We start from the raw sequence: 138252 nt of genomic DNA, 5'->3' as shown, positions 1-138252 counted from the left end.
AAAATTATTGCAAACTGTTCAAACTATTTCACCTTCCTTGCAATTCTTCTTTCTTAGTGTCTCGAGGCTTTTGACATACAAACTCTGGCCATCTTTAGATAACAGTATTTGAGCCAGTCAGGGGGAAGTGCAGGTGGTGAAATAACTGGATGTGTTGTAGCTGAGAGAGTCGTGGCCCCGAGTCCTTCCCTAGAGGACGTGGTTGTCCTGCAGCAGGGCTCTGGGACCTGGTGACCTGTCCCACCACAGGCACCCACAGGGGGTTAATGGCAACGCTGGATCAGCTCCTGCCACGTGCCCAAATAACCAGCTGGGAGAAGTACATGGGAATGGCTGCAAGTTAGGAAAAAGCCTGTAACAACCAGTCAGTGCTGCATACTGGAGAAGATAAATCTGCAGAGGAAATCGTTGAGGCAGATGTTTAATTAGTTGGAGCCAGGCTGGATAAATCAGGATAGGAGCTGTCTATGCAGATACGCCGGTGTGCCTTCCCTTGCTCTGGGCTGGTGTCACTGGCTTTGAAAACAAACTGTTCTTTTTGCTGAGGAAAGGAGCAGCAGAGAGAGTCCTACAACCTCTCTCTTACTGTAATGGATTCCCCTGTGTACACTCATAAAATAGAGAATGTAATTGATGTTTTCTTATGGTAATGAAAACTAACGAAGTCGAATACTTTATCATCAATTTGTTTAACCTATTGCGTGCTCAGCAGCGTGTATTGCACAGGCATGTTTTATGGGAGGGCTGGAAATAAAACTCTGCAGTCGTGGGATGAGCTTCTAGGGGGAGACTGGCCTAATCCAGGATGGACCACCTTGAGGGGGCTCAGGGGCACTGCTCGTGCACGAGGGTTTTCTGAAAAGAGCCCAAATGGGAGAGGAAGAGCCCGAGGGGGGGTGATGCCCCAGCCACAGACAGGGGAGCTGGAAGTTCCATCAGTGCCACAGGGACCTGGCTGGGTACAGCACAGGCCTGACGCTGCTCAGGCACTGGGATAACAACCCTTGGAGAAGCCTGGTGTCCAGAGGTAGTTTAAGGATTGTTTTGTGTAATCCTGCCATGCCTACATCTCCTTTCTTTGAGCGCTTCAGCAGCTGATGGTGTAAATATAAAACCTCTCTGCAGTGTGGCAGATCAGCAGAACAGAACTCACATGCTGGAGATTGGGAGCATAAGAACTTCCTGTTCTCCTTGAATTTATCAGTAAAAATGTCAGATACTGTGCTGTCTGGATTTGGAACAGCTCTAATAACCGAGTCCTGAAAAGCTGTTTTAGAAGGTGAGATTTGGGTGTTTTAGTACTTGGGATAATTCTGCTCCCCAGAGATCAGTAACAGCCTTAACATTAACTTCTGGAGCAGGTAGCTGTTAGGCATGCTTGAAAATCCCACCCTGGGGCTTGGCTGAGGAAGTTTTGTAGGTCGTACATATCATGTTGCCGAACTGTAAAACAGCATTGCCCCTAGAACTTGATTTGCTTTACTGGGAAATGATTTTCCTGCTTAGTCAGTCTGGTGTGTGTTTCTGCTGGTCTTACTTTCACCAGTACTCATGTGTTACTCCATTAACATGTAAGAAATTTGGGCTGTGGTAGATGTGCTCTTTAATCCTGCTTTTTTAGGGAGGCGCAGTGGGACCAAGGCAGGCACAGTTCTTCAAAGGTGGAAGGTGCAGCCCATGCTGTGATCCCACAGCTCAGCTGAGGCTGGGGCTGACAGCAGCCCACAGTGTGCAGCAGGCAAGGAGATCTTATCAGGCTTTTTGTGTCTGCACCGAAGCCTGCACTCGATATTCCCTATAAAATATGTTTGCATGGATTACGATTTTAAGAACATAAGAAAGATGGTGACTTCATCCTTGATACTTCATGTGTCTTGATGCCATGGTGATTCTCAAATTAAATATGTGCAGGAACTATATGTACACTTGGTAGTTATCTCCCTGCCTGTGAGCTGTCTCATTCCTGCTGCTCTTCCACAAACACATTCCCTGGGACGCCAGTTGCCTTCTCCTCCAGAGCTCGACTGAATGGACTATAAATACTAATGTAAAGTAAATAACAATGCAGAGAGAATGTGTGCAGAGGCTTTGTTTTCAAACAAATTAAGCATCGATGTCAGTATAAAACTGAGTGTTCTTAGAAGGAGATGAGAGACAAAACCAAACAACATTAAATGCTGAAATGTTGGAATAGTCCTGCCTGTTCCTGGTCCGTGTCAGCCTCTCTTCATCTGAAATTTCTAGTGAACAGAGAAGTCTCCTCTGATTAATCTTGTCTGATTTCAAGTAGAAATTCTTTGCAGGGTGAACATGCTACTGATTATTATTTAATAGCTGCCTCCGACTGCAAACATCCCCCGACCAGAAAGGCTCAGTCCTTTTAAGAACAAAATGCTCTACAAGTTTAATTGTTATAAACAAAACCTTCTGCCAACATTGCACAGACGTGACCTGTATTTTCCGTAGGTTAGAGGGAGAGTTATTAGCTCAGTGTTCTGTGAGTTTGGAGAAAGATTAATACTTTTTCAATAAATGAAAACAGCTGCTTTGCAATAACATTCAAGTCCCTAACAGCTGTCAACCAGTGCTTTTTGCATTCTTTAAAATGTGTAAAGTGACCAAAAATAGTTTAAAATAATCTTCCTGGTCTGTTTAAGTGTATTATTTCACTGCCACAGGAAGCTGAATAATAAGAAAAGAGAAAGATTCGAGAAACAGGCGTAGGACTTAAAGATAAAAGTCTCCGTATCATGTTTTAGTCTCTACACCAGAATCAGAGGAATTGCAGCTGCCAGGGGCAGGGGAAAAAGCCTGTTCCTTACCCTGGTACCTGGGAGCACAGTCTGTTACAGACCCAGGTTTTGTGGTGCGTGGTTGTTCCCATGTTTTAGATTTGTTCACACAAAGTTTAGGTTACATCAGAACCTGGAGACTCTCCGATGGAGAGTTCTGCTTGGGGCTCATCTTTGTTTGAGGAGCAGCTGGGGAGGAGAGATCTGAGTCGTGTTTGAAAATTCAGATTCTGACGTGTCAGTGTCAGCACCACATTGAATGTCAAATTTCGTGACTTAAATGTTCTAAAACAGCTGCTAGAGGAGCTGTGGGCCTTGCTGGGGTTTTCCTTCCTCATCCTACCCTGTTGGTGGGAGAGTAGGACAAAAAGATGTCTGTGATGGGAGGTGTGTGTGTATTTTGATTGCACATATATGTATTTATTCCTACATTTTAAAAAGGAGAATTGAAAAGATAAGCTATGTAAAGCCACAGCCCTGTGCTTAAAGCACTTGTACCAGATGAACCACAATTAGAATAAACTGTCATTAAAGTTTGATACTGTCACGGAATGATGGTAACTGAGGAGTTTAAATTTAAAAGTAAATATGTTCGAGTAGGCGATGCATATGTTTGCTCTGACTCTTTCTGGGATGAAAGCCCCAGCATCTGTGACAGTGAAAAGCCAATTAATTTGTGTTTCCTTGTGTTCACACTCATGCTTTTCTGCTTAATGGTAGTTGTGAGTTCCTCTGGCTGCGAGTGCCTTGTTTTGGATCATTACAGCCCCCCTGCAGAGCCTGGTGCCCGGCTTGGGGGCTTGGGAGCGGCTCTACCTGGAAATCCTTCAGCGATTGAAAACTTCCATTCTTCCCTGGCTGTTCCTTCCGCAGCGTTTGCCTTACGGAGCCCCTGGTCTGCAGAGCCCAGCCGGGTCCCTGGGAGGCGGCTGGGACACGGCCCCGCTGTCCCCACGGTGTCCCCAGGCTGTCCCCACGGTGTCCCCATGGTGTCCCCACGGTGTCCCCACAGTGTCCCTGTTGTGTGGGTCAGGAGCTGCCCGGTTCCTGCGGGTCAGAGCTCTCTGCACCCTGCTCAGCACCAGTGCCACATTCCCAGTGCCAGCATTCCCAGTGCCACATTCCCAGTGCCGCATTCCCAGTGCCAGCATTCCCAGTGCCACATTCCCAGTGCCGCATTCCCAGTGCCGCATTCCCAGTGCCGCATTCCCAGTGCCGCATTCCCAGTGCCACATTCCCTGTGCCACATTCCCAGTGCCACATTCCCAGTGCTGCATTCCCAGTGCCGCATTCCCGGTGCCACATTCCCAGTGCCACATTCCCAGTGCCAGCATTCCCAGTGCCACATTCCCTGTGCCACATTCCCAGTGCCGCATTCCCAGTGCCGCATTCCCTGTGCCACATTCCCAGTGCCGCATTCCCAGTACCGCATTCCCAGTGCCACATTCCCAGTGCCACATTCCCTGTGCCACATTCCCAGTGCCGCATTCCCGGTGCCACATTCCCAGTGCCACATTCCCAGTGCCAGCATTCCCAGTGCCACATTCCCTGTGCCACATTCCCAGTGCCGCATTCCCAGTGCCACATTCCCAGTGCCACATTCCCAGTGCCACATTCCCTGTGCCGCATTCCCAGTGCCACATTCCCAGTGCCACATTCCCTGTGCCGCATTCCCAGTGCCGCATTCCCAGTGCCGCATTCCCTGTGCCACATTCCCAGTGCCACATTCCGAGTGCCACATTCCCTGTGCCGCATTCCCAGTGCCACATTCCCAGTGCCGGCATTCCCAGAGCCGAGATCGCGCAGCACCAGTGCCAGCATTCCCAGTGCCACATTCCCAGTGCCACATTCCCAGTGCCACATTCCCAGTGCCACATTCCCAGTGCCACATTCCCTGTGCCACATTCCCAGTGCCGCATTCCCTGGCCGGGCTTGTCTCCCGTCACCGCTCCCGGCAGGAGCCGGTCCGGGAAGGGAGAAGCTGCTCTCTGCTGGTTTTTGTCGGGTGTCCCCCACGGCAGGGCGAGCCCCTGAGTGCGGAGAGGGGCGATGGAGCTGCTGGGAATGATTTCCTCCTGCCTCCTGCTCGGCTCTGCTCTGCAGCAGGGATGATTTATTCCGCGTCCCTTGCTCTCTCCCCAGCCTGTTGACGCTGAGCAGACCCCGGCGTGCCGGGACAGGGATGTTGGCGTGTGTGGAACGGCTCGTCGGGAATAAAGTTTGTGAACAGTTGGTCAGAACAGCAATAGCTGCTCCCGTGCCTTGGGCTGGTGAGGGGCTGGCTATCAGCCTGGATGGGTGAGAATTTTTCATGCCCAGCCTCCGAAATGAAAGTGAAATGTTGAACAGGGTCTATTTTAGACATGTTGGTGTTGGATTCGTGTGGTTTCTGGTTCTTCCGCGTTGGTAATAATGCTGTAATTTACGTGGCATTTGAAACTGTGCAGCTCAGTGTTCGGGTGTCTGAGATTTTTGTGTTTCACCCACTCCGGTGAACAGACACTGTGCTGGTCCCTGGTCCCTTCATGGGAGCAGCTCTCGTGAACCCTGGAGTGCACCGTGGGTGTGCTGCCCAGAACTGCTGAACAATCGCTGGTGTCTTCATAGCCAGGGAAAAGCACCTTTGTCACTTGATAATCCCGGCACGGGAGAGCCCTGGTGCTGCTCAGTCGGGAATGCCCATTTGGGCTGGCCCAGGACAGTCCTTGGGGACAATGCCAGGGGCTGAGAACGGGGCAGCTGCTGCCCCCACCCCTCCCAGAGCTGGGAGTTTAAAATAGAATCTGTGCATTGGATTTCTGCTGTGGGTGCTTTGCATTGCAGATCAAACATGATGACTTTGTCTCGGCTGTATTTAGAGCTACGTATTGCTAATGCAAAAGGGTAGCAATTAAGTGAAACCCTTCTGCTGACGCTGTGCGCAGCCCAGGTTGCTGCTGGCCGTGCTGCGCATTTGCTGCTCCTCAGAAAAGCAATCCGGAAATGAAGTGTTTGTTTCTTTTTAAGGGGTTTTTGACTAAATTCTTTAATTTCACTGGCTGTCAAGGTAGTGTTAAGTAAAATAGGTTTGAACTGCTGTAGTTTTTGTGTACTGGACTAGATGTCAGAAACCTTTGCCATCACTGGAAATTCTGTCACTCTGGATTTACTATCTGTTTCCCACAGCTGAATTCCTGAGCAGTGTGATTTAACACCTTGGCTCTCCATCAACCAGGCCTGGCATTTATTTGAATGCATTACACCACTGGTTTCCATAAACTATTTTACAATTGTTTCATATAAATGACTGTTTATTTCTACAAAAACCATCTGTATTTCTGTGGAGAGCGGCAGATAACTGTGTGTAAAATTCGGTAATGTCACAACAGTGCAAGTTAAGGAAAAACAGATTGGGCTAAAAAAAAAACCCCTCTCGTGCTTGTGTGCAATGTTAAAAGTTTGTTTTCACTATTTAAATATCTTTATTTATTAACCGGTATTTGCATTTGTAATGATAAAATCTTTATTCCACTTCAGAGGTGTTGAGGGGCTTTGGGGATTTTTAGCGGATAAACAGATTTAAGACGTCCTCGCAGCAGCAGGATTGGAGATGTAAACATTCTGCTCTGCAGCCAGTTCCTCTCGCACTGTTTACATATTTTCTGTTGTTTTATTGTCATTGCCAAGCACACAATGGAACCCTGCCCCTTCTGTCACGTTCGAAGAAAGCTCCCGCAGGAGGAGGCCTGAGCCCTCTCCCTGTTCCCGCGTTCTCTGCTCTCTGCAGTGGATTGATCCTGCCCCTCCCTCGGCCCCATTTGGTTCTGGTCCAGTGCTCGTCCCCAGGGACCATCATGGCCAGCATCCATGGGGAGCCAGGGTTCCCCCAGGCCTCCCTGGAGGGATGGGGAGCTGCCTCGATTTCCCTCCTCCCAGCCAGCACCCAAGGAGCCTCCACGCTGAGCTATTTTAATTCCTCCATCTGCTGCCCATGTGCTGGCAGAGGGAACACTGGAATCCAGCAGTCTTACACTTAGCACGACTGATACTTTCTGACAGACTATTTGAAATGATAGAAATACATAAATCTCCTCTTTTTTATGACCTTGTAATAGCTGCAACATATTTCCAGCAAATATTTTCTATAGCAATAATAAAAAAGCGATAACAAAAAAATAAATATAAATATAGTTTAAACTCCAGCAGAATCGCGCTTTCAAAGCCCAGGGATGGAGCAGCAAAGCAATAAATCACAAATCCTTGTGAAAGGAGGGACTTGAAATGGAAAGTCCCACAGACATCAGTGTTAAGTGTTTATCAACAGGGGTTTTTTGTCTGCTCTGCTGCCTGTGGACAGTGCTCAGTTCCCTTCTGCTTGTTCCCTCCTGCCCGGCATGTCGCCGTGGCTCTTGGGCTGTGGCTGCCTAGCTGTCCACATTTCTGATCTTTTCTTTCTTATTTTCTTTGTTATTTTCTCTTTTCCCGTGTTACTTCCCTTGCCCGGAGAAGCTGTGGCTGCTGCCCCTGGTTCCCTGTGAGCATCCAAGGGCGGGGTGAACAGGGCTTGGAGCAGCCTGGGCTGGTGGAAAGTGTCCCTGCCGTGGCAGGGGAAGGGACTGGATGAGGTTCCCTTCTGCCCTGAGCCATTCTGTGGTTCTTGCAAAGCCCTGTGAGCGGGCAGCAGTGTCTGGGGTGTGCTGGAGGTCAGGAGTGGAGATTAACACCACCCTCAACGTCAGTGCTGCTCGCTCCAGCTGCTCTGGGGTGGGTGCTGGCAGGAGGTTGTGGAAGGAGTTCAAGGACAGACAGGTTTGCCTGGGCTTTCTCACCAGGCAGACTGTGAAATTGTAACAGGAACCCCGAGCAAAGAGCAGAATTAATGGTTGACATGTGAGCAAATGCAACACACCGGGCAGAGGGAGGCATGGCTGGGGCAGAGCACGCTGTGCTCCAGCAGGCTGAGGGGGCCGGAGGCCATCTGAACGGGCTGCTGGGCTTCCCATGGCATGCTTACACTTCCAAAAAAGATTTGACAAAGGCTCATAAAGCAATTAAGCTGTCACAGGATGAGAAGGAGGATCCTCACATGGATTAATAATTGATTAAAAGACAGGAAACAAAGAATAGGAATAATGGCCCTCGGTGATTAGTAACTAGGTTACTGGTGGAGCTCCAGTGGAACTGGTGGAACCTGCATTGTTCGTTAATGTGGGGCATGGCAAGGATGTGAATGCTGATGTGACAAAATGTGCTGTTGATACAAAAGAGGTAAGAATAGTGCAAATAAAAGCTGTCTGTGAAGCACTGCAGAGGTATCCACAGTGCTGACTGACAGGACAATAAAACGAGAGAGGGAATTCAGTGTCAATGAGTACAAAATAATACACATGGTGAAAAGCAACTGTAACTATATGTGTACAGTGATGGGCTCTAATTACCTTCCATCAGCCGGGAAAAGTATCCAGCATCATCACGGGTACTTCTCTGAACGTTTCTGCTCCATGTAGGAGCAGGCAGGAAGACAAATGGAACATCAGGAGCTGAATCCATAAATCCCAAGACGTTCCCATATCTTAATTGCTATGTTTTGTCTCAAAAAAGGGAGTTGAAGAAGAGATGCCGAAAGGGATGAGTGTGGAAATGGATCAGGCACGTGAAATGAGGAGCAGATGCTGAGGAGGGAAGGGCTTTTGTGGTGTGGAAAAGGCACAACTGGGTACCAGAGGTGTCTGTGAAGTGCAGGTGGTGGGGACAGCGGATTGGGAAGGTTTTTATCCTGGTGGTTCAGAGACTGGAGCTGCTCACCCCAAACACTGGGGTGGCAATGGCTCCTTGGAACAAAAGGACTACTTTTCCTCATGCAGTGTAATAAATTCAGGAGGTAAATGTCATAGAAATGGGAAATTCAGAAGCGTTTTGGACAAAGGCACAGACTGTAAAGGGAACAGAAACAGCTGATGTAACACGGGTGGAACTGGGGTGTTGGTGGCAATCATGGGAGCTCTTGAAGGTGAAGAGAGGGATATACAGGCATAGGGATGTGTTTTGTTGCAGAGAATAATGCTGTAAAGTATGGCCTCAGTTTTCAACAATTTGGGGTTTTTTGTTAATACTGGTCTTTTTTGTTTAGGTTCGACGACTCCACAAACATTAAATATTCCTTCTGTCATCCGTATTTCACTCTAGTAACTAGTTTGGAGATGGAGAGGGGTTTGGTTGGGGTTTTGTTTAAAGCCTGGTTCCCTGTTGCAGTGTTAGTATTGTTTATTGTGCAGATTCACCCCTGACCGTGGCATTCTTCATTGCTATTGAAAGTTAATGGGGGAAAAATTGCATTCCAAACATTTGAACCCGTAGTAGCCATGGCTGAACTTAGTTGATCTCTGGTGATCGGTTCAATTTAGTTACGATTTTTAGCCATTAGGCTGGGGCTGAATGATGGTGATTTGGTTGAGGCCAAATGTCTGCAGAAAATTGGCTGTTTGATAAGAGCCCTGTTATCAGAGGGGGATACTTTCTCATTTACATTTAGATGAGTATTGATTATTTATTTACTCAGAGAAGTGAGATTCGTTCCCAATCTTATCTCTCTAGTCTCTGCTTGTCAGCAGAAAGAGAGAGAGAGCTCCTGACAACAGCCCAAGATAACAGCACTTTGTAGTGGAGATAAAAGTTGGAATGGGCCTTTTTCTAGTCTTGACTGAAAGGATAAGTTTTAAAAATTAGAACTGATGGGTCGTGCTTTCAAAAGCCCTTTCTGAAAGCTTTGCAGCTTAAATGGCAACAGAATTGGTTTGTTGGTATGTGGGTGGCCTTTCCCTTCTGCAAGGGGGACCCTTAATTTGATTATAGGGTGGGATTCTTCCCAGGCACCTTTGTGTGCTCGTAGGGAAGCTGTGCATTTTGGGGTCTGTTTCCTTGTTTCTAATTCCTGATGGACATTCCTGTCTCTAAAGGGGTGTCTGGAAATAGCCAGGTGGGTATCTGTGGGCAGAATCCACGGTGGTTCCACAGGGGTTTAGGTGGAAGGGACGTGTGTGGTGGAGGATCACCCACAGGAGGGGTGTGGAGCCCTGGGAGCTGCAGGGAAGCTTGGCTCGGGACACTGGCCAGGACACTCCGTGCCAGGATTTTAAAGGTTTATTTTACAACTGCGCTGAACATTTGCATGAGATTACAGAAATCCATAAAATCCATCTTTGGTATTGCCACTTGAAAATTTGTTGAAATTCACGGAGCAGGATTCCATTAGGAGACCATTAAATAATCCAGTATTCCTACTACAGTGACATCATTTGAACTTGTGAGAGAAGCCTGGTAGTAAAACTCCTCCACAGACTCAGCCTAACATTCTTCATCTGTTGGGAAGCAGAGGTCATGTAAATGTGGATGGATATTTTAAGCATAATTGAAGAGTAGATACTCTCTAAAAATCTGTTTACACTTTTTATTCATTTCTCAGTATTTACTTTTTTATGAATTCCTCAGTATTTCCTGTTTTTAAGGAGTTATCCATAAGGCAGGTTGACCTGGTTCCTGCTCTGGAGCTCTATTTCCCTGCTTCATTAGCAGAGTTAATGCAGGCTTGACACAAACTGGGTAAAACAATTTACCTGATCGTGGAATTCTCAAGCTGCCCCAGATAAAAATGATCCAGTGCCGCTGCAGAGTGTTGAGGGGTGTGATCCCTGCTGGCTCTCCTCAGGGCTCAGCAGCGTGGGGCAGTCTGTGATGTGGGTGATGTTCTTTGGGGTGGATCCAGCTGGTGGAATCGGATCCACACAGAGGGAACCCTGCCTGCATTTAACCCTTCCCTCGTGTCAGGGCTTGCCCCCGTTGTGCAGGGGTTTGGGACTGGGTCCCAACAGCCCAGACGTTCAGATCTCTGCCAGCAGTTCCCTTGGATGTAGCTTGGGAGTCTCTGGAAGGTGCTTGGGATGAACAGACAAAGCCATTGGGTTTTACTGTCGTTGGTCCTGTTCTTAAACCTACACCAGAATTTAAATTGATTCTAAAATCTCAATTTTAAATTGATTTACTGCCTTGAGATTTGTTTCAATTCAGTATATTTTGCTTCTGCCTAACAAGCAGGCCTCTGTTTATCTAATTTATTTAAAATTTAAATTGTTAATCACATTTCCAGTAGCCGGGAGAGGAGCAGCGGTGGTGCTGGGTCTGTTTGCCTTTCTTTGTGCTGCGAGGTTTGCACTGCAGGTGCTTTGGCAGCTCCTCGTGCCATCACTGGTTGTGCTGGGCAGGGTGGGAGCTGCTGGGGCTCCTCCTGTGTCCTGCAAAAAGCCTGGCACTGCATTTCCTCTGGGTGGCACTGGGAATAAGGAATGTCCAGAAAGCTCCACTCCGGGAGGGAACGCGCCCGGGCCAAGCAGCGAGTGCCTCACGTGGCTTTGGGGAGATGGAATGAGAAGCTGTAATTGAAATTCTGCTGTAGTAAATTTAAAATTAATTGGCTAACAAATTCCATTCCTTAGGCATGCCATCTGAGGCTGAAAGACTTAATTTTTTTGTATATTTTAAATATTTCATCATATATGTGCTCGTAATTCAAAGTCAGCAAACAGTCAGAAATCTTTTAAGTACTGGTGAAGAGGGAATAGATTTTGTTATTTCAGTTCTAGGTTTTTTGTTACTTTGAGACCTGGTTAAAGGGGCTTTGAATTAATTAGGATTTTTCAGGTATCTGTTCAGATTATTTTACTGGATTATGTGGAAAATATCCAGCTGAGAACTTGGTGTACACTTCAGCTCTCAGGTGTGAGCAGGAGTGGAACAAGGACAGGAGGGTGTTGGCCCCACCAGCTCCTGCCCTTGGAAAGGATTTTTCTTCTTGGGGGTCCCACCTGGAACTTGGTGCATTTGTGTCCCCCCCACCCCACCAGGGCCTCTCCCAACCACTGCCAGGACAGCAGGGCTGGAGCTGGCTCACTGGGCTTCACCTGGAATTGGATCAGAGTTTCCTGGTTTTGTTCCAGTTAAGGCATGTAGTTTAAGGATCCATTCAACTAAAAGATATTTTTTAAATGGCCTATTTTTTTAGAGCAATTTTTGATACATTTTCTGTAGTTGTGAAACAGCTTTTTAAGTGGTATTGTCCTTACTTCAGGGATTTGGTTGGAGAAGAAAGAAGGTGGCACCTGAACCTTCAAGATCTACTGTTAAAATATGAAAATAATTCATTCAAAGCAGCAGCATCTATCCCTCTGTGTGATGCAGTCCATAAGGAAGGGCTGATTTCCTTCCCAGCTATTTCCCAGTGCTCCGTGCAGGCAGGAGGGATGGGCAGCAGGGAGCAAACACAGGAGACTTCTTCACTCAGGAGAGAAAATCCCCCCTGGGCGTAGGGCGAGGTCTGAGCCGGCGTTTCCCACACCGGGCTGAGCTCCTGCCCTGCAGCACAGGCAGGGGCTTGGTGCAGGCTCTCCTGGTGTGGGAACAACGGGGGAATGTTGGACAGGGCTCTGCCATTGGGAATGTTGGACGGGGCTCTGCCATTGGGAATGTTGGACGGAGCTCTGCCATTGGGAATGTTGGACAGGGCTCTGCCATTGGGAATGCTGGACAGGGCTCTGCCATTGGGAGTGTTGGACAGGGCTCTGCCATTGGGAATGTTGGACAGGGCTCTGCCATTGGGAATGTCGGACAGGGCTCTGCCATTGGGAGTGTTGGACGGGGCTCTGCCATTGGGAGTGCTGGACAGGGCTCTGCCATTGGGAGTGCTGGACAGGGCTCTGCCATTGGGAGTGTTGGACAGGGCTCTGCCATTGGGAATGTTGGACAGGGCTCTGCCATTGGGAATGCTGGACAGGGCTCTGCCATTGGGAGTGTTGGACAGGGCTCTGCCATTGGGAATGTTGGACAGGGCTCTGCCATTGGGAGTGCTGGACAGGGCTCTGCCATTGGGAGTGTTGGACAGGGCTCTGCCATTGGGAATGTCGGACAGGGCTCTGCCATTGGGAATGTTGGACAGGGCTCTGCCATTGGGAATGTTGGACAGGGCTCTGCCATTGGGAATGTTGGACAGGGCTCTGCCATTGGGAGTGTTGGACAGGACTCTGCCATTGGGAATGTTGGACAGGGCTCTGCCATTGGGAGTGTTGGACAGGGCTCTGCCATTGGGAGTGTTGGACGGGGCTCTGCCATTGGGAGTGTTGGACGGGGCTCTGCCATTGGGAATGTTGGACAGGGCTCTGCCATTGGGAGTGTTGGACAGGGTCTGCCATTGGGAGTGTTGGACAGGGCTCTGCCATTGGGAATGTTGGACAGGGTCTGCCATTGGGAGTGTTGGACAGGGCTCTGCCATTGGGAATGTTGGACAGGGCTTTGCCATTGGGAGTGTTGGACAGGGTCTGCCATTGGGAATGTTGGACAGGGCTCTGCCATTGGGAATGCTGGACAGGGCTCTGCCATTGGGAGTGTTGGACAGGGCTCTGCCATTGGGAATGTTGGACAGGGCTCTGCCATTGGGAATGTCGGACAGGGCTCTGCCATTGGGAGTGTTGGACGGGGCTCTGCCATTGGGAGTGCTGGACAGGGCTCTGCCATTGGGAGTGCTGGACAGGGCTCTGCCATTGGGAGTGTTGGACAGGGCTCTGCCATTGGGAATGTTGGACAGGGCTCTGCCATTGGGAATGCTGGACAGGGCTCTGCCATTGGGAGTGTTGGACAGGGCTCTGCCATTGGGAGTGTTGGACGGGGCTCTGCCATTGGGAGTGTTGGACGGGGCTCTGCCATTGGGAATGTTGGACAGGGCTCTGCCATTGGGAGTGTTGGACAGGGTCTGCCATTGGGAGTGTTGGACAGGGCTCTGCCATTGGGAATGTTGGACAGGGTCTGCCATTGGGAGTGTTGGACAGGGCTCTGCCATTGGGAATGTTGGACAGGGCTTTGCCATTGGGAGTGTTGGACAGGGCTCTGCCATTGGGAGTGCTGGACAGGGCTTTGCCAGTTCACACCGGGGACAGCTGATGACAACGGGAATGTGTTGTTTCCTTCCACACCATCCTCCAGCTTCTGACAGGGCCCTTCCTTTGGCAGAGGGCTCTGAGACATCAACACCCACCTGCTGTGCTCCTGGGCTGCGAGTAACCTCGTGTTAGTTGAACGTGCTAAGCCATCACTTTGTTAGAAAACAGATGATTTTACAAGTTACTTTATGTTTCAGGTCCTCAGTATCGGCTGGAGAAGCAGAGTGAACCTAATGTCCCAGTAGATTTAGACTGTACCTTGGAGAGCCAGAGCACTTTGGAATTCTGCCTTGTCCGGGAGAACAGTATGTTTCCCCTTTTCACTTTTGCTCTTGTAAACTGCTTAAACTCACATAAGTTATGTATTTTGGAACACAAGCTGTACTGTCTGGGCAAGTACGTTTTGACGAGACTCTCTGTCCTGAGGCACTTCTCCGTGGTGCCAAAACAATATTCCAGAGGGAAATGATGGATTTCATACCTTTAGTAAATAGTCTGCATCCTGTTTATCACTTCATGATTAATCTTTTGCTGTTAAACTCTGCTCGGTAAAGTTATGACCAACCCTGAAAAACACGAAATATGAACCTGTCTGTGTTGCAGACATTGCTCAGTGAGTCCAGGGGTTGGTCTGCAGGGTGTTGTGCCGTGTCAGTGTGGCTGTCAGAGGCACTGGGGGTTCTAATACAACTGAAAGAAATTAGCCATGCAGAAATAACTAGAGCAGTTTGATGATTTTTGAAGCGCCAGACAAATAATCTTCTCTCCAGCTCTGCTCAACTGTTTTTGTTCTATTACTGTTTTAATGATCCTAATATTTATTCTCTGATATATTTCTTTACACGAAACAATGTGAAACTTTAAAAAAAGGCATTTAACATTGATTTGTGTTTGTTCCCCATGGCATTTTGGTCCATTCCTCATCCTTTACAACAGCCATGCTCTCGGTTTTGGTGTTCTTTCCTGACATTTTGTGTAAAAATGTTGATTGTACTAATGAGTAAAACCAGTCACAGTCCTCCCCTCAGCCAAGAACGGTGCACACAGCCAGAGTAAGAGTCTGCCTCAAGTATTGGAAGGGTTTTTTCTTTCTGTGCAAAGGTTGAACCTTTCAATTGATGCTTTTTCGGCCACAGCAACCGTGTCTTACCCCAGAATGGCGGCAGAGCATCCCCAGAGCAAGGAGCAGCAGCCTCTGCTCCATTCAGGGAGCAGCAGAAGGGAGACACAGCAGCACGAGCTCCCCGTGCTGCTGGGGCTGGGATTAACACTCACAGCTTTGGCTGCTGCTCTCCCAAAATATTGCTGGTGCTCCTGGTTCATTTCTTCATAAAATGGTTCTGAGAAATTGTAGGAGAGACCTTGGCAAGAGGGAGCAGGGGGGCTGTGCTGAGGAAATGGAGCAATTCTGACCTCACTAATCGAGTTGTGCTCTTCCACAAGCCAGAATTCCCCGACGTCTGCATCCCACCTATTATTTTTGTATCGATTTTTAATCTATAAAATGATGCACACTAGTCATACTTCCATGGGTTTTGCTTGTGATTTAAAACAACATTTTTTTTTAAACCCAGGCTCTGTAATTAAAAGAATACTGTAGATACTGCCTTTTTAATGTATTTTCATCATCTGTGGAGGAATCCAGGCTGTGGCCTGTAGCTGTATCTCCTGCAGGTCTTTGCTCTCCTGAGTGACTGGGTTCAGGTTGCTCCATTACCTAAAGAGTAAATCTGTTGGAAGTTTGTAAGTGGGGTAGCAGGAGGCAGTCAGTCTGCTCTGCTCCAGGACAGCCTCAGGAGCCTTGGCTCAAAATAAATGTCAGTCAGAGTGTTGAGGGGGCTCTTTTCCCTTCTCCTGAAATCCTTTTGCTGCACTGCTCCCCTTCCCTCCCAGGCCAGGGGACACCAAAGTGAGCCCTGCTGCTCCTCCACGGAGCCCAGGAGAGGTGTGGGATGGATCCCTGAGGCTGAGGGCCCAAATTCCCTAAACTGGGCAGCGTTCCTGCCCTCATTTAGCAGCCAGCGGTGCCCATCCCAGAGCATGCCCTGGAGCCCTGCTAGGACGGGCATTCCCCTGGCAGGGGGACCCTGCCCTGTCCCTGCTTGGGGCTGGGTGTTGGCCCTGCACAGAGGGGCTCAAGGACAGTGAGGTTTGTGAGGTCAGTCACGGTCCCTGCCTTGTGCAGAGCCTGGCTCCCCCCTGCACAGTCAGAAAATGGAGTTGGGGGTGCTTGGGAGCTATGTTTTGGCATGGCATTAGAATAGAAATATTGACAGTTTTGCACTATTAATAAAATAATGGCTTGACAATCCTATCAGCAAACTGAAATATTCAATTTGTGCATTCTGTCTTGATTTGAGATACTTTTAGCTTCGATATGCCCATCAGAAAAAAACTCTGTTGTAACAGCTATTACTTGTAAATGTGCTCTTCGTAGTCTCATAGTCATTTATAAATATATGTATGGATGATGCCAAGCATCTGCTGGGAGAAGAGCAGCCACATTCCTTTGGGCAAAGAGAAAGTTTATATTTCAGGGTATTAAATGAAACAAAAACTTTCCATTATTAAGAAATATGTATGGAGAAATCCCCTTTCCATCCAGCATTTACTAATAGCATTCAAGCTAATAAACTGCTTCCAGTGTGCAGAACTTTTAACTTGCACAAAGATTTATCTTTAAACTGAAAGCTGCACTTTGTAATGTGAAATGCCTTTATGTGTGCTAGGAAGCCATTCATGGCTAATTTAGTTTTATTCTTGCCATCTTACTTCTGGAAAGTTCCTCTTTCTCATTTTATCATTAGATAGTAATTAGTATTCAAGGGAAATTGGTCTTAATATATTAAAATTGGTTTAGTGCCTTTAGACCTATAGCAAAGCCAATGTCTTATTGGAAAATGTAATTGGGGACTCTGTGTATGTAATTAATTGTATTGCAATTAAGAACTTTCATTAAGCAATATTCTAGTACATTAAAGTAATAAGGGACATTTTTGCAGTGCAGTTAACTTTGTGTTTTGTTGTTTTATCGAGGAGATACAGGTTCACTTGCTCTTGAATAGGCTGCATGTGACATTTCAGTGTTGTGGCACTCCTGATGTGTCATTTTTATCTGTGCCCTGGTGCTGGCAGGGGTCCCTGTCGGAGCTCCTGCTTTAGCTGAGTCCCCATAGGAGGAGGCTTCTGCTTTAGCTTCTGCCTTGCTTCCAGCTCACGGATCTGGTGCTGTTGTTCCTTTGCTGTTGGTCTCATTTGGAAATCGGGATGTTCAGTGAGGAGATTGGCCCGGGTGGCTGTTGTCACTCCGTTCCACAGGGGCTCAGCTGTGTCCTGGGGGCTCTGTGGGCAGCCCAGGGTCAGTTCTGCCACGTCCCAGCTGCTGCCCCAGCACAGGGTGCCGTTGTGACCACACAGTGCGGGGACAGGGTTGTGGGGACACCCCTCTGGCTTCCAGCCTGGACGAGGGTCCTGGCTGGCTCTGAGCAGCAGGGCAGCAGTGCCACTGCCACCCTCCTGCTTCCCTGCCAGCCGCTGCCACACCACAGCCTCTCAAGATGCTTCTAAGTGCACCAAAAAGTTTGACATATCTCAGTGTATCTTTGGAGGAGTGCAGCATGAGGGTTTGACATGATACATTATGATAATCCATAGTATAGAGACATTAACACAGGGGTCTGTGACAAAATGCATTGTAATGTCTCGGAAGGAGCCATTACAATTTATCTTGTCATTCTGGAGCATGGAGTGGTTGCAGTGTTAAGATGGCTCTGCATAAATTCACATGGAGACTGTTTAATTTGATTTTTGGAATCCTTTCAAGTCGAATGGCACAGCCCAGTTTGTAGCTTAACCCTTCAGTGTCCCCCTTCCCCAAAGGAGGGTCCGTGGGGTGTGAGGAGGGCAGCGCTGGGAAAGCTGTGCTGGAAGTCTGGGACCTGGGAATCTCCTGCTTTATGCTCTCCGTGTGGCTTTGGACTCATTTAACAGCAGATGCTCACAGTGGTGTAGTGGTGAGGCCACTCCGACAGTACAAGTCTCAGGCAAAATTAATACTGAAAAATCTGACAAGTTGGTACCTGCTTTTCTGGAGCTTTAAGATCTGTACTAAAACTCCATCATCTCATCTTCCCATTATTAAAATTTCAGCGAAATATAAAGTTTTCATTAATCTCCTGCAGCAAATTTAGTTCTCTGAACTGGCAGTTGGTTGAGCTTTTAGGACTGCATTAGCCAGGATATTAAACAAAACGTGTCATTCCTCAGGATCTCCTGTAAGAAGCTAAATCAGTTTTCAAACATATTTATGCCACTTTATCTACCGGCATCTGAATGATCATTTCGAGCTGAGGTGCTTTATTAGCAGCTGGCATCGAAATTACTCTGTGCAATTATATATCGCATTATAGTAATGTTGAAATTGGTGTTAATCCAACGTCATAAAATGTAAAAAAAATCTTTAAAGTGTGTTATATTTTTTCGGTAATTGGCATTTTGGCTTAATGAGTTGTTGCCTTTTATAAAGGCAGTACCTGCAGTGGTAATGAGAATACTAATCAGTAAATAAAGTGCAGCTTCACACCAGCGTGCCCGAGGTGCTGCTGGCACATGGGGCATCCGTGCCAGTGCTGCGTCGAGGGTGGCACCTCTGGGGACAGACACCTCTGGCTGACTTCTGGCTCCTCTGTTCCCCTCCCTGGGCTCCTGGCTGGGTGGCAGGCGGTGGGTGGCCAGCAGGGTCCCCCTGCTCATCCCCTGGGACACCTGCAGTGCAGGGCTGCCTGTGCTGCCAGGGCGCTGGCCGCTGGCATGGTGTGCTGCCCTTCATGCAGCCACAAATGCCTGTCACCGTGGCCTTGGGCACCGGCCTGGGGTGGAGGGTGGCATTTCCTCCTCCCAGGGACGGGGGCCTGGGCGTTCAGCGCTCCCTCAGCCAGCTCCCCGTGGCTGCACCAAACCTCCCCTTCAGGGCCGTGCCCTTGTCTTGCAGGTTCCAGAGGAGAAGAGGTCTCGGAGGAGGATCCCCAGATCGATATTGCCACAGTCCAGGACATGCTCAGCAGCCACCACTACAAGTCCTTCAAAGTCAGCATGATCCACCGGCTGCGGTTCACCACGGACGTGCAGCTGGGTGAGTCACCCGTGGCCGGCACAGCTCCGAGCCTTGGCTGTCCCTGACAGCTGCCTGGCCATCCCAGCCCGCTCTGCAGCAGTCATTGTCACCTTGCACCGTTTCCTCACGGCGCATTTGAAAGCGTTGCTGGCATTTCAGCAGTTAAAAATATTGCTCTCAGTCGAAAATACTTCAGTATTTTTATTATCCCCAATCAGTTGCACATGTTGCCTCTGAACGAAGGCCATTATTTAATGACCTCGTCTCTTTTTTTCGGTCTAGGCTTCCTAATGGAAAGCTTCTTGCCAACTGTTTTGTTATTTTTAAATGAGGCTTTGCAAAATTGGGAGTTATTGGGTTTTTTTCCTTTTCTGAGACTGAAAGATTTTTAACGACCTAGTGGAAATTTGAGGTGGAACAAAATAAACGAGCGTTCTCTAAAGGTTTTATATTGTCCTTATTGGCTCGCTGAATGCTTTTGAAAACCCGAAGGCCAAGGGCTGACAGAATTCTGAATTATAAAAGCCCCATTACTGTTTTAAAATGATTGAATGGCTTTTTATCTTTGTGTTTAAATTGTGAAAATTTGATTAATGATGCATTGGTAGGTGACCTGTGACATTCCTGCAAATACTTCCATAGAGAAATGATTCAGCAGTAAGATATTAAGTGCCATAATGTTTACAAAATACATTTATTCTGTGGAATTCAGAATTGTTAATTTATACCAACCCCTGTATTATTGTCGCTACAGTCTCTTCATTCTTCCATCCTGACGCACATGTAAGAGTAGATGGCTGTAAAATTCTCAGAGAAGGAGCTTTTTTTGGTTTATTTTGAGCTGTCTAGTTAAGGCAGGATTTATCTGCTGGTGCTGGAGCAGGGCAGTGCTGGGCATGTTCTCTGCGTTTGAGCAAACTCTCGGGGTGTGATAGTTTGCTTCCAGTGAAGTTTGACTCACTGTATCTGGGAAGTGTCAGAAATGAGAGCTTGAAAAGGTCATGACAGATCACTAAAGATAAATGGTTAAGGGAGAAGAGCTGTTAAATGAAACAAATGGCTTAACTTGTGCAGCAGTGGAGGAGCTGACCCTGCCCAGTGCTGTAAGGACCATAAAATTTCCCTTTTATAACAATCCGTAAACTTGCGTGATTTTGATGGCAGTGCACTGACAATGGGGTTTTGTAATCCAAGTATTTTTTAAAAAATCAAAGGAAACCCTAGCAGGGTGTTCAAACCTTGGGCAAATGTAGAAAATCAAAATCTTTCGATAAAGTTTGAGTAAGCTGCTGGGGTTTCTCCTGAGTTTTTAAAGATATGAAAAGAGCAAGATTGGTAAAACAAGGACTGAGGGGCTGTTTGGGTTTGGGCTGATGAGGGTTACATGTTCCCTGTGAGTGGCAAACTGCTTTTTCCTCCCTGTAGTGGAAAAATCAGGGGCTGATTTTTTGTCTTCAGTCGTAGTGACTGGCCTGGGAGCTGTTCTCCAGCAGTTTGATGATGGCCAGTGGCAAAGACTTTTCTTTGCAGCCTTTTTGTGCCATCAGTTCTGTGCAGCAGAGCAAGTGTTTCTCAAGGACCCCAAGAATCCTCTGTCATTCCTTTGCTCCTTGTTGGCAGATCAATGGTGTCGGTGGCTGTGCAGGAGTGGATTGCGCTTTATGAAATGTTTCAGCTGTTTTGAGGCCTGATCGTTGAATTTGAGACAAGGTTTATGAAAAACATGGGAGTAAATTTGATTTTCTGTACGTTGTGCATAGCTCTGTAGTAAAAGGTGATATGTGGATGGCCATGGGAGGAGTGCCCAGCCCTCTGAGTGATGGGGTTATTGCATTTAAGGTGGCAGTTTAAGGTCTGGGGTTTGTGTTTCAGCCCATATCACAGGGTAATGCACACACAGCAGCACTCTCAGCAGTTTTACAAAGACTCTATCATGTTGTGGAGGAATAAGACACATTTACTTGTGTATTACATTAGCAGAACTAACAGGAGCATATTGTCTGGGAAAACGACTGCTGGCAAGTATTTCAGAAAGGGGAGGGGGAGTTGCAGACCCCAACAAAGGGAGCAAGGACAGAACACCGTTACTGGACCCACACAGCGATGGCATTGCCTTTGACAAAATGAATGAATTAAAAAAATAGTGGAAGGGGCATTTTTACTTGGGTTTTGAGAATGAGTGATTGGTGCTGCAAGACAGAGACTGCAGAAGCCACAGACACAATACCGTTTTGATTTTAGGTTTCAACACATCCAGATTGTGAGAACAATAACACAAAAAAAAAAAAAAAAGACAACATTCTTTGTCAATGTGCTCTCTGGATGTGGGTGAGCTTGAGCCAGCGATGTCGAGATACAGAAATAATGGATGAAGTATACAGCAACAATTTGCAGATAAAAATAATAGAAGTTAAAGTGTATTTTACATGATAAAAAAAGATGAAAGAGGAGGAAGTCTGTTCCATCTGAGATGGTTACAAAATGGTGAAGTAGCCTCTGCTGAGAAGATTGATGCAATGGGGAGTGACCTTGGCTTGGAGCAGGAGCTGGTGATGTATGTATGAGCATCTCGCTGCTAAATGGACCCAGATTTGTAGCACTAATATACATGGAAGCCCAGAACCAAACTCAGGATGGCAATAAATCAACAGCCACTTTGGGTGTCATTTCTGGTTTATATTCCACTATTGTTCTATCACTTTAATTCATGTCACTATCATCTGTTCATCTGGAACAGTTTTATATAATTTTCCAGTGGAGTTACCTGACAAATCCTATCAAATTAACAAGGTGCATTAACAGTATTGACTGACTGTGGATTCTGAAGTTGCAGGACCAAACAGTGAAAATTTTTTGAGGATATTTATAGGGGTGATGCTCTTAGAGGAAGGGATGGGGAACAGCCCCCACACACGAAGAATTTGCACCTTTATTTTTAGAACTTCCCCTGACTTTTTTTTAAGTGAGAAAATGAGACTTTGTATCATCAACTTCCATATTTTCCTTAAACCATAGCAAATACCATTTGGAATAATGAACCATTACAGTGAAATACCAACACCGATTTTACATAATCTATCCAAAATTAAATCACAAACCAAAATGGGCTCCAGATACAGCCTCAGCCTACTCAAATTAATGAGTTCCAGAAGCCTGGGTGTTAATTGGACTCTTGATACAATGCTTGATTGGAATGTGATCTCTCTGATGTGGGGTGTGCTTAGTGCCAGGGTGCATTGTTGGGTTAGTGGGGTGTTCCCATAACCCACAGGGTGGGCGAGGCTGGCCTGGTCTTGGGGCAGGGGCTGCAGCCAAATCCCCTCCAGGTTCCTGCCTCGTCAGAACCCTCGCGAGGGAGAAAGTTTTCTGCTCTTTCTTTCCCAGAGATGCAAGAGTTAAATGGTATTTAAATGCTTTTTTCCTGTATTGCTTCCTTTTGTCGATGTCTCATGAGCTTCACCCTGTCACTCATGACTGAAGGCACATCACTGTTTTTAAGGCTCTGCACGCCTAGGTGTGAAGAGCTGCCTGGGAAGTTTGCTCAGCTGTGTTCAGCTCCTGAACTGGTTCCAGCAGGATCCCCCTTGCCCTCTGCACTGCTGTGGCCTCACCTTGAGAACTGGGCAGTTTTGGGCACCGCGGTGTAAAAAGGACATTAGGCAGCATCCAAAGGAGGCCACGAGGATGGGGAAGGGTCTGGAGGGGAAGTGTCATGAGGAACAGATGAGGGCACTTTGTTTGGAGAAGAGGAGACTGAGGTCAGACCTCGGGGGCTTTAGCATCCTCACAAGGGGAAGCTGAGGGGCAGGAACCAATCTCTGCTCCCGTGACCAGTGACAGGACTCGAGGAAGAGGCTCAAGCTGAGCCAGGGGACATTTAGGTTGGATGTGAGGAAAAGGATTTTCTCCCAGAGCAGGGCTGGGCTCTGGAACAGCCTTCCCTGGAAAGTGATCACAGCATCAACCCTGCCTGGGCTCAAGAGGTGTTTGGACAATGCTCTCAGGCACAGGGTGGGATTGTTGGGGTGTCCTGTGCAGGGCCAGGAGTTGGACTCAATGATCCTGATGGGTCCCTTCCAGCTCAGCATATTCTGAACCTCTGGTTCTATTACTCTGTGTTTCCATGTGTGCTGTACAGCAGATGGAGTGGGGCAGGAGGTGACAGTGCCTGTGTCACAGAGCAGTGGTGACTGCAAAACCAGCACTATCTCCCGTAAATCTCGTGTAGCTACTGCTTCCAGAAGGGCTCTGTACGCATTCTGAAGGATTTTTTTCTGTGATATTTCTTTCTTTAGGTATGCTTATGCAGGAGAATAAAATGCAGATTATCAATGCAGTTTGATAACCATTTGCTTCTGGTTTCAAAAGCTCCCGAGCTTTCAGAAAGCCCAGAAGGGCAATATACCTTCAGCCCATTTAAGATTTATAAAGTGTGTCAAACGGCTGATATGAAATCGGTTAAACAGATCACTGTTGTGGCTCTCTATTCTTTCTCATCTCAGGTATTTCTGGAGACAAGGTAGAGATAGACCCTGTTACTAATCAGAAGGCCAGCACTAAGTTTTGGATTAAGCAGAAACCCATTTCAATCGATTCTGAACTCCTCTGTGCCTGTGACCTTGCGGAAGAAAAAAGCCCAAGTGAGTAGTCCCTTTTATTTATGTTCTCTCTTCTCTGCCTCCCTGGATGTGCTCGATGTCCAAAGAATTATTGCTACCATGTCCTTTTCTTTCTATAGGTGTATTTTATTCATTACAGGATGTTTTTAATCTGACTCAATTCTGTTATAGAGAACACAGCATAAACAGACACACATTTTACGAGTGTCCTTTGATGCTGCTCTCAGCTCATGGCATCACTCAGTGTTTCTTGCCCACTGTCACACCAAGGGAACACCGGCTCTGCCCAGCTGTCTCCAGCCCAGCAGCACAGCCAGCAGATCCATGTTTCAACATAATTGCAGTTTTTGGGCACTTTTTAACTTCCAGACTGGTTTTAAATGTCTTTGGTGCAACTGAAGATCTTGGGGACACAGTAAGTGTCAGCTCAGTCTGAATTTTCCCCAGCCATGGCTGCAGGGTCCCTGGGATTGAAGGTGCCACTCTGGGCATTCTGTTCTCTACTGGTGGCCAGGCCAGGACAGCGGTGACAGCCAGGTCTGGGGACAGGCTGGACATCCCAGCTCAGTCACCACCCAGAGGTCACAGCTGGCTCTGTGGAACGCAACTTCAAAAGCAAGGGCTTCTGTTTGTTGTGTCAGTAGAGTAATGAGAGTCTCTACCTGGAAAATTTGTTTTAAAAAGCGCAGGATAGGCCCGGGGAGAATTTGGCAATGGCTCCCAGTGGGGCCAAAATGGAACCGTCTACTGTCAAAAAGTGACTGCAGTTCAAAAGCTCAGATGGATTTTATTGCACTTGTGCCTCTGCAGGCTAGTGAGATGCTGGTATTAAGTACTTATCTGCAAGGTGACAGAGAGGGAGAATTATGTGATACATATTTACAGAGGTAATGATCTGTTGAATTCTCTTGGAAGAGTAAATTTATGGCTGCCACAGATTTTATCAGCAATTATTGAACTATATCCTTCTCCCCTTCATTACCCCTTCCTACTCCATGTTCTTGGTTTAGTCATTGTCTTCCTTTTCTGTCTCTCCATCAAGATTTCATGGTCCTTGGGTAGGCACAATCCCAAGGAGAAGCTTCTCCAGTGACCTGGTAGTCTGAAACACGTGAGGATTTTGTGTACAGTGCAAGGGGCAGTTTGTGCTGGTAAATCCTGTCTCACCTCTCACATTTCACTGCAAATAAAAACATTTGAGCCCACAAAACAAGGCTGCGTTTGAAGAGTGGAATTGAAAGCTGAGGTTTCCACTGCAGGGCACAATCCCTGCACACCTCGGGCCCGTCCTGCCAGGATGGGGCTCTCCAGCCCCAGAGGCAGCACCTGCTGCTGTGGGGAATTATGTTTGTACCCAAATCCTGCCAACCCAGGAATTTCAGCCCCCAAATAGAGCCCTGGTGCAGGAGGGCAGTACCTGCACACGGGGACCATTGAGTGAAGAATCACGGTGCCTTTGGAGAAGACACTGACAGGTTCCAACCAAGGCAACCATTACAGTACTGAGGGGCTTATTTGCTCATTTTTTGTGTGAACATCTTAAACTTCTCCTACTAAATAATGCTTCAGCACAGTTCCAAAAGGAGAAAATACTTCCTCCTGAAACTGCTGACCTTTTCCCAACTCACTAAAGATGTTCCAGAAGTCATTATTTTAGGCCAGCAGAAAAGACTTTTAGTGTGACATCTCAGAATGATGCATTTTGGGGAACTGAACAGCAGATCAGTATCTCTTGAATTTTAAATGGAAAAAAGTTATTTTAGTAGCATAAAGGAATGAAACTCACTGTATTTCACAAGTTTTGTCTGTGATTTTTATCAGCACTGTGATGTATGTTTGTAGCAGAGTTTACATCAAAAATTATTCCCGGATCTTTCTTGAATGAATTATTGCAAAGAGAGGCTGAGTACAGATAAGGTCTTTGAGTTCTGCAATATATTTTGTTTTCATGTTTTTATCTCTTGTAACACAAACATGCTCCATCTCCTCTCTCGGAAGTGCTCGTGCTTGTCCCGTTGCGCTGGGCTCTGGGTTTGGGGCTGCCTTCCCTGCCCGGGCACCTCAGTGGGGTTAGAGCCCAGCTGAGCTCTGCTGGGCTGGGCTCTTGTGAAGGCTTTGGGCCAGCCTCCAGATGGGACCCTGCATTTTAGAAAGGGCAGGGGGCGGTGGGAATGGAGGTTGAGTGCTGGGACCAGCACAAGGGAGCACTGGAGAGCCTCGTGCACGTGTTCTTTACCTCTCTCTGGGCTGGGTCGTGCAGAGAAGCTTTAGTGGCACCTGTGTGTGTGTGTGTGTGTGGAAGGGCTCAGCAGCTTCAGAGCTGACGTGGTGGGAATATTGATGGACAGCTCGGAGCTGTTCTGGACAGGCTGAGTTTTCCTGTGCTGCAAGTTCACAGAACTCAGAGCTGCCTTCAGCGAGGGCAGAAAATGGAAACAGAAAGCTCTGGCATCCCATTTGCCGTTTGTGGGGGGATTGTAGGCAGGGACAGCTGATGATTTTTGTTTGCCCTTGTAGCCCTGGGTCAGAATTGGAAGTTTTATTTGTAAATTAAATCAGACTCCCTGGATTTAGACTGAGGGGAGAGTTAATGGCCCTGCTGGCTTGCTCCAATGCCATTAGAACCTGACAATGCTGGGCACGAACATCTTCTTTAAATCAGGTTCAGCCTGATTATCACGAGAGATTCTGAATGTTTTGAGTCTTGAAAGGAAGCATCCTATCATGGAGAAATAAGATTTAAGCCTTAATAAAGTAGTTGTCATTTTTATAGCTGAAAAGAGCTTTGTATCTCAATTAAGTGTACATAATATAAAGTCTTAAGGAAGCAACATAATACGTTTAATACAATTATATCCCTTTGCAATAGTGTAATTTAAAGGAAATCTGATTCTGGTAATGTCTCTTACATTACTTGGACAGGGGAGAAACTTCAGTGTCACTGCCCACAGTGCTCTGTGGTCCGAGGGGCCGTGATGGATGCCCAGGGCTGCTGGGCACTGCCTGAGCAGGGCAGGGAGCAGAGCCGGGGGCAGCCCCACTGTGCCACCACACCTGATCAGCCAGGCACCTGCCCAGGGCTCTCCCAGGCATCTGTCCTTTACACAAGCTGCGGAAATCGAATTTATTCGATCATTTACTTGAAACACTGAAGCAACATTCTCCGTGATCCTTTATCTGCATTTTTTTTTGTGTGTTTTCATAAAGCAGAGACATCTCAGTTGCTTTGTCAGAATACCCCCAGTATGAAGGTAAGTCTGAACAAAGGTGTTCCGTAGGTCATGGAGTACATGGGTAACTTCAGTTTGTAATTTAATTGCCCGCTTTGCACCCTGAAGCTGAAGATTTCCTTTAAATTCTGATTCCATTGTTGCACTGGGGCTTAACAGAGTGTTAACCTGGTAATAGGCACAGGGCCTCCCCATTATATGTCTCGCTATCGAGCGGTTCTGCATGACTAGTTAAAAAAGATGGCAAGAAGATTAATGAAAGCTGCGAGTCCAGAAGGGGGGCAGGTACCTCGGTAAGACTTCCAGCGAGGAGATATTAGAGCTGAACCAGAGCTTGGCTTTTTCTTTATCCCGTGACCTTTGAACCTGCCTTACTGTCGAGAGCTGCCAGCCGAGCCGACGTTTTGATTGATGTTGCTACACGAGTCAGTCTTTCCCATTGAATTCCACATCTGCACGAAAATAGCTTTTCCAGCAGCATTCACCCTGGCTGCAAGTGATAGCCAGAGCGATGCCTGAACCCCCTTCATGTAGTTTTCATTTAAAGCTAAAGGTGTTTGATGTTTTAATTCGGTGTCCAGTTCCTCCCGAATATGCACGTCGGGTAATACTAATGTAATGGGTTGGTAGTTGGGGTGTGGAAGGGCTGAAAATACCCAGGAGGTGTTGAGAAGGTGTTGGGTTCCTGCTGCTCTGGGAGCTCAAACACAGCTGTTGGAGGCTTGCTCAGAGTCTGCAGTGGGGCCAGAGCAGAGGCAGTGTGTGCTCTGCAAATGGTACATCAAATATCATGTGCTGGTTCCTGGTATCCCTGCTCCCGGCAGAGCAAGAAGTAACACAGTGAAATTCTTCTCTATAGAGGACTAACCACAGGTTCTGACCTAAAGGTAAAAAAAAACCAGGTTCAGCAGAGAAAATGCTCCCAGACTTCAGGCTTGGAGTGAAAGGAACATCCAAGAGTGGAACAGAAGGGAAGAGCCCAGGCTGTGCAGGCAGGGGCGGCCGGGGGACGGCAGCGGGCGCAGATGGCTCCGGGTGCCCTGGAGGCCTCGGGCTGTGCCAGGCTGGGGCCGGGCAGCACTCAGCAGGATGATGTGTGCCACCAGGGAAGGGCCTGGCAGCGAGGAGGCCCTGCCAGGGACAGGAGCAGGTCGGGGATGTGTGGCTGGAGCTCTCCTGCAGCGCCGGGCTGTGCTGATTAACCGGCCCCCTCCAGCAGCCTCCCCATAAAAGTTCTCCTGAGCGCAATCAGCAGCTCGCATTGCCTCATCCTTTTAACAAATCTGTTTTGTAGCCCTATTAAAAGGGGTCTTCATCTATCCTGTCAAAGCTATTCTGCTGGGGTTTTTTAGTTTAATTACACTATCCAATTAAAACTCCTCGCTGCATTTTGATTCGCCTCTCCTCGGGCCTGAGTGGATGTGACATTTACAAGGCTCGCCTCTCCGGCAGACAATGCGTGATTGATGAGGTGCAGACGCAGTGGAGGAGCCCATTGCCATGTGGAAACGCTGCTTTTTGATTTATTTATCTTTTTTCCCCAAACAAGGTTGCTGGTAAAGAGGTTTTTGGGCAACCCCGAGCTGCACCTCAATTTTCAGCATTTTTGCAAAAATCTTCGTTCGTATTCTGCCTATGATAATAATTTAAAGAAGAAACAAAAGGCTTCGGGGGAAAAGAATCCAGATGTGTGAATAGTTATCACAATTTGACGCAAAAGTGGGTGTGTGCTGCACTTTAATTGCAGCTCTGTTTTCAGGACATCTGGGCCCATGGCACCCTCTAATAGCAATGCTGAGTAAGAAGCCTACAGTGGAACATAAAGGGTAGGAGGAAAAGAGATCCTGGAATGTGCTGCTTCCTGAGAGAATGGGGCAAGCCAGCTGGACCACAGCTGTTATTTTTTTCCTTAACAGTCTTATCATTTGTTCCCACTTAAGTACTGCCCTGGTTTGAGGAGGTCCACCCCAGGTTCATGGTGGGCAGCCCAAACCCATCCGGGACTCCACTGGTGTCAGTGGGGTGAGGATTTCATCCCTGCTGACTGCCCTCACTGCCTCTGAATTACGTACCTCTGGGATAGCTATCCCTTGCATAAGATGGGATCAACCCCCTGTACATGCAGGTCCACATCCCCGTTCTGTCTGTCCCTAGAGCTCGGTGCCACGGCTGGACAATCCAACTGCAACTCGTGATGTCCTCTGTGAAGTTTTTTTTGTTACCAGAGGGTGTCACGAAGAGTGTTGGGTGTTTTTTGTGGAAACACAACTCTTGCAGCTTTGTAGGCCTTTCTCCAGGGTCGGGGCATCATTTCTGGTGTGTCCCACGTGGGTTTCAGAGAGCTGAGCCCCTCCTCAGGGCTTTGGGTGAAATACAGCAGTGGTTCCCCCAGCTCGTGCAGGGTTTGAAGGAAATGTGTCTTTGTACAAAAGTATTGCTGATGCACGTATTATTATCCTCATTCCTTGCCTTTTAGTGGTGTATTTCTAAGCCTTTGGCATCCTTTCTGGGCCCATGAGAAGAGATTTCAGGGTTCGAACCTGTTGAGGTCACAGTTTCTGAAGCAGTGAGAATCAGTGATGTCAAATGATGTCCATAAGTGCTTTGTTCTTCAGAGAGTCCTTCTCCAGCTATTTATTCCACTAACAACTCTTAATTGTTGACTTCTGCCTTATGGCCCTGTAATGACAAAGCAATCATCAAGGTATATTGAAAAATTAACATAAATTTGCATTTCCAGTGTTTGTTTGTTCTCTGCTTTGTCCAATTCATGAATATTCTTTTCATTCCCCTTCTAATTAGTGATTTAATTCAGTGCATTCTGTTGGCAAAGAGAGGGTTTGGGTAAGGGCTGAATTGTGGGGTGGGAGGAAAAGAAGAAAAACTTTCCAGTCTTGGCAGATTCAATAAAAAAATTACCTTTTCTTGTGCAAATTCATATCCTTGTTTTCCAGGCAGAAAAAAAAAAAGTATTTTTTAGACTTTGATAAAAAGAGTTTATTACTTAGACTAGAGTGATTGTTTTTTTACCTGTGTCAGGTGCAGTGTGGGGCCCACCAAGGATGTTTTCTCAAGGCTGCAGAAATTAGCCCAAGATTTACTGTTGCCTGTCCAAGCAGACTGTGGTCCGTAATTCCGCAGGATTTCTCAGGGCTGTGTGTGATCGTGGGGCCGTGGAGCAGCTGGGGCTGGTGCGGGGTGGAGGCTGCTCCAGGAGCTCCGGCAGCCCCGGGAAGGGTGCGGAGACCCGGGAGCTGCAGCGCTGCGGGGCCTCTTCCCTCGCCTCGTTGGCAGTGCAGTGGTGCTAAAAATCAGGAGCTGGGGTGAGCAGCTGAACGTGAGAGTGGTGCTGCAGGAGTAAATGAGCTCTCCTCGGTGAATTCCCGGTGAATTAGCATCCTGCCCTTTCGGCGGCTGCGGGCTCCTCTCCAGGAGTAACCACACAGGAACCCATTAGCGTTGGGGTTGGGGAGGATTTATCCGCGCTCGCAGCCGGGGCCAAAGGGCGGCACAGGGAGATGCTGCTCTGCTGCACCTGCGGCGGGGCCGTGGCACGGGCTGGGGGCTCGGGGGGCTGCGAGGGGCACCGGGGCCACTGGCGCAGACCCCCTGGCTCTGCTGAGCTCACCCTGGGCTGCACCTACGCCGTGGAAAAAGCTGTGGGTAGCGGCTGAGTTTCCGTCGTTTCATTTGCATTCCGTAGCTGTTTTAACAGACAAACGTGGTCGGGAATAGTGTGGGTTTTCTGCTGTTGTGCTGCTGATTAATCCAGGTTGCGGGGCACTGGGGTTCCCTGCAAGCACCCAGCCACTGTTGGTGTGGAATGATGGTAACAGCTGCTTGTGCAGCATCTGCATTTGCTTTAAATCCCCCATCACGTGCAGTAGGAGCTGCTGCTGCTTGTTACCAGATCCTCTCACACGGAAACATCAAACCGTGGAAGCTCCTATTGATCTCAGAATTGTCAGGGGTGGTGCTCTATTGGAAAGAGGTACATCACATATTTAAGCACTCTTGGAAATGGAAATCAATCTCACAATTCATAAATTCCATCTGGCTAGAAGAGTAGCAGAGCAAAGTGCCAGTTAGGATTTCAGTGCACTCATATTTCATGCTGTAAGTAGTGTGTTGTGGACTTGGAGCCCATAAACATGATGCTGTAATGGGGCTTTCTAAGGAGAAGTCTTCTTGGCTTCTTTCCACCGAACCGCCAGTCCCGGCAGGATGGGGCTGCGTGTTCTGCACGGCCGTGGCTCTGGCGTCGGTGCCGTGTCCCCACGATCCCGGGAGCCCCTGCAGGAGCTTGGGCAGTGTCCTGCCAGGCGGGAGGACCGGAGCAGCCTCTGCCCGTGAGCAGGAACCCTGCCCTTGGCAGTGCTGCCCTGGGCAGGGCAGTGCCCCAGGGACACGTGGTGGCACCGCGGCACGAGGTGGAGCAGGGAACATCTGCAGAGGTTTTGCCTTGATCCGCAGCAAGAGTTACCCAGGCACTTTCCAAGTCCCAGAACAGAGCGGCTCGTTGGGATCCTCTGACCCTGTTTTGTGCCAGTTTCATTTCTGACAATCAGTGTGGAATGTTCAATGTCCAAGGAAAATGGTGGGAGCTGGCGGAGCTCGGTGCTGTGTCCCATCCCCAGGAGTGGTGCACTGGCACTTTTGGAATCATTAAGATGCTGTGTTCCAGGCAGAGCTGCATGCATTAACATGCTGATGAGCTCCCAGCTTGGAATTCCGCATTTTTTAGTACCACTGAGGCATCATTTGTCAAATGATTTAAAGGGTTGGGGTTTTATTATTATTATTAGCCAATTTTTCAATACAGAATTTATATTCCAGATTAGTGCATCATAATGGTGTTTAATTAACATGCCACAATAAAATACTTGCATCTCAAATTTCCTGGCCACCAATCTGAGCGTATATCAGTCACTTTTTGGAAATCTGGAGAATTAGATAATGTAAATAAGATTTCCAATTAGCTTTCCTGCAGGAAAGACCTGGATTTACAGTAATGTGGCTGTTACTTTATGGATTGCTAACTTTGGCTGTTGAACTGAATAAATTAGAAAACCGTTGGAAAAGTATCCTGGATAGAACACATTTAATTTTGAAGCCATCAGCATCCATACAAGTGAAGGGTATTTTGCCTTCCTTGGTGTTCCACACCAGACCTTTGTGTCTGTGTTGTTCCTCCCGGCACCGCGTGTCGGAGTCCGGGGCCGCTGTCCCAGGGCAGCCGCGGAGCAGCTGGGCCAGCACCGTGTGGCCACGGGGCCAGCACGTGGAACCTCCGTTTGGGACAGAGGCCTGAGCACCAGGAAGGTGCCAGCAGGTCACAGTTGGAGTTTAATTTGATTTTCCTTGCTGTGGGAAGGGAGATCCAGCCCTGAGCGCGTTGGGTGACGGCGCGGCCGCATCCCTCGGTGCCACGTCCCTCGGTGCTGCTCCCCGTGGCCATCAGCAGCCGGCTGGGCTCGTGGGATGTTTTGGGAGGAGGGTTTGGATGCTGATGCTGGGATTAATTGCCCTTTTCTTTTCAATCCAAGCCCTCTCCTGCGGGCGGTGACCGCCCCGGGAGCGGCTCCAGGCGCGGTGGCGGAGCTGCGGCGCCGCCGTGGGCCCGGCAGAGCTAACCAGCCATTTGATGGATTTTTGCGTTTCCTGCAGTGGGGATGTGATGGGAAAAGGAACTTTATTGACTGGAGTTCAGCTGCTCCTGTAAGCCACCACTTGCCTTAAATTGAAATGACATGAGAAGCCTGTCAGCATTTCATTGCTTCCTTCTGTCGTGCTGATGGTACGCTGAGATCACCATCTGTGGGTTTCTTCTGTCAGGCGCACGAGCTCTGCTCAAACTTTACAGGAATATTCTAAGCAGTTTTTTTCTTATCTTTGCAGGTCATGCAATATTTAAACTTACATATCTAAGCAATCATGACTACAAACACCTTTACTTTGAATCAGATGCTGCTACTGTCAATGAAATTGTACTGAAGGTGAGTATTAAATTTTAACGTGCCCCAAAATCCTGGTGTTTTACCACTTGTTAGACGTGTGAGTATTCAGGAGGCTCTGGAAACACAGGAGGGTGCAATGCCTGAGGACCACTGGGAGTGTGTTTAACCTGCCAGGTTTAACCTCCGTGCCCGTTGTTTTATTCATCCTTCAAACAGCCACGCAGCCACTGCCTGTCTGTGTGTAGCATTTCCTTTTGTGCCAGTTTCTAGTTAACAGAGACACCATTTCCTGTGGAACTTTATAGGAAACGACCTAATTTTATTGTGTCCAGGTAGTTTCCACCTCTGGACACGTGGTCAGCAGCCCTGCCCTGTGCAGGGGCTGGGTGCTCCTGCCCCTCACAGCTCTGCCCCACTCCCAGGTGTCCCTGCCCAGCACACAGGGGCTTTTCTACCCTGGTCCTGTCTCAGGACTATTTGCTTTCCTTGGGGCTCTGTACAGACACAAACTCCCTTGCTTTGGGAAACAAATTTTTGTTACACTCTTGAAAGATTAAATGGAATTTTCCACAAGTTCGTTTCTCGTAGCGAGTCAAAATTCAAAAGCAGTAATTTTGGCAAACCATCTGTTATGTTTGCTTTTATTGGCTGTGTGGAGTTTAGAGGATTGTTAAACAACTGACGTGCAATGAAATAACTTTTATTCATTACAAAAAGGTCAGCGTGTTAGGGGTTTCTGTTTTGTGAGCTGCTGGGCCAATTCTTCTGTTCCCACTTAATCTTAGATCAGCTATTGCAATCCCAAACACTTAGAATCATGGAATTGTAGATTCATTAAGGCTGGAAAAGACCTCCGAGATCATCAAGTCCAACCTTTGCCCAAGTACCCCCATGCCACATCTCAGATTCTGAACACTTCCAGGGGTGGTGACTCCACACATCTGAGACTGGTCATAAGCAAAGGCAGGAAAAAAAAAAAAAAAGGCTTACTGTCAATAACATGAATATTCAAGGGGAAATGTTAAGCAGTACCTTTTTTCCCAGGTTTCAGTTTGTTTATATAGAACATTCTCTGGTTTCGTGCACAAGTCACTGGTTTGTTTTCAATTCCATCAGCATTAGGGAGCGCAGAAAAATCAGACTTTTCAAATTAGGCTTTTTAGATGATCAAGTGAGAAGGACTGAAACTTTATTGACCATGAAAATTCCCTATATTTTTATGCCTTAAGCTGTAATATGCAATGAAAGTGAAACACTCTACAGTGCATAAAATTGTGCAAGTTTTAAGCCACAGCATATTAACCAGCTAATGACAGACCAAAGGGCATTTTTATCTTTTTGATTCTTGCATTAACCTTCCATTAAAATTATCTCCGAGATTATCACAAAGCATTGGAGATAATAAATTTAGGGAGTAGCAGGCTTGTTAAATATCATTTTAAAATGCTTTCATCAAGTAAAATGTGCCAAAACACAGGGAAACTCTGGGATTAGCTGAGTATGCAAACATCATAATGGAAGAATTCTTTTTACTGGGGCTGATAAGGTCCTTTATTGATGCTCATTACTGGACTATCCCGACACTGGGGGGGTCTGCACAGCTCTCTGCCTTCCCCAGAGGTTTGGGCGACCCAAAATGGCACGAGGGACACAGGGGGACAGTCCGGGGCTCTCCTGACACTCTGGGCTCTCTCTGCCTGGTGGCAAATGGGACCAGTGACCCCAGAGCCCAGTTCAGGGCTGGGCTGGGGGTCCTGTTAAACACCACCTCGTGTCTTGCAGGTTAACTATATCCTAGAGTCGCGAGCAAGCACAGCCAGAGCAGATTATTTTGCTCAGAAACAAAGAAAACTGAGCAGGAGGACGAGCTTTAGCTTCCAGAAGGAGAAGAAGTCGGGGCAGCAGTGAGGCAGAGCCTCGAGGAGAGCCTGTGTGCCGCCTTCGGAGCCGCTCCCCGCCCGCAGCCGCCGGGACTGTGGTGCTCCTGCTGCCCGGGGCAGCAGCGGCCGGGAAGGAATCTGAATTATCCCGTCTCTCACGGCTGGAAGATTATCCCTCCGTGGCCATGGGAAGTCTCCCCTGTGACAGAAATAAAGAGCCATATCAGCCGGAAAGAAGACTGTTACGCTTCAGGTTCCTTTGATTAGAAATAAGAGAATGACGTAGACTGGCATCATTTAATTACTGTATTATGTACAATCACGAGAAGAGATGTGATTACATATTATTTCACAGCCTGGTTAAAATAAATTATATACATCTGTAATCCACCCACGTACACGCAGGTATTGCTTGTGACATGATCAAATTTCTAAAAACAAAATGTAGGACAAATGTATCCATTTTTACTATTAATAAACAGATGTAATCTTTTTCAAGGTCCATATGATGCACAGTTCTTTTGGGGGGAGGCCGCAGTCCCAGATGGTTTCACTTCTGTTGCTGAAGTGCAGGAGGCATCCGTGAGCCAGGAACAGCAGCCGTGGCAGGGGAGCGCTTAGCGAGGGAGCGCGGAGACGGTCGAGTCTGCTGTGTTTGTTTTGTTCAAAAATATTTTTATTTAACTGTGCTTTTCAGCTTTGCAAATGCTTTATTGGAAGTCCCTTGCCGAAGGCAGCACAGTGGTTGGAAATCCAGGTCTTGGAGGTGGAGAGGAGAATCCTCCTGCCCGGGACCCTCAGCTGCTGGCACGTCCGCTGGGGCACCTTGCCCTGGGGCTGAGAAATGCCTTCACCTTCTCTCAATATTATTCGTTAACAATAAAAATTAAGACGTACTTTGTACTGGGATTTGTAACTATCTTGGCCTTGTTCATCCTTAACGCATCAGGGAACACGGGAATGGATTGCTGAGACCCAGAGCTGCATTTTTGGTCGAATTCACCAGAGGTGTCTTTCTTCCATCCCTCCAGGTCGCTGGAGCGGTGCACACACATCCTGCTATTGTAGAACTGCCCTGGTTCCCCACGGGGCTGGGGGCAGCTCCCTGGGGCACTGCCCACCCCCTGCCAGCCTCCCACCTTGCTTTTGTACAGAGAAAACTTCCTGAGCCTTAACACAGCGTGCGGGAGCAGCCCCTGGGCAGGGGGAGGGCCTGGGTCTCACCTGTTGTCTTTATGTTCTGGGTTTCTGCGGCTCAGCCCTGCACCACCGAGGCCAGGCCTCCCTGTACAGTCTTCCATGATATCTGCAAAACAAGAGAAACACTATTTTATAGTATTCTATTAAATTTTTTTTAGTATTTTCTATGTGCAAGTGCAGCACAGATACAATGGGAAAAGCCCCTTCGATGTAAATGACTCTTTTAACTGACTCTGTGAAATATTTAACATTAAAGTTGCTCTGTGAATGTTCTTTGGCCACCCAGTTTCAATTCTTTTTAACTGAACTGAAAAATTGCCTATTTGGTACCAGAAACTGCAGGATTCTCTTGTTTCCATGGCCATAGTGCTGCTGCCACCCCCTCACGTGTATTTATTATCAGCAGGGATTCAGCATGTGCAGGTTTGCTCTCAGTAGAGCCTAAAAAACTCAACTGATGGCGTTTCTGCTGTCTGTGACATCTGTGGCACAGTCCCTTGGCCTGGCCAGCTGTGTTCACACCCTCTCAGTCACCTTCCTGTTCCTGGTGCGGGTGTCCCTGGGACCCGGGCAGGGATGGACAGACGGAAGCTGCTGCTGGAGGCTGCTCCAAGGGCTGGGTGAGGAGCGGGGAGCTTTGGGGTTTATCTGCTACAAAAGAGCCGCTGACGGTTCAAAAGCAGATTTTCTTCCAAAGATCAGGTTCTGTTTGATACATGGCACGCAGGAAACCTTCCTTAAATCCTGGAAAGATCCGGCATTGCGGGAGCTGAGCATCCCTCCCCCAGACATTGACATTTCTGCTCCTCAGCGTTTCTGAAGGAGTTAAATCAGCGCTCATGGCTGCAATGTGTGCACAGCTGAGCACAGAGCCAGCACGGGCTGGTCTTTCCCCGGTAGCTGTAGATGTAATTGAGTCAGATGGGCATTCAACTGGGTCAGCAAGGCAAGCTGTTCCTCCATCCCTGCACCCGGGCAGAGCAGCGCGGCCGCGGCTCGCGCCGACTCGGGCCTGCCGCACGCAGGCAGCTGCTGCAGGCAGCAGAGGTTCCCTGAATTCTCTCTGACTCCTGCTGTCAGAGGAATCCTGTCCACAGCAACAACTCCCCTCCACCTCCTTGGCTTTATCAGAGCACAGAACACCAGAGTGACCTTGGAGCAGGGGGCACCCAGGGCACCCTGGCACATGCTGGCACCCAAGGCCAGGGCACTTGATGCTCTCCCTGGGCTCCGCAGGGGTTTGCCGTGAGCTCCCAGGAGACCAATTCCAGCCAGAGGCACCTTTGGTTTTGGGTTGGTGGGAGTCTGGAGCATCCCAGGGGTTTTGCAGCTGCCCCTCAGGCGGGGCTGAGACCTGGCACCAGGACAGGCAGGCAAAACCCGTCACACAGCCGTGGGTGCAGCCCTGAGATTAATGGGGGGAGTTATTTATGGAGACATGTTTGTAATGGGCCCATGAATTCATGGAAATGCGCTGCTGTGGTGGCGGGTGGGGCTGGGTGCTGCTGCTGCAGCTGAAATTAATGCTCCTTAAATCACATCCCAGCACAGCCGCCCCTGTGCAGCGCCGGGACAAGGACAGTGACGAGGACAGGGAGGCGTGGGCACAGCGGGCACACGGCCAGCAGGGCCAGCAGGAGTGTGCCCTGGCCAGGTGCTGCTCCCTGGCATCGCTGCTGCGACCGTGGGAGATCTCGGGGTCACCAAGAAGCTGGGGCACAGGGAGGGCTGGCCCTGGGCACAGCCCCATGCTGCTGCTCCACTGCGTGAAGGGTTAAGCACTGTCATGTTTTATTCTCCCCACACACCTCTGCTTAAATGCAAAAAGAGAAAAAAAATCTCAACAGGGTGTTGTTCACTCTAAAAACCCTAAGCATGATTTGTGAACTCTCACAGCCTGGGTAATCTCATCAGAGTAATGGGATTATATTTCAAATCACCATGGCCTGTTCATTACACATTTAAACTCCTTTGACAGAGGAAAAGTTAAATAAAATGTGTGCGTCAGCCCTGGTTGACTTTCCCAGTTCTCTTTCTTGATTAGACAAACAGATGCTGAGCTCCAAAATGAAAAAATAATGTGCTCATTTATTCATTTTTCTGACAAGTCACAATAGATTTTTAACTACAAATGAGCCCCCTCCCCAGGTGGGAGTGCGGGGGCTGCGTGTGCTGTAGCAGGCTGGGAGCCGGTGGCGGGGCTGGCATGGGGCACAAGGGGCCATTTCCATGCCGTGAGCGTGGGGACACTGCCACAATCCCCCTGCCACCGCCACTGCCACCACTGAGGAGCTGGAGCTCCCCTCCACAGCCACCACTGCTGCCCGCAGCACCGCAGCCCTGGCCGAGCCACCCAGTGAGGCTGCTGGCACCTCCTCCTGGCTCTGCTCACCAGGCTGGGACACACCCGAGTGGCAGCACCAGGCCTGCCATGGCCATGGGGACAGCCGTGGTGTGGCCGTGGGGACAGCCGTGGCGTGGCCTTGGGGAGAGCTGTGGCATGGCTTTGGGGACAGCCGTGGTGTGGCTTTGGGGACAGCCGTGGCGTGGCCTTGGGGACAGCCATGGCATGGCTTTGGGGACAGCCGTGGTGTGGCCGTGGGGACAGCTGTGGTGTGGCCTTGGGAACAGCTGTGGTGTGGCCTATGGGGACAGCCGTGGTGTGGCCGTGGGGACAGCTGTGGTGTGGCTTTGGGGACAGCCGTGGTGTGGCTTTGGGGACAGCCGTGGTGTGACTTTGGGGACAGCCGTGGTGTGGCCTTGGGGACAGCCGTGGCGTGACTTTGGGGACAGCCGTGGCGTGGCCTTGGGGACAGCCGTGGCGTGGCTTTGGGGACAGCCGTGGCGTGGCCGTGGGGACAGCCGTGGTGTGGCCGTGGGGACAGCCGTGGCGTGGCCGTGGGGACAGCCGTGGCGTGACTTTGGGGACAGCCGTGCCGTGGCCGTGGTGTGGCCACGCCGAGCGGTGCCAGCCGCAGGCACGTACCTGCCTAGTGCGCCGGAGGTGCCAACACCTCTCCCGCTGTCTCCAGGTGTGCAGCGGGGATGTGGGAGAGCTGAGCCCAAGCGCGGAGGGTCTTGGTGCGCCCAGGTCCTGCCTGGGGCCTCACCAGGGCGGTTCTGCCTCGTCCCAGGAGCTGCGGATGAAGGAGCGCACGGGCTGCCGCCGGCGCTGGGGCTGAGCTGTGCTCCTGCTGGAGAGCAAGGTCTCGTCAGGGAGCGCCGGGACTCTATTAGGGAGCTGAAATGCCAGATAATTAGAAATACACCAGCAAACCCCATTATTGTCAGGAGGCTGCAACCGCGTACAGTAATGAAGCAATTATTAATGAGCAACTGCAAGGCTGTCATTAATTTCAGCTTTTCAGGATCACAGACTACGACAAGTTAAATGTTACAGCAGAGCCGGGCTGGGATGAGCGGGGCTGAGCGGGGCCGGTCCCCACCCCAGCCGGGCGCTGCAGGGCGTTTTGGCCCCGCTCACCCCGGGTGGGATGCTCCCTGTGCCCGCCGTGACATTCGCAGCCCCGTCCTCTCCTCCTTTGCCCCTCTGGACACCCCGGGCCGTGGCACTGAGGGGATGGGGACAGGAGCGGGGCAGGGAGGGGACAGGCCGGCAGAGCCGCCCCGTGCCGGTGGCTCCGGGTGCGCTCGGGGCCGGTGCGGCGGATCTGCTCCCGCACCAGCGCAGCCCCGCGCCGCAATCTGTCACGGCGGCTGGGGCTCGCCGGCTCTGCAATATGTACCTCATGTCTGGGCTGTCATCGGACATAATTCCTCCCTGCTGGCATATTGCTGATTTGTGCATAAGTGATGCGTGCAATCCACCTGAGCCGGGAGTCAGGGGTGCCTCGATCCGGGGCTGTCAGGGCAGAGTGTTTTAGTGCCTCCTGCGATTAGCTGGAATTGACAGGCCCTGAGAGCCGGGAATTGCACAACAGGGGAATTAACAGCCAGGGCTGGAGTGGAGTGTGGCACTCGTTTAATCTGCAATTTATCAGTTTGCGTGGCTCCTTGTCGCAGGCAGAAGATTACACTCCCAAAGAGACGACTGGGTGTTCTTGTGGGGCCACCAGCCAGGGAGAGGGCAGAGCAGGGCTCGGGGTGGCTGGAGTCGCGGGAGGGGCCCCCGGGAGTGGGGCGTGCTGGGCACTGCCCCGTGGGCCGGGCTCCTCCGCAGATCGCGTGGGGCAGGCGCCCCCGCCCGGGGTGCCAAGCCCAGTCCTCACGGCTGCTCCCTGGGCCACGCAGGGGTCCCCACGGCCCCTGCACCCCTCAGTCCATCCCCCGCGGGACCTGCGCTCCGCGGGAGCAGCCGGGCAGCCACAGTCCTGTCCCGCTGCTCCCGTGGGCTCCCAGGGCGCACACACGGCGGTGGCAGCCGGGATGAATCCTCGGCCCCCACCATGCCACTGGTGCTCCAATTTTGATAATATCATTAGAGGCCGATAATGGTTTCCAGGAACTCTGCAGCCTCTCTGCGAGGTGACAGCCTGTGAAGGCGGCGCGCAGATAATGTATTCCGCGAGGGTACAATAATGTGACTCTGAGCGCATTAAACTCCTTTAATGTGGGTGACATACACCTTCCTCCTCACATACATTACCCTCCTGGGGGCACGCACAGCCACGGGGAGGCAGAGCCCCGTGCCCGTGGGCCTTCCCCTGCTCCTGCCAGCCCTGCTCCCCCTTCCCTGGCACGGGGACGTCAAACCACGGCGTGCAGACGCTCCCACTGTGTGCAGATGATCTCCTTGGCCTTCCTTGGTGTCCTGCTCTGATGCTGAAACCTTTACGCAACCTCACGGTATCAAAGACTATTTATAATGAATTAAATACATTTTCTGCAGCTTCTTTCCACACTTACTGCCACACTTCCACTGCCACTTCAACTTAATTAGGGAGAGTTCGCTAAAGAGATGGGAATAAATGCATCTATAGAAATATATCTATGTATAAATGAAGAAAGCCGCCACCGCAGGTCAGACCAGTCCTTTCAATTTATTGCCCTGGTACATTCATTTGTAAATAGCTTTGCCTTGCTGGTTTCTAAGTGCAAGGCTAATGTTGGAGTGCTTAAATTAATAGTGACGCACACCTTTCATTATTGCTATTAAATTAGGTGCTGGGCTTTGATGGATTCACTTGTTGCTGAACTAAAAGCCTCTGGATGTGGGTGTGCGTATCCATTTGGTTTTACAGCAAGTTTAGGTCTTAATGTCAAGGCAGGCAGAGGCGAGCGGGTTCCTCCTCAGCACACTCCAATTAGCAGGAGGACACCTCCCGCGGCCCGGCCGCGCTCCCCGGCGCCCAGCGGGGCTCAGGCGGCCGGGGCAGCCGGGCAGCAGGACGCCACACACCCGCCAGGGCGTTTGGGGTGCTTTTCAAGGATCAGCATCCCTGTCCCTGAACGAGGGAGAGGGAGCTGGGAGCCCCAGCATCATACCTGGCACCAAAGGGCCGGGTGGATCCGTGCCATGGTCTCCAGTGGGCACCGGCCCCACACCACACACGCTGCATCCACCTTCCCGTGCCCGGAGAAACGCGCAGAAACGCGACAACTTCCCCCCAAACCCCTGGAGACGCGGGGTGTTGGACACACGCCGTCAGCCCGGTCCCCTCTGAGCTGCGGCTGTCACGGCCCGGGCCATGCAGAGCCCCACTCGGGGTGTCCGTGGGGGTCCCGGTAGCCGTGCTGGCCGGGGCTGCGGGTGCCCCACGGCCCCCACCCTGCCACCGGCATGGCCCCGCTCTCCTCACCGCTGCTGGGATTCTGGCCGGTGGCATCCGGACCCTCTTGTTCTGTCCAGGCTCTGAGTGGGGCCGGGGGCTCTCAGCTGGGGGCTCCGAGTGGGGCTGGGGGCTCTGTGCGGGGCTGGGGGCTCTCAGTGGGACTCTGTTCTGGGGGCTCTGTGCTGGGGGCTCTCAGCTGGGGGCTCTGAGCTGTGCTGGGCGCTCTCAGCTGTTCTGGGGGCTCTCAGCTGTTCCGGGGGCTCTGAGCTGTGCTGGGGGCTCTGTGCTGGGGGCTCTGAGCTGTTCTGGGGGCTCTGAGCTGTTCCGGGGGCTCTGAGCTGTTCCGGGGGCTCTGAGCTGTTCTGGGGGCTCTGAGCTGGGCGCTCTGACATGCTCTGGGGGCTCTCAGCTGTTCTGGGGGCTCTGAGCTGTTCCGGGGGCTCTGAGCTGTGCTGGGGGCTCTGAGCTGGGCGCTCTGAGCTGCTCTGGGGGCTCTCAGCTGTTCCGGGGGCTCTGAGCTGTGCTGGGGGCTCTGTGCTGGGGGCTCTGAGCTGGGGGCTGTGTGCTGGGGGCTCTGAGCTGGGCGCTCTGAGCTGCTCGGGAGGCTCTCAGCGGTGCCTTTGTTCTGCCGCGCTGTTCCCACTCTTACGGTGCCACCTTGAGGCCGCCGGCCGCAGCCTCCGGCGCTGCCCAGGCTGCGCGACCCCCGCCACGGCCTGGCCCTGCCCGCTCCCCTGGCCCTTTCCCTGTCCTTGTTCCTGTCCCTGTGCCTTTCTCTGTCCCTATCCCTACTCCTCCCCATAAGATCTCTATCCCTGTCCCTGCTCCTGGCTGGAGGGCCAGTGACCCCCTCAACCCCCCGTGCCCCTCACCAGCCCAGGACACGAGGCTGTCGGACATTGGGAATCTGGTCAGGTTATGGGGTTTTATCCCAGAGAAACGGCTCAGGACATTCCTTTGGGGTCAAGTCTCTTACTTCTGGAGAAAGTCCCAAAATTGCCCGTGCTGGCCCAGGCAGCGGCTGTGGGCTGCACTGGTGGCATTTTCTGCCCTGTGCCACACGGCTGCACAGGAGCAGCCACCGCAGCCCTGCCCGGGCCATCGAGGGGCTGCGACCCCCGGCAGGGCTGCCAGACAGGCAGGCACAGCATCATCCACCCACGGGCTCCCCAAGCAGCTGGCACCACAACCAGGTCACCGTCTAGCCTGAGGGACCAACATCCCTGTGTCCAGAGCTGGGACAGAGACATCTGTTCGGTGCAGCTTCCCTACGGACAGCAGGGAAGGGCTGGGATGTAGCTGACCCCCTCGGCTGACCCTCCCAGCAACATTGGGGACACAGGTGGGGAGCTGGTGACCGTGACAGGTCACACTGGTCACTCTGTGACCCTCTGGCACAGGCAGTGCTGGGCACACAAGCTGCCTTCCTCTTGCTCTTTGGCATCATTTTAGGGATAATAAATTCCTAACCATCCCAAATCCCTCCTTGGTGCCCTCTGCAGCAATGCTCCAATGTTATGTATAAACTCCAGTGCTCCAATATTAATTATAAACCACAAACACTGAGCAGCTTCCGTGTCGTCCGCCAGTGCTGACAATCATTAACTGGAATATCAAATTTATAACGTTGGGATGCGGAACCTGGTGAGATGAACTGCTCTGCTTTTTAATCAGCTTTATGGGATGATAGAAAGCATTGATCCACAAAGACGAGACACAGCCCATGTTCCTGTGGCTGTAGCTGTGCAACCTTATTAATTTAGATTTACAGAGGGTTTGGTTGAGCCAGAGGGGACAGAGCTGGGCAAGTGGCCTTGTGCTGGATGGACCAGTGCAGGAGCCCCTACAGGTGGCAGCTGGAGGGGTTCACCTGGCAGGGGGCTGGCCAGCAGCCTGGCTCACCTGGCTCTGGGCAGGGGTCCCCAAAGCTCAGCCCCGGTGGCACAGGTGGCACCCGAGCGCCGTCCCCACTCCGGTGGGACCCGTGCCATCCCAGCGCCCCGGCACCGTGTGCCTGCCCGCACGTACGTGCCCGTGCCCGAGCCCGGCCCGGCCCTGCCCTCCCTCCTCCCCCCGAAATGCATCTGCGGTGGGGCAGCTCCTTCCCGCCCAGCCGGGCCCGGTGGCGGCCGGACAGCTGGTAACCATATTGGAGTGTCTTGCGCTGTCATATCGCATTTGCTCCCGCGCCGCACCCGGGGAGGCCGGGCCCGCATTTTCAGGTCAGAGGCTGCATCCAGAACAGGAGGGAAAATCCCATTTCCCCACCAAGACTTTAACTGTGAAGTGGCCTGGATGCGACTCCTCCACCCCGGCAGCAGCTCTGCCCTGGCACCCAGCCCTCACTCCCCCTCTGCGCACACTCACCCCTCCAGTCGTGTCCATCCCAGGAAAGGCTGAGGAGCCGGAATGGCTGCGGGTGCCAGCAAGGGGGGCTGTAACCAGAGCCAGGAGCGTGGCTGGATGGGAAGTCGGGCTTGTCAAAAAATTTGGTTTCATCCCTTGAATTTAAAAGTTTACCTAATAAAAGTAACCGAGGAGCAGTGGTGTGCTTTGGCTTCTGTTCGGCATTTGATTTAATAGCACATGACGTTTTGATTAAAAAATTAGCTGTATATAATATCAATAGAGCTCACATTAGAAGGATTAAGAATTGGCTGACTGACAGGTCTCAAAAAGCGGTTGTCAATGGGGAATCATCATCGGATGATGATGTTCAACATGTTCATCCACGATTTGGAGGTAAATATCAAATCAGTGCTGATAGGATTTGGGATGACAAGGATTAGTGGGAAGGTGGGAACGCTGACAAGGGGGAGCTGACGATGCCCTGCACAAGCGGCGTCCCCAGGCTGCCGCCAAGGGGAGCTGAGCCCTGCGACCACCCGTACCACTGCAAAGAGTCTTGCGTGAGCCTTGAGCCCTCATGAGACACAACTCATGGGAGCCAACCCCTGCCCAGACTCCTGGAGCCCTCAGCAGCCCTGGCAACCCCCTCAGCCCTCAGGGAGGTGGAGGTGATGAAGGTCTGACCCGTGGGGTGCCGCTGGCTGCTCCCAGGGTGGGCAGGGCACTGCAGCTGCTCCTCCTCTGCTGCCCTTGGTAGCCACGGATTTCTGAAAGTCAAATCCCTGTTAGTGCAGGTACGGTGCCTAACCCACAGGAACTCCCAGTTGTGAGCACTTTCAATTAGCGGCCGCAGGCACTCGGCGCCTGGATGTGTTCATTAGTGACACCGCCCCGCCGCAGTGACAGGCTGGATGACAAACCTGTCTGAGGGACACACGAGGTTTCAGCTGTGCCACAGCTCCGGCATTAGCCCTGGAGAGGGACAGGGAGGGGAGCTGAGCCCGGCAGGGATGGGCATCACTGCCCTCACAGTGCCCGGGGCCATGAGCCCCCAGCTCTGAGCACCCACGGCAGGCAGTAAGGGCATCGCGCTTCTGCAGGGCTCGACTGGCCCAATGAAAGATTATCAGCTAAATAAAACAAGAAGTGAGTGATGCCACGATGCCCTGTTGGATTGGAATTGTGTGAGCAAAGTGGTTTTCTCAGGGAGATTTATTTCCTCTGCCGGCTGAAGGCAGACAGCCCAGAGAAGGTAACAAGCCTGTGGCACCAAGGCCGCCGCTCCCTCCTGGCCTCAGCACACAGTTTTTGTCCCATTGTTGAGGCAATCGGAATAAAAGAAACACAAACAGGTATTCACCTATTGCAAAGCACGAGAGCACAGGCTCCAGTCGTGCTCCCCCAGGCCCTGCTCTCTTCGCAGCCTACACCTCGGCCCTGGAATCCCACCTGTAACCCACAGCCAGATCCGGAAAGGCAATCCCATGCCGGTGGGAAGAGCTCCTGCCCCGGGCCTGGACATGGCATCATCTGTGACAGTGCCCAGATGCTCTGGGACAGCCGTGGCCTCTGCCACGGATGATGGCAGCAGAGCCGGGGGCTGTGCCTGGCGCAGCCTGCAGGGAGCTGCCCTGACACCCGAGGTTCCAAAATCTCCCTGCCCAGCGCGACCCTCCCGCGGGCAGCGCGGCCGAGACGGAGCCTGGCCCCGCTCCCCTTCACCCCTGCTGCCACGGCTCCATCCCCGGCCACCGCCCCTCCGAGGACCAGGCACCGGCACCTGCGGGGAGGACACCACTGGATCCCCAGGAACGGTGAATACCGCAAACCGCTGCAGTCAGCACGATCGCTGAATTTTGCTTTCAACATCCGCAGCCCAATAAATCTTTGTCTCCTTCCAGTGAACTGTGCTCCCGCTCGGGCTCCGATTTACATCCCTCAGCGCTGTCCCCGCAGCTGCACGGGCCCCGGGGTCCCACTGCCAGCCTGGGCCACCACCCCGGGGCCGTGGGGGGAGCGGGGAGCCGCCCTGGGCAGCCCCGGCCCCGCCAGCCCCAGCTCCCCGGGCCCGGTGACCACCGGCGCCGCTCGCTTTGTGCCAAAACCCCTCCACCCACCAGACCTTCACTGGGCTTTTTTTTTTTGTTTGTTTTAATTGTTTTCAAAACAGATTTCATGTGGTCCCAAAATGAGACCATGATTGTAAATTAAAGTGTAATTAGCCTTTACGCTTTTATATTCATTAACTCTTCTCTGTTAATGATGCAGAGGCTGGAGCACAAACCCGGCATTATGAAACCACATCCAGGAAATAAAATAGTGATTTAGATAATGGCCAGAATGTATTGCTGCTTACACATAATTAAACAAATGCTCAATTTACACTTGGAAACATGAATGAATGTTGATTAACCCCAGCCCAACGACTGTGCCGGCGCCGCGGCTCAGTGCGGTTGTGCCGGCGGGGCGGGCGCTGCCCCGCTCCCCCCGCACCTGCCCGGCCCAGGTGCCGCAGCCGGACCCGGCTCTGGCTCCGCGGGCTGGCGCCGAAAGCCACCGCCGCCACCGGGGTGACACCGCCGCACGGGCAGGGGACGCTGCCGTGGCAGTGCCACCGCCGCGTCCCCCCGGAGCGGCGCGCACAGCGGGGCCGGGGCGGGGCCGGCGGGGCCCGGCTCCCCGTGCCGGCGGCTGCCCGCCGCTCCCGCACAGGCTTTGTCTGCCGTCCCCTGTGCCTCCTGCCCTCCAAATGTGCCGGTTACTATGGAGACATCTCCTCCCGTGCGCGGGAGGAGCCCGAGACCCCTCGTGCGGGATAAGGCTCTGCTCGTGTGCGGATCCGGGGGCCCGGGCTGGGGCCGGGGCTCCTCAGAGCGGCTCGGCCCTGCCTGGTCCCGCAGCCAACGCCGGGGCTCCGGGGGGCACTGGGGAGTGAATCCCGGCCCCGCGGGGCAGGAGGCGCCATCCACCACGGGCTGCTCGGCCTCAGGACCCGGCTGAGGGCAGGGACGGCCTGGGGGCTCCAGAGCTGGCTGGTCACAGGGAACCCCCGGGCAGACACCAGGGGACACCCCCCGGGGCACAGCGGAGCCATTCCCCACCTCAGGCTGCCCAGGGCAGGACACGGCAGCTGGCAGCATCGCACTGCTGCCCTCCCCAACCCTCCCTGCCTCCTCCCCTCGTGCTGCTGGTGCGGGTGTCCAGACCTCTGCTCCCACGAACCCCGTCCATGGATCGCTGCCTCAACAGCCCATAATGGCTCCATCCATCGGGGTCAATACGGGCGCCTTTGACACATGATAGACAATAATTGCTCTTTCTTAGAGACTTTTTAGTTCATGGATCATTGACCTGATGGGCTGTAACAGCTCCGACAGAGGCCGCACACCCGTGTGCTCAAGCACCCTCAGGAGCTCTGTAGAACCTCGGCGCGGGCACGGGGCCACGTGGAGCAGTCTCTCCAAATCCATGCTCCCAGCGCAGGCTGCCGAGGGCCCTGGGGCCACTGGAAGCCCTTCTGGTAGCATGGCCATGGAGGAGAGGCCCTGGCAGGAGGCACAGGAGCCCAGGAGAAAAGGCCAACACACCCCAGGATCCCTCGAGTACCACGGGACAGAAGCAGGATGCTCAGGACTAGGTCACCTCCCAAGCTCTGCAGGCTGGAGATCCCCACTCTGACAGCAACTTCCAGGTATATGATTTAATGAAAGGCACAATAAGAAGTGAAACAATTAGAATTTCTGCCTCATTATCATGGTAATCTTATCAGTCGGATAATGAGGTATTAATGGAGATTTAATGTGCCTCTCATAACAGAATCCCTTGGAGAAAACACATAAGGAAATTGCTGTAAATCCACTTAATGATGGAAAGGTCCCCAAACACCATATTCCAGAGGATGAAAAATGCTGGATGCAAATGAGAGAGAATCAAGGTCAATAACACTGCGGGGACCAAGCTCAGGGCAGCACCGGCAGCGCCCCGCCCGCCCCGCTCGGCTGCGGGGCTGGGTGGGTGCATGACAGCTCAAGAAATCCTCCTGTCTCGCCAGGGAAAACGAACATTTCCTAAGAAAAAAGACGCCAAACGCGATGCTTTAGGACTTGACCGTTCTCAACAAGGCATCAAGCTGCAGCCAGCAGAGGGACAGGCACAGTCCTGCTGCAGGCAGAGCTATTTCTTTCCTCTCAAGCTACTAGAACCGCCAAGCTACAGACTGGAAATAATAACTGAAGAGCTCTGTGTTAAGCAGTCAATGTAGCGGGGCTTCCTCTCCCTTTCACTGGATTTTGGTTCTTTTTAGCCAGTGTCCCTTTCCTGTGAGGTGTGAGTATGGTGCAGAGCAGCAACGCCCAATGCAAAACCACACAGAATTAGTGGGAAGCTGCTCACACTTGCAGTGCCATCGCCAGCACAACTGCTGATGGCACTGGAACAAACGTCAAAGCCAGGCGGTTAAACTGCTCTCCTTTTAATCAGTTTTTACAGAATAATACATTAATAATCACGTTAAGAGACAAGATGGGGTTCCTGTATACAAGATTGTGCAAGCTCGTTAATTTAGGTTTATAAAGGCTTTACCAAAGAGGAGAGGCAGTACAAAGCTTTTCAATAGAGGTAAAGCACAATTAAAAGGTACAGAACACACACTACTAACTCAGCAGAGGTTAATTCTCAAGTAGTACAGGCTCAACCACGTCCCCAGACACGAGCATCCTTCCCCCTCCGTCCCCACTGCCTTCCTGCTGCTCCAGCTCTCCAGGCACACCGGCTCACTCGTGCCAACACACAGCTCTGCTGCCAGCAGCTCTGCCCCCTCTGCTCCCCCCTTCCCCCACCCCATTCCCATGGCAGTGAGTACTCCAATTCTGTGAGAATTTGGCTTAACAGAACAAGAACATTTCCAAGCAATACAAACCAACACTGTGCTCACCAGACTCACCCACAGGAAACAGCATCATGTTCGTGGCTTTTTTTCCTGAAGTTTATGGCAGTTACATTCAGCATTTGGTAGTAAATGGTCTTCAAAACAAAAACTTTTAAACTCAAACCCTTGATAGGCCAGACACATTCTGATTCTCCTTAAAGAGGATTTTTAAAAGGTTTAAAGAGAAATCCCACTTAGGAGCACAAAGGAATCTCCTAGAGATGAAAAACCCAGCCCTTTCCTTTCCCTCCTCTACCCAGAAAGGAAACCAGCACCTCTGTAACATTCCCAGGCACAGACATGCCATTGTTTTATGTGGCCGTTCCTCAGAACTTGCCAAAAATCGGCGCTGAGACAACGACTAAGCCTGAAGTCCACAACTGTGACCTGCTACCAAGGACCTTCCCCTGCTCCACTTTGCCCAAAATGTTCCATTCCTCCTCCAGCGGCTGAAGTAGTTTAATTCACAGAAAGCACCGAGATTACAGCAACAGGCCCGTGGCTGGCACCTTTCGGCAGCAGTTCTGGTACTTTTGGTCCTTTATGCAGTGTCTTTCCACCTTCGCTATTGCACATCAAACCTAACAACACCACGTCCTAGACACGGAATTTAGCATTTTAAAACAAAACATTACGGGACACTGGGAAAAACAGGACATTACAGGCAGGTTTTAAATTCTTTGGAAAGCCTAATTCTCTAACTACACCTATCAAGACTATATAAAGGACCTTCAGAGTAGGCTGGAAAAAAGAAGCAAAGGACCATCTTGCTACAAAAACTCTCAGCTCACCTGGGGCTCACTGAAACACCTACCGGTTTTAAAATAACTAAGTAACATTTAAAAAAAGACTCCAGTTCTTTTAAGTATTTTTCTATGCAGAGAAACCAAGTGATAAAAAGCCGTGAAGGAAATGGTTCTTGCCCCTTCCATAAAGGAGAGTGAACCTGAAAGCCCCGATGGTGCTGACCAAACCCTGTGAGCCAGGCCAGCAGGGAGGCAGCACAGAGGGTGGTCACCACCGCCTGTGCCCTTGTGCCTTCTTCAGGGATCCTACAAATACTCTCCTCAACCCACACCCAAACTGCAGAACTTTCACACATCAGTCTTAACATCTTGGATATTCAAGTAGTAATTACATATTACAGGACACTTCGATAGGAATGAATTTATATTGCTTTTTGATATGATCTGGCCATATCTTCGAGGGCATGTTTGTGCTTTGCTGCAGGGCTGTGCTTGCAATATTGAGTTACATGTTCAGCACCAAAAACCCATCAAGGCTAAATAACCAGAATATTGCAATGCTACACAGACTGAGACACCAAGTAAGGCAGATCAGAAGAATTCTGTTTTGACTGAGTATTGCTCCTCCACACAACCGAGTCTCTAACAGAGGAGAAAGACTATAAAGAAAAGGAAAAGGTTACCATCCCACATTCTCACCTGTGATTAGTTTGGCAAAACTGCTAGATTGAGTTATATCTCAGAGCCCTAAAAAGTAAGTTTCCTGATTATGCCTTGACAAGTAGCACAGCCAAACCAAGCACTCACTCCTTTACATAAATTGCTCTAATTCCAATTAACCATGTGATTTTCCCAAGTACTAGTTGCTTACAGGTTTTAATCATCAAAATGCACACACACACAAAATGAACCAACTGTGTTCTGAAAAGAATATGAGAAAGATTTTGTTTTCTTTACCACTCACAGACACCAAGTCTTACCACATCCCTATGTCAGAAGTGCAATGAACACTCTGGAAAGAGCAAGAAATAATACTGACATGAAAAAGTTCAATGCTCGCTGTCCTTTTTCACTCTATTGAAGCTGAAAAAGAGCAGCAAGTGCTTATATACAGCCAACACCCACTGGCCATGCCCCAGACCACTTCACTCATGAAAAACCCATGTGGTGTTGTGCATAAAAACCTCTTTAAATTGATAACTGTCAGTTTAAGGGGAAGGTGGGGTGAGAAATCTATAAAACACCCTGAACTGATGTCATGATATGTTTCATAAAGAACAGTGTTATATTATTTTAAAATATTTTTTATGAACAGTAAAACTTGCACTGCTGCATAGCAGACAACACGAAGAACATTTAGTAAAAACATTCACTGAACCCCCTGGCATATGTATTTAATGTCACTAATCAAAATATATATTACAGCCCAAGGTTCTGTTAAGGATCTCTTTTTGGGGTTTGTACAGTATACACAATAGCTCAGAAAAAATATTACAGTAAGGTATTTTATTTCTCCTTTTTATATTAGACTTCTCTATTGTAACTTACAATTCCTCTCCTCTATATATCCAAACCTCTGTAACACCCTAATGCCCTAGCCAAGAAGTGTTCAGCTAGCTAATAAGCCCTATTATAAATTCCAGTTTTAGAAATTTCAGTAATCTTAATTACATCTTAATAAATAGTTCCGTTTGCCCTTTTTAAATCTTAGCCTTTTGAGGAAGTCCTTTTGTCACCAAAACATGGTACATCACAACCTGTTAGAGGTCAGAGAGGCTTCTGCTTTGTTTATTCAAAGGATAGTAAGTCCAAAGATACTTGCAATGCATTAAATATAGTTATATAATATTTACACTGTCCTCTCAGGTTTTAAATTTAGGTGAAATATAACCGATAACTGATGTCAGCTACTACAAACTTTCGGTGTGGCTGGTGTTTTCTTAATAAAAGGTGTACTCAACTAGAAAGTTTACAACATGGCTGCCCTGATTCCTCTTGTTTCAGTTTTCTGTTAGAAACAAAATGAAGTGAATTGTTCACGTGAGTAAGAATTCAGGGAGAGGGGTGGTGGAGAAAGCATGAAGAATTTTCTGAATGTTTTGAGATTCCAAAATACCTGAAAACTGTGGTCCCTTTTGCAGTGCCAGTATCTAGAGGGGAGAAAAACGCAACCCAAAGAGAAGAGGAAAACTCTGTTAAATTAATTAGATTAGTAAAGGTGTGTTTTAAAATGCCTCAATTCTGTACAGTATTTTACAAGGAAAGTCTTTTTCTTCAGCTTTTGCAGCTGTTGTACATTCTTAGAAACTCCTCTCCTGCCCACAGTCTGCCTGTGCTGTGCCAGCTACTTGCGGTCATCGATGGTTTTGATGAACTCCACGGCTGCCGTGAACTGCATCCACCAGTACGACTCCTCTCCAGACAAACAGTTGGCATAGAAACTGCTGATGTACTGCACCGTGGACAGCAGGCAAGGGGGGTTTGCCTGGGGTGGCAGAAGAGAGAGATACTCACAGCTCGTTTGCAAAGCTCAACAGCAATAAAACACCGCAAGATACAGAACAAAACCACAATTCCCTTCGTGCAGTGACCCTCATCCTACAGAGGATGTAACCTACCTGCAGGGTAGGGACTGCTTATCCCCACCAGCCCCACTTCACATGATCATAAGGCATCAGGTTTGATGAAAGGAACATTTTTCCAACACGGAAAAATGGACTAGCGGGCCAAGAGAAAGAAGGGGAACACTGGCACAGTCTGTGAAGGTCATCAGGACCTCAACACATGTAAAGCCTGTTGTTTCAGCATCTTACGGGTCAGACTATTCTCCACTCATGTCACAAAGGACCAGCAACATAACCCAAGTCAGTCCTGGTCTGGATCTTGGTCCTGAGGACAGCATGAAGGAGGCACAGATGACAGATTCTGCTGGATGTACCTCAAACAAACTACTCCACATCTGGATGCCAATTTCCTTGGTTCCAAATGCAAAGTTGGCTCAGATTAAAAAACCTTAACTCTGAGCACATCTCTGACATTCCTATTCAAACCCTGCTGAATCAGATCTGGGTTTGAGTCTGTCCAGCTCCCCATAACCCACAGTCATTCTCTCTCCTCCTAAATTTGGTTGTTTATCACAAGAATTAAGTGGGGTTTGCGATCTCTGCAAAGAAACCCTCACCTTTATGAGGACAAAGACCAGAACAGGAACGAAATCATCTGCCCCAGGTACCGAATCCTCGTTGGCCAGGCTGAGCAGGTTCATGATGGTGGAGCACATCCTCAGGATGCACTGCACCTTGTCCCGGGGGGTTTTGTAGGCGCTGATGGTGCGGATCTCGGACTGCGCCGACGGCCACGGCGCCTCCCGGAGATACACCTGGGGGAAAACCAACCCAGTCCTCAGCTGCCCAAGCCACTGCTGTGCTCTGAAGGACCAGAGGCTCGCAGGTTTTGGAGAAATGGGAAGCTTTAAGATGAATTCAGACTGGAAGAGGGGAGATTTAAGTTATATATACACGGAAGAAATTCTCTGCTGTGAGGATGGTGAGGCCCTGGCACTGGTTGCCCAGAGAAGCTGTGGCTGGGTACAGCCACTGCATGGGGACAGTGTATTTTCCCTGCAGCATATTTCATCACAGACAGCAAAGCCACCCTTCCAAGTGTAAAACAGAACAATCCTCTCCCCATCCCAATCCCAGTCCAAACCCCAACACACATACAACAGCAAAGGAAAAGAGTTGTTACCTCAGGTATCTGAAGTGCCTTGTGGTTTGCAGTCACTACTTTGGATAACCTCTGTATGTGCTCGTGAAGGACCCTGAAAACACAAAAAACAAGAGTGAAAAGTAAGCAGCAGCCAGCCAGCTGAAGAAACTTGTTTCATGTTTGATAGGACAAGAAAGATCTTCAGGAATGTGGCATTACAGATAACAGACACCAGGCCAGTGAATATGCAGAGGATTATTCTGTTCAGCTAAGAACAACCACATGTCCTCTAGAGCATCCCAACAGCATCTGTTCTAAACCACAGGAACCCCAAATGCATGGAAAATACTGACTGAAACCAGAAGATGGACCAGGTCCAGTCCTGAGCCAGGTTTTGATCATTCTCTCAGCACACACACTTGCAGACCTGACAGTCTGTATCCCAAATCATTAGACTTACAACTTTTTTTTTTTTTTCTGTTCTATCAGTTTGTTGCAAACACATTTGCACATGGTGCTAAAGCCCTTCCTCGTTCTTTTACAAAATGTTCTGAACAAAAACATGAATTTGTGTGGTTGACTCAGACAAGTCTGTCACAGGAGGGCTGCACAGCTCCCACTGCACCAACTGCAAAAGAGAAAACAAGTCCTTTGAATTCCATTAACTTACTGGTCACGCAAAATATCTCCATCCTGATTAGGGTAGAAGGCGAGTTTGAAAATGCGATTCATCACACTGCGCTCGATGGCTAATTGTGCATCCTGGAGCTGCTCCTCACTGGCATTCTGCCATATGGCATCCTGAGCCATTGCCCCGTACAGGAACTGGAGAAAATCCTCTACTTGGGCTGTTTTATCATCTGCTGCTGTGAGTTTCTGGAAATCTGATGAAAAGGAGGAAGAGAAAGAACATTCGCTTAAGTAAAAAAATGTTACTTCTGTGATAGGTTTTTCAGGGACATTTAATGTGCAGCACTAAATGCTTCAGGAGCAAGAAGTGACTCCAAATTCCTTATGTGCTTCATTTAGTCAGATACGTGCACAGAGAACACAGAACCAGTTTGGTATAAGTGGCTGTTTTGAGTTTCCTGGTGCCACTGTCTCTTATGCTGTGATATTTCTGAATCTTTGATTCACACTATTACTATCCCCCATATTTTCTAAGGTGCAGCCATAGGTCCTGGACTAAGAACTGAATGCTGCAACTTAATTTTTCTTGTATCAGTAGACATAAAATAATTAATAGCATTCATGCTTCTGCCATGGAGCAGATAATGTGATTTAGAATAACTTTTTCAGCCAAGTAAGGTCAAATTACCTTCATTCTCCCAGCCCATGAAAAATGCAGACAATTACCATGGCTTAGCTGCCACAACATACTGTAAAGTCACAGTAATCTGTCTGTTTAGCCATTAATTCACCATCTGAAATTAAAATTATTTTAGGAATCTACTGCTCAGATCAAAAGACATACTTTAAAACATTAACCCAAGTCAGCATCTAAATATGGAGTAAAGGACTATAAAAACTTTGGTCTGCATTGATCTTACCTTGAATGAACTCCCTTATTTTCTTTTCCTTGCTCTCCAGCAGTAACCTCACACAGACTGTAGTGAAATATCTGTTGGCCACTTCTTTGTCTCTCAGGACTCTCTGTAAGAGCCTCTCCAGGTGCGCCTGTGTCGTCTGCAGGCCTTGGCGACAGCGAGTTAAATAAGCGATATATGGAGCTCTTTTCCTAAAGCAAAGAGCTCTACATCAGATTCACAATAAAGACCGAGGCTAACAGCTTTACAAACTGCCCAGCTGTGGTGCAAAGGATTCTTCCACTTGTTGCTTTTAAAACAAAACAATGCCGAATTCGGAAGTTTGCCTCACGCGGGTGAGACAACTGCACCCTTTCGTGGGGAAGCAGAGAAGCAATAACCTGGTTCGGTAAAGTACAATTTAAAACAAAAGGGATCTTCCCAGCCTGCTGGTGAATAAGTAGAGGAATTCGGGAGCCCACTGCTGCAGAGGCACTGGACAGGTACCTGTAGTCCTCTGCAATGGAGGCCAGCAGCTTGCGGCAGGTGCGGTTGTCGAAGCGGCTCACGCAGCGCATCGTCTCCTGCAGCTGCGCCATCAGGTTCTTGTCCTGCAGGTTGATGGCTTCAGCCAGCTGGACTTTCAAGAAGCACACAATTTCATTATCTGATAAAGAACAAAGGAAAGATATTAAGGAAGATAAACCTAAGCACAATGAAAATGAACTTTTTGAATATGGGAAACACGTTAATTTACCAGAAGTTTAAAACAAAACCTCTGTACAATAGGCAATAAATGTTATTTTAGAACAATTTAATTAGCCTTTTTGAATTTTCCAGCTATCAGAGGATAAGCTTCCATATCACTATCTTATCTAGTATTTAGAACCATCCTGAAATGTGAAGAGGAGCAGATAAGGTGACATATTGACCTGTCTACAAATAAACCTGGAGTGAATGAAAGGATACAACCCAACACACTTATACTAAGTCAACATAAAGACACAGTAAATCATTCAGGTTGCACAATTCCCAACAGCCGTCTATTTTGAGAGTTTATTCTATAGCTTCAGGCTCTACCTGCACTGTATCTGTGATTCTTCATTACAAAAAAAAATCTTAGACCAGGCTGAGATGGCAGTTTGCCTGTGGAGCGAGAATGAAAACATTCTGGGAGCAAAAGGCAGCCTGTGCCCTCAATATTTATGGCAAAGAGAAGGGACCATAAATGCTGCAGTACAAGTGCCATTACATGGGGCCAAGGAGAGACACACACAGTGCAAAGAGCCTTTACCTTCGGGGTCTGTGTGGTCTGGGAGACCATTCCTTGTTGAGTGTGTCAGCATCGGGAGGGCGACAGAATCTGCTGAACAAAGAGCCAGTCTCAATTTCTTCTTTGCATCCCTTAAAGAGGAAAAATATTTTCTTAACACAGTCGATGAGAGGCCTGCTTCTTCAAGTCTTTATTTTCTTTTTTATTTAATACTGCCTAGAAGTTATTTAACGTCATTTTAATACACAACATTGTCAAGGCTTTAGAATATCAGTTCTTTTGATACAGCACCGTTTTCAAAGGGATTTTCTTAAACACTGAATTTCTCTGTCCTCTCTAGTTACAGCATCCCTCCTTCATCAGTGAAAATATGACAGTTTGAGACGCTTAAAACTAAAAGCACATAAAAGTTTACAGTGAATCTGTATTAATATTCTTGTGGGAACCAGTCACACAGCTTCAGCTTTTAATTCTACTTTGTGGGTGAGACGAAACCTGCAAATATATTTACCTGTAGGAGAAAGCAGAACCTTGTGGCTGTGCTACTTGACTTGCAGAGTCTGGGAGGTCGTCTGCAGACATGTTCTGCAAAGCCTCATCCCGTGGGGAGTCGTGCATGCTCTCACCATCCCCAATTGCCTCTGTGGAAATGAAAAACACATTACACTTCAAGAGAGGAGTCAGAAGAAGAAACCAGACTAATTTTCTGCTCATTATTCTACGGTCAGGGAGAGAATGGAGACAGCAAACAAAACCAGCTTGTTCTGGATATATGAAAAAAGGCATATTAAAACACACAACCTAGAAGCTCCCAAGAAGAAACTGCAAAGTTTTGGAAGGCACTTCTTCAGTGTGCCTTTAAAACAAACAAACCAAAAAACTGATAGATATGCTATCAACAACCAGCTGCCTCAATGGCGATACGAAAGAGTTGTCCTTGGGAATACTGATTTAACTGCCAGCCCCTGAAGGACTGTCCCACAGATTATTAGACAAAACATTCCTTTTTCAGAGCTCACATTGTTCAGCTGCTAATACTAACGTTGGTCTAGAATACTGAAGTGTTTTTATCTTTAAGGAGCAGAAACTATGTTGGTGGTGATTACAAAAGCCAGGTTCTCACCTGAACTGTCGTAGTTCACTATGGCTCCTTCACTGGGACTTGTTCTCTTGATTGCATTCCTGTATTTGTCCAGAATGTCCTCAGCAGCTTGTGCCTGTGCACTGAGCCTTGGGCTGGGATCATCTGAAAGGACCATAAAAAACAACAGGAGTTACCCTGGTGTTGGGCCAGCTGAAAGCAAATACAAAAACTTAAGCCTACACACTTGGACTCTGTGTTTAGCCAGATCAAAGAGCTGCTTGTGTCCCATGTAGCCCAAATTCAAATGTATTAATAAAGTCCAAAGCAAACCAGAAAACAAACAGTACAATCAAAGTGAACAAATGAAGTCAGATCCTGAGCAGAGCTCAGCACATTCATGCTGCATACACAAGTGGCTCTTGGATATTTGAAGACTTCCAGAAAGGCTCAGGCAAACAGAAAATGAACCACCCAGGCTCAAATCATGTTTAATTTAACACTTAAGTACCTATTACAGGACTGTGTGTGCAGCTATCCTTACAGCTCAGCTGTGACAAGGACAAGAGCTCTATAATGAAGGCGGGGGAGAAGTGAGGCCTTGAGAATCCACTGCATGCACAGACAGATGTGACAACTTAAAACCAGCCTTCAAGTCAGGAAATCTTTATCTATTTTCTTATTCAAAATGCCAGTTCTGAACACCAACTACAACAGCACACACCTGTCTGTCAATAGCCACCTGGTGGGTACTCTGGAGCTCCAGGAGGCACAGTCTGAGAGAAAATTACTATGATGATGTTATTCACATACCTTGAAGCGTTGCGTATCTGTCAGGCACCATGTCATCTTTGTCTTTTTCTTGTTTTTCTTTCTTCCTAAATGGAATAGGAGCTGAAAACGCAAGGTATCTCATCAAAGACTACTCCGAGATAATGGCCAAATAGCAGAAACTTGAAGGAAGGGGCTAATGCAGAAAATTTTCATCAAATCAACTTCCATAAAAGCATAAGATTATCCACGGGGTAGAGCAGAAAAGTACTGTCATCATCTATAGCCAGCTCCAGCTTTAACAGACATCAGGTCAGGAAGAACAGTTTTGCCTTCCAGGCACAGCACACTCCAGGGAACTACTAGCCAAGGGAGTCAGACAGCTTTCCATTTTTATTCACATATTTATTTACACTTTAACCATAAAAGTGACTAAAGATATAATAAAGGCAGTGTGAACTCTGACTGAAGTACCAAACCCAGAGAGACATGATCCTACCTTTGGGCATGGCAGACACAAAACGTTTCCTCCACCAGGGCTTGTTCCTGTCAGATTTCTCATCATCACTGTCTTTCCGCTCCTCAATCTACGGAAGGGCAGAGTCTACATTTGAGCATTTACCAAATCAAGTGTAAAGAGAAAATTTCTCCTTCACATCAGCTTTTGCTACACTGACTGTAAAAACAGAACTACAGCAGACACAAAGAGCAGTGTGAAGTAAGTCAGAAATATCTCTTCTAAAGAAGAACATCCTGCAAATGCAAACCCATAGCCACAAAGAACCTCAGATTTCACTTATTTCTCTTTTAAAGAAAATTAATTTTCAGGCTGTTGCAGCAATTTAACACTACAATGAATCTGTTTCTGAAGTACCACCAAGTCCAGTAAACCTCATCCAGTAAATTTAAGAAAAGCCAGATCCATTGAGCCACTCTGAACATCTGCAACGTCATCTTATAAAGCATTATTGGCAAGCGTTTAAAGGGTAACAAAAGTGTGCTGGAATTCCTTGGCTAAAGACATTTAATTCCAACTTTCTGGTATTAGATGTGCAGTTAAAGTGGGCACGAGAGCCCAAACTAAAAGGATAAATAGAAGGCTCACCTCTCCCCTGGAGGAGTCCTTGCTGGGAGATGAAGATGACGACTGTGAGGCGGCCGCCAGCGCCGCCGCCCCGGCGCTGCTGGAGGCCATGGGCAGCTCCCTGTCCTCGTTGCCAGCACGCCTGTTCCAGCCAGGATCACTCATGGGCCTCCGGCCCGAGGACACAATGTCTGAGCTCCTGCTGCGGACCAGCCTCTCCGGGTAGGAATGTCTCTGCTTGAAGGCCTCCAGGTCTGCTGGGATCAAGGCGTGAGACCCAAAGCTTGGCAGTCGGGCCTCGTTACCTCCCACGGCTCCTTCCAGGATGGGGGGATCTGGAGGTGGATGAGAGGGTCTTGCATAGTGCACCTTAGGCCTCACTACAGCTGACACACCTGTGGGCACAAGCAGAAAAGAAGCCACACATTTCTTTTAATATTATTCCAAATTACCTGGTGGTAACGTAGAAGCATCGAAAATGCCCGTTTTAAAAACAAAGTTTAATCTTTTAACTCACCCTCATTTGAGGACAGAGGGTCAAACAACGCAAGCAAAGAATCTGTCTGAGAAGGAGGAGATGTCAACTGACTGGCTCCTGAAATACAGAGAGAACAAAGTTAGTGCCGTACCAAAACCGCCTCCAACATGAGACACTGGAAGAACAGTTTTCAGCAACAAAAGTTTACAAAACTTCTGTAATACTGCAAAGTATTTGCAAAGATATTCCTGTATGGAAAGATCTCTGTAGTACATTGAAATGACCAAAGAATTACATCACAAATAATCAGGAATTCTCGAGGAGCAGCCCAGCTCCCAAATACAAGAGGACAGTCAATGTAATCAAACAGAATTAGGGATGTCACTTGTTTTTTATCAGAGATTCCAGACAAGCAACTTACCATGGGCTGTTTCATCCATGTCCGGACTTGTTACAGAATCTTTTCCCCCGAAGTCAGAGCTACATTCAGACCTGAGATCCTCAATCTTGTTAGGAATATCTTCAGACGTTGCACTAATACCTTACACATAACAAAAGAAGCATCTGTAATAGTCTTTCAAAGAGCAAGGAAGCAAAATCCTGAGGCTGTTAAAATGTTTGGCAGACAGTGAGTAATCAAGTTCCAACTCACAGTAGCACCTACAGACACTACAAATTTCTATACTCATAAAATAACAATTTATTTCTGCTCTACGTCTTCAAAAGTGTTTCCACAGCCATGAACACACTCTGACAAAGGGGCAGTAGAAAGACACTCCACTCTTACATACTTTGCACAAAATGAAGAACTAGAGCTATGATTTACCTAAATAAAACAAGCTGTGATAATAAAACTAAACGCAAGAAAGTTTGGAGTTTCTTCCAAAGCAACACTCCTCTGCTAACCCAGAATATTCACCCCTCTACTGCCTTTTTTATTTCTTCCATGAGGTGAACGAAGAATCACGGCTTTGAAAATTCCAGAACGAGTGCAGGAAGTTATTTCACGAGTGAAGTGATGTATAAATAAAGCACATGCAGCAAAGTGAGTGCTGACCACGCTGTGAGAGAGCAGCATTGTCAGAGAGAGTTGCACACACCTGACACAACGCTCAGGCCGGGGGTGCTGGGCCGAGAGCTGACCTCCCTCACATCTGTGTCATCAGACGTGCTACCCAGCCCAGAGCAGCTCTCCAGCTCTTGGAGTCTCTCCTCCTGTTTTAAATCTGGAGCCTCTACAAAAGGGAGACAACAGAGAATAAAGAGAGGGGGTACCATTACTCAATGCCATGCTCTCCTAAACATTCACAAGCAGAAGGCAGGGGTGGGGGGTGATTTAGTGTATCAAGTTTTAAGGTAACTCAACCACTACAGCAAGAGTTTTCTTATACCCTTTGGTACAGAAGGCAGGACTCTGCACAGACAGCAGTGCTCTGTCTGCACAGGCATGCTAAGGAGTGTTTACTGTTTTAATTGTTGTATTTCTTAGACAACAGGATACAGTCACATCTTCACTAGCCAAAGGAACCATGGTCCTGGATAGCTCCTACCACAGGGAAGGAAAGCAAGCACAAGTTTGCTTTGCAAACCCTTCTCTTCCCCTTCAGACCTTAGGAATTTCTTAAGTAACAGAAGTCTCTCCCAAAGCTTTCCATCTTCTTTCTCCCTTGAAGCATTTTGTCCTTTCAATCCTGGAAGGATTCACAAAAACTAACTTTACCCTAGGACAGTAATTTCTTGAAGAAAGAGGAAGAGGCCGTTGTTTTGCATTCTATGCCTCTGGAAGAGTCTTAGAATCATGCTAAAGAAAAAAGCAAAAACTGCCCAATTCTGACCTGAATCACTTGGTAATACTTCCACACTCCACGCCTCACTTGTGGTTTCTGATATGGTTGAACCTGTGCAGGGATCAAGCAACACGGATCCTGAACCTGGCAAACACAGCAAGCTGCCTAGCATGTTCTCTGCAGCTGCACCTGCAAAAGTAAAGCCGGAGCGTATGGCTAGAGCTGGGCCTGGGGAGTCAGCTCTAGACAGAAAAGTAAGAACACATCTTAAGTGTCCTTAATAAAGCAATCAGGAAACACAACGTTGAAAAGAAACGAGTAACTAAGTACAGTCCAGGTCATGCACACAAAAATCCTCCTAGAGCAAATCTCCAGTTGAATCCATGGAAATGCCCCTGTTGAGGAAGGGAGGAGGAGGAGGAGGAGGAAGAGGAGGAGGGCTCTGCAGCCTTGGGCTCCAGAGCAGCACAGGACCTACCCAGAGCACACCCGTTACCTGCGATTTCCTGCAGCCGGTCCTCGTCGATGTTGGGGTCAAAGTCACTTCCCAAGACATCTGTGCTCCAGGTTTCACTCACAGTTTCTGAAATATCTCTGTCATCAGTCAAACCCATCATGTCACGGATTTCAAACTTACGGAGCTTGTCATCCAGGTTATCCTGAGTTGTGGCTGTGGAAAAATACAGTTCTTGATTTTCTGAAAGGCTTCTCCAATTACTCCAGATTGAAAACATGGGAGAGTACATTAGGAAAAAATCCCAAACAAACAACCCCCTAATTCTGCCAGGTAAGACAGTGTTTTAAAGGAAGGCCTGCAAAGCACTATTACACTATTCAGGAAATGCTGCCTGAAAACACATTTGAGACATAAGAAGAGATATCTGGAAGTACACATGGTAATCTATCAACTAAACTGACAGAAAAAATAAATGAAACATAGTGCAACAAAGACATTATACAATTCCTGTAGAGGAACAGGATCACAGAAAAGCTGAGGCCTCCAGGGATCATTCCAGCCCAAACCCCCTGCCCTGGTCAAGAACACCAGGTTGCTCATGATCATGTCCAGCCATATTTTGAGTATACAAAGAATATTTCTTGGGGGGAAAAAAAGAACAAACCAAACCCAAATAAATAAAAGAGCAATCACACAAGGAAAATTTCTACTTTTTTTTTCCTTGACTTCACCAGTTTTTCCACTTCTTTGCACACAGACTTCGGCTTTAGCATCTCCAGCAGCTCAGGCTGGGGAGGGAAGAGGGAACTGGCACCTGCCTTGCTCGTGCTCCAGCAGCTGCAGAGCCTCGACGCCGTTGCTGCCGGAGGGGCCCGCGCCCAGCTCCGACACAGACTCCCCCTCCAGATCCAGAGAGGACACAGAGTTGGAGCGATTGGAAGGGCCTGGGAAAACAGATTTTACTTTAATTGGAGCAAGAGTTCCTAAATATACAGCATTAACAATTCAGGACACAAACACTCACTAGAAAAATTACAAGAAATGAAGTAGCAGTTTCAACACAAAATATTGAATCTCATCACTGCTGTACCTAGCTGTAACTTTAAAGCCAATAAAGTCTATAATTATTTACTTGTTCAAGAATTTGTTTTTTATTTTGAGGAGACAGAGAGCAAAAAGTTATGGAAGTTATATAAAGTTATGAAGTTATGGAAGTTATACAAAATAAGGCAAAAGTGACGTGTCCGAACCTCTTCCATTCCACAGACATCTGTGCTTTGTTAAGTCTGAGGTTCACATAAAGTTGTGCAGAAACTATGCTGAGATACGCGATAGCTAATTAGAACATGATGAAAAATAAGTCTGAGAAGCCCAAGTTTAGAGCTAAGTTAGATTATCTTAATAACTAGTACCTCACTGAAGTTTCAAAAAAAAGAAAAAAGCCCTCTATTTTCTCTTTCTGAACACACTTAAGTCTTTTTGTTCCTAACTCTCAGACTCAGTTATGCCTTTGGAGGTCAAAATTTAGCTCCAGGCTTTATTCTCTGAAAAACTAACAAAGAAGGCAAGCTCCCAGAGTGAAACAGCACAGCCTTCAAAACAGCAAAGACAAGATGCTGTATTTAACACACCTTCCATTTACAGTTAAGGGGGGAAAAAAAAACCAACAGAGCAACAGAACTTCTGCAAGACTTAAGCAGCCCTTCACCTTCAGATATTCCTTCCAGATTATCACTGCAGAGGGAAAAGCGCAAGGTTTTATCAGGTTTACCATGGAGTTTGTTCTCGTCGATGGGGACATCTCCCTGCCCGCCATCTGCAAGCTGCAGATTTAACACCTGGAGGGTGGGAGAAAGAAACAAGACTTCATTAAAATAACCCACTTTTCAGAAAATTAAACAGCAAATAAAACAGCAAATAAAACACTGGAGACATGTTTTTGTATTGTTAATGGAACAATCAAATTTCTAACGTTCTGTTTGAAAGAAGACAGCAACCTGCCAAGTCAGACCTGGGGAGAATGGAAGGAACCCCATGAACATTGGGAATGTCCTGATAACAAGGGAGCCACAGATCCCTCATCACCCCCAGGGCAGTGCAGTATGGAATGGATCGGCACAAGGCTGCCAGAGGAGATAATCCCAACCACCAGGCAGGGAGCAAAGCTGGAAGCAGCAGCTATGCTACAGCTGGAGGAGAAAGAAAAGGCTGGGACACCAGCCCTGCCCTAGGAACAGTCTGCAGGCACTGATGGCACCGTGAGCTCAGCTCTGCCCTCATGAGAACCTGGGCCTGTGCCTTGCAGGAGCTGCCAAAAGCATCAGGATCAGTGCCCCAGTTCTGCCATTCACCTGTGTCCCTGGATCCAAAGGACAGGGCATGCAGAGAGACACAGCAGTTTCTTACTGCTCGGAAACAAGAGACCAGGTTCCCTCTTAAGCTTCTTCAGGAGGGGAAAAAACCCACCTAACAAAAGCCAATTTCAAACCTACAACCCCCAAGCTCAGTAGCACAGAGTACAGACTTTAATTCCCATTCCAGATTTATAAACAAAACTTAGCTTTGCAACCTCACTGCTGTGCTATTAGAGAAGGCAGTGGCTGCATGGTTCAAAACATCTAAGATGCCATTGTTTCTAGATACCTCATTTTCTGACATCATTCCTGGAGTAATCTGTGGACCTGTCCCCAAAGAAATCACCAGCACTTCTTCTGGCTGAACTTCTGGAATAGTCTCCTGGGAGGATCCTTCATGATCTCCGTGCTGGTCCATCAGCATGTTTGATCTACTTCTGCTTCGAGTGGCTAAGAAAATATTTAACAAGATCTACATTAGAAAGCTTTTCCTCCTTGTTTAAGTAGGGAAAAAAAAGACAATACAATGGAAATACAGATCTGTAATGTTTCAATGAGCAATACGCACTAAATAAATTTTCAAAATCCAAACTTTATTAAACTTTTGAGAGATGGAACTGGTGTTTAAACTTGAGTACTGGCCTGTGAAGAAGGAAACTTTCAACATAAAAGTTGAGAAGCAGAAAAACAAGGGATGCTGCGACCTGTTTACCTACAGCAATTCAGCCTATTCCAATCACAGAAAGACCTTTTATACGTTATATGAGAAAAAGTGTGTTACAAAAAAAAAGGTCTAGGTTTCTGTGCTTTATAACTCTAATTTTAAAGGCTTTTTCGCCTCAGAAGCAGGAAATTTTATTCCAACAGGTGTCTCAAACCCAGACACACAATACAACATCAGGTTTACTCTGATCATTTTGTCCTCTTTTCAACTGGCCTGAGATTCCCACATTTGGCTCCACGGAAGTAAAAACACCCACATGAGATTAAGGTTTCTAAGAATGGCAGCATGACACCAATTACTTCTTTATTTGACCCAAGGAAAACAAGGCAAAGTGCGCAGAGGTTGCAGCCAAATTCTGATTATCACACAGAGGGGTTTTTCAAACCCACATGTACACAAAATGAGTTCAGACACCGCGGAAATCCGCCAAGGGAACTGACTGCCAGAGCGACCCAAAGGCATGCTGAGTTATGTGACATGAGTCAAAGTTTCACAGAAGAATGGAAAGAGGGCATTACCCACCAAAAGGGGTTACTAGAGTTATGTGAGCTGACAGATTGGTAGCAGAGGTATCCCAGGCAGTAATCGCTGCCAGCTGCTGTCCTGGAGTTCGAAAGCATTAAAATGAAACAAAAGAAACAAAAACTTTGAGCAAAAGCTATTTTATACCATAAAATAAATGCTGTAAAGCGCCACTACTTTAGAGGTGTAAGACCAGAACTATTCAAAAGCAGAGTTAAACCAACATGGGACAGGTTTGTTTTGGGGGTGGTTTTTTGGGAGTTTTCTGCCACTTCTTGGCCTCTGTATATTTTCATCCTTTTACACACCAACACCAAATCTCACAAACAAAAATATCCCATGTGGTCATAATCACATAAATATACACTGAAGAAGAGTACCACAGTTCCTATTTTAAAATAAAGTATTATTAATAAGGAAAAAATCTAGACCGAGACTGAAAGTCCTATTGAAAAAAACAAAACCCAACCAATCTAAAACTGCATTCCAGAATACCGACAGTTGGAATTAGAGCAGGCAAGGAATGGAAAAAGGACAAACCTTCTCTTCTCAGCACATACCCTGAAAGTCCTGCTCCTGCTTGTTCACCCTCCTGTCTATTTGTTCTTTAACAAAAATGTTAAACCTATTCTATCCCACTAATGAAATGCCTCTGCTTCCACCTTACTACTTTCCTAAGCAATTTCCCCCCTAGATCTGCTTCCCATCTTCAAACCTTCCCTTTATTATCACTGCCAACCACCACCATTATGACTACCAGCCACCCCAGCAATTTCCTCCAGTTCAGGCTGGAGTGATGAAGGTCATCCACCACACTTCCATTAGGCACTAAGGAAGCTACCTGGTTTTCTGTGCTAAAGAAAATCCTTCACCACCTACACAGAAGAAGTAGGAACTGAAAGTGTAGGTGCTGAGTAACCCCAAGAGATGACAGAAAATGGCACAGAAATGCCCAAGGTGTCAGAAATCACGTGGGAACTCTGCTTGTTCTCCTTACCTATGGGCAGTCGATTTTTTTTGTTAGCTGGAGTAGTTGCAGGAGAAAGCTGGGGGGTGTTATACGGAGTCATTTCAAGGCTGCTGCTTTTCCCTGGCTTGTTCTGGGGTAAATTTGCCAGCAAGTTTTCCAAAGCCATCCGATCTTCCTTGAGCTGATCGCTTGACATCACGTTCCGCATGAAGCCAACCTAAACACGGACAACTGTTTAGGGAAGAAGTGCAGTGCAAGCCAGCCCGCCTTTGGCCAGGAGGGAACACAGGGGCTCTCACCAGGGCGGTGAGCTGGCTGTAGGTCATGTACACCACGGTGCGGCTCAGCCCCTCCAGCAGGTTCACGGCCGACATCGGGGGAGTCTCGACCGCGCGCCCGTCGATCACCACGTCCAGGAAAGCAGCAACACAGCTCTGGGAGACAGCACAGAGGGGGAGTGAGGCACCATTCCCCAGGCTTTGGAAAGGAACTTATGACAGGAGTGAGGCAGTCTACAGAATAATTTAAGTTTCGCTTCCTACTTCTAAAATCTTAGGATAAAATGGCAGATATTTTAAGGTGGCTGAAGAGTAAGCAAGGAAAGTGTGCAGTTACTTTTAGTGTTTCTTTCCTTCCTTTCCTGCATTCCAAACTGTTACTTACTTAAGTGTCCTCTTACAATTCGAGGGAAAAAAATAAACTGGCCCTTCCTGAAGAATCTGCTAAGCACAGGCTGAAATTGAAACAAGGAAGCAACAATATCACTTTCTACTGGCAGTGAAAACGTTACTTGTACAATAAATATGTAGCTTTGTGTGGTGACTGTGTAACAACTAGAATTACCAAAACCTAAAGGGATACAACGTTACTAAGGATACCAGAGGTTTTTAAACACTTGACAATCTATCAAGCCTCATCAGCTTCACTGTTGCTCTGATGAAGGTAACTGCTCTATGGCTATGGATGATTCATACTAACAGGAAAAGATGAATAAAAAAGCAAAACTACGCAAAAAAGAAAGAGAAGTCACTTGCACTAACAAATTACTTGGTGCTAAAACAGAGATTATACTAAGGTTGTCTTCAGATCAAAGTGTTCCGTTAGGTTCAGCTGAAAAACCACAGACAGTAATTCTGTATTTCACAGAATCACAGACTGGTTTGGGTTGGAAGAACCTTAAAGACCACCCAGTGCCAACCCCCTGTCATGGGCAGGGACACTTTCCACTAGACCAGGTTATTCCAAGCCCTGTCCAACCCGGCCTTGAACACTTACAGTGCTCAGATGAACATATAATTTCATTTAATTTTTAAAAATATTTCCTTTCAAGAAGTATTAGGTCAGAGTAGAACCAAGAATCCCCAACCCTTAATTCTAGTACTCAAGATTTTTTTCCCCCAGCTTTCTGCAGGATTTAATCTGCTTTTCATTACATGTAACTTGGAAATTAAACACTTAGTAAGTCCTTTGCAAAGTCTGAGAAAGGAGGCTGCAGAAGGATGATGACGTATTCACCAAGCCTTGGACTTTTTTCAGCCTGGATTCTTACTTTGTCAAATTTAGCGAGGTTGCTCTTTGTACGTGGATCTCCCTCCTCAGAGCCTGTCATTGCCAGCTGCTGCAGAAGTCTCCCAACCTGAAATTAAAAAGAAGTACACAGAATAAGCCTTTCCAACCATGACGGACCTGATTATAAAAAATATTCAAAAAACTTCCTCCATTCTAAATCCTTTTTCATTTAATACTCCAAGGAATACTTCTGACTGAGTGGACAGAGCTTTCTGCTCGCTTTCAGGAAGGAAAAAAATGCAAGAAGCTTTAGGAAAAAAAGCAGTCATTGCCTTTAACAAGAAAATGTGCACACACAGTAGGCTGTGAGCATCCATACTTCCCAGGAACAAAGCATGTTTTGTTTTTGCATCACGTCAGAATTGAGAGTTGAATCTAGGTCATCCAAACCTAGAGATTTTCAAAGGCTGCATATATTTTACGCAGGAAAAATAGCAGGAGGGCTAACCCTCATTTCAGAGCACATATCCCTTATTCATCTCCAACTGCAAAAAAACCCTCAATTTAAAGAGTTGCCAACTGCTCTGCTGCAGCACGTGAGCAGTGACACAGGAGAGGATTGCTGCTGGATTTTAGAAAAACACTGAGCAAAACTCACCAGCGTGATTGCACTGTGAGAATCACTCCCTGCCCACTTCATAGACAACAGTAAAAAGCAGGTTTTGTCCCTTGTGTGGAGGAACATCCTCATTGAGACAAGTGTTGCCCAACGCTTCAGATGACTCCTCTATGTAATATCATTAATTTGTCCAAGTGTTTGCATAATGACAAGCACTGGTCATGAGGGCTGGGGAATGCTCCAAGTAGAGCATTGGGCATTACTGCCAGACAGCAAGAGGTTTTCACCAAAGTATTTCATTGTTTTTTGCAATACCTGGTATAACATTTAACATTACCAAGAACAGCACAATATCCTTTTTCACACATTCCAGAATTCATCTTAGAGTCATTTTTATGCCTTAGCTTCCATCCCTTAAAACAGCTTTCATAAAGGATGCTTTCTTCTAAGGGATACAGGAATACATGCTGTCAATTTTTTCAAGCCAATATTTTAAGCAAGCAGATAAATTTTGGAGCCTGCCTTTTCGGCAACAATTAACACAAATATTTCGTTAGCATTCATTTTATAAGTAGGAGAGTCAGTACCTTCACTTTTACTGTAGTAGCATCAGTTCTAGAAGGAAGAAAAAGGCCATTTATATATTTTTAGGACTGCCTTACTGTGAATCATACCTGCATCAGATTAAATCTTGCCACCTCATTTATGGGAGCGTCAGAAATGATGCCGTACTGCTCGGGGTTGACGATGGCAGGGCAGATGAAGCAGGCCAGGAGGAGATCTGTGCACATGGCTCTGACCTCGCCAACCTCCAGCCTGTCCACACACGACAGAGTTTTGTACATCTGGGACACGATCCACCTCAAGCTGTGAGGGAAACAGTACGTGTTTTGTTTGAGATAGCCAATGAATTTGTTGACCAAGGTCACCAGCTTGGCCTCGTTGGAGTCAACCATCTCTTGGACTCTCTGCTTGAACTTTTCTGTGCCTTTCTCTCCAAACAACTTTTCCTGCTGTACCGGGGAAAACCTCTCAATTAACTTGTTTGCATCGGTCTCCAGGTGGTCTTCATCTTCAACCAGAAGCTGCATGATGGGCTCATGTAAGGTTGCAGTAAGAAAAAGTTTTGCAGAAAAGAGTCCTTCAGAGAAAAGCTTGAAGAGGATGCTGAAGGCACAGGTGCCTCGCCTCAGCAGCCGCCTGGGGTTGTCACTCTCCTTCAGTTCAAACTCAATCAGGTACCGGAGCACCTGCAGGAGGTAACTCTCGTCCTCCTGCATGATGCAGTTGCCATAAATGGAGGTGAAGACTGTGTGAATGACACTCTGGGTGTTGTCCTGGTTGAGCTTCTCTCCGGCAACCAGGCAGGATGCAATAAGCCTGGGGTTCTCTCTCAGTCTGTTCAGGAATTCTCCATAAGCGGTCTCCTGGAATCCCAGCTGCTTGTATCCATCCACAAACTGTGTGTCCTCCAAGACTTTTGCGTGCTGGCAACATTCAGCAGGAGAAGCTTCAGCACTTTAAAGAAAAACATTGAACCAGTTCAAGTAACTCTTAAATAAACAAACTTGCTAAGAGATGCCACGTGATCTATCTATTAACCAGGCAAAGTCTTTCCAGATAGCTACTACAAATTATTTCCAAATTCTGGAGAGTTTGTTCTCATGAACAGAAGCAAAACAAACACAGGTATTAAAAAAAAAAGGCTTAAACGTCCAACAAGTAACTTTCAGTGCAAGATTCCCTAGCTGAGGTTTGGTGTCCAACCCCACTATTTTTACAAACAGTCACAGTCACGAGGACTGTGTGCGAGTGGCAGCAGTGTGAGCGCACCCTGGCCCAGTACCTGGTGATGATGAGCCTGTCGAGGTTGATGCGCTGCTGTTTGGAGATCCAGGCCGTGCGGTACAGCCGCTCCGCCGTCTTCAGCACGTCGGCGTTGAGCCGCTGGATCAGCTGCTTCTCCGAGGTCACGTACAGCCGCTCCTGCTTCAGGTGGTGGGCCAGCGTGTGGATGTCCAGCTTCACCATGGTGGCCCTGGCAGGCAGACAGAGGTGCTCAGCCCCAGCAGGCAGGGAGCAGGCGCCGGCAGCGCCGGGGGTGAGCAGCGGGGCTCAGAGCGGGCAGGGAACGCTGCTGTGCCCTCGCCCCAAATCCCCCACTCCCCACTGAGTCACTCTCTCCGCGCAAGGTCCCCCAGGCGCCAGCGCCATTGCTCTGTCACACAGCAGCGACGCTGGCAGAGAAGCTGATGGGATTTCCAGGAACACGAGCACAGCCCCTGACCACGCCTCAGGCACACGAGGTGGGAACGTGGCCTTTACCTGGGGACACGTGGCCCCTGCCACAGCTCGGGTGACATGAGTTCAGGGAGGTGAAGAGCAGTCCCCGTCCCCGCTCACTGTCTGGGGAACTTACTCCTCCATCCTAAAGCCCATCCACACGACCCAGCACTGCCCAAGCACTTGGGTGATGAAATCTCTGGCCTGTTACCTCTCTCACCCATGCACCAGAAGCACCAAGCTCCCAATGCTGCTCTTTTCTGCTTAAAAAAAAAAAAGAATAATAATAACAATATTACTAATTAAGAAAAAAAACCCACCGAACCGAGGAGTATCAATACCCAGATAAGGCAGTAGCTGGAAATAAGTTTAGAGACTTTGCTCAACAGTAGAATTCATTCAGAAAAAATTCCTCAAATATTTCAATTCAGAAGAATATTTCTTTGGGCCTTGATCCAAAAGTGTTGTTTTATAGAGAGGAAAACTGAAACAACCACAGGCTTTCATAGCACATCAGGGGCTAAAATCTACACAAACGACTGTTCTGTATGAATGTAATATCAGTTTTAACTTCACAACTACAAAACACCTCAGCAGAGTACTGCACCAGACAAGACATGTTCCAGGAGCAAACCCATCTGGAAATTAAGTTTTTGGGAGGAAAAAATCCCATCAAGTGCATTAATACTGACAAAGGAAGGGGAGCAATCATGCAGATCGTGGAAGTGATGGTTAACAGCTTTATGTTCTCCCCACCAGAACTAACAGCCACACCAGCTGATTTGGGAAGGACAAGGGTTTGATGCAGATATGATCTGTAACAGATCATAACATCCCTGTCATGTGTACGAGTACTGGAGATGTCAGAGGGCTCTGGTGAGGAACCCTACAAAGCCACACTACAGTCAAAATAAAAACTTACTCCCCACAATCTCCAGTGACTCTGGACAAGTCTTGCTTCACAAACCCCTTTAGACCATGCTTGAGAAACTACAAATAATGTGCCAGAATACCACATGCTGGCCCAGTGCTCTCCCCTGCTAGTGTTTTAATGATCTGCGTGTCACTGTTCAGCAGAGCACGAGGTGATCCTCACTGAAGAATACAGATTAGCTCCCTAATTAGGCACAGGTTTCCCATTTGTTGGGTTTTTGCAGCCTGACAACCAGGTGTACTCACAGCCATCACTGCTCCTTGTGTAATTAAGTCCTTTCATCTATAGTTTTAACCTCACAACCAGAAGCCAGGCAGACATGAGCAGAGAAGTTGTCACAATGCATTAAAAAATTGCAATTTTATTACACCTGAAGGTTTAAGACCATTCCTGCTAAACACAGAAAACTGTGTATAAAGCTCTTTAAAAAAAAAAAAACAACAACCAAACTCAAAAAGACCCCAAACCAAATTCAGCAACCCTAACCAGAGGCTACAGCTGATGCATCCAAAAATGAGATTACGACAGGAACTTGAAGGATGTGCTAATTCAGAAGTTTTTAACTAGGACAGTCCCAGAGAAATTATTAGAAGAAGAAACATTGCTGTTGCTGCCAAAGTTCTTTGTGAAACAAATAACAACTTCTTGCAACAAATTTATTTTTAGTCTCAGAATTTAAGAGCTTGCAAAAAAAAAACCCCAGCAGTAGGCTTGCTACTGCCTGCAAACACAGTAGTAACCAGTTTTTAGGCTGTGAGCTACTGCCATCAGCCAGGAAAAGGAAGTTGAATCCATAAAAACACACACAAACAAGACCTGCAGAGCTGTCTTTGCCTTTTCAGAGCTTCCCACTGCAGGGCTGTGCTCAAGAGCTGCTCACACTTGATCAAACCTGAACAGTTTTAGTGGCTCTCCTGCTTCTAAGGCAGTTTGGGAAGGAAGGGGGGACCCACACGGGTACCCCATGAGCAGCCTGTTGCCTCTGCCTACAGTCCCATGCTTTTGTTTTACTCAATTTCAAAACAAGTGTCTATCTTTGTGTCACTGGTTACAAACACATTTAAGAGCAGCCAAGCTCATTAAACAGCTCCTGAGGTGTTTCCTACACTTCCAAGAGATTCCTCTCAGTTTCATTCAGGGTCTTTTTCTGTTCTTTTTTATCAGAGGAGATGTTTCCAGCATCAGGGATGGGCAAAGCTCCCTAAGAAGCCTCTGAGGAAGATGCTTTGCTCCTTCCTCCTCTGTCCACAGGTCAGAGCAAAGCTCCAAAAGCCCCAGCAGCAAAAGAGACAAAGGTGTCCTGGAAACAAGAGACTTTTTGTGGTAAGTTATGATCATCAAAACAACAGTTACACAGCTGGCAACCTTTTCTGGAGCTACGGACAACGTAAAAAGAAGAAATATACAAAATCAATATACAAAGTTAATATTTAGGAAGCAAACAAGACTCCCACAGTCCAGACTCCTGTTACACATGCATTAATCCACCTGTCCACAGAACGAGGTCAGACTCCTGCATTGTATCATTTGTGATGTCACCTGAAAAAAACTGACAGCAGGAACCTCAGCCCTACTTGGAAAGTGAGGTGACCATCCAACGGAGGAACAACTTGGGCACTTCCTCACAAAGAGCATCTCAGCTCTTCCACAGGCACTGAGGCCCTGAGAAGCTGTGGGAAGTTGCCAACTGCTGTGCATTCTGATTTTTCCTTTTAAACTAATTGCCTCTCTGAACTCCAGGCCCTAAACAAGGCTCCAAAGAGCACCCTTAGCTGCATCTGTGCTGCTAAATATACTGGTCCTGTGACTACCTGATAACATCCCATCAGTTGGCCACTACCCACGTGTGTGTCTTATCTGCCTCTGCTGCAGAACACCAGAAATAACGAACGGGAGAGGAGAGTTGATTCAGAACTGAGCCACAGCAGGTTACTGAGTACCACTGCTTTGCCAAGAACTGTGAAAATCCACAGGATTTTCCTGTCAATCCACAGGAAGACAACTGCATGACAGCAGCTTTCACCCTATGTACAAGAAAACGGGATCAGCAGCTTCCCCAGCTTGGGAACCTCCACAAAAATCAAAGTGGCTCAGCTGCAAGGATTGCTGCTGAGATCCAGTCCTGCGGAGAGGAACACCTCACCACTGCCTTCCACCAGTTTTAAAATGAATTATTCTGAAGTCACACATGCACAGCAAGCAAGAGCACAAGCAACTCTGTCTTCACCTGAGAAGAGCAAAGATGTAAAGCAGCAGTTTAACACACAACGTACTTCAGCAAGGCACAGCAAAGAAAACCCAAAAAACCCAGTTGGGCAAGATGCTCATGCTACTCCTTTCTTCAGACACTGGTGTTACCAACAGAGCTCATCCTGAAAGAGGGAACTATTGCACCACTAATACACCTGCCTGACACAGAGTGCTCCTCCCCAAAACCTCTTCCCTTTACAACAGTACAAAAAGGCAGCAGCTACATCCTCTGAGCAGGCTCCACAAGGTTCACTGCAGAGCACTTGGGCCAAAGCTTCAGCAGCACCTGGCCACAACCAACATTAGTGACACGCCACAGAACAGCTCTGGAGCAGACCTCTGCTGATTCCTTGCCTGTCAGATTACCTTATCAGCTGCTCATAAACAAAAAGGTGCCTGTAATTACCCAGCAACCTGCTTTATGACTGCCAGGCATCACACCTGGAACAGCTGATATCTGTACACAGCTGTATAAAGGAGTCACTTCAGGATATTTAGATATCCCGCAGCCTGCTGTGGCTGAAGGAACAACAGATATTTAAGGCTGTGCTATGTGCAGACTACTTTTCAATCCTGGAATTTCATGCTGATATGAAAACATTGCCATTTTCTGCCAGTTATTTCAAGACTACTCAGGAACCTACAACTAACTGTGACACAGTAAGAGCAGCTCAGCACAACAACTCAAACAACTTCCCTTCATGATGCTCCACATATCAACAAAAAAGACTGCATGACCTGACAGCAGCTGAGAAGCCTTGCCCTGCTGGCAACACACATTTGTTCAGAACCCAAGGCAGTCTATCCTTTGATGAACAGAACACAGGACACAGAGATTGCTCCCCACTCTTAAAAGTCCTGGAAAACATGACATTTAACCTTCAGGTGCTGAACTCCACTTTACAATGTCCGTGGGTTTGTCCTGTGACATGCAGGAACCAGCCACATCTCTGTTGCATACTTCTGAGATTCAGTTGACAGAAAAGGGATTAAATAAAGTGGCAAATACTGCTGGTACACCAGATCCTTCTTCCTCCTCCTGGGTTTCTTGCTCCTCCTGAGTCTCATCACGCAAGAGTCAACTTCCAGGGCAAGTTTGGGCACATCTAACATAGGCAGGGCAGGGCAAGGCAAAATCACTCCATCCTGCTGAAAAATAACTCCTAAGCAAGCCTGAATAGCTTCCAAGCTAATTCAGTCCTGATGAAGTACCTCTTTCCTCATTAGTATTTATAGTAGCCTCTCAGAAGCCTTATTTCTTTACACAAGCTAACTGCCTGTCTCTCACAGCTGAGCTACAAGAGCCCTTTTTTCAATGGGATGGCTCACCACGACCTAGGGCTCACTGCTGAACCCCCACGTTACTACACTCACCAGATCAAACATGTGTGCAACACCCAAAATGCAGCTCCACCGTCTAATTGATATTGATAAGAAACTCATCCCTACGTTTGTTTCTGCCCAGAGGCTGCTCTCAGCTGGCCCTGGACACACTGTCCATCCATGTGCAAGGAGCATCTCGTTTCTCATGCCCTGTAAAAGAACCCATCAGTAAAGCACAGGATCAGCTGCCTACTAAATTATCTATTATGGCATTGCCATGATAGATAAAATCAACAAAAGCACATAACCAGGCTAAAATCTATCCCAGTTGTTTGTGATGCCATAACGTGCAGCTCCCTTTAGGTGAGGGTCACACTATTAAACTTTTAGTCAGAACGAGTGCATAACTTGAATCCAATCAAACTGACAAAACCAACCTGTTCCCAGCCTGTTCTCCTGAGAGCAGCTCCCTTCCCATCCACCAGGAACGGCAGCTGCTGCTGAGGAGAGTATATTCTCCATGATCTGACAAATATCCCATCAAAATCCATGCGCTGGGCATCTTCAACATTTTGGCATCCTCCTCGGCAGCAGCAGCTGAAAAGTGTTTCCTGAAGCCACCATCCTGCTGCTTTTACAGAGTACTTCAGATTTCGCATACTGCCCGAGCCATTTCCCCTCCATCCTCTTCAAACTGCAGCTTTTACTTGTGAGTCAACTGCATAGTCCACCAAAATAGCACTTTACCTATCAGTAAGTGTAGAGTCACATGCTCGCTCCGAGAGCTCCATCCCAACAGCTCTCAGGAGCGCGGTATCATGACTTTGCAAGAAAAAAAGCCCGATACCGCCTGGATCGAGCTCTCCAGCGTCAGGGGTCTGCGAGTAACCAAAAAGGGAAGTCGCCACGCTCGTCAAGTTTCAAGTTTTAAACCTGCACGGCACAAAAGCCACGGAGGAGACGCGGCAGCGAGCGGCTCCCGGAGCCGCCAGGGCCCCGCTGCCGAGGGCTCCAATTCTCCCCACGCCGCCGCAAAGGGAGCGCGGGTGCCCGGCCCCGCCGGGCGGGCAGGGCTGGCCGGGAGGGGAAGGGCACGGACGAACCCCCGAGCAAACCCCACCAACAACTTCTGCCGCCGCCCCCGCGCCGCTCCCCCCGCCTCCCGGGCGCTCTATCGCGATAAACCCACCCGACATACCCTCCTCGGCTCCGTCTCTCCTCGGCTGCCCGCCTTCCCTCTCGCTTCCCTGGAAAAACCAAAGGGTTTTGTCAGGCCCCGGGCCTTCCTCCTCCTCCCACCGCTCCCTCCTCCTCCTCCTCCTCCTCGGGGGGAGGAAGCCGAGCGCTGTCGCGGGATACGAGCGCGTCCCTACCCGGCCAGCGCCCCGGCGGCTCCCGCTGCGGCCCGGGCGGGCGCGGCACTGCGCAGGCGGCCCCGGCGCTCCTGGGACTTGTAGTCCCGGGGCCGCAGCGGGAGCGCGGCGAGGGCCAGGGGGCGGGCGGAGCCGGGGCCGCTCTCGGAGCTGTGCCCCGCCGTCAGCGCCGGCTCCGCCCGGCCCCGGCTCGTGCGTTCAGGGCTTGGTGTCGCGACACGGCGGGGCCTGGCGACCTGCCGGCGCCGGGGGACGGGCAGCGGCCGCCCGGGAACGGGCCCCGGTGTCGCCTCGGGGCGCCGGGCACACGCGTGTCCCCTCACCCCCGACGGGACAGGGACGGGGCTGTGACCCCGCACGGCCCGGCCATGATGCCGGCCCGGCTCCAAGCTCCCCGCACTCCCCTCCCGGCAGCGCCCCGGTACCGCCCGTGCCCCCGGGAGTGCTGCACCCCCCACACCGGCGGGTTGTTCCCCCCGGCCGGTAACCATGGAAACTTCCAGAAGTGCCCCCCCACCCACCCCGCGGCCGTGGTCCCGCCCAGCCAATGGGAGCGCTCCGCTTGGCTCACGCTTCTCTGTGGCCGCGGCCGGCGGGTGGAACCAATGGGGCGGCGCGAGGGGGGCGCGCCGGGCACGGCGGAGCGGGCGCGCGGCGCTCGCCAATCGCGGCAGGCCAGCTTGGTAGCAGCCGGCCAATGGAGAGGCTCCAGCGAGGGCCCGGCAGCCAATGGAGAGACTCCACGAAGGGGTAACGGAAGGTATATAAGGGCGGGCGGCGCGGCCTGGCGGCTCAGCGGAGATCGGGGCGCGGCGCTGGTGCACGGTGAGGGCCGGCCGGGCGCGACAAGGGCCGCACGGGGCTGGGCCGCTGCGGGGGGCACGGCGGTTGAGGACACGGAAAGATCGGGTGGGGACGGGGGGTGAGGCGGCACGGCGAGGGCTGGGCACGGTCAGGGTGGTTGCGGCGCGGGGAGGGGTGAGGGGGGGCGGCCGCGCACGTGGCGCCTCCGTTGTGTAACCGGCGGCCTCTCGGTAGGTGGGCGCAGGTGAGCGGTCGGTATGAGGCTTCTGCTGCTGACGCTGCTGGCGCTGGGCGCCGTCTGGGCGGACGACGAGGAGAAGAAGGAGGACGTGGGCACGGTGGTGGGCATCGACCTGGGCACCACCTACTCCTGGTGCGTGGGGACGGGGCTCGGGGGGGCGGCCGGGCTGATGGGCAGTGCTTGGGCCCCTTCTGGGGAGGCCGGGCCTGCGGGCCCAGGGGAGCTGCAGGGAAGTGGCTGCAGGGCCCGGGAGGGCGCAGGGAGGAGCAGAAGGGGATGCGGGGGGGATGTGGAGGCCGAGGCCCCGCCTGACCGTTCCGCTCCCCCCCAACCCCAGTGTGGGCGTCTTCAAGAACGGGCGCGTGGAGATCATCGCCAATGACCAGGGGAACCGCATCACGCCGTCCTATGTGGCCTTCACCCCCGAGGGGGAGCGCCTGATCGGGGATGCTGCCAAGAACCAGCTCACATCCAACCCGGAGAACACCGTGTTCGATGCCAAGCGGCTCATCGGCCGCACCTGGAACGACCCCTCGGTGCAGCAGGACATCAAGTACCTGCCCTTCAAGGTGGGCCCCGAGTGCAGAGGTGGGGGGGCTGGACGGGAGGACCTACAGTTCTGGTCAGTGAAGGCATCTGCTCACTGTGCCCCCACGGGAGGACTGGTGTGTAAACAGTTCCTGGTGTTATCTGCACTCAAGTTATGCCTGTCATAGAGGTTTTGCTTGATGTTCACAAAGAACCACGGGAACGAGTTGGAATAGTTGAATGGGACAGCATCTATTGTTCTCCTCAGGTGGTTGAGAAGAAAGCCAAGCCCCATATTCAGGTCGATGTTGGAGGTGGACAGACAAAAACATTTGCACCCGAAGAAATTTCTGCAATGGTCCTGACGAAGATGAAGGAAACAGCAGAGGCTTACCTGGGGAAGAAAGTAAGTGCATAGGAGACACCGGTGACCACTTGGATTAGCAGCTTTAGGAAATGGGAGAAGGGTAGGCTGAGTCAGGACTAACCCTGTCATCCCAAACCACAGCCAGTGCTTGCAGGCCTCTTCCATGGGCTAAGCTGGTGCTGGGTGTTCATCTCTAAAGACGGGCTGTTTGTTGCCAGCACTGCTCAGAGTGGCTGGTGCTATTTACAGACAGTTTGTTCTGTGGTTTCTGTAAGCTGTCTCTCCCTCCCTGCTCAGGTGACCCACGCTGTTGTCACGGTGCCAGCCTACTTCAACGACGCGCAGCGCCAGGCCACCAAGGACGCCGGCACCATCGCGGGGCTCAATGTGATGCGCATCATCAATGAGCCGTGAGTACCTCCCCCTGCCCTGGGGCAGCTCTGGGCTGCCACCCCCAGCCCTGACAGCCTGCTCCCTGTACAGAACTGCTGCTGCCATCGCTTATGGACTGGACAAGAGAGAGGGAGAGAAGAACATCCTTGTGTTTGACCTGGGCGGTGGAACTTTTGATGTGTCCCTCCTCACGATTGACAACGGAGTCTTTGAAGTTGTGGCTACTAATGGTGACACTCACTTGGGTGGAGAAGACTTTGACCAGCGTGTTATGGAGCACTTCATCAAGCTCTACAAGAAGAAAACTGGCAAAGATGTTAGGAAGGACAACAGAGCTGTGCAGAAGCTGAGGCGGGAGGTGGAGAAGGCCAAGCGAGCTTTGTCATCTCAGCACCAGGCCAGGATTGAAATAGAGTCCTTCTTTGAAGGAGAAGATTTTTCGGAGACACTCACTCGAGCCAAGTTTGAGGAGCTGAACATGGTAAGTTTAGAAAGGTAAAGTTACACAGCCTCAGCTCTGGATTGGGACTTGGGAATGTGCAGCATCTCCTGCTGTGACATTGCACTTTGGAGTATAAATAACTCTGTGTAAGCAGGCAGCTGTTGCCTGCCAGGGAGCTGGGCCTTGCTGAGGCTGTGCCTCAGTTTGGCATCTGCTCCATAGCGGTTGTACTTTGTACCCCTGGGGCTGCACAATGGGCTTGCTGGGAATACAGTCTCACTCACAGTCGTTGGGCTTTGGTCTTTGCAGGACCTGTTCCGTTCCACTATGAAACCTGTTCAGAAAGTTCTGGAAGATTCTGACCTGAAGAAGTCTGATATTGATGAGATTGTCCTGGTTGGTGGATCCACTCGCATCCCTAAAATCCAGCAGCTCGTTAAAGAGTTCTTCAATGGGAAGGAGCCTTCTCGTGGCATTAACCCAGATGAGGCTGTGGCCTATGGTGCAGCTGTCCAGGCCGGGGTGCTCTCTGGGGACCAGGATACAGGTAATGACACCTTCACTGCCACCTAAGAGAGCTGACTAACAGTGGATGTTGAGCATTGACAAAGCAAACACAGACAAACTTGGATCTTTTCCAGGCCTTGGGAGTTCTGTGCCCCTGAGGCCTCGGGATCCTGTCTGCAGTGTTGTGTTTTGTGCTGAAGTTGTGTCACAGCCTTGCCTTTGATCCGTTCCAGGTGACTTGGTGTTGCTCGATGTCTGTCCCCTGACTCTTGGCATTGAGACTGTTGGAGGTGTCATGACCAAGCTGATCCCAAGAAACACCGTTGTTCCCACCAAGAAGTCTCAGATCTTCTCCACAGCTTCTGACAACCAGCCAACTGTGACCATCAAGGTCTATGAAGGTGGGTGTCACCTGTGGTGGCCCACGTGACAGCTGGCATCTTGCCTGCTGTTGGGTTTTCATCAGGGGTTGTAGGTACTTTGTTTATGGAACTGTGTCACTCCTGTTTTCACAAAGCCACAGCGGGGAAAGAAAGTAACCCTGTCTCATTGTTTCTCGCAGGTGAGCGTCCCCTGACCAAGGACAACCATCTCCTGGGCACCTTCGATCTCACGGGGATCCCCCCTGCCCCTCGTGGTGTCCCCCAGATCGAGGTCACCTTTGAAATCGACGTGAACGGGATCCTGCGCGTCACGGCCGAGGACAAGGGCACGGGCAACAAGAACAAGATCACCATCACCAACGACCAGAACCGCCTGACGCCCGAGGAGATCGAGAGGATGGTCAACGACGCGGAGAAGTTTGCCGAGGAGGACAAGAAGCTGAAGGAACGCATCGATGCCCGGAATGAGCTGGAAAGCTACGCCTATTCCCTGAAGAATCAGATCGGGGACAAGGAGAAGCTGGGTGGGAAGCTGTCCTCTGAGGACAAGGAAACAATAGAGAAAGCAGTGGAGGAAAAGATCGAGTGGCTGGAAAGCCACCAGGATGGGGACATAGAAGATTTCAAAGCACAAAAGAAGGAGCTGGAGGAGGTGGTTCAGCCCATCGTCAGCAAGCTGTACGGCAGCGCCGGCCCCCCGCCCGGCGAGGAGGAGGCAGCAGAGAAGGATGAGTTGTAGATACCGGCGTTTCCGAATGTGGTGTGTGTATATATTGGACTCAGGAACACTTGTTTAAAATATTGAACTCTTAATTTGGAATGTAACTTTGAATCTTCACTCGTGAGTGGAGCTGGAACCGCTAGCCCGACGTGGCTGTATCCTGCTTTTCGTTAGCAGCTGCTCGATGTCTGGGGAGGGCACTGGGGTGGGACTGTAAATGTGGGTTTAGAAGTATTGGCAGTGAAACATTCTATTTAACAGCCTGGTCATGTGAACTTGGTGTAGAGCTTTTCTACCTGGAATGACCACAATAAATTTGTTATTTACACTGGACTCTGTTCTAGTTCTGTGATTTCCATTACCCAGCTCCAACCAGGATCTGGAGCCACCCTAAACAAGGAGGGAGTGCAGCTCACGCCCTCACAGTCACCTTTCACGGGCTCTTGGAGAGTGGGAGGTTTGAAAGCAGGAGCTGGGCCTCTGTTGCCTTGGGGTGAGCTGGGACTCAGTTCCTGAAGGGAGTGGGTGGCCTTGGACCTTGCTGCAGTTCTACAACACGTCCTGATAAGAGATGGGGGATAACAAGCCTGAGTAACTGCTGCAGGGCCAGCTTTTCTTGAGCTGGGAGAAGGTTATCCATCAGAACCCATTGCCTGCTGTAGTGGTGGTGCCCAGCAAGGAGGGAGGAGCTTGGCTTGATTATGTTTTCCTGCAGTACCAAAACTTCAGAGCTTTAGTAAAGTCTCATATGAAACAGACCAGTTTTCTGAAGACTGAAAAGTAGTTTACACCTAATAAAGGTTCTTACAATAAAAGAAGCCTAATTGAAATTTGGTCTCTTTATTTAACTGATCCTTATCCAATCCATGGGATTAGTCAAGTCCAGAATGACCTTGTCTGGTGCCAGCTCCAGCAGTGCCTTCAAACACCTTGGCTTTGCCTTGTTCCCTGGGCTGAAGCTGCAGCAGGCAGAGCTGCCCAAGGTGTTCAGGGGACAGAATGAACCCCACAGGACAGGCTGGTGCCGTGGGGACATCACTGGATGAGGGTGACCAGGCAGTCCCTGTGAATCTGCCCCTCTGTGTCCATGCCCCCAAACACGAACAGCAGATGGACAAGGGTGTCTCCAGCACAGCCCTCCCCCAGGCCCTGCTGCAGGGGCTCAGCTCTGTCCCCTGCTGCCAGAGGTGGCTCTGTGCCAGCCGGGCTGTCTCCTGTGTCCCCGTGTGCCCCAGCCTGCCAGGGAATGACACACATGGCGTGGTCCAGCCTCCCGCTGGGCAGGGGAGATTCAAACTGCAGGAGCGTCCACTGCTGCCTTCCTGCAGTGCAAAGATACAGTCACAGCTTTAAACAGCACATGCCAGACAGTGACACCATTAATTCAAACAGTTCTGAGCACTCAGTCCTGCAGTGCTGGGACTCCAGGGGAAAGCCCAGGACTTGAGCAGGTTGCCCAGCCTGGCATCTCCCCTGGCAGCCCTGAGAGCAGCCTCCCTACCTGTGTGATACTTGTACGTGGTGTCCAGTGTCCCTCCTGGACCTATGCCACCAAAAATGTACAAGTGGTCCTGGAACACCGCTGAGGAGTGGGATGCCCGTCCTCCAGGGATGTCCCCAGTGGCTGGGATCTTCTCCCACCTCATGTCACCTGTTGCGGGAAAACAACACGTCCACGGTGATGCATTACACACGTTTTGTTGATTTAAACAAGGCAATATTTTTAGCGCTTCAGGACTAGTATTTCAGAAAAAAATGTCCCGTGAAATCAAAGCACACTGCACACAGGGACTGCCCTGCAGAACCTCCATCCACACTCACTTGTGTCGATGCAGAACAGGTCACTGTGAAAAACATCCCCAGCTAAACCTCCATGGATGAAGAGTTTGGTCCCAACTGCAGCCACGGCGTGGCCATGCCGAGGAGAAGGGGGATCACCCTGAGTCTCTGGCTGGGACCAGGTCAGGGTGGCTAAAAATGGAAGCACAAGTGCATTAGGAAGAAAACCCTGGAGATCCTACAGGCCAGCAACCAGCCGAGGCCTCCCCTCCAAGCCACTGGGGCTGAATTCCCAGTGACCACACGAATGTACGGGCCTGTCAAGGCAGGAACGGCCACCCATCCAGCGGGACTCGTCTCCAAACAGAGCTCAACACTCCCCCCCCGACTGAACCCCCACCCCACTGCCCGAGGGACCCCTGGGCGCCGAGGTACCTGTGTCGAACACGTGCAGCCGCTGGTCCCTAACCGGCTCTGCCCCCTTGTCTCCACCCCCGAACACGAACAGACGGGCCCCGACGGCCGCCGAGGACGTGTGGAATGTCCGAGGCTGCGGCTGCACGCCGCTCACCGCCGGGCTCTCCCACGTTCCTGTTTCTAGTTAAGACGTTTCATCAACCAAACAACCAACAGGGGAACAGCAGGCGGGTCCCGCAGCCCCGATCCCCGGCGCGGTCCCGGTCCCGGGGCACTCACCGGGGTCCAGCACCTGGACGCAGCTGCGGTTCCCCGCGGGGTGGGCCCCGCCGAACACCCAGAGGCGCGGGGGCCCGGGGCCGGGCAGGAACGTGGCGTGCTCGTATCGCGGCCTCAGCCCGCGCCAGCCGGCGGGGACCCAGCGGAGCGGGGCTGCGGACGGGGACAGGCGATCGCACCCGGGGCCGGTGCCGGTTCCAGTCCCGGCCCCGGCCCCGGCCCGGCCCGGCCCTCACCCAGCTCCACGAAATGCGCGTCCGCGAAGGCGCCGGCGGGGTCGGCACCGCCCAGCAGCAGGACGCGGCCGGGCAGGAGGAGGCAGCCGAGTCCCACACGGCCCCGGGGCCGCTCCCCGCGAGGGCTCAGCCGGTACCTGCGGGGCGAGGGCGGCGCTCAGGGCGGGCCGGGCCGGGGTCCCGCCGTTCCCCCGCCCCCCCCCCCCCCGTTGCCATCACCCCCGTCCCGCTCACCACTGTCCCGGGCGCGGCCGCCGTCCCGGCTGCAGCAGCGGCAGCGCCCGCGGGGCCATGGCGGCGGGGCCGGGCCGGCCGGAAGTGCCGCCGGAAGTGCCGTGCGCTTCCGCCCGCGCCGGCGGCGCGCTGGGCCGCCCGGAAGTGGCGGGGGGGCCGCTCTGCCCGAGCCCGTGCCAAGATGGCGCCGCTGGACCTGGACAAGTACGTGGAGATCGCGCGGCTCTGCAAGTACCTGCCCGAGAACGACCTCAAGGTGCGGCCGCGGCGGCGGGGCCGGGACCGGCCGGGGCGGGCCGGGGCCGGGCGGGCCGGGGCGGGCGGTGCCGGTGGTCCCGGCGCTGACCCCGACCCTGCCCCGCTCCCTCCCGCAGCGCCTCTGTGACTATGTCTGTGACCTGCTGCTGGAGGAGTCTAACGTCCAGCCCGTCTCTACGCCCGTCACCGTCTGCGGGGACATCCACGGGCAGGTAAGGCCGGGCCGGGCCGCTCCCGGTGCAGCCCCGGGCCGGAGGCGCTGCCGGTGCCCGGTGCCCCCTCACGCCCGTCTCCCCCCGCAGTTCTATGACCTGTGCGAGCTGTTCCGGACCGGCGGGCAGGTCCCCGACACCAACTACATCTTCATGGTAGGTGCGGCGGGCGCGGCCCGGCCCCGCCGGGTTTGACAGCGGCGCGGAGGGGGAATCCCGAGCCCCGGGCCCCGCCGGGAGCCCCGCGGGGCGAGGCGGAGCCTGCCCTGCCCGGCTGTCCCGGGGGAATCCCGAGCCCCGGGCCCCGCCGGGAGCCCCGCGGGGCGAGGCGGAGCCTGCCCTGCCCGGCTGTCCCGGGGGAATCCCGAGCCCCGGGCCCCGCCGGGAGCCCCGCGGGGCGAGGCGGAGCCTGCCCTGCCCGGCTGTCCCGGGGGAATCCCGAGCCCCGGGCCCCGCCGGGAGCCCCGCGGGGCGAGGCGGAGCCTGCCCTGCCCGGCTGTCCCGGGGGAATCCCGAGCCCCGGGCCCCGCCGGGAGCCCCGCGGGGCGAGGCGGAGCCTGCCCTGCCCGGCTGTCCCGGGGGAATCCCGAGCCCCGGCGGGGCCGCGGGGTCACGGCAGGGCAGCGGGGGGCAGTGCCCGCAGCTCCCCGGCTCCGGCGGATCCCGGCTGCCCTCCGGCGCTGGCGTTCTCTGTGGCAGTGAGGAGTTCCCTGATGTGTCACCGGGCACTTTCTCCTGTGACCGGTGCTCCTGTCTCCGCCCGCAGGGGGACTTTGTGGACCGGGGCTATTACAGCCTCGAGACGTTCACGTACCTGCTGGCACTCAAAGCCAAGTGGCCTGACCGCATCACGCTGCTGCGCGGCAACCACGAGAGCCGGCAGATCACGCAGGTGTACGGCTTCTACGGTGAGTCCTGCCCCAGCCGCGCCCTGGGAGCCCCTGGCACGGCCACGGCACCGGGGCTCGGCAGGGGCTGCCCGGGACACGGCCTCCAGTGTCCTCACTGCGTGACGTGGTCGTTGTGTTTCCCATTGGAATGTGTTTAAGGCAGATGTTGCTGCTCTTTTTCCTCTGGCACGTGGGGCTTGTGTTGCGGTGCCACGTTCAGCTGCACAGGCGGAGCATGAGGTGCTCAGTCCCTCGTGCAGGAGGAGCCAGCCCGGGGCTCTGGCGGGGCTGGTGTGACACACCTGAGTGTGCAGGTGCTGCTGTCAGTGTTTGCCCTGCCTGTGCTGCCTGTTTCCCCGTGGCCCGTGAGGACTGAAAGCATTCTCTCCGACAGACGAGTGCCAAACCAAATACGGGAACGCCAACGCCTGGAGATACTGCACCAAAGTCTTCGACATGCTCACAATAGCAGCTGTAAGTGCCAACACCACGGGAACACCGGCAGCTTGCGTGGATGGGAACTGCAGAGGTGTGAGCTGGGCACCTCCCCTGCAGCCCTGGGCTGGGCAGTGCTGAGTGCTGTGTGTTTCCCTGCAGTTAATAGACGAGCAGATCCTGTGTGTGCACGGGGGCCTCTCCCCTGACATCAAGACCCTGGACCAGATCCGGACCATCGAGCGGAACCAGGAGATCCCCCACAAAGGCGCCTTCTGCGACCTGGTGTGGTCGGACCCCGAGGACGTGGACACGTGGGCCATCAGCCCCCGCGGGGCGGGCTGGCTCTTCGGGGCCAAGGTCACCAACGAGGTAACCTGCCTGGGGACACGCAGCCAGCCCTGGGCCTGGGGGCTCTCTGTGCTGTTTGAGGGCACTGCAGGACACTGAACCCCCTGTCACTGCCAGTAGCTCGTGGTGCTGGGGAAGCTTTGCTTGTGCCAGCTGAGAAAAATGAGGCGGTGGGACCTAAAAGCACAAATAGAACTGCCAGATGTACTAACACCCGTCTTGCTTTGGAAAGCGTGACGTGGTGAGACTCACTAGTGGTCCCTGGGCTCTGTGTGGAATGCTTTCCTAAGGATCTAGGAGAAAAACACCATTTTCTAAGCAATTCTTGAGTTAATTTTGCTGTGTCTGCACTGAGCAGACTCCTCAGGGCTCCACAGGCCTTGCAGGCTCAGACCTGGCCACATCACAACAGCTGCACTCACCCTGCGTTGTCGTGTGGCCCTTGCACAGCACCTTCGGGAAGGGCTGAGCCTGGGGACAGCACAACCCTGCTGCCTGGATTCCTGCTGTCCTCGGTGCTGGGGTGTTGCCACCTGTATTTCAGGGGGGTTTCTCACTGCTGGGCTCTCCAAAGCCCCTGATGCGTTCTCCCTGCTGCTGTGCAGGAGCAGGACGTTGTGTGGGCACACTGACCTTCCCCCTCCCCTTGCAGTTTGTTCACATCAACAACCTGAAGCTGATCTGCAGAGCACACCAGCTGGTCCACGAAGGATACAAATTCATGTTCGATGAGAAGCTGGTAACGGTATGGTCAGCTCCCAACTACTGCTACCGCTGCGGGAACATCGCCTCCATCATGGTCTTTAAGGATGTAAATACCAGAGAACCAAAGTTATTCCGCGCAGTTCCAGACTCAGAGCGTGTCATTCCTCCCAGGACAACCACGCCGTACTTCCTCTGAGCCCTCGCCTGCCTGCTCTCGCCTCTCCCTGCCCTGCCCCTTTACAATATACTTTTTATTGAGCACTTTGCTGCTGAAATGCTGCCTCTTGCCTTTTTTATTTTTAAATTATCTAAATTTATTGTGTATTATGGTGTCTGTAGCAAGTTTTTTTTGGTTTTTTCCCCTCCTCCCCCTCTCCTAGATTAATTTCAGAGTATTTGTAATATGTCCTTGAGATTTGTACTACTGCATGTAGTCCTCGCCTAGTCCTGGGTTAGATGACCCGATTCCTTTAACCACCACGCTCCGGGAGCCGCTCGGGCCCGTCTCTCGTTCAGCTTTTGTTTTTGGTAAGTTTGAAGAGATTTCAGCAGCAAAGTCAGTGCCCGGTGTGCGGCGGGGCCGGGGCTGCCCGCGCTGCGTTCCCGGCGCAGGGCCGAGCCAGCCTTTCCCGAGTGTTCCGTGGATCCCAACGACGCGGTCCAAGGGCTCTTCCCCGTTCCCGGTTTGTTCCGTTCTCCTCGGGATCCCGATTCGACCCGCGAAGCCGCTGCAGCGACGGGATTTGTACATTAAAGTCATTGTTCGGATTTTCTCCCGGCTCCGTTGTGTTTTTCCCGGCGCGGGGTGTGTGTGACCGGGGCGGGGCGGGGCGGGGCGGCCATGGCGCGGTTCCGCTTCCGGTTCCGGTTCCGCTTCCGCGCCGCCGTTCGCTGCGGGCGGGCCGGGCCGGGCCGCGGCCATGGCGCGGAGCACGCTGTCCTCCCGCTTCCGCCGCCTTGACATCGACCAGTACGACGAGAACCGCTTCGTGGAGGAGCCCGAGGAGGCGGCGGCGGCCGAGCCCGACGCCAGCCCCGAGGTGGAAGCGCTGCTCAGGCAATATCCTTTGGGCCGGGGGGGGGAGTCCCGGGGACCGGCCGGCATCGCCGCTCGGGCCCGCGAGGCGCGGCGCAGCTCCCGGTTTGAGTCCTTGACCCGCCGCCGCACAGGCGAGGCGCTCCGGGCCTTCCACACGGCCATCCGCGGCTCCCCGGGCAGCGGCAGGAACGCGGCCATGAAGGTAACGGCGGGCGCCGGGAAGGGACGGCGGCACCGCCGCGGATCTGAGCGGCACCGCCGCCGTTCGTCAGCTTGTGCTGCCGTGGGGGATCCCCGGGTGCTTACCCCTCCTCCTTTAACCCCAAAACTGGCATGGGGGATCCCCGGGTGCTTACCCCTCCTCCTTTAACCCCAAAACTGGCATGGGGGATCCCCGGGTGCTTACCCCTCCTCCTTTAACCCCAAAACTGGCATGGGGGATCCCCGGGTGCTTACCCCTCCTCCTTTAACCCCAAAACTGGCATGGGGGATCCCCGGGTGCTTACCCCTCCTCCTTTAACCCCAAAACCGCTCATCTCGCTTTCAGAAATAACCCAGCCTGGAGCACGGCCATCTCTTGCCAAACACGAGTCTCGGGATCGTTCTCAGCTGTTCTCGTTCTCACATTTCTCTCTTTGGTTGTCTTCCCAGGAGCAGGCCCAGGGAACGATGCTCAAAGTCCTCACGTCTTTTAAAAGCAGTGAAATAGAACAAGCGGTGAACTCCTTAGACAGAAACGGCGTTGATTTGTTAATGAAGTACATTTATAAAGGATTTGAAAAGCCAACAGAAAACAGCAGTGCAATATTACTCCAGTGGCATGAAAAGGTACGTGCTGGGGCACTCCTGGCTCAGCCACGCTCGCAGGGGCCTGGTCAGTGCTTTCGGGAGAGCCCCTGAAGAGAAGCAGGTGATGGCAGGGCCTCATCCCTGAGGAGCTCAGTGTTTCCTTTCATCTTTGGTCTCTCTGAGCCTGCACTCACAAAGCCTTTGCCTGTATTTCAAAGCTTGCCCTGTGCCACGGGGAGAGGAAACGTGGCAGGGGGTGCAGGGCCCCCGCAAGGAGAAGGGCTGGGAGTGGAGATGTGACTGGGTGGAGGCAGCTGCAGCTTCCTCTGTGGCCGAGCTGAGGGGGCTCAGGCTGCCCCAGGTCTGGCAGTTTTCATCAGCTGAGTCACAGGGTTTAGCAAGAGAGGATTTTGAGATCTCCAGAGATTCCATTGGGGACCAGCAGGGGCCTCTTGTCTTTCTGAGGAATGTCAGCTGTGAAAGAGGGAATGTGGGATGTGTTCAGCAGCTGACTGTGGAGCCTTCTTCCCTGTCTGTGACAGGGCAAGGCCCATTCTGGGTTGAGGCACATCCCTGGAGCAGCTGCTGGGTGCCACTGCCCCTGGGCAGGAATCCAAGTGAAATCTTCCTCCACTGCAGGGGTTTTAGCTGACGCCCTGGCTGTCAGTGCTCCTGGGAAAACTGATCCCAGGGAATGCTGCAGCTCCTGTGCTGGTGTCATCTTCCCAAGGTGCAGAGCTTGTTCCTGTGATGTAGCATGACTCCAGCTATTGGCTGCTGTCATCAGCTTTGCCAAGCCTTGACAAGGGAGGAGGGAATTTCTCAGGATAGCAAAGAACATGTTTCTGCTTGTTTGTTTGTTTTTTCTTTTTTTCCTGTTGTTTCCACTGAGGTGCTTTCAGGTGAGTATGGGTGGTGCTCCCAGCGTGGGAGGTGACACACCACCACCCTGACTGGTCCTCAGAGCATGTAGGGACAGGAAAGGAACTCGTCCTCTCTGCTGTGAAAGGAGCAAGGCAGGTCTGAGTAGGCTGGGCAGAGATGAAGGCCTGGCAGGATGTGTGGCTTGCTCAGAGCAGAGTCAGCTCAGTGGTAGTACCAGTCTGTCCTCTGGTAGCTCAGGAACATTTACCTGCCTGAAGCACCTGCCAGTCCTGCTCCGGGTGGGTGCTTTGCCTTGGTCCAGTCGTGATCCCAGCGCCGTGTCTCACTGCTCTGACACCCCTGTGCTCTACTGGATTGTGGCTGCAAAGTAAACGCCCCCTGTTCAGCAGTCAGCTTAAATAGCCATTTTTTCATAATCACCTCCACCTTCTAGACTTCAGAAGGAAACACTGTTCACATTGAGGGACACAAAGGAAACTGAAGCGAGCTCTTCCTCCTCCTCAGGGATAGGGGAGGTGAGGCATTCTGCTCTGCCAGTGACATGCAACTGGAGCCCTCGAGATCCAAAAGAGGGTTAGATTGTGGAGAATGTCAGTTTCTAGCTTTGGAGAAGAGCCATAGTCCCTCCTGTGGCTAAACTCTTCAGTGTTTGTTCTGTGTGGGACGTGGTGACTCTGTAACCTCTCTCCTTTCCCACAGGCACTGGCAGTGGGAGGCCTGGGCTCCATAGTCAGAGTTCTCACAGCAAGAAAGACTGTGTAAAGACTGTTAACTTGGACAGAGGTGGCGGTCAGGTTTGGACTCAGAAGAAGGAATGAGCTGAAATTACACTGGTCCATCTTTATTAGAGATTGCAATCTACTGAAATCCTACAGTAACCTCCTCTTGGAATGCTTTTAACCTTAAAGGTGGGGGAAGAGTAAAGGTGTTCCTGCATATTCCGACTATCACGTATAGGAGCCAAGACATTCTCCTGCTCCCTTCTTTAACAGGCAGAGAGAAGGCACACTCCTGCCTCCTGTTACTGTAAGTGAACAGGTGTTTCAGATGCTGCTTTAGCCAGGTGTGGTGATACAAGCTCCCGTGTGTCCTGCTTAGTCCCAGGGTAGCAGTGTCTGGGCTGAGATCCTGCAGCTGAGGGTGGGAGAAGGGCTGTTGGAACGTGTGGGTGAAGGACTCTTGGACTCTGGGGTTGGGTTAATGTGAAATGAAGTGCCTGCTGCATCAATAAAGTTCTTGGATCACATGAGTTAAATTTATTTTCAGCTAAATTGTAAGTCTGACACTTACTCCAAAGCAGGCCTGCAGTAACCCAGTCCAAGCCAGTGTCCACCTTTGTAGGACTGCTCCTAACTCCAGCTGCTTAGAGAATTGTCCTCAAATCTAACTGTGTCCTGGATGTAGGGAGTGAGACCAAGCGCAGCTGTTCCAATCCAGACTTCTAAGATGCAGTGAATAGAACACATAATCACCCTGGGTTTGATTTTTATATTCTTGTCCACACTATAAAGTTGAGAAGACACTTCAGAACGTGTCCTCTGCCTGCACCAGAGGTGTTGCCTGTGCTTTGCCCAGGCAGGACAAGACTCCTGGATCCCTGGCTGTCCCCACATCCCTCTGCCTTGGGCAGGGCTTCCTGCCCTTTGGCACCAAGGAGCAGCTGCTCAGGGAGCCCCAGCTCCACCCAGTCCTTGCTGCCATCAGCTGCTCAAAGTGCAGCAGCAGCTGGGCCTGGTGGGAGGTGATTTTGGAAGCAGCAGTGCCACCTCACTGTGGCACAACTCCCCGTGAGAGGCCTTGGTGGCACAGCTGGCACACCCATCCTCACCCTGGGCAAAGGTGGGGTTTGGTCACGCTTTAAAAGTCAATTCTAAATAGCTATAGCATCCCTGGGGAGATAACCAGAACTATAAAAAGAAAGAAATCAAGATTAGGGGTTTGATCCAAAATGTATTGCACCACAAATTTCATAGTGTTTCATCATACAATCCATATTTACAGCATAGAAGGAAAGAAATCCAACGGTGATAGAAAGGATTATGTATAACCACTGTTCTGAGACAAGGGAAAGTGCATTAGCTTTTTAATACATGTATACACACCAGTCTTGCTCTGATACCTAACAAAAATTCAACACTTAAGAACTAGCTTAGGGTAAGTTGATCCTGTATGAGGATTTGGGATCTGAAACTGAAGTTGTTAGTGAATATTTAACCCAAGATTTTACTTTGTCACTCTGTTCCAGGCTGCCTGTCCTGCTTTCCTTACTGTTCAGCAGTAACCTTTGAAGCCAGGATCAGCATAAACCAAATAGTCATTCTGCAGGGAGCAGGGGAGTCCTGACCCCTGGTCCCACAGAAAAGGGGCAGGGCAAAGGGACATTAGAAAGGAAAAGATCTCAGAGAATAAAATCTTCCCAGAACCAACAGGGTTATTCCACCCCGCTGTATCTCAGTAGAGAAACAATTGAAATAAATATACTTTTTGATTGTCCATCTTCACACTAGAGCAAGGGTGGACCCTTCCATGCTCTATCCTGTCTGGAAGTGCCATGAATCTGGTTACTAAAGACTCTTTGGACAAGCTTTAGCGTACCAAAAACTTCTGTTGGTTTTCTTAACTTCAGACAAATCCAACCTGGCTCCAGGCTGAGGAGCATCACCTGTGCCCAGTGACAGCTCCTGGGAGTACCTGTGTCTGGGGTGGGGCTGTCTGGGACTCCAGCAGGGTCTGGATCCTCTGGATCAGCACATTCATCTCCACTGGAGAAAGCTTGAATTATCCTGAATATATTTGAGAGAAGCATGAACTTCCTTCTAAGAGAATTCCCAGAACTGCAGTGTGCTCACTGAGTTCCATACACATTGAGGTTTTTGGAAATAGGTCTCAGTTTTCAGAAGTCAGACTTGGTGCTGCTTCCCATTTGGATCTAGATTTTGCAGTGATAATAACTCTGGGCAAAATTGTGCTTCCAGGGAGGAGGCACCACTTTGGTCCCCTTTCCTTTTTGCATTAAGGAAAACAACCACAACTTGTTCACTAAGAGTTGAATTTTGCCCTCAAACCCCTCATGAACAGCATTTCTTTTACCATAATAGTCAGGACACAGTTATTAACATACTCATAACAGTTTTTAAGCATCAGCATTTGAAGTACAGAAAACCACAACCAAAGAGGCAGATCCTGGTTATGAGGATTTGCTGCTAGCAGACTTGGAAGAAAAAAAATGAATCAAAGTGTTTAGTACCAGCATTCTTCACCCTTTGTCACTAGATTTTTATTTTTTATTTTTTTAAATAAAAGGTATTTTTTAGTGTGGATTTACAATACCTGGAACTCAGCTTTAAAAATTTAAAATGGTTTCCTACCCCTTTTCCCACTGCTAACAACCCATGGAACAGGCTAATGGATTAGTTTTAAAGGCGACTGAGGATTAGGTACTATAATTAAGACCATTTTAAATATTATTTTTCTTTAAGAAAAGTAAAATCAGACAACTCTAAAGTTGTGCTCTCAAATTAAATAATCATCAACATGCAGCCTTGAGGACTGCAGGCCAGGATAAATGCACCTTAAATTACACAGTGATATGAAAAAATGCCAACCGTTAGTTATGTCAGTATTAGAAGGCAAGGCAGAGTTCTTTTTTGGTTAAAGCTCCTGCTCCTGTCCTGTGAAAGGCTTTGCAAACCATCCTACTCTCAACACTCTTCTGCCAACACAATTTTCATTGCTGGCTTCCCACAGCCAGACAAGCAGCTTTTCTGCACCCAGAGTCACTGGGCTCCAGCACCCTGGAACAGCAGCTGGAATCACCATCCCAAGAGCCTGAACTGGCAGCCCTGCTGTCAGCGAGGTCCTCAGAACCCTCTGGTTCCAGAGGAACCCAGGAGTGATGAGCACAAGGAGCTGCTCCCATCACAGACACCGAGGTGGTCCCCGACTCCAGCCCAGAGCTGCTCAGTCTGTAGTGAAAATGTCTCCTTGCACAGCATTAGTTTTGTAAACAGAGCCAGAAGTTCTTGTACAAAATACTGCAATGACAGTGATTAAGACACACCTGGAGCAGTGTGTTCAGCATTCTTTTCACAGAAAGAAGTGCCTGGATGCTGCCTGCCACCTTCAGGTTCCCTTAAGGCCACAGAGTCCTTGGGCTCGAGATAGAGGGCCGGATGCTGCCTTTGGGAGATGGCTTTGACCCAAACCAGGACATCTAGGACACAACACACATCACACAGGGTTCACACTCTGGAGATGGGTAAAAGAAGTAATATGGTACACAGCCACATTCTCATCATTTGATGGAGAGACCTGTTTATAAATCAGAATGGTGCAGACCCCAGACTGAAGAAGTGGAGACAGCTTCACACAATCAGATCAGGAAGGAACAGCACCCACTTCCCACAGGTGAAAATGACTGAAGACTATACTTTGTATATACCTTTAAAATAATTTCAAATTAGAACTCTACAGTCACTGAAACACAGTGCCTTTAGTCATTGTAGCATTACAGTGCTCCCTGAACCAGACAGTGAGGAAAGGGACAATTCCTGTCATGACTGCATGTGGTCAGCTAACATTTTAATAATAAATTACATTTATTATTATAGTGAACATTTTGAACACACTTTTCCTAATCTCCCAGCATCTAGGAATTTTCATTGTCTCCTGGGAGTCCCAGTAGAGACTACATACGGCACAGAACCCTTACCTTGTACTCCAGAGTTTCTTTGAGCATGTTTTCTTCCTCTTGTGAAAAATTCAGCAACACAGACACAGCTTTAATGAGATGGAATGCCTGAAAGAAACCAGAGTTATGTTGCTTATGATGCTCTTGGGCTTTGCACTCAGGACTTTGGTGCAGCAGACTTCTGTAGGTCTATCACAGATGAAGTCTGCAGACCAGCAACCTCCCATTATTCCCAGTTTCAGTGGCCTAGGATGGCATCTTACTGCTGTGTTTCCTGGCTTTCTGTTCTTTAACAATTGTTTTGGAGAAAGGACACAAGTGGGGACCTGGTTAATCGGAGTAGAGAAGCAGCCTGGCTCCTGCTTTGAAAAGTGGTTGAAACCACCATGAGGCAGGAGAGATTCTTGTCATTTCAAATACACACCGAGGCACATGAACTCCACGGTCTAACTGGGGCACAGTGACAGAGTCAAGCACTCGGGATACCAGGAAATTGTACAGTTATTTCTTTACCTTACCCACTGACTTGCAATTAAGTGTTTTGTTGGCACGACTTTCTAACTTTAACACAACGTGTGGAGAACAGGAAGGAGCTCCAAATGCACAAGGAATTACCTCTTACAGACCAATAGCAAGTGATTTCTCTTTTTCCTGTTTTTTCCCTCTTCCTGAAATGTACAGCCATTCTAATTTCATACTCCATACGCTTTTCAGAGCAGTGTAGAGGGAATCTCTTGTAGATGCAGATCTCTAACACCCAGATGTGACTACCTCCTAAAAACTCACATTTCGCTTTCATGCAGTTCACAGTAGTCTGTACTTCCAAACACGTTGCTGTCAGCTATTCTGTTTTATTGCCCCCACTGTACACTTTTTAATTGTAAAATTAAGGAATTGGCATAAAGTGTCCTTGGGAGGTGACAGGTGACAATTTCTAGAGAAAGACAGCTATAGAAAGAGAAGTGGCACCTTTACCTCAGACTCCCTGCAGGACATGAACTTTAGTACAACATGTTTGAGGTACTCGAAGTTTATCTCCCTCGAGTCATTCAAGTCAGAGTTGTTGGTGACAGTCACAGAAGCATTAGGCACTTCAGAATTTGCACGTAGCTCAAGTACCTCACTGTCAGGCCTTATTTTCTACAAAACGAAACAAAAAAAACACAGAAGAAAAGAGAAGTACATTGCAGATGCTGTTAGCTTGACACTGGGAGGGGTCTGGGTTCAGGATATCTAAAGAGGGTTGTACCCACAGGTGGGTACAAAGTGGGTGTCAACAGCTTCTCATCCTTCATGGGGTCACAGCAGAGAAGTGTCTCCAGCTCTCTCTACACTCCAGGACAGGAGCTGGTTGATGTCACTGTTCCAAACCAGCATGGAACTGGCTCCATGGTGGAAACTATCCCTTGGTAATTTTCTGCCATCACTAACCTGCTCTGAGCCTTTCAAACATGGGCTTTCTTCAGAATAATTTTCAACATCAGAGCAAAAATAACAATTTTTAAAGCTCTGATATTTTTTTTAATAGATTTTTTTTTTTCTTGGAGACATAAGCCATTGCAGAGAGATGAAAGGGGAGTTAGCAGTCAAGCTTTTGGAATGATAGCGCAAGTATCTGCCAGCAAGTGCCATTGGAAGAGACTGAAAACACACAACCCTTACCAGCTCCTTCTGGAGAGTTTTCTTGAGTTCTGTCATTCTTTGCTGAAGCTGCTTTATTATCTGCAATCACAGCAAAGGAAAGTTTAACACAGTATTCATTGTCAGGACCCCCAGGTACTGAATGAAATAATTAACCAACACTGACAGCTGTGAAGAAGCAACCTGACAGCCTTGCCTTGCCAGCTGCACACAGCAGCAGGCATGTGACAGGACACTTGGGCTTTCATGTGACAGCACCGTGGAACCGAACAGAATTCACACAAAAGGGCTCTGCAGGAAAGCTGTAAATAGTATCATTTGGTGCATCTTTCTGCCAAAATAGATCAGGATTCACGCAGCTCTTGCTGCAGTTTTTATTCATGGTTGGTAGATACCTGTGCAATCCAGAGAAAAGCGTTTACTCACAGTGTACTGGATTCAAACTGGACAGGCCAGTCCTTTAAAGGTTGCACCATGGGCAGAACCAATTACTCAGCTTCCTAATTAAAAGGGGAAAGACTACCAGCTGTTTCTGTTCACCTTGTTTTTCTCAGCAACTTGCTGTTCCAGCTCTCTGTTATCCTTCTGAAGCTGAATGACATCTGCAGCTGCCACCTCTCCGTTCTGTTCCACCACAGAGTTTTCTGGAGAAGGGAGGTGCTCATTGTTCAAGGCCCTCGTCGACTCCTCCAGCTCCAAAACCTATAAAAATAAACAGTGAAGCGGAGAGAGATCGTGACATTTGCAGCCCAAGAACTCCCCAGGGAGAAAGCCAGACTTTTCTTTGGTTGTCCAGGCAGGACAGAACTGGGGGGCTCCTGCACACCTCCCTCTTTTCCTGGCAAGTCTGACAGAATGGATTTGCAACTGCACTCACATTTTTCTCATGCTCTTTGGCCAACAGGCACTCCTGTACCTGCAGCTTCAGCTCATCAATTTCTTTTCTTGCTGTTTCCTCTTTCTCCACTGCTTGGCTCTGACTTGCCTCTATGTCCAACTGTAACTGATGCACCTGCAGCAAGGCAGCTTCATGATCTGGGAAAGGAGAGACCTGCTCAGTATCAGTGCTGCACATCAGATGGGAGATTCTCATCCATTTTGTCTGCCATGAAGACAGAAAGCCAGGGGAGAGACAGACAGAAGAGAGACTGTCCAATTGTTAGTGAACTATAAACCATTTTGAAAATTCTAAGAGATTAAATATGGAAGAGAAATCTAGAAAAATACACTCTGCCAGGCAAGGCCAGAACTAGAGACTGTACTTAAAGTTGTCTGGGATACAGTGGACTCATTTGGTCTAACCTTGACTGAGTTGGTTCAGCTCTTCCTTCTGTTTTAGCAGCAGATCACATTTTTCATCAATCAGCTGATCTTTCTCCTTTATTAGGGCATTCAGATGTGAAACCTTCAAAGCAGAAAAACAATGAACAGAAGTGAACATTAAAGACATAAAACAGGAAGAGGGTGTGGAAAGGTCCAACATCCTTCAGAGGCTCAGCAGGCCTCACCTCCACAATGCTGCCCTCAGTTACAGGCACTGAAGTTAAAACTGGAAGAGCTAAACCCTCCTTGGTTTCTGTGCCACAGGCAGCACATGGCAGCTGCCAAAGCCTCTGAGCAAAACAGGACATGGCCTTAAACCCCTTCTATTTGTGCCCAGCAAGCACAGATCTACAGCAGCCCCAGAAGAATAAAGAAACCAAAAGATGGGACTAACTCCAGTCAAACTTGCTCAGCTGACAGTTCCTACTTTAAGCAAACACAAGTTCACATTATCCACTGTTTTTTACAGGAAGAGCAAAACAAGACTACCTAGAACTGACATTTGGTACTAGATATGAGCTCCTCCCTATGATGAAATGTACAATTTTACAACTGCTGTGTTCCAGAGGAGCCCAGATGTGACACAGGCACTGAAAGGAACTAACCAGAACAAACAGGCTTCTTCAAAAGAATTTGCCAGATGTCAGAGGCTCCCAATGGCACTGAGACAGTAACACATCAAAGATTACAGGGCTCTGAAAGCCTCAATTTTACTGAGGCAGCCACTGCTGTCTCACATGCTGTGGATTTGATTCTGACCAATGGTCTTGAATATTAGGATAAATAAATCCAAACCTAGTCTGCTCTCTGAAAGGTTGGGACGTCTCAAATACAGTTTTTAAACAGTCCTTATTAACCAACCTGCTGTTGCAATTCCTCTCTCTGTTTCCGCGTTTCTTCCAATGCTTTGGCAATTTCCACACTGACAGTTTCTCTGCTGCTCATCTCACTCTGTAAACCAGAAGTAATTGAGAGGTTATGTGAGACAACTAAATCAAGTCAGTCTCTCATCTTTAACCCCAAATCTATTAGGACTACGTTTATGACTGTTCTGACACACTACAGTTTCCAAAGGAGTCAGGTTTGTTTTACTGACTGCTGCTCTCTGCATGTGGAAGAGCAACACAGAACTGATGTAAGAACCCAAACAAACCCAACGCTTACAAACAGCTACAACAGATCTTTATTCCAATTGTGCATCCAGGAGCAGCTATGGAAAAAATTTCAACCAACTAAAATTACAGTCAAAACTGGATAAACTGTAAACACCCAACTAATTTAAGTTTTTAACTTTTTGCTTTGAACACTGCGAGTGGAATCTCACTTTGAACCATTCTGTATTCACCACTGCTACCAGGATTTCCAAGCTCTTCACATCCCTGACAATATACATATTACTTCTGCCTGATTTAGGCAGACCCAAGCATTCTGGTTCAGAAAAGGATCAGCCCTTTGTAATGCTTCTCAAACACATTTCTGCTGAGCACCAGAGATGATTTACAGCTCCAAGTACCTGCATCCTGAACGTAACAGGCCCCCAAGCACTGAATGTAACCCACTGTGCTGTTTACTGCTCCCCAGCCTCAGCTCTGTCCCAAGACAACGTCAGGACCCAGTTCAGCCCGTACCTTCAGCCTGTTCAGTTCAGACTCTTGTTGTTTTAAAGAACTCTCATACCCTTCTTTGCTTCCCTTGAGGTTTTCATTTTCCTGTTCCAACTCACTCTGTAAAATAAAGACTGGTTAAATACGGAGTACAATGATTCTAATGCTCTGTTTAAACAATTAAAAACATCTAATGCTTTGCTCATATTTAGTTCCTCAAAGTATAGTATCTTCTATAATGATGCCAGGAGTACTGAATAAGAACATTCAGACAACAAGCAAGGTCTACAAGCTGTGTTGAAACCATGTTGTGAAGACTCTCACAACCCACCAGACAGTTTCTGTACTTACAATCCTGTGCTGAGTTGTTGTTTTATCCAATTCCAAAGCTTTTTCAAGAGCAGCAATCTGAGACTCCAGCCCAGTAACTTTCTGTTCATACTGATCTTTCTCACTTAAAATCTGTTGCTGCAGTTGATTTCTTTCATCCTCTAGATCAGTTTGCTGAAGGGAAATAAAGAGAACCACATTAATAAAATGGTATTTTGACATCATTCTGACAAGATCAGACACCATTCCATGAGACACTCTCAAACTAAGGAATATTATTCCTTTGGCAGCAGTGTCATGTACTCACAGACCAGAGTTAGGAGACAAACAGCAAGAAAACAAACACTTGAATAACAAAACAGAGAATTGATTGTCTCTGGGGGTGCTGAAGACTGTTCTGTTACTGGTCGGTGAAACATGCAGGAGACTCACCAGCTTCTGAATCTTCAGATCCTGGTCAGCAGCTGCTTCTTTGCTCTTTTTCAATGTTTCCGTTGCAATCTGTAGTTTCTCTTGCAGTTCTTTATTCTAAAATTACACCATGAATTAAATTCCTTATCCACCGGCATCTATGTTATCAAAAAAAGTTTGCATAATACAGAGTGGCCCAGGAGGGGAAGGTAAATGTTAAATCCCTGGAACCACAGGGATCAAAGAGGCTGCCAATTTGACAAGTGCTGGTTTTAGGAATTCTTCAGCACAGCACTGCCCCAGCAATGCTTGCACTTGAGCTATTTGTTTCTTAGTACAGGGAGGATCTGCACAAAACCTCCATCTTCCCCTCTAGGCCCTCCTCCTCCCATGCAGTGGGGAGATGCCCGGAGACACTGATCAATTATTCTCCTTTCAGGACTAAATGTGCAGCCTCACCTTTGGCTGGGAGTGCAGCGAGGGGAGGGGGAATAGGGCACAGAGGACTAAGAGAGTGGGAATCTGTGGTGAAATTAAAAACTCCTCACCTGTGTTTCCAAGTGGTTCACGGCCTCGCTGTGCCGTGTTCTGTCTGCCAGGGCCTGCTGCCTGCTCTCCTCCAGCCTCTGTTCCAGAGCAGCTTTCTGAAGATTACATTGAGGTGAAGAACACCAGGAAGGATGGACAAAGACATAAGTTGGTGGGGTAATTAAAATTTTCCTTTTCATTTCGTTAATAAGGTCAAACTAAAATGGGACAGAATGTTTTAATGTCTCTTTATGAACTTTAAACTGCCTTGAGTTTACTAAGCCAAGTCCTTTTCTCACAGCAACACTGAGGTGATGCAACTGTAGGCACCCTGACCAGGGAAGAGCAAACATCCCCCTGTCTCCCCAAGACACAGCTGGGGAAACATTGCTCCAGGCTGATTCTGAGCAGGAGCAGCAGTGCTTGAGAAAGAGATCAAGAAGCACTGAAAGAAAGGGGATTAACCACAGCTAAGTTTCTGCTTTCAGCTGTTGTTTAGCACTTCTGAGGCCGAGGTTTTCAGCATACAACATTCTGTTTGCACACCTATGTGCAAACAGTTCCCCTCCCAGCCCCACTGCCTTACCAAAGAACAAGGAAAAGCTTTCACTGTTCTTGTAAGGATTAATTAAACTCCCAAATTGTTCCACCTCCCATGGGGATGCTAGAAGGCTGCTCTTTTCCTTCTAAGCAGTCAGATGCAGTGCCCCAGGCAGACAATGCAGAAAGGCCAACACAGACATCTGTGCAGGATCTACACAAACAGGCTCAGTGTAGCCACCCACATGTTCTGCCCAGCAGTGTGCCAAAACACACTGACAGGACAAATGTGGCCTCTTTCAGCAGCTTTCTTTCCATGGGTGAGAAGAAATGTAAGACCTAAAAAACCCAAAACAAACAATTCACCAACACTGTACTTCCAAGCAGCCTTTAACTGTGAAATTACCTCTTTGAGCAGCTCCTGCACATGTTCATCTCCTGACAGATTTCTTTCTAGCTTGTTTTCCAGGGAAGACACCTTTTCCTGCAGCTGTTCAGTAAGTTTATCTCTCTCAGAAAATTCAAAAGTCATCTGTGAGGATGAGAAATCACAGCATCTTTTTTGTAATGAAGCTTTCAGCTAAATCTGTTGTGGTTTGACTTTTGGAAATGCCAGGAGGAAGGAAAGTCTTATTTGAAAGGACAATATGATCCTGGAACACTTTCTAGACATCAAACTTCCACCTACACAAAGGTGCACATTACCCAAATGTGCACCTTTACACCAGCAACAGCACATGCATCTGAAAGCATCTCACCTTTTGCTTCTGTTGCTCATATTCCACCTTCAGAGATTCATGCTCCACTTGTAACATTTCCAGTCTCTTCTCACTACCAGAACCAGCCACTCGAGCCTAAACATTTTGAGAAATTACTTACTTTGAAACTTAAATTTCCAACACCACATAACTGATATCTAATCTAACTTCTGCAGATATGGAGCTCTTTGAATCAAATCTCACTTGGCTCAAACTTACATTTTGCAAGTCTACAGAAAGCTGCTGAATGACAGATTGTAGCTCCTGTTCTCTTAACTCCAGAGCAGTGATCTTATTTTCTGCATTTGTCTCAGCTGTCATTAGTTCATCTCTTCACAGAAAGAGAATAAAAACAAGTGACATACCATTCCAGAAAAATAATCTTTAGCAGATAATTCTGCTGCTTATAAAAAAGGATTAAGCATCAACAAAATTTTCTTGTCCTAAAAGCAGCCACCATCATCAATCACTGCTTGATTATTCATTTTAAAAAAAAAAAAAAAAAAAAAAACAACCAAAACAGTTAAGCATCCAAACTATGAAAAAAGGAAATAATTTACAAAAAAAAGTATTACTATCATTGGCTGGCATTTACATCCCCACGGCCACAGCAGAGGCAAAAATTCAGTCAGGTCGCTACGCATATAAACTCCAAAGAGACAGAACTGAGCACCAAGTGAAAACACAGGGGAAACACATCCACTGCTCCTCTGAAATCCCCAGCTCCATACCTCCGAGCCTGCAGCTCCAAGAGCTGCTGCTGCAAGTCCTGGAGGTCCCTCCTGAGGCCCGAGGACTCGCTCCTGGCCTCCTGCAGCTCCGCCCTGGCGTGGGTCAGCTCCTGGGCACGCGCCTCCAGCTCCTGCTCTGCTCTGCTCAGAGATTCTTCCTTTTTCAAAAGCTGAACATTAGAAGATCATCTTTGGCATTACAGATGACCAGTAACACAAACCGTTTCACTGAAACTTGCCTGTTTCACTGATTTGTGGGCTGAATTAAGTGAGATAACCAACTCTGTAATATTGTGTTCAGTACCTACTGTTAGGATTTGGACACTAACCAAATCTGTGTACAAGCATAAAGGTTGAAAAAAATGAATGCTGGGCTACCACTAACTTAACATCCTAGTAAAAATTTTAATAAATGAAAAGTTTAAAATATTCTTACCATGTGTTTAACTTTGGCAATTTCCTGCTGCTGAAAGCCCTCCAGTTCATCGATTTCATCTCGTTTTTGGAAAAGGTTCAAACTCTGCTCTCTCATTTCTTGTAACTGTGTTTGAAGCACTTTCTTTTCCTGATAAATGAACAGAACCAAAGGAAAATCAAAGGCATGCTCATGTCAAGTTACTGGGAGTTTAGGTAAACTCTCTGGGAAAGAAATCTTGCCATAGAGCTCCTGATGGTGCTCCATATAGAACTAGAAATCCTTTCAGATTCACATCACAGTACAAACTACCAAACTTCAAAAAAACATAAAAAGAAATCTGAATTCATTACAATGCCACCAATGACCATCTAAACTGAACTCTTAAAAATGGACAGTGTTCCACCTTACAGAAGGACAGCTTTCCCACCACAACCCATCATTCTTTACTTCCCCGCTGAAAAGTAAAATCAGAACGACCTCCCCAAGCATTTTAACAAAAAGCAAATGATTGGCCTCTCTCACTGAACAAAGACCAAATAATAAAAAGGGCTGAACAGAGTCGAGTTCTGATAGAGTTGGAAGTGTGCAAGATGATGTTTGCAAATACACACTACATCCCCCAAGAAAAACATCCAAGGTTAATTACCTTCTCAACTTGACCAAGTTTTTCCATCCACTCCTGTACAAGAAAGAAAGGAGAAAAAAGATTTGAAATCCATTTCTAGACTTTCAAGGACAGCAATTATGGTTAAAAGAAAAAAAGAATTTGTATTATTAAGAGATACTAAGCTTCAGTAATGATTAAAAAAAATAATCCACAGCAATACAGTAACAGCCCATGCTTGAGTAAGGGCTGAGGAATCATTTATGCTACCCAAATACACAAGTTTTATGCAAGTAAAAGAAATGTGACAACAGGCCTACTGCCATTGAATCTTATCCAAGCACAAGCTTAAGCTTTCATTAGGAATTTTTGTGGGCTCTTGTTAAAACCAGTCGGAACAGTCTGAGCAGTGGCAAGTCCTGCACCATTCCTGGCACGGAGCTCAGCACTTCCTCCTTCCCTCAGCACTGGCACACTCACACCAAGTGCTGAACAATTATTTTAATTAATAGCAACACCTCCTTAAAGCATCAGGGTCATGAGAGTCAAAAGTCCTGCTCAAGCTCTCTTACCTTGTCCTTCTTCTCCAAGGCCAAGGCCATTCCTTCAGCCATCTTGGCTCGACTGGCCTGATGAGCTTCATTCTGCTCCTGGAACTTCCTCATGGAGGCTATCAACAGACAACCACCAGCGACATTAAAAACTCATCTTTTAAAATTGTTTCTCACTATTCTGTAAGTTATTTATAACTTTAAAGAGTTCTCCTGCAAGTAATTAGCCCCATCTTGACTGTAGCACTAGCGCTGTGCTACTCATTCCCTCGTGCTGCTTGCACGCTGGCCAAGAGCCAAAGCCAACAGCAGACAGGAATACTGCTCCTTGCTGGATTAGAACAAAGCTGAGGGTTTCTAAAAGGTCCTTCCAGCATGTTAGCCCCAAATTTGGCAGAAGGAGTACAATAACAACTTTGTTCAACACACTGCTGCTGCTTTTTATGCTGTAAATAAGGTAACAACCCGTGTTCTAACTGTTCACAGTACAGAGGTGCACAGCTTGAAAGGAAATCACTAGCACACCTGTACACCAAACCTCTTTCCTTCTAACCACAGCAAGTTCCAACTCGACTGAACAAAAAGGAAAAAAATAAAAATACGTACAATCCTGATGCTTTTCTAATGCATTTTCAAGCTTCTCTTTTATCTTCTGCAGATTTCGGATCTGATCAGCATAATCTTGTGTGAGGAGGGAGAAGAAGAGACCAGGAATGGACAGACATTGGGGAAGGACATTTTTAGGGTAACACAAAAATAAAAAAGAAAAATAAAAGGAAAAAAAAAAAAAAAAAAAGAAAAAAGGATGAGTGGCAAATGACAATGATTTTCTCAATCAGAAAATCATTCCTGCTGAGGAAAACTTGGGTGACCACAACAATGAACACAAGCAAATAGTTCTGTACTGTCCACAGGGTTGGCACAAACAGAAGGGCCTGTCCCAGGGGTGTCAGTCACACAGACAAGAGCAGAACCTGAGAATGAACAACTGTCCCTCCCTTTTCACTCCATCCCAGGACAGTGACATATTTAACTCTGTTCAGGAAAGGTGTCTGGCACTGGAGGGTGCCAGGAAGGGTTAACTCATGGCCATGGCATCCATTTGCTCCTTGTTCCAGTCCCACAGCACTGCCCTCAGCCTCACTCAGCAGGACTGACACGGGAGGCAGGGAATAAAAACCAAAACAGAGTACACACACACCCTGGAGAAGTTCCTGTACTGTGGAAAAGAGGATTTTCTCACTGTCTGGTTGCCTGCATGAGACTCCTGATACTCAGAGCCTCCATCTCTTGCAGTAAGCCCCAGCCAGGACTTTTAAGTTTACCTTGAGCAAGAAGATGAACACCTGGGCCTTTCAAATTCGATGTGAAATAATTTTTGAAGCCTATATTTTCTTGAACTGAACAGAAGCCCAGTAAGTCTCCAGAATAAATTAAAATAATCCTGATCTGGCTATAACCTTCCCTAATTTTCCAAGGCCTCTCATGAGCTTTGGGAAGCAGCAGTATAACACAGTTCAGCCTGGTCTCCAGTCTCCTACAACAGGGAGAGCATAGAGAGCAGTGCCAGCCTTCACTACAGCTTTACAGAACAAGGGACTAGAAAGAAAAAAGCCTCAGGACTGTTTTAGGCTGAATTCTTTGTTTCCTCTTCATTTCCCAGCCCACTTCTTTAAGGATGGCACTGTGTTACTGTCAACATCAGAAAGCTCAGGCCCTGTGAGAAACAAACCATTACACAAAAGTGGGGACAGACATTGTTTGAAACATGGGACAGAAAGCTATCCCAGCTGCTCCAAGGAATCACATAAATTGATTGCTGAAATCAGCAAATGCCCAGTTGCCTTCATAAAAAATTAATGATACTGGATGCTCCCTTGTTGTCAATGAACAGGGCTGCTACAAATCAATTTTCAAAAGACCCTAACCCCATTTACTTTTAATAAATTAAACCATGTAAATTCAAAGGAAAACACTTCCTAAAGTAACAAGTTTTATATGTATCAGGGCACATACCAGACAGCTTCACCTCCAGTTTTCTTATTTGTTCATTTCTTCTGAACAACTGGGATGAAAGATCCTCTCTGGAACTGCTTCCATCAGAAGCCTTGGGAGAAAAGCAACACCCTGTAACTTACAAAATTTAGAAAAAGCGACCCTGCCATACGTTAAGTCTGGGATAAAAACCACTCTCCTGCCTAGGAAGAACACTTGTTTTTCACATAGGGGGGAAAATTGCACTAGCACAGCAGAATGTGTAAAAAAATGCTGAAGAAGAAAACCAGCAAGGGTTTAATAGTGCCAGGCTGCCTGTTCCCCAGAGCACAAGGCTTGGGAAGGAGCTGGGGCTGGGAACTGTTTGTCCAAACTGTCGCTGAGGAGAGAATGGAATGACTGAGGGGGAGGAAGTCAGGCTCTGCAGCACAGGCACCAGGAAAGGTCAAAGAGAGAATCCCCCAAATCAAAGTAATTAGAAAAGAAGCAGTAATGCTTTTCAGGTGGAATAAACTCACTGGAGCCCTGATGCAGCAATCTGTCCACACAAAGTCTGCTGCATAACTGACTTATGAGTCCTCTGGTGGTTTTTGCTCCATAAAAATCAATATCAGAGCACTTAAATGAACATTGATAAAACAACTAATTCTTGGAGGTTTTCTGAAAACCACTCAAGACTTCAGTCACTGCCATTATTTGTTTCCTGTTCTACAAACTTGCAAGATGGCAAACAGAACTTCTACATGAGAATTTCTTAAGTGCTAAAGAAAAAAAAAATCGGAAAAACACAAGACTAATATATATCCACTATAAAATGTATTTAAACATTAGGAGCTCCAGCTTCCTGCTTAACAGAACTGAAATTTCAGCTGAGCTTCAAAAAAATTATTTAAAGCTCAACTGTGTAAATAATTTCTGCACTCTGCAGACAGAAACAAGACCTGCTGCTGGCTCTGCAGTGGGTCCTGCTGGCTCCAGCAGTGGGGTGACACTGCCTTAATCCAGGCTTTCAAAAATGTGACAGCCAGCCATGCAGGGCAGAGGTGCCAGAGCATTCCAGGGTTGCATTTAACCCACACTCTCCTGGAATTCTACCACTCGTTTAAACAACGTTTTATAACGAAGGAGAGGAACTATAACAGTTTTGAGTGCAACAACACTGCACATGTTTTCAGCAGAGGCATGAAATGCCTCAGGTAGGAAGAGCACGAGGAAGCCAAGAGGTAAAATGAAAACTGGCCAGCATGTGGCACAGAGAAGCTGAGGCTGTCCCATCCCTGGAAGTGTTCCAGGCCAGGTGGGACAGGACTTGCAGGAACCTGCTCTAATGGAAAACGTCCCTGGCCATGGAGGGGGTGGATGAGCCTAAAGGGCACCTCCCACCCAAACCATTCTAGGATCCTGTGCTTCAGAAATTAATTTTACTAACACATATCTTACATGCAATTACAGTTGTATTCAATATTTAATGTCTGTTTATCAATGTTTTGTATTGAAACAGCTTTGTAACTCACGTTTACAAGAGAATGGAACCCTCATGGCAACTGCTATGCTTAACAAACGTTTTCTCTTCAACATTTAAGTTCACTCCCGCTAATGATACATTTACGCATTAAGAGATACACGTACAAAGACACCACAGCACCTACTCAAATCACACACTAGACTTAAAATGGTTGCCTGGAAAACCGTAATAAAAACACTGTCAGAGAAATGAGATCTCAAAGCAAGGTGTAACTCACAAAGTCGTCTCCGGAGTCTGCTCCCACAGACGTGATCGATTCCCTGCTCACAGACCTGGGGATGCGGGCGGCTCCTCCGGGCCGGGGAGCCACCGCTGCCTCCTCCGCGATCTTCTTCTTCAGTTTGGCAAACATTTTACTGCTCCACAGCCCCCCAGGTCCTTTGGAAAGCCACGACCTCCGACGTTTAATACACTGACGCTCTGGTCTAAAGTGTCCAAATGCTGAGACTTAATTCTGAGCCTCATCCACTGGGTTACCGCGTTTCTAATGCCATTAAAGCCCTCAAGGCCTGGCAGTACCTGAAAATCAAACAGAAATGGGTTCCACACTAAAAACTCCCACCGGCATGAATAATTTAAAGGTAACAGAAAACCTTTTAGCATCGCATCTGTAACAACACGTTAAAAAATCGGGTCTCCCGGAGCGGAATCAGTTAAAGTCCCAAACCAACGGCCCCAAACGGCGGCGGGGCCGGGCCCGGGGAGCGGGAGGGTCCCCTCAGCCCGGCCCCCACCCACACGCCAGGGAGGCCCGGCCCGGCCCGGCCCGCGGAGGCTGCTCTGCCCCCAGGCATCGAGAGCCTGTCACCGCCGCTCCCCCGCGGCCCCGGCCCGGTCACCCTCTGCCCTCACCTCCCAACGTCCCCTCGCCCCTCACCGCCCATGCCCGGCCGGGCCTCGCCGGTCCCGCGGCCGCCGCCGCTTCCCCGGACACCGCCGACCCGGAAGAGCCGCACGGGGCGGAAGCGGCGCCGGTTCCGCTCCGCCCCCCCGGGCCCCTGGCTCCGCCCCCCCGGGCCCCGCCCCGTCAGCTCCGCCCTCAGCGCAGCCCCGCCCTTCCCGCCCCGCCCTCAGCCCCGCCCCGCTCCTGCGCCGGCTCCTCCCTCAGTCTGGCCCCGCCCCGCTCCGCCCTCAGCCCGGCCCCGCTCCGCCCTCAGCCCGGCCCCGCTCCGCCCCCAGCCCGGCCCCGCTCCGCCCCCAGCCCGGCCCCGCTCCGCCCCCAGCCCGGCCCCGCTCCGCCCCCAGCCCGGCCCCGCTCCTCCCTCAGCCCGGCCCCGCTCCTCCCGCCGTCCCAGCCTGCAGCGGACCAGGCGTCTCGGTACGAGCGTTTACCACAGTTTATTGACAGCACAGTCCGCCGGCGGGGCCGGAGCGGCGGCGGCCGGGACAGGGACAGCGAACGGCTCGGACACGGCACAACCGCGAACACCGGGCGGGAGCGGCCCCGGCGCGGCGGGGACAAAAGCGAACGGAAATCTGCTCTAAAGTCTCTGGCCAGGCTGGAAAGGCGGTGACGAGCAGGACGCGGGGCTGGCGCTCGGTCTGTGGAACCCGCCCGGCCCGGGTGTGTCCGCTCCGGCGGGGACAAGCGGCAGGGCCCAGTTCCATCGCGGCTTTTGCTTCTCCCCGCAGTGTCCAGCGGTAACACAAACACGCTTCTTCCCTCCCCGAACAACGGCAGAGTCGCTTCCGGCATCACACTGCTTTGGCGATTACACATCCCTTGCAAAAAAAGTCCATTTGCTCCAAAAAAAGTTTATTTATATATCTCTATATATTTTAAGGAAAATATCCGTTTTTACCAAAATACGATATACAGGCACACAGCTGTAAAATAACTTTAAACCAATTCACTATAAAATTACTTTTGGTAATAAATAATTTGATTCTCAGAGAGGCAAAAGGCTCCCTGTACCGCGGCAGCCGGGCTGCCCGAGGCACGGTCCCTCTGCATTCCCAGAACGCTCCCGAACACTCCCACCTGCGCTCCCCTCGTCCTTCTCACTGGGCCGTGCCCAGGCCAGAAGTAACTTGTGCTTTTCAGCCTGCATGAGGCAGAATCCTGCTCCCAACAAACCAGTTCAATGGCAGAATGACAATAAACGCGTGCCGAAAGCGATCTGTGAAGTCAAGGGGGCAGATCCTCCCAGCAGGGTTTATCCTGGAAGGAGCAGCTGCTGGGACTGGGCTGGTGAGATCTATTCTGCTCTGGGGCTCCTGCAGGCCAGCGAGCTGTGCTGGGGTCTGCTCCCAACGGGAATGAAACCAGGAACAAAACATCTGTGTGTGCATCTGGGCAGAATTCAGAGACAGTCCTTAACCAAAAAACATGTCAGATTCAGAAATCCTGAACTAGCTCTCCTCAGTCTTGGCATAGTAATGGTTTAGACAGGAAAACAAAGTGGCTGACTGTCACTCCTCAATCTAATCAGTTACGTGTATCCTCTGCTCTGTTGAGCAGATCTCTATTGGTCTTCAAAGCACCTGAATACATTTGGTCACAGAACAGTATTGCTCTAAAAGTCTGGTGTTACAATATAAGAGAGCCCTTTCAGGAGTGTATAATCTGCTCTGGAGAGCTTTGTCCCAGCTGCTGTGTCCAGTCTGACCTTACACGGCGCACAGAGCAGCTTCCAGCTCTCTGTATTAATTTTTTTTCCCCTTGTTCATATCACTGTTCCTGCCTGCAGAGCTCCCTCAGCCCCAGGAGCAGCCACAGCCACCTCAGACCAGCTACCAACACCCCCACGACTGAGTGAGCCTGCTGCACCACTGAGCTGCACTCACAGTTACTGAGGAATCAAACACAGGTAAAGCTTTTACAAAAAATCCTCAAGACAAAACAGTTGTTCAGACAGATTCCAAGATTTTTAGCTTTGGGAAGGAGCAGACTTGCAGCACAGCATGGTTACAGGACACGGGAGGTGGTGAGGCAGGGGAGGTGCTTCCTAACTCATGCCAGGGATGGGCTATGGAACAGCACTTCCATCCCATCCGTAGGGGAGAAGCCTGACCAGAGCTACTCACATTGTAGCTTTTGAAGATGATTAATTGAAGCCAAATTTCCTGTTGCCCCCATCTATTTCCTATGATCCTTTAAAGACACCTCTGCACATCTCCCTGGGGAACAGTCTTGAGGGGTTCAGTCAGTCTCGGCTTGACAGACATCATTTTGATGAACTACTCAAAGAAAGGTGCTGAAACTTCTCAAGAATGCACTCCAGGGAGCAAGTCCTGTTTGTGCAGCTCATGGAAGTTAGTGCTTCATTTAGCTGGAGCACAAAGCAAAATGACACATCACATCCCAAGAGGAACTAAAAACCAGAGCATTAAAGACACATAACCCTGCATTGCCCTATCACTGTTACTTTGAGAAGTCAAAGGGGAAAAAAGGCAACAGCAGTAACTTTGGCAAGATGTTCCAAAGCCAGTTTGAGCAGGAGCACAAACCTACTGTGGGAGCAGGATTCGTCTGAGCACACCATATGCAGGGAGTAGGGAGCCAGGCAGGAGCAGTCCTGTAAGGACACAGCTGGTCCAGTTCACCTTGTCCTCTCAATGTATTACATGCAGAATTTACCCCTTTAATTTGGCATTGCCTGGTGCTGGCAAGTCTTCTCCGCTAATATAAGCAATAAAGATACATGGAGAAAGGGAGAGCGAGACAAGAGGGAAGGCATCAGGCCTGAGAAGGAAAGGATTTGTTCTCTTCTCACTTAAAAGTGGTTCAGTCTTTGCTTCGCTTCCACACTGAGGACTGCGAGATACAGAAACCAGATTTTCTTCAGTACACACAAGCATACACCGAGAGGTACCTACGACCATAGCACAGAGCACACAGTAGCACAAGTTTAGAATGACTTAGCTCAAACAAGACAAGCTTTTACTTGGAGGGGAAAATATCAACATTTTCATCTTGAATGCAGTTCTTTGGGTGGGAAAGAAGGGGCTCAAAATCCAAGACCAGACACTCATCCTAGCTACAGCTAGAGCAAACAGAGGGTATGAGCCCTCTCCTTACACAGTACAATTCCATACTCCTCCCAACACGAGTGAAATCTTTATCTTTGACCGTCCCAGCACTGGACCTTCCAACAAAGATCAGCAGGTAAGAGGAGAATTAGGAACCTCAAGAATTAATTTTTGACTTGGACAGCCATTGCTGCTAAATTCAACTTCTGAACTAATTTTCAAGGCCTATATTCTCCTCCTACATTCCAGGTTCTTCGGGGCATTTTGTAAAAAGTGCATTCTTCTCTGATGAAATCTACATTGGCAAAAAGCAAACAGAATTTTCTCGAAGGGCTGCAAATGGTAGAAGCCTCTCAGGTCACAAGCAAGGACTCCCCACGTCAGCCTGGCTAAACAAGGGTGAGGACCACCAAGGCTTTCCCAATCAGTTCACAAGCAACGTCCCAGAGATTCACCAGCCCACACAAGTGGAATCATCATCATCATCATCACTCCTATGCCTGGAAACATCATACTTTTTTCTTTTCCACAGAGATGGAAACAAAATAAGAATAGCTTCATCAAAGCAAAAGCTAAAGCAAAGCAAAAGCATTTGGTTGGAAGGCAGTGAGCTGGGGAAAACTCAATTCCCTTTTTCCATGCAAGCTGAACACTGCTGGTAGAGGAACAGCAGGCAGGGCAAAGATAACCTGCCTCTCACTCGCTTCTGCATTAAAGGCTTCCTGCATCTTTAGCCTCCACATACAATCCCACATTTTAGCAACTGGGAACCTCCTACCAGGCAGAAAGGGAGGGATCAGCTTCACAGTAAATACATGGATCTTATCACTGTAATACATACAGGGGTACCCATTCCCCTGGCTAACTAAGGGCTCCTGTACCTGGAATCAGTTATCAATTACTGCAAGGTCCAAGGGCAAGTCCCTGGAAACAGCAAATTACAGTGGAAGAAGAGCCATAACCTTTAGTACAACCACAAATGATCTGCAGCACCTTGTGGAATACACCCAACATGGCGTATGTGTGTATATATAAATTTTGTATCTAGACATTGTAGTGGTTCATTCTTTTTAATACATATACAAGTACCTATACATATATACATATTTACAATTTACACCAGCCAGTAGATGTATGTGTACTGTACATACACACACAAACGCCGAGCACACACATGCACACACACGAACACACACTCGTTAGAACAGACTCCACAGCCCGGGAAATGAAGTCCTGCCAGAGTCCAAAGAGCAGCACCAAGGGGGGGTCTCAATGTACCAGCTTCAAGACTGCTTAGGACAAACACAAGCATTCACAGGATTTTGTACACTTGGGAAATAAAGAATGGATGGTGCGAGCCTCAGCCCAGCCACAAAGAACCTTCATGCAAACTCCCCAGCTACACTGCAGCCATTCCCACTGTTCCACACTGTGCTCCCTCAGCAGAATGGATCCACCAGTGCTGCTCTGGCTGACCAGATCACACCCCAGGTGATGCTCTGCACCCAGGATTGCCACGATACTACAGCAGTCACCAAGTTCTGCACTGTTTCCACCTAAGCACAGAGGCATGGCTGGGGTCCAACAAAAAGCACAGGTTGGACTTGTCCTCTCACTTCTTTTCTAGCAGCCCATGGAACAGTGACAATTTGCTTTTCCATTTAATAGTGTAAAGCATCTCCATTCCCTCATCCTTGCTTGCCCTGCACTGCCTGGAGATCCTCTAGCTCTGTAGGGCAGGCAGTGCAGTCCCAAATGAGCCAGCCAGCACTCTTCCCAGCAGGCACAAGAGCCTTCTCCAGCCAGCCCTTCCCAAAGGCCACTGTCCTCCTGCAGACACCCACACTGAGCTCCTGGGCTGGGGAGCCCTTCACTGCTCCTGGTTCCAGGGCAGGACTGAGCCATGGGGGGGACATGCAAAACATCCAGGGGGTTATGGCAGCTCCCACTTGGTTTCACCTGCAAGGGGAACATCAGCACCTCTCCTGGGGCACGGGGCTGTGGCACAGCGGGGTCAGACACACGAGTGACAGGTACAGCACTGTACAGGACATCCTCTCAGCTCCTGTCAGGGAGTGGTCATGCTGTGGGAGCCACACATTCCATCCACACACTGAAAGGAGGGGTAACACCTGCTGGAAATGCTGGGATTTCTAAATAGTACCTCAAACTGACAGATGCCCCCTCCTCCTGTGGCAGGATGCCCCATATGACAGTGAGAGGTGGGGGCCACCTTTCAGGGTTTGCAGTTTGCTCACCTATTGACCACCTGCCCAACCAGGCCCTTGGCCAGCAGTACACAGTTCACACAGAAAACTGCTGCATCAAACTTATAGGGAGCATTAAGTATCTTTACAAATTCACTTCAAAGCACTGCTCCAAATGAAACTTATTTGTCCACAGTTTTGTCTCCTCACTTCCCTAAGACTGAAAAAATATATTTGTTATGAAGGAATCTGTGTTATTGCTATTGTTGGTTTGCAATGTGTGGTTCCATCTTTGCCATTTCAAATCCAAACTCTTTGGGGATAAAATATTGGTGTTTTTCTGTTGATTTTTTTTTCTTTCCAATTTCTTAAAATTGTATAAAAATAAAGGATTTCCACAAATGTGGGCTAAAGGTAACCAATAATACTTCTATGCTTAGGATCAGCTGTTGGAAATGTGGTTGACAGCCACAAGACCAGAAATAAACCTCTAGTGATTCTTTAGTTTAACATTTAAAAGACATGAAAACTTCTGCTTATAAAATTGACCCCATACAGAATGGAACAGCTCAACTAACAGCTGTTTATTATTACTTTTTAAAATAATGGTCCTAAATTTAAAAATAAAATCAAGTACTTCCTTTTATGATTTTCACATTATAAAACTGCACCATTCAAAATCTGTGGCCAGGGAATCCCCTTTGCAGTAAGACAGTTTCTCTTAATAGTCATCGAGTGTGTTTTCCAGGAAAACATTCCTAACATCCAGTATGGAAGCCAGCTCCAAAATGTGCTTTTGGAGGTGAGGGTTCTCCACCGTTTCATCTCTCGGCAGCTGAGGATAAGATTCAGGATAATTTCGAGTCTCCTGCTAGATGACAGTGAAAACAAAGAGAATCAGACACTCATTTCCTTCACACCCTCTAGGAAAAGGCCAATTTCACCCTCATCTATTCAGCATGACACAGAGACAGAAAATATTCTAGAATTTTCAGTTGTCTTTTTCCATTGACTCTGAGATGGTCACAGTGGTAATACAAATGCCTGTTCATCTCAGATAGTTATTGGTATTTTCACTGAAGCTTTGAAGAAAAAAAAAAAAAGAAACCACTAAAAGAGACAAAAAAAAAAAATTCACCTGTACTTACCTACTAGGCTGGAGTTCATTTCTTGAAATTACAGACATGTAAGCATCTCCAGTGGGAGATTCATCTCATCCTAAAACAAATATCTAAGACACTGGGGGCAAATCTCTCCCCACTGACACAGACCTACTTCTTTTCCCTGGTATCAGAGCAGCTCAGGTAGCTGACTTAGGCTTGGAGAGCTGCTGGACATCTGCAGTTCCACAACTGAATACTGCACCTTTCAACGCTCCAGCCCCATTTTCCCCTGCAGTATTTAAAATGGAGCAGGCAGTTTATATGCCAACACTCACATAAAATGGTGTAGATCCAGAGCAGACTTCTCTGTTGGCACAGCTTTAACCAACAGGGAGGCAAAATACCATCTTCCTATTTAGTGTATTCATTTACACTTCAAAGACCTTTCAAAACCCATTCACATGAATACATTCCAGAAATAATGACCCACTCCTCCCCACTTCCTCTTATATTCTTGTTCTATACCTTTTTGGTTGTGTAGAAATAATAACCTTAAGTTATTAAGAGGGATTTTTCAAGCAGACAAGGCTGTCCAGAGAGACATAACTGAACTGGAGTGTGCCTGCTGTGATGCAGGACTGAGGCTCCTGCAAGGCAAAGGCTTCGTGCCTTTGGAGAGACACAAAGGCACAGCCTCAGCGCACGCTGCAGGAGCAGCGTGTGAGCATCAGTCACCTTTCTGAGGTCACCCAGACCTGCTCAGCCCCTGCACCCTCCCACCTGAGCTAGGCCTGGAGTTCCCACAGAGGCACAGACATCCCTGCATACCCGGAAGATTTTGTGCATCCTCATAGTGGCCGAACAGAAGATAAATCTTGTGAGAAGCAAGCGAAGAAATTCATCCCCAAAAAACTGAAGGAAGGACTGATCTGTGCAGAAGGCAAAGAAAGCTCAGTTTAGAAAGGCTCCAAGCCCCCCAAAGGCTCAGCTGTGCCTGGCCAGGCCGTACCTATGGAGCGGGAGTGGGTCAGCAGCTGGGCAATGTCCCGGTTGATTTTTCTGAGGTAATCCTGACACTTCTCCCACAATCCTCGGCGCATGCTTGATAATCCAGAGACAAACAGGAATGCCATTAACGGATTGTTCAGAAAGAGTGTGAAGAGGCTACCCCGCTGAGACTGATCTAAAAGGAAAAATAAATCAATAGACAAAGGGATACATTTGGCACATGAAGCAGAAATGCCGTCCCTGCCACACAACGAAGCCGCTCACCCACTAAATTCCACGACAGAGGAGCTACTCCTGTGTGTTAGCTACACCTTCTCTCGTGCAGGCCTGATCAGTGACTGCCAATAAAGGCTTGCTGGAGACGTGCATTAACACCAAGACACCTGAACTGACTCTGCTCCCTTTCTGGGAGCAATAAAGCTGCCCAGAGTTGTAATAACCACCACCAGCCCACGCTGGGCTGGTCACTTCCTCAGCCCCTGTGTAGGAGAGCCTTTGCTCCCAGCTCTTGTTGGAGCCATCTGTAGAAATGTCATCAGCGTTGGAACAAATTATTTACCACATACAATAACTAAACTTTATCATACTACTTCAGGGGATAGGTAACCTGATTTAGGGGTTACACAGTAGTGAAAAGCTGTCTTTTCTTGAGGAATCTAAGTTCTCTTTGGGATGGATACAGGATGCAACTGCAGCTTGTTGGGAAATGCAATACTGCACATACCTTGTAATGCTTTTGGATATGCTGTTGGAGAAAGCAAGCACACCAATGGTTGTCCAAATAAGTTTGTGAAATTCTGTAACAGATAAGAATTTTGAAGTATTGATGGTCACTTTGCTTGCCTTAAATATTCAGCAAGTCAAGGGTACAAATCATATTAATGACAGAAGACACTAATGCCCCTCACAAGCTCAGCATTGGCAGTGAGCCTGACAAGTTCACTTACTCAGAGATCACAGCACAGAAGGAATACAACCAACTACATTTTAAAGGAATTACAATACTCTCATTTCATTGCTACTGATGGCAGACACTAATTTCATCGAAATATGGCTTTCAGTAGTAACACATTACTTGAAATAAAAAATCATGTTCAGCAGTAAAAGTGAAAGCAATTTGGTTTATCATCTTCCCTCAAGACCAACTGGACTGCCCAGTCAAAACCATCTCTTTCCCCTTTTCTTTTTACCAGGAGGAGCTATGTCTGATGAAACAGGAGGGCCCAGAGAAAATTCTTAAAGTAAGTTTCCTTTAAAGCAAGTATGTCACAACCTTAACATCTGCTGTACTGAACCCTCATTTTACAGCACTCATTTCACGCCCCTTTCACCAGCACCTTAAATGTTGCCAAAGAGGTCCAATTGCACAAGAATTTCTCCAGAACCTGAAATAGCACCACTGTCCATTTTCACCAATATTTACCAGGTAACAGTCCTACTGTGTATCTGTCTGATGGTAAACAAATATCACAAAGGGAAAAAAGCCAAAAATCATGCACACAACCTCATTAGCTGTCACCAGAACAGTTTTCTTAAAACTGAAGGCTTGCAAAGCTATAGAAAATGTGATTGTGTCTGCATCCCTTCAGAGCACAGACCCAAACCCTGCCTCCAGAGCATACAAGTGCCATACACGTATCTGCAGATTAGATTCTTATGATTGCAGTTTACAAGTGTAAGACACACAACACCACTAGTATTTACTTGTGTAGAATCCTCAAAAAGTTATTTTTTAATTCCTTTTGGCCTCTGCATAATTCAAATGAACCTTCCCTTCCAGACAGTATATTTCAGTTATATTAGTTTTACAGAATTAATTTCATCTAAATCTGCTAAATACTAGAGACAGAAATCTAGTCTAATCAAAATAAAACATTTCCCATCTCTGACAGAGAGCTGAGTAGTGCTAAAAACCCTTCTGGTTCATTAGGAGCCCAGGGAAGACTGAAAATGCTGGATACTAAGGTTTGGTCTATACGGAAGAAACAAAGACAAGTCCCTTGCAGCCAGTAACAACAGGCCAGCCCAGGAACTGGTGAAAGAAACATTTCAAACTCCAGGAGTCACCCCAGACACTGCTGGTTTGAACTGTACACACACTGGCAAGGTTTGACCTTCTCCAGTAACTCATATGCTCAGTACCACGAGCAGACTGACATGTTTAATTAACTGCATTGTGTGTCACTCAGTTACAGACCAGAGCAGCCATGCCACCAGTGAGAACAGCCCTGCAGTCCAAGAGCCCCCTGGGTCACCTGTGGGTCTCAGGCACCGCCTGAGAGCACTCTGGACTCTGTTCCAGCAGAGGTTAAGCCAGAAAAACCTGCCCTGCAATCCAGATGTTGACAGGAGGTCTGGATGTGGAATGCCCTACCCTTTGGTGCATGGACAACTCCAAAAAGGATATACCCCATTTTGTTTCAAATTGACTGGTTTTTTTTGGTTGAGTGTTCAAGTCTTCCAACAGAAGTATTGCTGATTTTTACAGTGCATGTCATGTACATCTCCTTCCAAGAAAGAACTGCCCATCATCTCCAAAAGAAGTCACTTCACATTTAAGCTTTGCTAAGCTAAGTATTTATACCACATTACTGACAAAGGCCTTGCATTCTCAATGGCTGGAGGTTTTGGTTTGGTTTTAAGACTTTGCATTTTACCAAGATCCTAGACAACCACAGCTACAGGAAGACATGGATTTAAAAATATTATTTCATCCACATATGCAGTGGTAACCTTCAAGAACACACAGACAGCTATATTTAAATGGAAGTGTTAAAAAAAAAATTCACGGCTTTCAGTAGATATGCTCGATTTGCAGTTATCTTCCACTTTCAGCTAAATATACAGGGGAGGAAGCTGTTCAAGTGCTGCTGATTTGACAAACTGGCAAGTCACTTCCTGGCAGGACTTACTTTCAGTCATCACCATTTAAATCCTCCAGAGAGAGGGAGAGGACGGGGATGCGTGCAGGAGAGCAGGAACGGGCTGCAGAAAAAGATGTGTGAGCAGTTGCTGTTCCTGCCGGTACTGCTGGCAGTGACATTTAAATGTCAGGATAGCTCCTGTCCTATCAGGAAGGATCAGAGCAGCCATGTGGAAAAAAAGTCAGTATTGACTTCAATTCCTCACAGGGTCGCAGAGAACCTCTTTGTTGATGCCAGCACTTGAGGCTCCAGACACATCCCAGCCCACTGGGGGACAGTCACAGGACAGCTCTGCCAGGGCGTTCTGGGGACAAGGACCCAGCACAGCCACAGGCAGGAGTGTACAAGGGCTGGAAACACTGACCTTGAGAGCTCTGCCACGAACCTCCAGTGGAGAACAAAACAAGACACCTAAACCAGTCCCCTCACACGTCTGCCTATGTTCAGTGGCAAGAGATGAGGAAGGTGAATGTCACTTCTGAAATGCTGAACATATTTCTTTTTAGGTTCCTGGCGGTTTTGCCCACACTATTCTGATCTGGGTCAGTGCCCCTAACAGCCACTTCTATAATCCTGTCCTGAAATACTTCCAAAGCTCACACTTCTGTGCTCCTTCCACACAGGCAGAGCTGGATGCTCTCCACCAGCTGTGCTGAACAGACTGGTGGGTTTTACACCCCTGTCAGCTCACTGCAGAACAAGGAAAAGAAATTCAATGGAGGCTACAGAGTTGCTTACTGTGTGTCCACAAAATCTAAAGAAAACTTAATTATCAAATTTAAATGTAATACAAAAAAGCAAATTCTACTGTAAACACTTGACATTATTCTCACAAGACCCGCATGTGGAAATCTATTGCCTCAAACAGGCCCCTTACACAGAACCCCAGTCTGTTCAGAGCTGATCCACTTGACATCTTTTAACAATTCTACCAGAGAGGAAGGTGGTACAAAAACCAAAACCAAACCAAAAACCTAACACAAGCCATACTTTTTTTCCCTTGAAAGAAAACCAATCCCCCTGATGTTATACTGGAATGAATGTCAGGAAAGAGCATAGGGAAATAACTCCCTTCCAAATCCTCATATTCTTAGAAATACATCATTCCAGTTGCGTTTCCCTCCATTTAAATGGGGAAGGGAATTCAAAAAAAAGCAGATTTGCTCTGAAAGCAGTGTGGCAAACTTAAATAAAGTGCTGTTTAAAAATCCCTCTGAGATATATTACGCTACAACAAACTAAAGGCCCAGTAGAGAGGCCAGATCATTATCTGGCTGTCAGGCAGGAGCTCCCTGGCTCAATACAGAACTATCCTGAATCACACTGACCACTGATTTAGTGCCTCTCCTTGGCCAGCACATGCCTTCAAAACAAACAGCACAGTCCGTGGACACTGAACAAGGCACAAGTTCCTCTGGCCACTAGACGTCCCTGTTCCTCCTCGGAAACGCAGCTGTGGATGTTCCCTTCCCTCACTGCACATAATGGAGCTATAAAAAGGAACACAGAAGAAGTGGCACTTTCCCCAGATATAGCACATTCTTAATACCCCATTCATGAATGAAATACATGTGTAATGCTCTCCAGATTCAACTGGCCACCACGAGTGCGATGCCTGCTTCTGTATTACCCGAACTGCAGATTCCCAGAGGTGATCTGGCATGGAGCAATTCTACTGTAAGTCCAGAGCACCCCAGGAAGGAGGCTCAATGTCCAAGCAAACACCACTCTACAGTAACACTGGATGCTAATTTGAGGCTTGTTACTTCCTTGGTTCAGACACTTTTCAGACACAGACAGCCCGTGTTTTAAAAGATCAGGCTCAATGCTTTGACTCCTTTCTGTTGCTTAAAAGCAACTGAATGTTGGATGACTGGAAAAAAGAAAAGCACATTAGTTATCTCCCACCCCCATGCACACACACCGAGATTTGTCTTTGGTATAAAACAAAAGTAAACCTCCCACCAGAGACCTTGGAAATCTTGAACCTTTTTTCCCTCCAGGAGGATTTATTACTTTCCAATGAGCGGCTGTTCATGTGCTTCTCCTTCTTGTTCCTATTCATAGGGTCAGATCCTGACTAGCATGCACAACCTCAAAAGAAAAGAAAGACTGAATACAAACTGTTTAAAAAAATAGCCTGTTAAAAGTGTAAGCTAACTAGGGGTTGGCACTGTATCCTACCACACGAGGAACTGCCTCCAAGGGCCTTACCTTGTAGGCGACGCTGTTGGAAGAATCCACAATGATGAACAGGGGCTTTCTGGTGAAAGGGTAGAGATCTCCAGGGTGAAGGCTGCAAAGAGAAAGGGACACCTCAGAGCACCACAACTGCTGCACAGCTCTGAAACTGCACAACTCTCTCAGCTACACATTTGCCCACAGTCAAACAAAAAACAGATTTCCCATGCCCCAGTCCCCAGATTCATCCTCAGAGAGCAACTGCACTATTGTCTGTAGTTGTCTATAATATGGGCTGTGGGACTTCTTATTAGTTCAGGAGATGTTTAACTTCTTGAGAACTCATCCACCACTGATCTGAAGCTTGGCAGTAATTAAGAACTTATATTAACTTACATAAGTAAGGCTGAAGTGTTTAAATAATCATTTAAAGCTTCACATTCCCTTCTAAGTGTTCAAGCCAATCCCCATTATGATGTCCTGCACCGAGGAGTTTGAACTCCAGAGGCATTGATGCATTTTCCTCTATTAAAGACAAGCTCTTGTGAATTTGCAGGTGTGCACCCACCAGTGCATCTCCTTGTAGGACTGGTTGCGCTTGTGGATGGCGTCCCCGTTGATGATGTCCCGGTTACTGTTGGTCAGCACACCCCCAAAATCGTACGGACCTTCACGGGGGAAAAGGAAGCTAAAATCAGCAGGGGCAACTCACCCCTGTTAGACATTTAGTGATTACATACATGGAAGGGAGGAAGCAACAACAAATCCCAGAAAACTAAGGGGATCTGAACTACTGCAGTTGTAAGGAAGGGGGAGAGGGGTGTGGAGACTTCACTAACTGCATATCCCTTTTAATGCTTTTTTAGAAATTTCAGCATCTATCAAATAGAAGCAAGGAATGCAACTTCATAACTTCTAATTTCATTATTCACTATTTACCCACAAAACATTAATGCAAATGATCCAAATATTGGCTCTTGTTACACTATAGAGAAAAAAGATTAAAACCCATTACACGTCTGATACAGGAAAATCAATACCTTTATAAAATTACTGTATGAGTTTACATATTCCAGATTCAGAATTAGATCAAAAAATAAGGCTAAATTAATCAAAAAGACTAGAAATACTACTGTCATTTGCAGCTCTAACACTGCAAAGGGGAGAAGAGAGAACTCAGAGAATGATAAAGGGACAAAACAGCTTTAACCAGATCTCAAACCTGTAGCAAAGGTTTGTATTTCAAGATTTCAAAGTCAGAATTCACAAGTTTCACATGCACACGCCCTGGACATGTGTTCCCACTGTAAGCTGAATATTCTGCTAAACTTGCAAAACTGAGCTACCCCCTGAATGTCTGATGGAGAGCAAGGACAAAAGCAATGGCTATAAAAAATATCAAACCCTACAGGATACCAAGAAATATTTCTGCCATTGGAATGGGTATGAAATGTCACTAACTTTATTAAAATAAAGTATTAGGGTTTCCTCATTCTGTCATACATTTGCAGACTTGGCTGACCCACATTTGGCCACCAAATGCAATTTTTTCAGGTTTGGATACAAGGCGCCTTTCCATTTAAGGGAAGCTTTGGGGATACAAAATCAGGAACAGAACAAACATTAATTTAGCACTGTTACAAACACCTCACACGGTCTGCCAAACACACGGCTTGCAGGCAATGCACAGTGCAACTTGCAGCTGCTCTCCCTTTTAATAAGGCAGAACTGTGTGCAGACCACAACACCTTATTAAAAGAATGCAGTTGTGATGGATTCATTGAGTGAAAGCTGCACTCTGGCTGTGCAGCTCCTCAGGTGACTGAGCCTGGATGCCTCTGCCACAAGGTCTTAAGCTGAAACAACACATGCAGAGAAGGGGGACATACCACAGGCTTCAGAGAACACACTTCAGTTAGGACCTATCACCAAGCTGCAGCAAGAAGTAAAATGTTAAAAGTGTTTTAAAAAATCACTGCCACCATCCAAAGCTGACAGGGATTTTTTTTTTTCTTTTAACATTTTGAGAGCTCTATAAATCATGCACTGGGGAGGACAAAGCATGCATCTTATAAAGGAATGCAAGTCTCAAACAGATGAGGTTTTTACAATATTTAGGATGTTAAAAATGTTTATTTTTCTTTTTTTCCTTGAATTATATAAACAGATCTTTAGACCATGTTTACTTCAGCCAACCAGTTTTCAGCTTTTACATTGCAGCTGCATCCAAATATTCCACTAGATTGAAAAGAACAGGAGGGTGAGGTGAGGGGAATTGTCAAAAATCATGAGAAGGGCTTGAATTGTCAGGTTAATGAGCGTGCAAATAGACCAGTCCCTGCAGCTGCTTGAGTCCTTTCACCACCCATGTCCTGGCCACACGTTCTCCTGGTGCCACTGAGCCATTTTATGAACTTTGTGCTGATGCATCAATTGAGCCATGTGGTCTTCAAAATTGGGAGGCTTTTAATACTTCAGATGCATCAAAATCTGGATGTGTCCTTTGAAAAGTTCTCAGGTTAATGCACACTAATTAAAACACAAAGATTTAATTATTGTTTGTGGAAAATACAGGCTATCTTACTAAGTAGACAGGAGAATTGAATTGACTTGTCTTTTAAAAGGAGCTTTGTGACATCTTTCTTGGTCACTTGTCCTGGAACATAAAGAGAATTCAAGCCCTGTTCATGACAGGGAGCATTCCTTTATTGTACCTTCACTATCCGAACGACCTGATGGGAACACGCCCGTGGCAGACAGGTAAATCAGCAGCACACTGTTGGCAGGCAGCTCCTGGAATGCAAACAAGGGGACCAGTGGCAAGGGAAGAAAGGTACAAGTTTATTTCAGTACTGAAGCATCACACACTGTCATTATAATTGCGCTACTCCTGCTTCTGGCTCCCCTCCACTCTGCTCCTGGTACATGGATTTGCCCTGCCCCACCACATATATCCCTTCCAACAGTCCAGAAGTGTCACCTGATGAAATGTCTGTAGCTTTTCTGCACACAAACCTCTAGGCTGATATCAGAGCTCCAAGCAGCACTGAGAAAGCATCTGCTTCCACACAGACTCTTTTAATATCTATCCAGATCTGAGGATCTTCAAGATATGGAACCCAAAAGACACCAAGATCCAAGCAGACCCCAACTCCCAAACAACTCACAAAGGAAGCTTTGTTTACAGTTCAAATGGGATACAGGACTGGAGAGACAGTAGTTATACAGTGCTCGAGAGCAACAATCTCCTGATGCACTCCCCTGATTTTGGTTTGTGCTTGGCATGCAATGAAATGAGAGAATACTCTTAAGATTCTTCTATTCTCCAGATCAGTGGAGATCCACATTTCATTCAGTCTCACAAACAGTCCTGGAATTTTATTTTTTTTATTACAAATGAATTCACCAATTTCACAAACCTTAAATGATGCTGCTAAAAATGTATACAGCTGGCTAAAAGTTGGTTTATAAAGTAGGTATTTATGGGGGTTTTCCCGCCTGGCTGGTTTCTCTGTTGACTCCTGTTAAAAGAAAGAAACAAAATACTACTCAAAAACCCCCAACAATCAGATATTATCAAAGCAGTTTCATAACCCTCTAAATTTCTGCTTATTAGAATGCTCATCTCCAACACACTACCCACACAAATGGTCTGCCCATACTGCACTTCCTACTACACAGCAGACCAAGATGCACAGTATTCAAACCAGAACTTTGTATTATCCCTCACCGAAACTTGTGGACTAAAGCTTTCTTACTCTCTCAAGTATCACCCAAGAAACGAGTGACAAAATTCACACTTCGTGCCAATTAAATAAATTAAAAATCTTCATGTTTTCCTTTGGCCCCAGATAGAAAACTTGATGCTTCCTCTGAAGGGGACATTTAACTTTCATATGACTTAGTAATCGATGAGTCCATGGGTTTGAGTTACACCACCTTTACTAACCTGCTCTGCACAGAGACCATACTGAAGGAGTACACTACTTTAAACCAATCAATCAAACAAAAAACCCAGTTAAGATGTGTTGCCAGGTTTGTTACTGAAGTGGAACTCACCTGCATTCCAGGTTTGTTCATTTGTGATGCCAAGTTCATGGGCTCCCTTTCCAGGGCTTGCAGCATTCGGAACATGTCAATTGTTAATTCACTGAACTTGACCTGTAAGAGAGTCAAACAGTTTATTCTGCCAGACCATTTTTAGAGAGAATTTTTGAGAAGCCTCTTCCTCTTGCTACCACTTGCAACCATCACAATAAAAAAATTTCAGTGTTCTCCTCGGCTGGAATCTCTGTTGTATGATCAGAAGGGATGTCATAGGGGTGGGACTCCAAAGATGCAAACCCAGGTGCCCAGAATTTCCTTTACCTGGTTGTTGCAGTTCCCAATAATGAGTGCATCTGCAAGAGCAAGCTGTCCCACTATCATCCCCTGCTCCAGCAACGGAGCTCCCGTCTCAGAAAGCCTGTTAGAGGTGATTACAATGGTGTTGTCATCATTTAAAACCATGACAGGGTCTGCCTAAAAAAAGCAACCAGAATAAATCAAGAATTCAGGAAAGCATACAGATGTGCAGCCAGAGAGAAGTCCACAGGTCTCGACACTTACAATAAACATTTCACAAATGAGGCAGATTTTTTAAATTACTTTGCCATACATGTATTTATATATTTGCATGCAGGCTACAAGGTAAAGCCCTCCCACCTGGAGAATCAAAGTTCTTAGGGACTGTGAGAAATACGTGGGACAAGCACATGAAGGTACAGCAAAGAGAAAAGCATACTGACTCCAGTGACATGGACTTTGCTATAGCTGAGGAGTCAAATGCCATCAACAGTCTTACAAATTCATGCAGAATAAACTAACTATTCCTACATTCATAATAATTTTAGTTTGCCTATTTTAGCTTGCCTTCCCTTTGTAGAAATGAATAGCAAAGGAGGAGAGTGAATGATAATGCTGCCACCCATTCTGGCAATATTTAAATATTCCTGTGAACGCGTGTCAGTGATTCACGGGACAGGTTAACTGTCCCTGCACTGGCACACCTGCTTCCCTCCCAGATGTGGTGATACAGGAACACTTCCATCAATAAGACAGAAAACTCTGGAACAGTTACAGGGGATGGTATTCTCACCTCAATAAATGCTGCCACTTCCTGAAGAACCAGGTTCCACTCCACCTGATCTTCAGTATTGAAACGATGCGTGTAGTCTTCAATTTCATCTGACAGCTCCTGATGTAAACAGTTCAGAGACAGACACAGTCAGGCCTAAAACCAGACTTTAACAGGCAGTCAGTAACCTTGCATTTGGTTAGCTGTGCTGGCCTTTAAGAATAATAAATAAATAAATTCCTCGAGAACATATGCAGCACACTCCTGACTAACATGCCAGCCAAAACGCGCTCCCTCAGCACACAGAATGCCAATGTTACACCGAGTTCTGGCAATGCAAATTGTCTTTTACGTAGGTCCAAATGTGAAGAATATCTGGAGTTAAGTATAATTATCCCACTCACAGCTATGTCACTGGTTATTACCATAAGCTATGGATACCAAGGACTCAAATTTCGGCTTGCAAGTAACTTTAAATACCTTGAGGAAGGGGATGGTGTGGCGGGTTTAGCTGTGCTAAGCTCAGCCTGCAGTTCAAGGGAGCTGTGACACAGACAGCAATGCAACCTACACAAAGCTGTCAAGCCCAGAACTGCTTCAGGCGGGGTTGTCAGAGGGGCTGGGAAGCATATGCTGTGGGGAGCAGCTTGCTGTTCCTTTGCTGCACTTCCAGGGCACCTCCCTGTCTGGGCTGCAGCTATTGGAATCTTTTTACTTGCTGTTCAAACAGTGCTACCAAACCATTTGATCTTACAGTGTCATTATTAAATGTCTGAATCACAGAAGGCATTCCCTATGTTGGATGTCAGAACAGAAAAGCAAGGATCAGCAACCTCCTACCCCTCAGCACCTTTATCCTGATTTTAGCATACCTTTACAAGGTCCTTTACAACATCCATCTTGTTGAGCAGGAGACAAACCACTATAAACCTTGCATAGTAACGTAGCTTCTTAACCACTAGCTCAGGCCTAGACACAACAAAAAAAAAACACAGCCAAATTTGAGATTAAAATAGAGGCAGGCAGCGGGGGTAAGGGAGAGGAGGAGTTTAAAACCAGAGCAGGGCTGAACACTTGCAGATTAAGAGTTCTGACTGAACTCTTGTGGTGATGAATAGCCACCTGGCTGCTTGGAGGTTTAGTTAAAATTGAGTACAGGGGCTTAAAAAATAATTTAAGAAAGCCACAGCCTCCTTAAGTGACAGGGGCATGGGAGTAAGAGATCATGGCTGGCTCTTCAAACCTTGCTGTACTGCAGTAGGAGCTGCTGTTTCCCTGAAAGGCCTGATGAGAATCAAATAGATTCCTCTGCTTCAGCCCAGCTGGCCCATCTTCCACCCACAGCATGCCAGCTCCCAGCACTGATACTGCTCAGGATTTAAAATGACAAAACTGTGGGGCTAACAGCCTTCTAACCTCAACCAGGTAACAGAACATTCTTCCAGTCATACAGCAAAGCTCTTATTTATCCTGAATTTTTCAACCATGGCAGAAGGATAAAAAGAAACCTCCTTGAACATCATGGATTTTATCCTAGTTATGCTCCTACCGTTTATAGCTCCTTGCAGCTTCCACACACCTTTCTAGTCCTGAAAAAACAAGGGCCTCCATGCAGACATACCTGTCTTCTTTGTTGACTTGGGAGTAGTATGACCTCTGCCTAATGGCTGAGTAGAAGGAGAACGCCTCGTTGAGATAGCTGGTTTCCGAGGTGCGCAGGCTGCGGGGGAACAAGGGCGTCAGCTCACTGCCTCAGGGGGAAAGCCGTGCCAAACCCTCCCTTCCTGCCCCTCAGCCTTCCTGTGCATCCAGGGCAGAGCTCCCTCCTCAAGTGCCATCGTGTGAAACCCACACTCTCACTCTGGGAAGGCAGATGTCAGAGCTTGGATCCCATTTCAGGTAACAATCAAAGCTGCCCATCCTGCACCATGGGGTCACTGAGCAGTTTAAAGGAACACTAAGCTCCCAAACATGTAAACCACATTTTTGCACAACATTCCAATGCAGCACGCATGGAAGACACTTTGGAGGCAGGAGCAAAGTCCTTGGGCAGTACCAGTGTGACCAGCAGTGTGGCACCAGGCTCACAGGGGCCTTTCCCTGCAGCACCCCATGCAGTCCCCAGGGCCCTCATTCAGAAACAGGCATCGTGACTCAGCCCAGTCACTGATTCCTCCTGCCTGAGCATCCGCACATTTGGCATGCAGCTGCCACTAACCCTGCATTGCCCACTGGATCCTCTTCTGTGCTTACTTACTAATAATGGTAATAGAGCTGCCCAATCTTGGAAGCAATTTCCCCAATTTGCCACCTCTTCAACCCATACCGATTGTCCAATACTTGTCTATGTCGCAGGAGAGAAAAGAAAGATTAAAAGGATTCCCAGATTTCCCAGAACATCCCACCAGACAAGACAAAGAGCCATTGCAGGGCCAAATTCAGCGTTCATTACTGGTGCAGCACTGCCAGCAGCAGCCCCTCACAGAGCCAGCAGCACACACACCCCACAACAAGGGCCATTTATCTTGCATAAACTTGCCAGAACCAGACATAAGCGTGTTGCACAAAATACACACAACAAAAGGTCACAACTTCCCAGGAGAACGCTCAGACTAGGCAGCCAGAGGAAGGTGTGAAGGATCAGAGCCCACGCTGCAGCAAGAGACTTCACACCATTCCAGATTCTGCTCTGCAGAATCCATCACCTCCTCAGTAAGAAATTAAAGCACCACACACTCAGGTAGAGCAAAAGGGTTTGTTGAAAAAGTCACACTGAACACTCTGCAACATTTTAATTCAATAGACTATGAGCACTGCAGGAAGTGGCTGTTCCCTCTCTTCATGCTTGAACAACACAGTGAAATCTCAATCTTAGCTGGGGCCCTGGGCATTCCAGAGATTAAAGCTGCACTTAAACCCACACAACGCATCTGCCTACAACATTTCCTTACCGGTGCTGCTGTTGGAACTTCCAGAGTTTGGTGTAAACATCAAATGTTCGCCCAAAATAGGACTGCCACTGCTTCTGCCCATACTGAGGTAAATCCCTGCAAGAGACAGTGACAAAAGCAGAATTAGAAAGCAGAATCCAGTCAGCCCAACATGACAGGAGCATGTCTGTGTCAAAGTCAGAACTGCTTTGTTCAGAATTCACTTGACATACTTTAAAATTCTGCCAGAACTACAAGAACCATGATTGTCAGAGTTTCCCAAAACCTGTTTTTACTGGATCTCTCCAAATAGGAAATGATCATGTTCTTACATGCAACAGGTGTTTGAAAACATCTTACATTTTTGCTAAAAGAGAAATAATTTTATGGTTATATGTACAGAAAGACAAATTTGACTCTTAAAATATCATAACACAGGAAAACCCAGTGGAAATTAGTTAATTTAGATTCATAATATTTATTTTTACTCATTAAGGAAATTATCTTTTTCAAACAGATAGGGCCGTGTTTCGGAAACAGTCAGGCCAGGCCAGGCCAGGTCAGGCCAGCAGATGGATGTTCACAGTTAACATTCCCTGGGCTCTGTTACACCATCACCACATTTGTCACCCTCTAGCTCACAGTTGGTGACATGACACAACTGAGAACTTCTGTTTTCTTCCTGTCAGTCTCCAGTGCTACAAGGTGAGTCAGCCAACCCAGTTCAGTTCTTCTCTCCTACCTCCCCTCAATTCCCATGCCGTGGTATATTTCCACCCCACAACGATGATGTATTCCTAAGGATTTTGGCTCTAAAGGTTTGTGCTCTCAACCTTCACTCCTCCCATCTCCTGTGAGTGACCCAAACCTTGGAACAAATGCAACAGAGCAGACCAAACCCGAGTCCACTGAGCACGTGTTCCCTCCACACATACACCAAAGCTCATTCAAAGGAGGTGCACAACTCCGCAAGTGGAAGTAGAACAGCTTTTCCAAGACAGGATCCTCTTTCAATTGATTTGAGATTGATTTCCATAAGGAATGCCCTCTCAAAGCACTGTGCTCGTTCATGTACCACCTTCAGCAGACAGAAAAGCAGCACATCACACTTCCAAGCCTGGAGGGTAGAAACCAAGTGAAGCACCACCTTTAGGAAACCTTGCCATGTCCTCTGAAGGAATCAGAGAAGCAGAGCAGTACACACCATTTCAGAGCAGCATTCTGGCCTGTTTCTGCTCACTGTAATTGCTTTAACAGCACCCGAGGTAGGAAAGGAAATTAATATTCCTCTGCTCGTCAGCCAACTGTACTTCCCACACAGCTTGAAGGGACCTAGCTCAGCTACTACAAGTAAAATGAATCCCTTACCAGCTACAGCTCTTACCAGCCTGGAAAAGCATTCCAGTACTTGGTGCTGATACTCCATGAAGATGCCAAGGAATCTGCACAGGATTTTACCAAATTAATAAACAAAAAAATCCCTTCAAACTTCCAACTAACTGGCTGCACAAAATCTTGCAATGTATGTAGGAGTAGCAAGGGGTAAACAGGAATATAAATATGTGTTTCAGGGTACCAACATCTTCATTCAGATACAGCTTGATACAAGCACATGCAAATTCAAAGCATTTTCTACAAGGAACAATTCATCACCTTCTCTTGTTGTAATAGATGTAAACATTTTAGCTAAACAAAAGAAGCTAAGGCATTGTCCAAACACACGCCCAAAATACAGCACAGACTTCAACACAGCAAGAGGTAGCTTTAATTTAGTTAGCACATCCACAAGATTCAATGTTAAAGTATATATATAAATACAAAACACTAAAATTGATTTTTTTTTAATTACACAAATCAAAGTTCCCTGGCACTAACTTATAGAACAACTGAATTAACAAGTTGACCTGAAGAGCCCTAACCCAAGAAAATACCCTTCTCTCAAACACCAGCACAAACTAAGAAATAAGCAGGTAATTATGGGTTGATGATGCTCATGCATCTATCCCTCATCAGTGAGCTAATTAACTAACACACTCTCTAAACCTCACCTGTCACCTCCCCACTGCACAAGCCTAAACATTCTAACACAACCTAAACACAAAGCCCAGCTCAACTCTGGAAATCAGTGGTGTTTTAAGTGTTTCTGTGTCCGTGGGTTTGGTCACTGCTGGGTGTCCACACGGATATTCCTCCAGCAGCCTGCTCACCTAATTGCAGCTGGCATAGCTGCACAATACCGCGGATTCCTCGGCTCCCCAGGGAACAGGAAGGATCTCCATGGAAACAGACAGTAGCACTTGTTCTTTTGATACTATTCTGACATGGCTGTAATAAAACTTCATTTATGACAATACATTACTGTGGTTTCACTACAGCTTTTTGCAGGCAAGAGCTGCCCTTCCTGCCATCCCTTCACTGCTCCGTGCTGAACATCACACATGCTGCTCCCGTGTACCGAGAAATTCTGCCATAATAGAATGGATTCATAAGCAAAAGAGGACATTTAGTGCAGTTTTTTTAATAGAACATGGGGACGTGCATTGTTTGGTGAGAAACAGCCCAAAAGAATCCCAAAGCCTCAGGTGACTGCAGAGCAGGCTTCTAACACAGCTCCTCCCACCAAAGGAGACAGGGAATACATGACCCAGAAGCAATTACACACCCAACTTGAGAGCACAAGGCCTGTGTTAACAGCAAGACTTCTTGCTACTTCCAGACCTACAGAGGAGAGACAAAGGCAGCAGGTTTTCCTGTGGGGTGTGCCCAGCCCAAGCTGCTGACTGACTCTGGCTGAACACCACTACAGGAGGGATAAAGGGGCAACCAAATGAAGCCAAATGCAGAGGAGGGACTGGAGATTTGATTTAGGACAGTACAATAGCCTGCAACAACAAGTGCAAACCATTTCCAATTTCTTGGCTTTTAAAGCATTCTAAACGGGATGTGAAGACGCAAAATCTGATGTTCTAGAGGGATGAGTTTCTCACACTGGGCACAGAAGACTGGTTGGTTCTCTTGCTGCACTAGTGTGGCTGGTAGATAAATCTCACAGACAGTCCAGAATTTTATCCAATTCTTGCTGTAGTCTTTGTCTCCACAAAGACCAGCACTGCTTATGTGCTCATAATTAATTCTCTGTCAGGAGTTCATTTCAGCCATGCTGCCAGATAATACTGGCTGAAACCCAATTAAAGGTGCTGAGGTGTGCTTGGCCAGCGCCACATGGAAGTTGTCACACAGGGACATTAAAGATGTTGAGAAAGTCCCGGAGACTCAGCAGTATGCTTCAAAGAGGAAGGCTACAATAACTGTAAGTTTAACATTCAAAGCTTTAAATACATTCACAGTTTTGACAGGTGATAAAAAGAGGCAATTTCCTTTTATGTTCATGGGCTTGTAGTAGTTACAGGCTCCTATTCCCAGAACCTGAGCAGCAGTGGGATAAAAGTGCTGTGGCACAGAGCCAGCAGGTACCCCCTGAGCCTCCTTTGCTCCATGCTGAGCTTCCCCAGCTCCCTCTGCTGCTCCTGCTGTTCCAGACCTTTCCCCAGCTTTGTTCCCATCCCTGGACACGCTCCAGCCCCTCAGCGTCTCCCTTGCCATGAGGGGCCCAGAACAGGACAAGTTGCCTCACCAGTGCCCAGTACAAAGAGACAATCACTTCCCTAAAATATAGTTGCAGAAAGTCTTTTAATTCCTTGAACTTTCAGGCTTCTTTGTGATGCTGAACACATTTAAGCACTTTCTAACATTTAAAAGAAAATAATACCAGTGACAATACACCATGACAAACTGCTTCCTTACACCCTCCCTCTCTGCAGCCTTTTTCAAGAAAAAAAGCAAGTGGGAGTGGGGAAAGGGGAGAAGAGAGCCATTGCAACATACTTCATTAACAGTTTACTCTAACTTCTAGCCCAGGGTGGAGACACTAGAAAGACAACCCCCCTGGGTTATCCTAGCAGGCATGGCCACAGGAGATGCTACCACTGGGAGCACGAGCACAAAGTACACTTTCGAGCAGCAACCTTGGCAGCCCATCATATGTTTTCCTCAAATGCTGTATTTGGCATCTGTATTGGGAAGAGAGGAAGGAAATGCTACTGAAACAAAGACGTGGCAGGCTGAGCCCTTGCAATTTTTGGCAGCAGCAACAGCTAAGCAGCTGCCAACACAGCTATAGGCTCAGCTCCCTGTAGCTGAAGTGCCCAGAGGAGGTTTTGGGAAAGAAATCATTGCTCTCCTCTCCCTCCCCCATCACTTCTTTTCTATGAAATGTGGTAGGGGCAAGAGAATAGCACAAAACGCAGCAGAAAAGGTCGTCATCATCTTCAAAACAGAAGGTATCAGGCATGAAATCAAATGCATTTATTATGCTGGAGGGAAAAACAAGCAACTGGACTAAGAATTGGGATGTTTGCCAAGACATTTCCAGGTGAACTCCCCAGAGAACAAGCACTAACAGAGCAGATACCTGAGAATTATAATGTTGCTTTATCCTGTCATTATGCCCATGGGAATCACAGGTCTTAGAGGTGAAATGGTGGTCAACTGTAAGAAGTAACTGTGCCAGGTTACAGTAAGGACAGAGGCAGGTTCCCATTCTGCAAAGTTCCTATTTTCACTCAGCAGAACTGGCTGCTTAATCCCATCTCTCTTTTTATTTGTCATACTTCATCCAAAGGTATTTTCCATTTTCTTTTCATTTAGCTGGACAAGTTTCTTTCTGGCAAAGTATCATAGATATACTGAGAAACTCCATCTCTCATCTCGAAATCTGATAAAGCACCACCTCCCTCCCTGGCCAAAGGAGAGACAGAGTGGCTGGAGGTTCCCTGCCACCTCTTTGATCTGAACTGGAGCAGCAGGCTGAACGTGAACTGTGTTCATTTGTACCCTTCAGTGACTTCGGCCAAAAATTCAAACAAAATCTATCAGAAAGCCAGTGTAATGTCAAATACAGTCCTGGAAATCCTGGTCTCAAGATCTCAGTCCTTTTGCTTTGGACTGTCTTTCCTAGGGGGTCAAACACAATCTCAAAGAACTCCTCATCTCTACTGCCCATTTGCCATTCAGATGTTGGAGCACAAAATGTTTGTTTTGGATTTGGTAATCAACTTCTAAAGCACATGAAAGGATTATCAATAGCGGGGGGCGGAGGAATTAAAAGCATCTTTGCTAACCATCTGTGTTTGACTAACAGCAAGCTATAAGGGCCCAAACATACAGCATTACTCAGAGACCAGTAAGAGGCTGAACTGCCAACCAGATAGGAGCTCAAACCCGTTACTTAAGAGACTCTACAGCAAAGCTTAGAAATAAAGCAGCTTTGCATACATGCTGTTTAACTCAGCATATATTGACATAAACAGGATATCCATATTACTGCCCAAACGTATATTCCCCTGCAGAAAAAAAAGGCAGACTTTCCAGCTGTTGTTGCAGCTGCTTAGTAGATAAATGTAGATTTTACCTTTCTCCACAGTTCAGATTAAGCGCTTGTTTCACCAGACACATACAAGGCGTGGTTTCGATGTTTCTGTTTATTGCTTCCTAAATTTCTTCCCCGAAGATATTCCCTCTCCTCCTTTCCTCCCACCCAGACCAATCCTCCTCATTCTTTTCTTCTTCCACAGAGACAGTAGTGGTTTGGATTTCCATGCTGTGGACTGCACACAGTCACACTAATCCTTAATTGTGGCCTTCAAACACACCACTTCAGCAACAATCCCATCAATTTCATGGGATTTCCAACTTCTAGTTTACTATTAACTGTAACCTCTGCTCCTACATGGTCCAAAAGTACCCACACAGAGGTGGATTGTTCTCTCCTAAACAAACTTACTGGGTTTGGGTTTGAAATGTACAACCCACTTCAGCATCACACACTGGAGTGTGGGTTCCAAGGCTTTTCTGAAGGAATACCGTCACAAATCCACTAACCTTAAGCCATTGAAGAGCTGCTTAGATTTATCCAATAAGTAGCAAAAGTCTGTCACCGTTTTTCTCTCCGCTTGAGGAATATCATCTTCAGCTCCCCCTGATGACATGATTTCTTTTAGGGCAAGCTCAGTCCTATGAAGAAAAAGATAGCCATATTACTCAAAAATCAAGGGCTGCTGTGAACTCATCCAGACTGAGATGCGCGTTCAGTTCCATGGGGATGTAACACAGAGCATGCAGGTCTCCACAGGTTACTCTTCTCAAGACTCATTAAAAAAAAAAAAAACAGCTGAGAATCAAGGCATGGGACTAATTATTGCACAATGCACGAGTTAACAGAGTAAAATTAGAAGTAACATAAAATATTTTAAATAAAATAACTCTGAGGACTGTCTTCACAAACACAAAGCTGACAATGAAAGGACGGTAGCACAAACAGCACTTGGGTTTCACACTTGGACAAAGAAATCCTCTCCAAATTTGCCTTTTGCAGAGGTGTTTATCCTGCAGCTGTATTTAGAGACCAGCCTCAGATCTCTTTACATTTCATTTTCTTCTGTAACTGCTGAAAACTGTAGCTCAATAGCTCCTATTGCTAAAACAAGGCAAATTTAGCCAGAATGCTAAAAAGTACCCTACCATCCTTCCTCTCTGCATCCTCATGACTCTTTAATTCCATGGCTTGCATTGCCCACAATCATACCTGCAGATCCACTTCTATTCTTCATATGAGTAAAATGTTACATTGTACAATAATCACCGGAATGAAAAACGAAGATATAATGTAGATAATTGTACTACAGAGTAAGCAAGGGAATATGAAAGCTTACAGAGGCAGAGGCTGGAAATGGCTGCTGGGTCTTCAGCTCTGCCATGCTCAGGATTTTTGTGCAAGATAACCACACCTCTAACTGGGCACAAGCAGAGTTTTTACTTCCAGCAGCTTCTCTGCTAGTTCTAGTAAGTGTATCTGTTAAGCAACAAGTTTCCATTTGTGCAGCAGCTCTGTTTGGATGCTGTTTGCACAAACAATTACCTACACATCCCAGTCCACGCCAGCAAATGGCAAAGCTCACTCTTTCCAGCCACCAGGAAGCACCCAAAAGCATCTCTCAGCAACTATCGCAAAAAAATTCCTTCACAATAACTAAAGAGGCTTCAGAAATGCTTTCCTGGGCAAATACTTCATGCCTAACAAATGCAGGAGAAACAAATGCAGTTTCAACCCAGCTTTTGGGGTAAGTTAGAGGGCCATCCTGCCAACCAAGCAGTCTCACGATTTCCCAGTTCAGACAAGATGCAGCCCACATAGACTTGTTTTTACACACCCCGTGACAATGCACCAGAGCGCCAGTGCAGGGCCATGGGGGCACTGCACAAACCACTTGTTGAAGAGCTCCAGAAAAAGGTAAAAAGTGTCTCTGTATTGTCAGGTAACTGCAATATGGTGCCAGAGTCCAAAACATTCCACCCAGATGTCACAAGCTTTGGCATGAGCCTGGCAAGAAAGGCATGAAGACTGAAGCACCAGCCTGTGTCTGAAACCTGACAGGCACATTCACATTTACACAGCACAGAACAAACAACACCAAGTACTTGAAGCTCCAACATATGAGATTGAAGTGAACAGTGAGACCTAAAAAAACAGATGTCAGAAGTAGCCAGGAGGTGATGCAGGGATTTCAGGAAGAGGGACAATACCCCAGGTCCTGTGTGCTCCACAGCAAGGGTGACCTAAATCCTGCAGCGAGCCCGTAGGTTCTGCGCTCCACCGTGGTAGTCCAGGCACTCCAGAGCAGCTTCAGACACATTTGCAAAAATTGAGGAGCTTGCTTGAGTTGCAAAGGATGTTTCATACAATCTAGATATCAGTCTTTTAATTTCATGGCAGTGAATTTTATTTTACACTATCCTTAAGTTATACTGCCCAACAACCCCGAGCACTGCCAACATAACCTGTGTTAGCCCGGGCACAGGCAAGTAAAACCAACCAGCCTTTGGGTTGTTTTTTAAAACCAGGTAGTTCTCACACGCAAGGAGCTCACCAGACCCACTGTGAAGAGGCCATTTATGCAATCAGTAAAAGACACACAAGAAAATCCGTAGCCTGCCAATGTGAAAGGTGTCGGAAGGCAAGAAAAATATGTGAAGCTGGCTTTTCCAGCTTCCAGAGAAGGAAAATAAAATTAGTTATCTCATGCACTGGTTTTGGCTTATCATGCTCTGGAGGGGGTGGTATTTGGTGCTGTACAAAGGAAGAGCTACTATCAGGAGCAGCTCGGGAGAGGAGGAGGTGCTCCTGCACTAAGGACTGTGTTGTAATGCAGCAGTACAGACAGGAGGGAGAATTATTATTAGAACAGCAAGTGGGCACAGTAAAGGGAGGAATACAGCTCCTGACATCGCCCTTTCCGAAGGGACTGCTCAGCTCCAAATGAACAATATAAATAAAAAAGCAACGAGGAGCACATCCACAACGGGGACCTCTCCTTCCCTTTGATACTAGAAGTTATCACATGGATTTGTGCTCATCTGCAGACTGACAGTTCTCCCAGTTTTGACAGCCCAACTATAGCAGGAATATCACATACTTAATTTCTTGTTCCCTGATTGATGCTTTTTGCTTTCTTTCATGCAAAAGAAACTGTTGGGCTGTTTTGCATGACAACTTTTCTTAAGTAACGCATTTAAAAAAATGTTCTCTGGAGTCTGCAGAAGGAGACACTGAAACATTGGTTTAAAAGACTGTAAGAATAAGTCAGAAAATGGTGGCTTCCAGCAGAACTTATTATTCTCTCAAAGATTTTGCCAACTCCTCAGGCCATACAAGGCAGAAAACCCGTGCTAGCCAAGCCCACACTTGGTGTGCCAGGTTCTTCCCTACAAGCTCTCAGAACACACAGTTCCAGGTTTGCTTCACACAATACATTATTGGACTTTACAAATTCATCCCATTGCAGCACCCAGGGCAGCAGAGCTTCACAGACATCCCAGAGGATAGCAGGTAAAGCTGGAGCTGAAGGGCAGTGGGAGGAGGGATACAGGACAGGAATAGAGGTTTCATGGTGCTGGCCAGTATTTTTAAAGTCAGATGTCACTTACATCACACACGTCTCCACTTCCCTGTGGTTTGCTGTCTTTTGGCTAAGGTTTTCCAGGCTTAGCTGGAAGGGAAAAAGAGTGCTGAAGTTAATGGTATGCACTCCCCACTGGCCCTGCCCTGGGATTCAGCCTGCAAGGCAAGGCAGGCTCTGTGAGCCGTGAGGGAATGCTCTGGGGCAGGGCAATCAAGCTGACAATGCAAGTCCAGCACGGATATGTTCAATAAGTGCATTACATCCTCTTAGATTTGCTACGTAGCCAGGACGACTGTAAGCTGCCACTCAGCTGCCTGCTGGAAGGGGAGGGTCGTAACTTCCCACCCGACGTGTAGGAGCAAATAAAACCTCACACACTGAAGGTGCAGCCACGGTGTACCCAGAGGGCACAGGGGACAGGAGAATGTCAGGGGTCTGTAAGTTCATTTATCAGCGAGGACAGGCAGAATCAGGAGCAGTTTCCTGGAGCTGCACAGCAGTTAGCAGAACGTGGCACCTTGCCCTCCTGACAGAGCACTTGTACAACCCAACTGCCTTTTTTTAAGCCATCACTTCTTCTCAGTTATGGAATCTTGTCTGGTTTTCAAATGCTTCCCACTTCCCGCTTCGAAGCACAAGTGGTAACTAAAAACCAAAAGCAAACACACTTTGTTCATTTATCTTGTTGACACAGGATCTTCCCCAAACTAAGACGTTC

The 138252-nt window shown here is 48.4% G+C and overlaps 8 protein-coding genes across 20 annotated transcripts in view; 4 read left to right on the top strand and 4 right to left on the bottom strand.

The window, feature by feature from the left end:
• MAPKAP1 (MAPK associated protein 1) overlaps positions 1-35054 on the top strand; it is an 83788-nt gene extending 48734 nt beyond the window's left edge. For 3 of the 4 annotated variants that reach the window (XM_066201211.1, XM_066201212.1, XM_066201213.1), the window contains 5 exons: positions 13951-14058; positions 18744-18884; positions 23369-23506; positions 32614-32711; positions 34455-35054. In XM_066201211.1, coding sequence (XP_066057308.1) covers positions 13951-14058; positions 18744-18884; positions 23369-23506; positions 32614-32711; positions 34455-34580 — 611 coding nt within the window. In that variant the 3' untranslated portion in view covers positions 34581-35054. The remainder of the gene's footprint in view (positions 1-13950; positions 14059-18743; positions 18885-23368; positions 23507-32613; positions 32712-34454) is intronic. The other variant, XM_066201214.1, reaches the window with a different exon arrangement.
• Positions 35055-48288: 13234 nt separating this feature from the next.
• GAPVD1 (GTPase activating protein and VPS9 domains 1) lies at positions 48289-77072 on the bottom strand. 4 transcript variants are annotated; one of them, XM_066201197.1, is made up of 28 exons: positions 77054-77072; positions 76358-76406; positions 70216-70407; positions 69044-69887; positions 67791-67877; positions 66541-66675; positions 66269-66458; positions 65272-65352; positions 64315-64475; positions 63380-63509; positions 62490-62615; positions 61711-61884; positions 61263-61403; positions 60528-60662; positions 59849-59968; positions 59467-59544; positions 58971-59344; positions 58365-58452; positions 57908-57988; positions 57137-57259; positions 56525-56654; positions 56035-56144; positions 55248-55407; positions 54765-54952; positions 53885-54098; positions 53254-53326; positions 52688-52885; positions 48289-51991 (listed from the first exon to the last, which is right to left on the bottom strand). In XM_066201197.1, the coding sequence occupies exons 3-28, from the start codon at positions 70398-70400 to the stop codon at positions 51851-51853; spliced, it is 4467 nt and encodes a 1488-aa protein (XP_066057294.1). In that variant the 5' UTR covers positions 70401-70407; positions 76358-76406; positions 77054-77072; the 3' UTR covers positions 48289-51850. The 4 variants fall into 4 exon arrangements, with proteins under 4 accessions (XP_066057294.1, XP_066057293.1, XP_066057295.1 ...); XM_066201196.1 differs by lacking the exon at positions 77054-77072 and adding an exon at positions 76533-76568; XM_066201198.1 differs by lacking the exons at positions 65272-65352; positions 77054-77072 and having other exon boundaries at positions 76358-76448.
• Positions 77073-77295: 223 nt separating this feature from the next.
• HSPA5 (heat shock protein family A (Hsp70) member 5) lies at positions 77296-81251 on the top strand. The gene is made up of 9 exons (XM_066201205.1): positions 77296-77357; positions 77571-77709; positions 77915-78146; positions 78374-78511; positions 78770-78882; positions 78956-79346; positions 79617-79854; positions 80048-80215; positions 80377-81251. Exons 2-9 carry the CDS (start codon positions 77594-77596, stop codon positions 80934-80936), a joined length of 1956 nt encoding a protein of 651 aa, XP_066057302.1. The 5' UTR covers positions 77296-77357; positions 77571-77593; the 3' UTR covers positions 80937-81251.
• Positions 81252-81742: 491 nt separating this feature from the next.
• RABEPK (Rab9 effector protein with kelch motifs) lies at positions 81743-83946 on the bottom strand. Its single transcript, XM_066201225.1, has 7 exons — positions 83864-83946; positions 83630-83766; positions 83394-83546; positions 83133-83294; positions 82740-82889; positions 82420-82569; positions 81743-82240 (listed from the first exon to the last, which is right to left on the bottom strand). The coding sequence occupies exons 1-7, from the start codon at positions 83920-83922 to the stop codon at positions 81954-81956; spliced, it is 1098 nt and encodes a 365-aa protein (XP_066057322.1). The 5' UTR covers positions 83923-83946; the 3' UTR covers positions 81743-81953.
• A 69-nt stretch (positions 83947-84015) lies between these two features.
• Positions 84016-87487, top strand: PPP6C (protein phosphatase 6 catalytic subunit). Its single transcript, XM_066201231.1, has 7 exons — positions 84016-84119; positions 84238-84333; positions 84424-84489; positions 85100-85241; positions 85618-85697; positions 85821-86030; positions 86662-87487. The coding sequence occupies exons 1-7, from the start codon at positions 84045-84047 to the stop codon at positions 86908-86910; spliced, it is 918 nt and encodes a 305-aa protein (XP_066057328.1). The 5' UTR covers positions 84016-84044; the 3' UTR covers positions 86911-87487.
• A 95-nt stretch (positions 87488-87582) lies between these two features.
• ARPC5L (actin related protein 2/3 complex subunit 5 like) lies at positions 87583-90676 on the top strand. Its single transcript, XM_066201232.1, has 4 exons — positions 87583-87775; positions 87884-87955; positions 88405-88581; positions 90127-90676. The coding sequence occupies exons 1-4, from the start codon at positions 87635-87637 to the stop codon at positions 90187-90189; spliced, it is 453 nt and encodes a 150-aa protein (XP_066057329.1). The 5' UTR covers positions 87583-87634; the 3' UTR covers positions 90190-90676.
• Positions 90677-91357: 681 nt separating this feature from the next.
• Positions 91358-110793, bottom strand: GOLGA1 (golgin A1). Of its 4 annotated transcripts, none has more exons than XM_066201201.1 (23): positions 108409-110793; positions 107294-107595; positions 105573-105663; positions 104163-104237; positions 103578-103675; positions 103048-103080; positions 102420-102548; positions 101984-102153; positions 101472-101583; positions 101253-101348; positions 100901-101026; positions 99975-100070; positions 99448-99543; positions 99037-99189; positions 98710-98805; positions 97943-98032; positions 97061-97163; positions 96636-96793; positions 96299-96460; positions 95780-95839; positions 95093-95257; positions 94139-94225; positions 91358-93640 (listed from the first exon to the last, which is right to left on the bottom strand). In XM_066201201.1, the coding sequence occupies exons 2-23, from the start codon at positions 107426-107428 to the stop codon at positions 93560-93562; spliced, it is 2412 nt and encodes an 803-aa protein (XP_066057298.1). In that variant the 5' UTR covers positions 107429-107595; positions 108409-110793; the 3' UTR covers positions 91358-93559. The 4 variants fall into 4 exon arrangements, with proteins under 4 accessions (XP_066057298.1, XP_066057297.1, XP_066057300.1 ...); XM_066201200.1 differs by lacking the exon at positions 108409-110793 and adding an exon at positions 107954-108027; XM_066201203.1 differs by lacking the exon at positions 108409-110793 and adding an exon at positions 107954-108027 and having other exon boundaries at positions 101984-102141.
• Positions 110794-113619: 2826 nt separating this feature from the next.
• On the bottom strand, positions 113620-137630 carry SCAI (suppressor of cancer cell invasion). Of its 4 annotated transcripts, XM_066201210.1 has the most exons (18): positions 137560-137630; positions 136159-136256; positions 134458-134589; positions 128539-128634; positions 127845-127931; positions 127209-127307; positions 126460-126556; positions 125609-125707; positions 124840-124992; positions 124531-124632; positions 123891-123992; positions 123186-123264; positions 121040-121139; positions 120505-120586; positions 116091-116163; positions 115368-115541; positions 115187-115287; positions 113620-114126 (listed from the first exon to the last, which is right to left on the bottom strand). In XM_066201210.1, exons 3-18 carry the CDS (start codon positions 134562-134564, stop codon positions 113977-113979), a joined length of 1701 nt encoding a protein of 566 aa, XP_066057307.1. In that variant the 5' UTR covers positions 134565-134589; positions 136159-136256; positions 137560-137630; the 3' UTR covers positions 113620-113976. The 4 variants fall into 4 exon arrangements, with proteins under 4 accessions (XP_066057307.1, XP_066057305.1, XP_066057304.1 ...); XM_066201208.1 differs by lacking the exon at positions 136159-136256 and having other exon boundaries at positions 137560-137624; XM_066201207.1 differs by lacking the exon at positions 137560-137630 and having other exon boundaries at positions 113620-114123; positions 136159-136410.
• Between the last annotated feature and the right edge of the window lie 622 nt (positions 137631-138252).

This window comes from Chamaea fasciata, unplaced genomic scaffold (genome assembly GCF_029207755.1).
Source record: "Chamaea fasciata isolate MVZ Bird 193981 ecotype frontalis unplaced genomic scaffold, bChaFas1.0.hap1 SCAF_20, whole genome shotgun sequence".
Classification (NCBI taxonomy): Eukaryota; Metazoa; Chordata; class Aves; order Passeriformes; family Sylviidae; genus Chamaea; species Chamaea fasciata.
This window is presented reverse-complemented; position numbering and strand designations above follow the sequence as displayed.

What these genes read in the sequence shown, in the direction of transcription:
- GAPVD1 (XM_066201197.1), bottom strand. Translation starts at nt 70,400, where the DNA reads ATGGTGAAGCTGGACATCCACACGCTGGCCCACCACCTGAAGCAGGAG. An exon ending in AATAAGGGAGTTCATTCAAG is followed by an intron (nt 54,099 to 54,764) that starts GTAAGATCAATG and finishes CCTTTTCATCAG; the next exon opens with ATTTCCAGAAACTCACAGCA. An exon ending in GGAGATATTTTGCGTGACCA is followed by an intron (nt 53,327 to 53,884) that starts GTAAGTTAATGG and finishes TTGTGTTTTCAG; the next exon opens with GGTCCTTCACGAGCACATAC.
- HSPA5 (XM_066201205.1), top strand. Translation starts at nt 77,594, where the DNA reads ATGAGGCTTCTGCTGCTGACGCTGCTGGCGCTGGGCGCCGTCTGGGCG. An exon ending in AGGCTTACCTGGGGAAGAAA is followed by an intron (nt 78,512 to 78,769) that starts GTAAGTGCATAG and finishes CTCCCTGCTCAG; the next exon opens with GTGACCCACGCTGTTGTCAC. An exon ending in CTCTGGGGACCAGGATACAG is followed by an intron (nt 79,855 to 80,047) that starts GTAATGACACCT and finishes GATCCGTTCCAG; the next exon opens with GTGACTTGGTGTTGCTCGAT.
- RABEPK (XM_066201225.1), bottom strand. Translation starts at nt 83,922, where the DNA reads ATGGCCCCGCGGGCGCTGCCGCTGCTGCAGCCGGGACGGCGGCCGCGC. An exon ending in CGGCCGCGCCCGGGACAGTG is followed by an intron (nt 83,767 to 83,863) that starts GTGAGCGGGACG and finishes CTCGCCCCGCAG; the next exon opens with GTACCGGCTGAGCCCTCGCG. An exon ending in CCTGTTCTGCATCGACACAA is followed by an intron (nt 82,570 to 82,739) that starts GTGAGTGTGGAT and finishes TTCCCGCAACAG; the next exon opens with GTGACATGAGGTGGGAGAAG.
- PPP6C (XM_066201231.1), top strand. Translation starts at nt 84,045, where the DNA reads ATGGCGCCGCTGGACCTGGACAAGTACGTGGAGATCGCGCGGCTCTGC. An exon ending in TGCCCGAGAACGACCTCAAG is followed by an intron (nt 84,120 to 84,237) that starts GTGCGGCCGCGG and finishes TCCCTCCCGCAG; the next exon opens with CGCCTCTGTGACTATGTCTG. An exon ending in ACACCAACTACATCTTCATG is followed by an intron (nt 84,490 to 85,099) that starts GTAGGTGCGGCG and finishes CTCCGCCCGCAG; the next exon opens with GGGGACTTTGTGGACCGGGG.
- ARPC5L (XM_066201232.1), top strand. Translation starts at nt 87,635, where the DNA reads ATGGCGCGGAGCACGCTGTCCTCCCGCTTCCGCCGCCTTGACATCGAC. An exon ending in TGGAAGCGCTGCTCAGGCAA is followed by an intron (nt 87,776 to 87,883) that starts TATCCTTTGGGC and finishes CGCCGCCGCACA; the next exon opens with GGCGAGGCGCTCCGGGCCTT. An exon ending in TACTCCAGTGGCATGAAAAG is followed by an intron (nt 88,582 to 90,126) that starts GTACGTGCTGGG and finishes CCTTTCCCACAG; the next exon opens with GCACTGGCAGTGGGAGGCCT.
- GOLGA1 (XM_066201201.1), bottom strand. Translation starts at nt 107,428, where the DNA reads ATGTTTGCCAAACTGAAGAAGAAGATCGCGGAGGAGGCAGCGGTGGCT. An exon ending in ATTAGAAAAGCATCAGGATT is followed by an intron (nt 103,676 to 104,162) that starts GTACGTATTTTT and finishes GTCTGTTGATAG; the next exon opens with CCTCCATGAGGAAGTTCCAG. An exon ending in AAACTCTCCAGAAGGAGCTG is followed by an intron (nt 95,258 to 95,779) that starts GTAAGGGTTGTG and finishes TTCGTTTTGTAG; the next exon opens with AAAATAAGGCCTGACAGTGA.
- SCAI (XM_066201206.1), bottom strand. Translation starts at nt 136,313, where the DNA reads ATGAAACATCCTTTGCAACTCAAGCAAGCTCCTCAATTTTTGCAAATG. An exon ending in TGGAGCACACAGGACCTGGG is followed by an intron (nt 134,590 to 136,158) that starts GTATTGTCCCTC and finishes TTTTCTTCATAG; the next exon opens with GACTGAGCTTGCCCTAAAAG. An exon ending in AGGTCGTTCGGATAGTGAAG is followed by an intron (nt 121,140 to 123,185) that starts GTACAATAAAGG and finishes TCCCCCGTGAAG; the next exon opens with GTCCGTACGATTTTGGGGGT.